The 144,179-nt window shown below is 35.1% G+C and overlaps 1 long non-coding RNA gene across 1 annotated transcript; it reads left to right on the top strand.

Moving 5' to 3' along the window:
- The first annotated feature begins 88,249 nt into the window (after positions 1 to 88,249).
- LOC116419336 lies at positions 88,250 to 90,276 on the top strand. The gene is made up of 3 exons (XR_004229614.1): positions 88,250 to 88,287; positions 89,453 to 89,491; positions 90,225 to 90,276. It is a non-coding gene; the product is annotated as an uncharacterized LOC116419336 (long non-coding RNA).
- The last annotated feature ends 53,903 nt before the right edge of the window (positions 90,277 to 144,179 follow it).

The following is a 144,179-nucleotide window of genomic DNA, read 5'->3' as shown; positions in this document are numbered from 1 at the left end:
GAATGCCAGGTCCAGCTGTGCTGCTCAGACTCCGCTCTGGGTGAGAAAGAACCAGTATTTAGGGAATGCAGAGTCAGTGGGGCAGCGGCACTACTGGCTATGAGCACTTGCAGGAGGGCGGAGTTTTGGTTTAGGGTTCCTGGTCAGAATGGAGAGTTGAAGAGAAGCTTGAGGTACCATCTCTTTACCATACGATTAGAGGTACTTGTACTAATACTTCTTATTAAAAAAAAAAAAAAAAAAGAATCGGCAAAAAAAGAACTCCACCATTGAAACATCTTATGGGAACAGGGAAGACTGGGATTCATCTTCAGAGGAGGATAAGTTAGTAAAAACAAAAAACTTCTACCTCAAAAAGTAACATGAAATGGCTCCCATTCCAGACAGAATTTATAGAGGAACTAAAAAAAGAATTCAAAAATCAAATGAGAGACATTGAGGAAAAACTAAGAAAAAATTAAAACCATCCAAGAAAAGTAAGAAGATTATGAAAAAAAGTTAACCAATTAGAAAAGGAGGTACAGAGTCTCAAATATGAAAATAACTCTTTGAAAATTAGAATCTGGCAAGGGGAAGCCAGTGAAGCTATGAGAGACCAAGAAATTACAAAATGGATTATAAAAAATGAGAAAATAGAACAGAATGTGAAACAGCTCATAAGAAAAGCAACAGATCTGGAGAACAGATTAAGAAGAGAAAATATAAGAATAATTGGATTGTCAGAAAGTTGTGACCAAAAGAGAGAACCTTGACACAATAATGCAGGAAATAATCCTAGAAAATTGTTGTGGAGTGATAGAACATAAGGGTAAAGTAAAAATAGAAAAAAAAATCCACTGATCACTTCAAAGGGATCCTTTATGAAAAACACATAGGAACATTATTGCCAAATTTTGAAAGCCCCAGATCAAAGAGAAAAATTTGCAAGAAACAAGAAAAACAAAAGCAATTTAAACATGTTTTGAATTGGAACTGCAGTTAGAATTGTATCAGTGGCTACAATAAAAGATCACAGGCCTTGGAACCATATCTACAGACAAGCAAAATATTGCCAAAAATATCATATACAGAAAAATTATCTATAATTTTCAATGAGAAAAAATGGACATTCAGTGGACTTGCAGATTTTCAGGACTGTGCCTTTCAGGACTTTCTATCAACCAAACCTACACTTAACAGAAAATTTAACATATAAGAGCCAATATCAAAGAGCAATTTTAAGGTCCTTAACATGAACAAACTGGTTAAACATGGACAAATTCTTTATGGTTTTTCTACATGGGAAATCTATATTTTATATTTAAGATTTACATCAACAATAACTCAAAAGAAATCGACAGAGTAAAGGTAAAAATAGTAATCATGTTACACAAATTGAGGTGCAGAGGAAAAATAGACACAAGGGCATCAGAGGGGGGAGGAAGACTTATAGTTCTGAAAACCTACTCACTTTGGGAATGGGTTTAATAGGCAACACCACAACACTACATATATACCAAAGATTCTCCAAAATCTACAAAGAAATAAGGGGGGGAAGGACAAATGGATGGGGAAGCAAAGGGTGACGGAAGAAGACAAAGTGGGGGGGCGGCAATCCCTGAATGGGGTAAGCCAAGTTATAGAGCAGAATTTAATGAAAGAGTTAAAAGGAATAGGAAAGATGTGTGTATATGGGGTATGTGTCTGTGAGTATGTGTATGGATATATATATGTATACATAAATATATCTTAACTGTAACTTCCTTGGGGGTAATGGGGGGGATGAAAGGGGTGAAATAAAGTAAATAAGTTGTGTAGCAGAGAAACAAAGAACAATTTACAAGAAAGTAAAGAAAAAATGGACATTCATGAATATAATTTCTTCCACTAATATATATACTTTATTGATCTGGTAATTTGTTGTTATATATTTTGACTCCTCCCTGATGTCCTTCTGGGCACATGACAATGTTCTCTTTTATTTTGCTTTATTTTGTTTTGTATTACTTTCTGTTTTTCTTTTTTCTTACTGTTTTTTTTTTCAAATAAAAAATAAAAAAAAAATAGAATTCAGCAAGTGGAAGCTAGTGATTCAATTAGATATTGAAATATGAACAAACAAAATCAAAAAAGTAAAAAAGAGAAGAAAATGTGAAATTTCTCACTGGAAAAACAACTGAGCTAGAAAATAGATCCAAGAGAGATAATATAAAAATTATTGAATTACTTGAAAGCTATGATTAAAAAAAAGTCTAGGCAACATATTTCAAGAAATTATCAAGGAAAATTACCCTGATAAACTACAATCAGAGGGCAAAATAAAAACTGAAAGAATTCGCCAATCATGCCCTGAAAGAGAAACCAAAATGAAACTCCTAGAACTATCATAGCAAAACATCAGAGTTCATATATCAAGGAGAAAGTGCTGCAAAGATCCAAAAAGAAACAATTCAAGTATCATGGAGCTTACAATCAGGAGTACACAGGATTTGGTAGCTTCTGCATTAAAGAATTAGAGGCTTGGAATATGATATACTAGAAGTCAAAGAAATTAACACTGAAAACCAAAATTACCCACATGGCAAAACTGAATATAATCTTTCAAGGGGAAAGTTGATATTTAATGAGTTAGAGGATTTTTGAGAATTTTTAATTAAAAGACCAGAGCTTAATAAAACATTTAGATTCCAAATACAAGATTCAGGGGAAATATAAAAAGGTAGAAAAACAAAAACAAAAAACAAGAAAGAGAAAACATAAGAAATTCAATAAGGTTAAACTGTGGATATTTCCTTATGGAAGATGTTATTAATAACTTTTAAGAACTTTATTATAAGGATAATTAGAAGGACTATTCATAGACTATACATAGTCTGGATATAAAGTGACATTGATGGGATGATATTATAAAAAACAAAAGGGTGAGAAAGAAAATTGCAGTGGACTAAGAAGGAGAGGGGAGATTAATGGGATAAAGTATCTAACATGAAATCTATTTTACCTTAGAAAGAAGGAAAAAGGAGGAGCAGATTGATAAAAGGGAGAATGGTTTGGGGGAAATGATAATGTGAAGAGGAAAAGGATGGAGATAAGAGAGAAAGGGAGGGATAACAAGAGAAAAATAGCATGCAAAGAAATATAAAATTTATTATCATAACTATAAATGTGAACAGCATGAACTTAACCATAAAAAGGATACACTTAGTAGAATAGATTATAAAGCAGAACCCTACAATATGTTGTTTACAAGAAACATGAATCAGAGAGACACAGAGGGTAAAGGTAAGGGGATGAAGAAGAATCAATTTTGCTTCAGCTAAAGCAAAGAAAGCAAGAGTACTAACCATGATTTCAGACAGAACAAAAACAATAATAGATTTAATTAAAAAAGACAAGGAAGCAAACTATATTTTGTTGAAAGATATCAGAGATAATAGTCATATCAATATTAAACATATGTGCATCAATGATTATAGCATCTAAATTTTTGAAGGAGTTGAATAAGTTATAGTAGTAAATAGAAAATAAAATTATACTAGTGGGGGAACTTAACTTTCTCTCTCAGAACTAGATAAATCTAACCCCCCCAAAAAAATAAAGAAGTAAAGGAAGTGATTAAAATCCTGGAAAAGTTAGATATAATGGCAGATCTCTGGAGAAAATTAAATAGGAATATAAAGGAATATACCTTTTCTCGTAGTATATGGCACTACAAAATAATTGACCATATATTAAGACATAAAAACCTCACAATCAAATGTAGAAAAGCAGAAATAGTCAATTAATCTTTTTTTATTTCAGATCACAATGCAAAAAAAAAAAAATGACATTCAGTAATGGTCAATGGAAAGGTACATTAAAAATTAATTGGAATCTAATATAATCCTAAAAATCAAAATCTGGTTTCTGAATGTTAACAACTTTCCTCTTATTAACTCTTGCCATCCCTAGGGCCATGCATAATGTTCCTCTTTGGAAATCTAACATTGTCACCTGGCTATGATATAAATTCCTATTCCTATACTTTTAGGCTCTCCCCACCTTGCTTTACCTTAGCTACCACTTTGACTAACTACATTGAACCTGGCCTCCAGCTTCCTTCTGAAGACATGTAGTTCTTTTAAATACATTCTAAGAATGTTGAAAAATCAGAATTTTTTTTCCTATGGACATAATGTATATTTTAGCAGATTAAAAATGATACTAAGATGTTCACAATTAAGTAGGTCCTTTGAAACCAAAGTAAAATAACTGAGTTTAGAAAATGAAAATATATAGTGATTACTTTGGTGAAATTTTAGTGTAAAGACAAATATGTAAATTACTGTTGAAAGAAAATAGGTTAAAGTCAGATAATCACTTTGCATGAAGAACTTAATTTTATTATATTTTAAAAGTGAAATTTACATACCAAATTCAGATAGAAAAGAAAGATGTAAGGGATTAAAAGTTCATGAGAAGACATAAAAACACAACTTTTTTTGATTGAACTATAAAGATGTCATTATTTTTAGTTTATTTTTATGACATAAGGACAAATTATTTAAATCAATATTAAACGTTGGTGTGAACTTAAGGCTGTCACTTGCAAATAAAATGCTTCTGAGAAGATAATAATGTGTAGAAAGAACTCTTTTCCAAGTTTGTAATTACTATTCTTGTTTTAGTGTATTATTAAAACTGTTAGATTGACAGAGACAAAAATCTTGAGAGAATGTTTGAGCTTCAATTCTTGGTGTGTGAGAGGTCCTGGAAAGAGAATACTTTTTCTAAAACAAATTCAGAGAAAATGGTCTTTTTTTCTTCTTCATCTTTTACTTCTGATGGTGGGGCGAAAAAGAAGAACAAACCAACCCTTGCTTCAGGTCTTAAGTTTTATATATCTAACACAATAGCTATCAAGGCACTAGAACTGGTGATTTTTTAAAACAGATTTTCATTTTTTAAATCTGCTCTTGAGGGTTATTCTGAGATCAGTCCTCTGATTTCTCAATAAGGGAATTATTGAGAAAATCCCCCCCACCTCAGATTCCCAAATATATAAAAAAAAATTGGCTCTAATCTAGTTCTTCCCAGCAACATGAATCACATGTAAAAAATCACATGTTTTATACCCATATAGAAAAAGGAATTCTAAAGAATAAAGGATCAGAGAATGATTAGACTAAAATCTAATAATCTATCACAGACTAGTACAATTAATTGAGAGGTTAATATTCAAACCTTATTGGGACATTTGTAAACAATTTCTTTGTGAGGCTACTAATTAGACATTTTACTTTCCCCCTCAATAACCTTATCAGCACCAAGTGGGCTTTTTTTTTTTTTTTTTTTTTTTTTTTACCCTCAGTGGTCTCTTTTTTTGGATGATTCTTTTGATTGCTATTGCCTTTGTAATTGTTGTGACATTTACCACCCTGCTGCCCAGGAACCAGGTGCCCCTTCCAAGATATGTGGGACCATATTGACCACAAAAACAATCAGAAACTTTCAGAGTAAGAAAAAGCAAAACGAGATTTATTATGATCTTGCAAGAAAGGACATCTCCCATCTGACAAGGTGTTGTTTGTCAGCAAAAGAAGTGCAAAGTAAAAACTGCAAAACACAAGATTAAATAGCCTGAACACAGAAGCCCTCACCCCCCCCCCCCACCCCACTTGCCCTTTTCTCCATTATTTGGGGATTCTGGGTTTATATTCTAATCCAGAAATCTAACCCAGAAATAAAAGAATACAAGTCAATAATAATAAGCTCTTAATTTAAATTTCTCTAGGGAACTGCTATCTATCCAAGCAGATATCTTTGGATAAGAAAATTCAAAGCCATCATCATCTTTAAAAGAAGTACTTACATGCTAATTAAGAGGTGGTGGGAAACAGGAGAGGACAAACACCTGCAACTTTTAACTATAGCTCTATTTATTACTATAAAGATTCCAGTCACAGTTATAGTTTAAAGCTATATTCCCATGAGAGTGTCTTCACTCAGTTAATTCCATACAAAAGGAAAGAGAAGTCAACTGTCCTTTAAAATCTAACAAGGCTCTGCACTGAAGGAGAGGAGATATAATTAGGACTCATCTCTATCCTGGGCAATAGTCTTACCCAAGAGTCCATGAGTTTTCAACTTGTGATTGCATGAGGGGAATTATATCTCTTTCCCAACCTCCAAAGAATTCAGAGTCATCAGAGATATTATACTTCAAGGCCTGCAGGGAAAAGAGGCCTAAAGTGTTGGGATTGCCCCTTTAGAATATCCAGGAAGTCCAGCTCAGCAACCAATTAAAAGATTTCATTACCATGTTCATTCTGGCCAACAGGAAACCGTCAGATGTTATTGAATATGTATTGAAGGAAAGGTTGAGTAGTGAAGAGGAAGGTTCCTTTCGTCACAAAAAATTATGAGCACCTCTTATTTAGAGTTTAGAAGTGTTCTTTGCTTCATCATATCTCCTTCTGCTCTAGCTTTGTCTTGCAAGCATTTGTTTTTTACTTGCATTTACTTGCATTTTTTTTCCTTTTTAATATGCTAGCCAGACACATAAAAGATTATTTGGCTATGGTTTTTATAGACTTGAAGAACTTACAGTAGAAGGACTAGGAATAAAGAGATGTTTCCTAATCCTGTCTTTACTTTTAAGGATACCCTGAGTGTCTATGTTCTAATTACAATGTCTCTTGGCCTCAGTTTTTTTCATCTATGAAATGAGGCTATTTGAATGCATGATCCTAAAATGAAGAGCTATTTAGTTTGAATAGACTACTCAATGACTTTCTTAAAGTTTCTAACAGCCTCTCTGGTTCTTTAATTTCTTATGGGCAGAAAGCCCAAAGAGCTAATGATGTCTTCATGAGAACAAGGACTATTGCACGACGTGTTCCAAACCAGAAATGGCTCAAAGTATGGAACAGTTATGAAAAACAGGGTTGTATGTGTGTGTTTGTGTGTGTGTAAAGAGAATGTTATTTGGGGAAATTTCATCATTTTAATTGGTTTTACCTTTAAATAATTTAATATATTAAACAGTTAAACAATCATTCTAATGCTTGCATCTGCATTCTGAAGTTTCATAAGAATAATAGAAACTGTTACTAAAAACACACCAAACTTGGATGGAATTTGCTCTTATGATTCAAGGGAAAGAATGAATTCATGCATTGGTATCTTTCTTTTTCCCAGGAGTAAATACTTTATATGATATTTTCCTACGTGACTCCAATCTATTCTCCATACAGCAACCAAAGAGGTTTTCTTAATGTGCATACTATTACTATCTTACTCAACAAAGTCCATTAGTCCCCTGCTACTTACAGGGTCAAATATTCTTCTTGTTCACCTTTGAGAAGAAGGAAAATCTAATGGATGGGTTGAAAGAACTGGAAATACATAGGCAGGAGAAGAGAAGACTTAATCAGGGATTGTGATAGCTCTGTCTTTAATCTTTGAAGGACTAGAACAATATTAGAATTATCAATTTGTCTCCCATAGGAGACAAATAGTTATCCCTTCCACATCATCAGATTAACATCATGGATGCCTCTGTAATCTAGAAAATCTGTGTAAACTTTTTTGGCTCTCCCTTCATACCAGAGAAGAAATCTGAATTTTTATGGTAGTAAGAGATAAAATATATCGATATTATATATTATATATGACTTTTATGTATTTCTGAATTTCTAAGCTTTTTGTGGGTTATCTATGGCTTCTGCAAAACTCCCCCAAAATTCCCATTTAATTTCTTATGTTGACCCATGATATATTGAAACCACAACAGATAAAGTCATGACGTGGAAGTTATAATTGTAGAAGGAATGGGTAGAACCTTCAAAAAGGTAAATTTAGACTTGATGGTAGGAAAATCTTAACAAACAGTGCTATCCAAAAGTGAAATGAGCTGCCTCAGGAGCCAGCAAGTTCCTCTTCATTGGAAGACTTCTGACACAGGTTGAACTGTATGCAAAAGTTAGAAAGAATTCATATTTGGGTTTGAATTGCCCCACATGGCCACTGAAATTCCTTGTAGCTTTGAAATTCTGTGATTTTGAGAATACAGCCTACCTCTTTGCTCCCATTTTAATCTTACATAAATTTATTTAATACCTTTTTGAGTTAAAGAATCAGTGCATTAGCTTCATACTTCATTTCATTCACCCACCTTACAATTTGACATCTTTGACCAGCTTCTTCCCACCTGGACCACTCTGAGATTGGAGCCAAAATGAGATTGAATTTTGAGATTGGAACAAAATGATTATCTAGTAATTGTTAAAAGGAGGTTTACTTAGCCATTAAAGGGAAATACTATTCAGGGCAGAAAAAAGAAGTGAAGCAAAGCTATGGCATTGGTTCAGTTGGACATTGTTTGCTTGCTTCTTTGTTTTACATCCCGATTCTCTCTTCAGATGCCTGAAGGAAGAGCTGCTCATTCCTACTGATCTGGTTTTTTTGTACTTACGCTATTAGGAAGCCATTTTAATTATTTGGGCTTTAGTCTCAAACCAATTAAAACTCTTAAGGATTGTTTCAGTATGTTTATAAAAAGATTTTTGCTGATATGTTCATTTTTAATCACCTATATTTATTTGCTTTATCCCTCCTGACCTCCTTGAAAATTATCACTTTTTGTAAATTAGTAGGAGGGGGGCTAAGTTATGAAGGACTTTAAATACCAGAAGATTTTGGACCTGATCCCATAGGCAATAGGGATCCTATTGAGTTAATTAATTGAGTTAATTAAGAAATATCTGGATTTGTACTTTAGGAAAATCATTTTGATGACTAAAAGGAGATTGGATCTGAGTTGGGGAGAGACTTAAGGGTAGCAGATCCACCAGTAGGCTCTTGCAGTAGTCCAGGGGAAAGGGGAATAGAATCTGTCCCAAAATGATGGAAATAGCAGAAAAAAGAAGAGGGCTCAAAGATAAAAATCAAAAGACTTTGGCAACAAATTGGATATGACAATGTGGCAGTTAGACAAAGTAAAGAGTCTACGATATTATTTAGGTTATAAGCTTGAGATACTAGGAAGATGATATTGACTTTTTTAGTAGTAGAAAAGTGAGGGAGAGGATGGGTTTAAGGAGAAAAAAATTCAGTTTTTGACATGATGAGTTTAAGATATCTACTAGACATCCAATTTTAGATGTCCAAAAGGCAGTTGGACATGTGAGCAGAAAGGTTTGGGCAGTATAGGTAAATTTGAGAATCTTTAGCAGAGATGATAATTAAATCCCTGGGAGCTGATGAGATCATCAAGTAAAGTAGTATAGAGGGAAAGGAGGTCCCAGACCAGTTAGGACATTATCTGCATGAGAAGCCAATAAAGAAGGCTAGGGAATGTTCAGATAAGTAGGAGAAAAGTTGGGAGATGGTGATGTCCTGAAAACCTAGTGAGAAGAGAGTATCAAGGAGAGGGTGGTCAACATTGTCAGAGATCAATGAGAATGAGGAGTGAGACAAGGCCATTAAATTTAGCAATTAAGAGATCACTGGTAACTTTTGAGAGCAGTTTCAGTAATAATGAAATAATAAACTGAATTGTAAAGATTTAAGAAGAAAGTGAGCAGAAAGAAAATGGAGGCACCAATGCCCTTTTCAAGGAATTTAGCCACAAAGGGTAGAAGACTTATAGGATGATAAGGAGTTTCGAAGGAGCAAGTGAGAGTTTTTACAGGATGAGAGAGACACAAGCATTTTTGTAGATAGTAGGGAATATGCCACTAGACAAGGGTAAATTGAAACTAAGTGATAGAATGGAGTTGATAGAGAGGCAGTCTGAAGGAGGAGATGGGACAGAATGAGATTCTTGAACAGGTAGAAAGGTTAGTCTTGGTGAGGATCAAGGCCAACTTATCATGTAATGAAGGGGAAAATGGCAGAAGACATCTAAGTGATATAAGGAAGAGGAAATAAAAGGGAGCTTATGGTGAACTGCTTCTTTTTCATGGTAAATTATGAGGCAAGATTCTCAGTTGGGAGTTTTGGGGAGCGATATGTAGTGGGTGAAAGATGTAATGACTGAAGAAAAGTTTGATCTTTGAAGTATATTGATTTAATAAACAATGTATGTCAATTGCCCAACCAGGCAGTATCAGACTTCCTCAGCTTAAGCCTAGACCTTGAATAGAGGGGGAAATCAGACTTTTATAGATTAAAATCAAGTAATCAAATAAGGAAAATCAATTAAAAGGAAACAATTCCTAACTGGAGGAAAGATTAGAGACTTTCCAAATTGGGAAGAGCAGAGTAAACAGATTCAGGTTTCTGAATTAAGAGAAGGAGGTGCCCCACTCAGCTGAAACAATCAAAAAAATATGGAAACAATAACTGATTGATCAATATGGGACTAGTTTTCAGATAAGACTTACAAGTTTCTCACAATTGTGAGAAAACTCCTTATGTCAGTCTTTAGATTTGAGCTACTGGTCAGCATAACCTAGGTCCCTAGATAAGGGAATCTAGACAGCATGTCCAGTTTCATAGTCACAGGGTTAGATTCAAATAAGACAATAAACAATAAAGTTTTCTCCCTAAACAATGAAGTTTTCTCACAATTACTACAATTGAGTCATGTTTTCTCACAGGATAGAAATTGAACTAGTCCTATTTTGGAAAGAAAACAAGCTAATTCCAGAACTGAATTACAAGATGGATTCAATATGACTTATTCAGTTCCTACAATTAACATTTGCTCTTCTAATTTTCTCAGATAAAAATTTTTGGAAGATCTACTTTGGAGAGTGAGATAATGAATTAATAAAAAAAGAGATAAAAGGATTGCATAGAAGCCATAAGGCCTACCTTCACTCGATATTGATGTCATTGATCAACATTTCTTAACTTTTTCCTTAGTTTTTTAGTCACTAATAAAAATATAGAAATCTTTCTAGACCATTCACAGAATGATCTGAAATCACCAAGTTGGATTCTTTGTGGGTTGCTTCTTGGGAGCATCCCACTCATGTTGTGAGAACATAACTCTTCTCAATTGTAAGATTGATATATATGGATTTGTCTAGGGCTCTCAGGTAAAACTCATTGGGTTTCACTGTGGGACAAACAAGGAATATAAAGAGATAAAGGGAGGTATCTCTTGATATGACATTTTGTGTGCTGATATCAGGTTTAACAGGAAGAGCCCCATATATAAATAACTACAAATTTGAAGCTAAAAGAGACTCACAGGTCACAAATCCTTTTTCTAAGGGCCTTGGCTCCTCATGTTTCTGGGGGCTCATCTCTACTATAGCTAGGACCTTGATAACAATGACAAAAATAAACAAAACTCTCTCTGCTATCTATAAAATTTGAGTTGACTTAAGAGGATTATATCTTTCTATTGCTATTGTGCTTGTCATTTAATAAGTATTTATTAAATATCTACTATGTATCAGGCCCTGTACTAAGCATTGAAAATAAAAAGAAAAGCCAAAGACTTTCCTTTTCCTCAGGGAGCTAAAGTTTAATGGAGGAAAGAGCATAAAACAACTATGTAAATAGACTTGTGGAAACCAACAGGGGTGGGGAGAGGAAGAGCTCCTTCATAGTCAATCCAGTCTGTCCTTTGTGAAAATTCAGTTTTAAGTCATCAGGACCAACTATTTATGGGATTAGAGTCTTCAAAATGGAAAGCTTAGTTCAGTTGGTGGATCCTGCTGTTATTTGCCTTTGTTCTTTTATATCAAGAGGCAAGTATAGTCATGATAGGCAAGCCTGAGAAATAGTTTTCAGCATAATTCCAGCTCTCCCTTAGCTTAAAACAAACAAACAAAAAAATAGTGTGCTAACTATAATAAAGATGTGCCAATGAGAAGAGACAGCTTTGAAATTAGAGAAAGGAGAAGCTAAAATGGTGGAATAGCAGGACAAAGTTCAGAGTACCACTCCTCAAATCCCTCTCCCCCCAAACCAAAACTATTACAAATTTATAAATGGCACCATACCAAATCCTGATTGGAGAAATGATGGCGAGCTCTCCTGTCAGAGAGGGGGTCAGATGGAGACCTAAAGTACACATGCAAGACCTTACTGACTGGAGCACCCCAGCCATGAGGAGAGGTCATGCAATTTGGTAAGATAAGGTCCCTGACTTTTGTAGTAGGGTGGTCAAATGATTTTGTCACTCACTGTCCACTTCTAGGGCTCAGATCAAGAGATGATTGAGGAATAGGGAGATAATCCTAGGTGAGGAACGGCAGTGAAGTTTCTTAATGAATGCATTGAGAGAGAATCAAGCTCAGAAGTAACCAGTAGCAGCTTGGTTCGGACCCCAGGGATAGATTAGGAACTCAGTTCCAGCTTCTAGTTCAAACAGAAGCAGGAATCCCAGATTAACAGGAATCTTACAGTTTTGTCACTTTAAACTAACAAAGCTTCCTTTCTGACTGATAAGGACGGAGTTTAACAGCATTCTGTGATCAGATCGGTCAAGATCTTGTGAAGCTCAGACTGGTGTGTGTGTGTGTGTGTGTGTGTGTGTGAGTGTGTGTGTATATGTGTGAGTGTGTGAGTGCGTGTGAGTGTGTGTATGTGTGGATGTGTGTGAGTGCGTGTGAGTGTGTGAGTGCGTGAGTGTGTGTGAGTGTGTGTGTGTATGTGTGAGTGTGTGTGTGAGTGTGTGTGTTGTTGTGGCAGTAGCAGCAGCAGTGGTATTGACAGGTTTGTATTGCATCCTGATAGTCTGTATTTCCCAGCCTGAATTGTTCCCATGATCCTGGAATATCAATATCTCAGGAAAGCAGGGACAGGATCAGGCCAGACCATCCCTTCAGAAGTGCATCGTTCCTTACAAAAGTTCCTTGGGCCAACAGGTGGCGGCAGTGTGTGAGAAACTGTGGGGCTGCCTCTCTGAGGGTTGCATCTCGGGATAATAGTGACAGAACCTGCGCTGTTGTTCATAAAGTTAGGATCGGAGGGGAGATGGGGGTCAAGGTGCTGCTGCTGATTTGAATTGCTCAGCACTTGCTGCTTCTTGTCTCTTCCTTGAGCACTTGCTTCAAGCTAAGCTGGCTTTCTTGCCCTGTGAGTGGCAACGGTTTGCCATCTCTGACACAAGTTCACATCATTTCCACTGAAATGAAATCCAGTAGAGAATTTCTCCTTAATGGTTACTCCACATTGTAAGAAGGATAAAATTATTGTCTTGGCTCTATCTCGGATAGACATATTCATAGACGAGAGAAGTAGAAGGAACCTTAGGAAAAATATATAATTTTACCCTCTCATTTTACAAATGAAGATATATACATTTAAAAAAATTAATAACTTTTTTGATTATACATGTACAAAAGGAAAAAAAAAACCACCAGAACAAAAAGGAGAAAAAAAGTTGAAAATAGTGTGCACTGATTCACATTTAGTCTCCATTGGTCTCTCTCTGGATGTGGACAGCATTTTCCAACCAAAGTTTTTTGGGATTGCCCTGGATCACTGAATTGCTGAGAAGAACCAAGCTAAGATCCAAGGTATCTTCAAGCTAAGCTGGCTTTCTTGCCCTGTGAGTGGCAACGGTTTGCCATCTCTGACACAACTTCACATCATTTCCACCGAAATGAAATCCAGTAGAGAATTTCTCCTTAATGGTTACTCCACATTGTAAGAAGGATAAAATTATTGTTTTGGCTCTATCTTGGACCTGAATCAATAGATACTTGATTAATATTTCAAAAACAACAACAAAAAAGAAGGGTTTGAAAGTAAGGGACTTAAATGGAAGGTGCCCTTATTTATCTGTAAATAATACCACCAGAATTGGTAGTTCTGCTTTTGCTTTCTGTTTCCATGCTCACATATATTTTCTATTTGGAGCAATTTCCCTATTACTGAGAAGGAATTCTTATGTTTAAATAGATGTGTCACTTTAACAAGGCAGATGGAACTTTACATTCTCTGTTTATCTTTAAGAACTAGACAACTGGATCCCAAATTATTAAAAGGAGTCCCATCATTCTTTCCTTACCAAATTAGAAAAGCTAATGTAATCAGGTCAATAGATGGCAGTAATGTACTATAGAAGTGTGACTGCATTTGCAACCCTGTATTTTCCTTGCAAACAAGTAATACTCTCCAAGAGCAATATAGGTATTAAAGAGTTGTTGTGATACATATATGAGACAAAGTTAAATAAACTGGAAACATTTTGCAGTTTCTAATGTGTTCAGCACACACATACACACACACACACTCACACATATTCATAGACTAGAGAAGTAGAAGGGACCTTAGCAAAAGTATATAATTTTACCCTCTCGTTTTACAAATGAAGATATATACATTTAAAATTTTTTTTGATTATACGTGTATAAAAGGAAAAAACCCCACAAGAACAAAAAGGAGAAAAAAAGGTGAAAATATTGTGCATCCATCCACATTTAGCCTCCATCGCTCTCTCTCTGGATGTGGATGGCATTTTCCAACCAAAGTTTATTGGGATTGCTTTGGATCACTGAAATGCTGAGAAGAACCAAATCTGTTATAGTGGATCAGAACACAGGAAGATATATACCTCTGAAGGGAAGTGACTCTTGAGTGGTAAGTAAGTGAGAGGGAAATTAAAACTTAGGCCTTCCTTAGTCTCTAAGACAATACTTTTTTAAACTTTTAAATAGTAGAAGCAAGTTGTACCCTTTATACTCCAGTTAACTCAATGCTAAACTCCTCTCTGATAAAATTATTGTGCAGAGAATCTGAATGTTGCTTTGTTACAGAAAATAGGATTTAGAGGTTGAAGTGACTTTAGATATAATTAATCTATCCCTACTCATGTTGTAAATGAATATTGCAGTGTGAGTAGATATTCCAGTTATTTTTCTAAAGGATGAAGAAATGAGCACATACATGTGTGATACTTCACAAAGGAATCTGTAAAACCTTGATTTTTGATATCAAAATGCCTATTTTGCCTCCTTACTGTTCTTCCTATTTATATCATAAATTGAATAAAATGCTATAAAGAATATGAGCAGGATGATTTGAATTCAAATATCTGCTCAGTTACATAACATCTGAGTTGTCTCACCTAATTTTTACCTGCTTCTCTTCAACTGACCTAACAGGATTTAGGATAGAATTGGATGAAGGTAGAAATTAGTTTGGTATGTATATACATGAAGTGCTTGCTTATGTAAGGTATTTATTAAATTGATTTTTTTTAATGATTTGGCATTTATTCTTTCTCCCTCTTGCTCCCCCATCCCTCACTGGGGACAAATTCCAGTTTTGACTATGTTCCAGAATTGTTTCATTCTGCATATTAATCCATTGTTTCTCTGTCCGAGGTGTCATTCTTATCAGTGGTCCTCTGTAGCATGATTAATCATTGTATTGTTTAGAGTTCTTGAGTTTTTCTAAATTGCTCATTTTTACAAGATAGATGTTAGAATACTGATTGCTCCCCTGGTTTTACTCACTTTACTTTGTTTTTGTCAGCATATGTCTTCCTAGGTTTCCCTGAAACCTGCTTTCTTCATTCCCATAGCTCAATAGTATTCCATTATGTTGATGTACCAAAATTTGTCCACTCATTCTCTAATTGATGAACATTCCATGAGGTTCCAGTTTTGTTTTGTTTTGTTTTGCTAAAATAAAAGAGTAAATATTTTTTGTACCAGCGGGACCTTCCTTATTTCTTTGATCTCCTTTAAAGTCTATACCTAGAATTTCTATTGTTGGGTAAATTGGTATGTGCAGATTAGCAACTTTTTGTTTATAGTTCCAAATTGCTTCCTGGAATGGCTGTACCAGTGAACAACTCCATCAATGTGAATTACATGTACATGTTTTTCTGAATCTATTCAATATTTGCCATTTTCTTTCAATATTGTCTAACAATCTGATAAGGATGAGTTGCTTCATTCTTTTCTTTATTTCTCTATTTGTGATAAGAGCATTTTTTTCCCCCTATGACTATAGATGGTTTGGATTTCTTCAAGTCAAGTAAATAGGCATTTATTAAGTTCCAGCTTTTTGCCAGCCATGGCATGCAAAGTCTGGCAAAGCAGTCCCTGCTCTCAAGGAGTTCATAGTCTAATGTGGGAGACATGAAGATAACTAAAACAAACAGAGTATTGGCAGAATAAATTGAATATAATTGACAATGGGAAGATATTATCATTAAAGGAGATAGGGAAGGGCTTCTTAAATAAGGTGAGAATTTATCTGGGAATTGAAAGGAACCAGAGAAACCAGGAGGCAGAGAGAGAGAGAGAGAGAGAGAGAGAGAGAGAGAGAGAGAGAGAGAGAGAGAGACAGACAGACAGAGAGAGAGACAGAGACACAAACACAGAGACAGAGAGAAACAGAGAGACAGAGGAGAGAAAATTTCAGGCATGGGGACAAGCAATAAAAATGTCTGCAGTCAGGAGGTGTACTAGGAACAGCAAGAATCCTATGTAACTTGATGGGAGAACATAATAGGGAAGAGGGTATGTAAGTTATAAGAAGACTAGAAAAATAGGAGAGGTCTAAGTTACGTTCACAGATAGGAAAGGCTAGGTTATAGTACAAGCCAAAGGCTTGGACAAAAACTTGTCTCTGTGCTCAAGTAGCTCCTATTCTGTGGTGGGGACAACATATAGATAACCAAGTACCAAAAAAATTGTCTATCTAAATCGTAGAAGTTGGAGTTGACCCGAGAGATAACTAGCATTAAGAGTATTGAGGAAAGGTTTCTTACAGGTGAGATTTTAGCTGGAACCTGAAGGAAACCAGCTAATCCAGAAGGGGAAAATACGGAGGCAGAAATTTCCAAGCATGGAGGACTGCCAATGCAAATGCTTGAAATAGGGAGTTCAGTGTCATGTATGAGGAACAGCAAGGAGGCCAGAATGGAAGGAAATTATAAGAAGTTACAAGAACACCAGGATGGAAGGAAGTTATAAAAAGAAGAGAAAAGTAAGAAAGAATCAGGTTGTAAAGTGCTTTCAAAGGCAAACTTCCTAGCTATGTGACTCTGGGCAAGTCACTTAACCCCAATTGCCTCAACAACAACAACAACAACAACTACAAAAGGCAAACAAAAGATTTTACATTTGATTCTAAAAGTCACTCCAGAAAAAAAAAAAAAAAAACCCATCATCGTTAATCTCACAGATTATTCCTCACTGGTTCAACTTCTGGCAAATTATGATATGAAGCCTATTTCTTGGGGCTCTTATGTCTCAGCCTTTTAATTTGTCAAAGTTTATAAGATTGCAGTCATCTTCAGTAACCTTGTTATAATCCCCATTTTACAGTTGAGGAAACACAGGCGAATAGTGGTTAAGTGATTTGTCCAGGTAGCTACAATATATCTGAAGTTGGGTTTGATCAGGTTTTCCTGATTCTAGGGCAGTTAGGTGGTAGCACAGTGGATAGAGAGTTGAGTCTAGAGTCAGAAAGATTCATCTTAAAAAAAAATTAATAGTATTTTATTTTTCTAAATACATGTAAAAATATTTTTCAACATTCATTTTTGTAAAACTGTTTTCCAAATTTTTTCTGCCTCCTTTGCTTAACTTCCTCCTCCCCAAGAAGGCAAGAAATATCATATAAGTTAAATATGTGCAATTCTTTTAAACATATTTTCATATTAGACTCCTCTTCTTGAGAAGTTCAAATCTGACCTCAGTCACTTAATTGCTGTGTTTCTGGGCAAGTCACTTAATACTGTTGCCTCAGTTTCCAATGAGCTGCAGAATGAAATGACAAACCACTCTGGTTTCTTTGCCAAGATAACACTGAAATGGGTATCGGGTATAACTGAAATTAGCTGAACAACAAAACTTCCTGACTAGGTCCAGAACTCTAACTAGCATCAACTAGTTAACCTATTAACCTTGAAAAAAAAAGGACATTATTAAGAACTTTCATTTATATATTTGTATATTTTTGTAGACCTTTTTCACAAGTAATTCTTTTTTTAAAATAAAAAAAATTATCTTCTTTTCTCACATTTAATTCTTATAAACTTTCTGTCATACACTCTCCAGGCCTTGTTCTTTGCTGCTCTGAAAAATTAATCTATTAATGTGTTTGATATAATGATATTGATATTGTTGATAATGATCTAATTTCCTCCTCCATATTTGAGTAATAACAGTAATAGTTGAAATCTATATAAACTTGAATTTTTATTAAGACCTTTACATACTTCATAGGATTTGATTCTTATAACAACAATCTGTGAGTTTTCTTCAATTTAGCATTAAGGAAACAAACATAAAGACATTACTTTTTATTTTATTTTATTTATTTAATAGCCTTTTATTTACAGGTTATATGTATGGGTAACTTTACAGCATTGACAATTGCCAAACCTCTTGTTCCAATTTTTCCCCTCTTACCCCCCCATTCCCTCCTCCAGTTGGCAGGATGACCACTAGATGTTAAATATATTAAAATATAAATTAGATACACAATAAGTATACATGACCAAACTGTTATTTTGCTGTACAAAAAGAATCAGACTCTGAAATATTGTACAATTAGCTTGTGAAGGAATCAAAAATGCAGGTGGGCATAAATATAGGGATTAGGAATTCAATGTAATGGTTTTAGTTATCTCCCAGAGTTTTTCTCTGGGCTAGCTGGTTCAGTTCATTACTGCTCCATTGGAAATGATTTGGTTGATCTCATTGCTGAGGATGGCCAGGTCCATCAGAACTGGTCATCATATAGTATTGTTGTTGAAGTATATAATGATCTCTTGGCCCTGCTCGTTTCACTCAGCATCAGTTCGTGTAAGTCTCTCCAGGCCTTTCTGAAATCATCCTGTTGGTCATTTCTTACAGAACAATAATATTCCATAATATTTATGTACCACAATTTATTCAGCCATTCTCCAACTGATGGGCATCCACTCAGTTTCCAGTTTCTAGCCACTACAAAAAGGGCTGCCACAAACATTCGTGCACATACAGGTCCCTTTCCCTTCTTTATGATCTCTTTGGGATATAAGCCCAGTAGTAACACTGCTGGATCAAAGGGTATGCACAGTTTGACAACTTTTTGAGCATAGTTCCAAATTGCTCTCCAGAATGGTTGGATCAGTTCACAACTCCACCAACAATGTATTAGTGTCCCTGTTTTCCCACATCCCCTCCAACATTCTGCATTACCTTTCCCTGTCATTCTAGCCAGTCTGACAGGTGTGTAGTGGTATCTCAGTGCATTTCTCTAATTAATAATGACTTGGAGCATCTTTTCATATGGTTGGAAATAGTTTCAATTTCTTCATCTGAGAATTGTCTGTTCATATCCTTTGACCATTTACCAATTGAGAATGGCTTGATTTTTTATAAATTAGAGTCAATTCTCTATATATTTTGGAAATGAGGCCTCATAAAAACATTACTTGATGTTCATCCTGGCATTCCTATTTCTCCATCCAGGGCTTATTTTCCTGAACTGTATTGTCTTTAATAACTTTCCTTCAACACCTTTCCCCACCTCTACTATTAGTTAATTCCCACTGGTCAAGATTTTTCAATGCTAATATGGAAGGAAGCCTACACATTTAAAGCAAAAGTGTTGAGGCTGTTCCACAGGCCACAACATAAAGGGGCTCCAGAACAGACAACTCTTAAACATGATGTACTCTCTCTTCTCTACCCTGTGCTTATGGTACATAATGGAACTTAAACTATCTGCCCTTGTCAATATACTCTGGGATCCACTGATACCTCAATCCAACAGAGAACCATAAGAACCCTGAATGCTTGACTACTTGATAGAAACTAGTGTTTAGCTTCAAAAGTCACTTTTTTTTTGGCCACTGGCTTATGACCTAAATGATTCTGCCCAAGTAACCAAAGTTAAGCAGAGAACCTTGGAGCTAGAAACAGAAATGGGAGCCTTCTTGAGGGCCTTCAAACAAAGTGCTAACTCTAATAATGGTGATTCATTGATACTCTTAAATTATTTTTTAATACATTACTATCACTTTTCAGTGACTGATCTTCCCACTCAAGAAGTAAGGGTAAGCAAATGACTTAAATTTGACAGTTATTCAGTGGGGACCAAATATGTCTGAGTTTCGTCACTCTTGGGGCTATAAATGTAGGGTGCCTCAAAGCCTAGGAAGTACCCACATTATACAATAAAGGCAGGGATTTGGAACAAAGATTTCAAGCAGAGAATAATCCCTCACTTTTCTCTCTATGGTTTCATCTGGGTATTGCCATGTCTTATGTCCCCTCTCCCTACTTTCACATGAACTGGAAACCAAAGAATCTTGTGGAGTTGCAAAAAGTACAACTGTATTGGTCAGAGGCACTTTTTCACCCTCAACACTCCAAAATCTTTTGTTCTGTTGGCAAATGAAAGTAAGGAGAACAAATGTACAAAACTTTCAACTTCTGCACATTTTCATCCCTGCCTCCCATCAGCTGCTTGAGTTTCCCTGAAACACGAAGGCATACGCTATATAAGAAGGTCAATGTATTTTACCTAATTGTATTTTGTTATAGAGACTGCAATAGGTAAAATTTGTTACTATATATGAGGTAGCAACTTTCAAGACTGAGCCTTGAAGGATATAGAATATGAATATAGAGATGGTTAAGAAAGGAGCCCTAGGAAGGGAGAGCACAATAAGAAGAGGCAAATGAACCAACCAGTAGGGTGTGGTTGGGAGAAAGGTATCACTAAGGTAAGGGGAGGTGATGCCCTCAGTTTTCTGCAAAATTCTGGCCGCTCTGTACTCAGTTACCAAGTCCTATTGGTTTTTTCTTGTAACATACCTTGCATTCTAAGTTGCTTTTTATGTCTACTACTACCACCCTTTTTCACCTCCACATCCCTTCACACCCAAACTATTGCAATAATTTTTTTAACTGGGGCACACTTTTCTACAGATATACACACACCCTTTGTGGAATTAATGGGTACACCTATGGAACACCTAGGGAACAGGTATGACCTGCTTACATGTGGAGGGCATATAATTAATGGACACATATGAATCACATTATCAGACATGGACAATATTTCATTTTCCTTAACTATATTTGTTTATTACAAAGAAGATTTTTTTTTGGGGGGGGAGATAGGTAGATTAGGGAATTATGCTTCAGGGTTATTTTACTGGGAAGTGACTTAATGAGCTTTTATTTTATTTTTTATCTCTTGCTTCATTTCTTATAGGTATTTATGTAGTACTTATGGAAAAATCCATGTTTTCTCTGCATGCAGTTATTATAGGGTTTCTTTCTTCATCTTTTGGAAATCTCTAAATTTATGATATTTTTATTCTTTTAAAAAATTTTTAAAAAATCCAATTTTCCACCTTTCCAATTTTAGTTCCTAAATTGAGTATTTATTCCAGGATAGAAGTAGTTGATCCTGATTAGTCTAGTCTTACACTGACCTCTGTTTTTTTAGAATAGTCTCCCTTGGATCTTTGTGGTTCAAAATAATGGATCTTCTATGGCATCAGATTTCTTATGGACTTAGAGGAACATAAAAACATAGGGTGTCCCTATCTGAGCACTGCCGTATCACACCACTCCCTGTTCCTTATGGATGCTTTCAAGGCTTCCACCTTGTGCTTTAATGACCATCCTAGTGCTCTCTAGATTTCCTGGGTTTTTATCAAAGGATTCTCCATCTGTGATTCATGGACACAGAGCCTTATAGACTATGCTTGTTTCTGGCAGGTTGTAGACTGTTCTGGGAGGTTGAACTTTTTTTGTCTGCTCTGGCACTGGCTTTACTGATAGCCCCTTCTCTGATTGCTTAAGGATTTCTGGGTGACTTTTTTATAGTTCTGGGTGGGGAGAAGCCACTTACTGTAGTTTCTCATTGGATTTCTTCCCTATTGTTCATCTTGATGAGGGTTTTAGTTTTTGCTTGAGTAAGTATATGGCACCCAGCCTTTCACTCAAGCAGTCATTTTAGCCATGAGTCACGTTTTCTGTCTTCATCTTTTTTGATCTCTCCAAATGATTTGAAGCTTTTGGCCATTCTTTTCTGGATGCTTTCTTGTGTTTTCTTAAAGCCAGGCTATTTAATTTCCCCACTCTGTTTCTAACTGCTCCTGTTTCTTTTGCTGTATCATCACCCTTATCTCATTTCCTCTGAATGGCTGTATGGAAGGACTGTTCTGCATCTTCTTTTTTCCTTTCCCACATACTCTTTCAGCAATGCCATCTGCTTTTCAAAGATCAGCTTTATGTAGATAACTTTAAAACGTACATAATTAACCCTCATCTCTCTTTCTGAACAGTTAAATTTTAGCAATATATTGTGACATCTACTTGGGCACAAGAACTCTGATGACTTAGGCAATCCAGATGTCTAACTCCAACAATCTTCTCTTTTTGTTTTTGGCTTTGTAGGGAACTGCCAAAACTGGGATATCTGGAGTGGATGGGGTGGAGCGTAGGAACAGGTAAAAACTGTCTACTTTTTCTAGGGCAGAAATATAGCCAAAGCAAGGAGGAAAAATAAATTCTTTTTTGAACTCTATAGAGGAGAATTTTAGTTCAGAATTGATTTTGCACCCTTTTCTCTCTAAGGGACCCTTTTGGGGAGAATTGTAATAGTCATTTTTATCATGGCTATGAATGCCATAAATGGCTATCATGCTGCATAAAAAGGTCAAATTTTGTATTTCTCCATTTCTGTCTAAAGGGACAATCATTCCTTAAGGTTCCAAGTCAATATGGACACTATCAGCTCCTTACCCCACCTCCTGCCACGTAGCCAGGTAATTACCAAATAATGTCTTTTCTATTTCTAAAACATATTATAATATCATAGATTTGGTACTAGAAGGGACCTTAGAGATCACCTACTCCCAACTAGTTACTTTATTAATGAGAAAAATAAGATAAGGAGAGAAGTAGAGAGTTGTTCAAGATCACACAGATGGTAAGTGCCAAAAGTATCTTTGAAAGCAAGTTTTCTGACTTAAAACAAACAACCCCCACTTCTATTTTATTGTTCATTCTCTATCTGTCTCTGTGTGTCTCTCTCTCTGAATCTCTGCCTCAGTTAGTCACTGTTTTTCTCTATCTGTCTCATATGCAATCCTTCTCAACTCAGCATCTCACAAACTTTTGCTTGGTTTATTGTAATTGCCTTGGCCTATCTCAAATCTCTGTTAACTACAATCCATTGCTCCACATAGCTCCCAATCTGATTTTTCTTCAACTTAGATTTAATTCCATCACTCCCTTATTTAATAAATGCCAGTGGCTCCCTATTGCCTTTGGAATCAGAAGTGAACACCTCTTCATGTCCTGTCCCCAACCTGTTTTTCTAGTCTCAATTCTGTTACTCCCCTTCCTACACTCTAATCCCTTACTCCCACACTGAGAACCCCAAAAAACAAATTGTTCTTCTTTCTCTTCCTCTTATGGGACATCTGCCAATCTCCATCCCCTTTTCATCTCAGGTTCATAAAATGTCATTCTTTATTCAGGGCTCAAACATCAGCTTCTTCATTAAGTCTTTCCTTATCCTCCTTCCCAACAGCTGCTATTTTCCTTAAACAACTTTTATTTGTTTTGTATGACTATTTCTGTCAAATCTTCTATTATCCTGACTATAGTTCCACTATACTTAAATTGTTTCTTTCTGGATGCTTGCAATATTTTCTCCTTAACCCTTGAGTTCCAGAATTTGGCTATAATATTCCTGGGAGTTTTCATTTTGGGATATCTTTCAGGAGGTGATTGGTGGATTCTTTTAATTTCTATTTTACCCTCTGGTTCAAGAATATCAAAATAATTTTCCTTGATAATTTCTTGAAAGATGATGTCCAGATTCTTCTTTTTTTTTGATCACAGCTTTCAGGTGGACCAATAATTTGAAAATTATCTCTTCTGGATCTATTTTCCAGGTTAGTTGATTTTCCAATGAGATATTTCACATTTCCCCTCCCCCCATTTTTTCATTTTTGTTTTGCTTTATTGTATCTTGATATCTCATAAAGTTATTAGCTTCCATTTGCTCAATTCAAATTTTTAAGAAATTATTTTCCTCAGTGAACTTTTGTACCTCTTTTTCCAATTGGCCAGTTTTGCTTTTTAAGACATTCTTTTCTTCATTAGCTTTTTGTATTTCCTTTTGTACCACTCTCAATTCTTTTCCTAAGTTTTCCTCTGTCTCTCTTACTTGATTTTCAAAATTCCTTTTGAGCTCTTCTATGGCCTGAAATCAATTCTTGTTTTTCTTGGAGGCTTTGGATGTAGGAGCTTTGACTTTATTATCATCTTCTGAGTGTCAATGGTTAGAAACTTTTTCTGTTGTGTACTCATTTTCCTAGCCTATTACTTGGCTTTTAACTCTGTTTTTTAGGGTGGAGGGTGCACGGTCCCAAGCTTCAGGGGCTTTGTGCAGCTGTTTTCAGAGATCCTTCTACGAACCTGACCACAAGTACTCTTTTCCACCCTGAAACTGTTAGGAGTATCCCCATTCACACTGTTACCTGTAAGATCTAGTGTGCTAAAGCCACAGAGTCCTGCTTTGCTAATACTGGGGCTGGGGTTGAGCTGGCCTGGTCTATGTTGGGACGGCATGCCGGACTCCTATCCTGGTACCACAGATTCTCTATGTTGACTTTCTAAGTCTTCTCTAGTGTCCCTGGACTGAGAAGTTCAGAAACCTTCAACATTGTTGCTAATTCAGAGGTCCCACCTCACTGATGCTGCGGCTTGGGCTGGGGCTGGGGGTGGATTACTAGCATATAACAGAAACAGAAACTGGACTTGTGATTTTATTGGTATGGGTAACAAACTGAATACACTCTCCCCCCCCCATAAGAGTCTTAAAGAGTTCCCCAGATCATGCAGATGTCAAGTGACTTGACTGGGGTCACAAAACTATTATGTGTCAGAGATGGGATTCAACATTGCCTCTTAAGTAGCCATCTAATAAATGCTTTTTGATTGGTTGATTGATATTCGCCTGGATTTTCCATGGCATTTCAAGTGTAACATATTTAAGAAAGACACTCATATTTCCCTCTAACACAATACTCCTAAATTTTTTTTCTGTTGAGGGTATTATCCCCCTCTCCCCGAATCACCCAGGTTTACAACTTAGTATTTATCCATAACTCCTATCTTATTCTTCCCTTCTCCCCAGCCCTCATATCCCATCACTTGTTAAGTTATTGATTCTGCTGCTACAACTCTTCTATCTTTTTTTTCCCTGTCCATTTGGAATCCACAAGGATTCTAATTTAGATGCTCATCACATCTCACTAATTTAATGCCCATCATCCCTGCCCTCAAGGAGTTTACTTCCATTATAGGAGTCAATGTGTAAACAACTATGCATTCATATAAAGGTATGTATGTAAATGGGAACATAACCTTAGAGGGGAGACATGAGCCAGGGTGGTGTTGGAGAGGCTTGGAGGAAAGAAGAGAACCAAGGAAACCAAGAGAAGGAGGTTTAGGGGAAAAGATGCACCAAGTCAGGGATGTTTGTTATTGTTCAGAAAGGTCAGTTGTTCAATTCTTCATTACCCCATTTGAGGCTTTCTTCACAAAGATACTAGAATGCTTTGCCATTTCCTTTTCCAGCTTATTTTACAGATTAGGAGACTGAGGCTTACAGGGTTAAATGATTTGCAAGTAAGTGTCTGAGGCTGAATTTGAACTCAGGAAAATGTTTTCCTGATTCCAAACCCAATCTCAATCTACTGTGCCCCCTAGTTGCCCATAGAGTATGTGCAAGGAAACTGGACAGACAGGAAGAGGCTAGCTTGTGAAGAGTTTTAAAAGCCAAAAAAAGGATGTTGATTTTTGTCATGGAGATAATAGGGAGGATTGGAGTTTCTTGTACTTTAAGAAAATCAGTTTGGCAGCTGAATAAAGTATGCACTAGATTAGAATGGAAAGATACTTGAAGTAGAGATCAACCAGGGATGCAAGTGTGAGATGATGAGGGTTGCACCAAGGTGGTGGCTGTGTGAGCAGAAAGAAGGGCAAGTTGCTAAGGAACAACAACAAGACAGAAGATTATAGATACAGAGTTGAGTGTGAGGGCGTGCTTACACTCATGTGAGAGAGATGTGAGTGGTCTGAGGTTTTGAACCTGAGTTATTGGGAGAATGATGGTGTATTTGACAGCAAGAATAAGTGGTTAAGAGTGGAGAGTTTGAGTGGAAAGATAATGAGTTTTGTTTCAGACTTGTTAAATTTGAGATATATAGAGGACATCCAATTTGAGATATCCCAAACCCAGCAATATGAGACAAGCTTAGGAGAGAGACTAGGGATGGATAGATAGATCTGGGAATCATCTGCAGAGAGGCAATAACTTGAAACCATGGGAATGGATAAAACTGTGAAGTGAGATAGTATAGAGGGGAAAGAAAAAAGGTCTCAGGACAAACCCCCAGAAAACATTCACGTTAGTGGTGGGTGTCCATGCAGGTCCATGCAATGATCTTGGGCATATTTTACTATAAAATTTGCTTCCTTCAGCCAGCAATGGATTGAGTGCCATTTAACCCTGTTTGTTAGTTTGAGCTGGAAGAGGAAATGACAAACTGCTCCAGTATTTTTGCCAAACAAAACCCCAAATGGGGTCACCAAGAGTTGGACATGACTGAAATGATTGAACAACAAACAAAGTTCCTTTCAACCTAGATCCTGCCGAATCTGTTAAATCAGACTTGGCAATCAACATCCAGAACAATGGCTACTCAAGCAAACCCTTACTAAAAGGCCACTAGAACAGTTAGTCTGCTCTTGCAGGATGTTATGAACGGTAATGAATTGTGTCTATAGTTTGACTGCCCATGATGGGTAAAAACTAAACCGAACTAAATGGTAACATTGCATTTTGCTTGCTGTTAAGAGATGGGAGAGGCAAGTCAAAGGTAAGGCAAAAAAGCCTCATTTCCCCAATTTTCCTTGTTTCTGTTCCAAAGCCTCATTGGATTGGAGTTACTGAAAATGACTCTCCTCCCTTGTTTAGAATCCTATAACATTAGGACTCCTCAAGCCTTAGAAATCATTTGGCTCAACAATGTCATTTTATGGATGAGAACCTAGTCTCAGAGAAGGGAAGTGTCTGTCTTAATATTAAGATGAAAAGCAGGGATAGAACCATGTATTTTGTGCACTTTCACCTGAATTATTCTGTGACTTTCTTATTACACAGACACACACACAGACACACACAGAGACACACACACACACACACACACACTGTTAGCTCCAGCTATTTTACGGAGTATATAAATTCTCTATGTACCACTAGATGGCACTTATATTAAGATTGGATCTTCACTATTCAAAGTAACTACTTCTCACTATTCTAAGAAGTTGACATATTAAGCTACTCCAACACAAGGATAACTTTTTCTTTTCTTAATTTGAATGAATTGACTGGTCCAGTAAACCTCAGTGGAACCTTTTGGGAAGGATTTGGTTGCATTAGCAACGCAAGGGTATCCTTAGTATCAAGGCCTGATGCACATCTACAAGTATTTATTAAGTAACAACTAAATGTACATACTTCGCACTCAGGATACAAAACAGTGTATAGGGGAGAAATGATACCTACTGTATCTATATATAAGGGAACTTTTATAGAGGCAAATTGTTGCCGTCGGTTGTTTTCCAGTTGTGAACAATTTTTATGACCCCAGTGGAGATTTTCTTGGTAAAATACTGGAGTGGTTTGTCTCTTCCTTCTCCAATTCATTTGACAGAAGAGGAAATTGAGGCAAACAGGTTGTGACTTGCCTAGTTCACGCAGCTACTAACATCTAAGGCCAGCTTTTAACTCAGAAAGATTAACCTTCCTGACTCTAAGCCTAGCCCTCTGTCCCCTATATCACCTGGCTGCCTATAGAAACAAAAATCAGCAACTTAAAAAAAAAATTTATTGGTAAACCCACCCAAAAGATCCTAATTATAACACTGCTTGCTTGCTTTAAGTGGTAGACCCTTAAGACCAAATAGCTTTTCAATGCTTTGCATGGGGCAGGGGGCAACATTTAATGAGCTTTTGCCAGGAAGGACTTACAAAGATCTCATTTTGAGCTTTTTGAAGTTGATTTTTTGTATTCAAGTTGATTTGAAGCTGATTTTGTACTTAAGGGTAAGACTTTATATTTGTTTCTATTGAATTTTATATACTCAGTCTAGTTCCCTAATCTGTCTCAAGTTTTTTACATACAGTGTGCTAGCTATTTCTCCTAGCTTTGTATAATTTACAAACAGAGGAAGTACACCATCTATAATTTTAAGTTGATAAACACTGATAAACACTGTTAAACAATACAGGTTAAGCAAAGATGCTTGGGGACCTCAGGTCAAGTTGTCACAGAATCATCAATAAATAATCTTGTTCATTGACTATTTAACCAGTACCACATCCATCTAACTTTGTGACCATTTAATCTCTCTGTCTCCATCTGTCTCTTTCTTTGTTTCTGTCTGTTTGTCTCTCTCATAGTATGAAGTACCATATCAATGCTTTGCTGACACCGAGGTAAAATTATATTTATAGAATTTTCCTGATCTACCAGTACAAAAAAGGGTTAGTCTGGAATACCTGTTTATTTTTCTCAGTAATATTTTATAATTTAAAACATTTATTTATTTTTTAAGGTTAAATATGTACAATTCTTTTAAAACATATTTCCATATTTGTCATATTGTACAAGAAAAATCAGACCAAAAGGGGAAAAAATCATGAGGAAGAAAATCAAAGAAGCAAACATACAAAAGGTTAATATTTATTTTTGTAAGATTCTGAGTTCCAAATTTTTCCTCCTTCCTTTATTTCCCCCCTCCTCAAGACAACAAGCAATTTGATATAGGTTATGTATATACAATCATTTAAAACATTTCCATATTAGTCATGTTGGGAAAGAAAAATCAGAACAAAAGGAGAAAAGTACAAGAAAATAAAAGCAAACCAAAATAAAAAAAGATGAAAATAGTAAGCTTCAAACTGCATTCAGTCTCCATAGTTTTTGTTTTTGTTTTTTGTTGTTTTGCCAAGGCAATTGGGGTTAAGTGACTTGCCTAGGGTTACACAGCCAGGAAGTGTTAAGTGTCTGAGATCAAATTTGAACTCGGGTCTTCTTGACTTCAGGGCTGGTGCTCTATCCATTGTGTTGCATAGCTGCCCCTTTTCTGTAGTTTTTTTTATCTGGATAAGGATGGCATTTTCCATTCAAAGTTTATTGTAATTATATTTGATCACTGCACTGTTGAGAAAAGACAAAACCATCGCTGTTGATCACCACTTTTAGTTAACTTCCCTTTGATTATGTATGTGGGACTCAGGGTAAAATCATTTTTTTCCAACTTTGGTAAGATGCATTTCATCCCTGTCCCCAAGTCTGTAATTTGTTTTTATTTTTTAAACATGTTGGTATAAAAATACAAATCTTCTTTCCAGATTCTTATCACACTGTTCACATTCTAAATAAATCTTTTTCTGTATCCTTCATCTTCAATAGACATGAATGTAGAAAAAACAAACTGTTCATTCTACTCTCCATATTTTTAATCTCAAATTTGACAATCTTCAAGAGTGTTTTCTTCTCGCTTTCTGGAAACTAGATTCATGCTCACCAGAATTAACAGAAACAAATAGTAATTATCTATTTTTGACAAGTTTTTGGGAGGCTTTTTTCTATGCATTGGGTGGGACAATCCTATTTTTGATATTCTGCTTTAGGGAACTATCTTGATTGATAGGCAAATGGAAATTCACATAACCTATTATATCCGAATAGCAACTATCCTCCAGAAAACCAAGGTGTCTCTTCTCATATCTGAATTTTGTATAAGTGAAGTTAGTTTTTCATTAGAAGATACTAGAATCTCCCCTGGGGAGGAGGTAGAAAGTAGAATTCAGAACTTCATTTTCAGAGAATTATTGTGCTAAATGGAGAGAAGGTAGTCAGTAACCTAGAAAGAAGATAATAACCCTACTCCACTGTTGTTACTTGGTAAGAAAAAAATAGTTGCCTCAGCACCCCTGAGCAGGGGGTCATTCTTCCCTCAACAACTATCTCTCTCTCTGTGAATGATCTCTCCTTTTAAAAAAAGAAATTAACATTCTAAACTTAAAAACACTGAAAAAGTTTCACTAGCACATCAGGATAAAAAAAAAAGGATTATGAAAATAGTGCATTTTCATTTTAGACCATGTTATTTTCACACTTGTCTTTTTATGTACTTCCTTCTGATTTCTCCTACACATTTAAAAATGTTATGATAATCCTGTTTTTTATGAAGAGGGTGGTAATCACTATTTTTAAATCTCTTTCCACTCAGAGCTCCTCAATTAACTAAAAGAATAAGAAAAGGAAAAATAAGACATTGTAAAACAAATAGGAATTGTCAAACAGAATGAATCCACACAGCAGCCATGTCCAAATATTTGTCTCTGCACTTTTTGTCCATCACTTTTCTATTAGGAGGTAAGTTAACATGATAACATGCTTTATCATAGGTCCTCTGGCAACATGGTTGGTCAATGCTTTGATTCTTAATTTTTTTCTTAAGTCTTTTAAAAACTCCTTTTTCATGCTTAGACTCACTTCATTAGCTCATTATACATTAGCTCATATGACCCAGGATTCTTGGAAATTGACTCTTTTACAATTTCCTATGGCATAATAATATTCATTAAATTTTCAAATAATGTTCAGTAATTGTTCAGTTGTTTAAGAGGCTACCTAAAGAATCTTTAGATTCTTTTTTTTTTCTCAATAGTATTTCTCCCAAACACATATAAAGAAAATTTTCAACATTCATTTTTGTAAGAATTTTTGTACTAAATTTTTCTCTCTCCTTTTCTTACCTCCCCCTCTCCCCAAGACAGTAAGCAATCTGATATAGGTTAAATATGTGCAATAGTTTAAAATATATTTCCATATTTGTCATGTTGTGCACCTGTTAGATTTTAAGATTTTCTTCCCTAGGAGCCTCACACACCTTCCCTAAGTACGAGGAAGTACTAGGAAGATTGTTTTCCTTGTGACTTCCTTGGTATTTATTCTGCCTCATGACAGTACCCCTTTTCCATAATTATTTGTTTCCCTGTTGAATTTGATGTATTTTTTGCACCAAAATGGTATATATATATATATATAATCATCTTTTGAATGGTTCAGATAAAAGTGAGGTTCACTTGATGTCCATTCTCAAGTTCCTTGAAGGACAATGTGCTACTTCCTTTTGATAGCATAGCACTTCTTGCTCTTCAGGAAAACCCTAATTTTTCTTTTTTAACTATAAGCATACAGTTGCCTTTCTCCTTCCTTTTCTTTTTTGTGCAGTATTTTTCCTCTCTCTTCAGTTCTAAAACCACTTTAGAGCCATTTTATTTTTCCCATGAACGTCTCACTCCTACATTTTTGGTGTAATACTTTATTGTCTTTTCAAGGATAAACTTCATCCTTCATTTAATTGTGGCTATAATACCAACATCATATACTTAGTGCAAGCAACTGCAATTTTCATCCTTCTCTCATTGACTGAGCAACTTCACTTCTTCCTATTCTCTCTCCTTCTCTTTCTCTTTCTCCTCTACTTCTTCCTCCTTCTTTTTCTTCTTCCCCTATCTTAGAGTGAAAGACTTTTACAACCTTTTATCACCATTAAGAACTTGGCAGTCATACCCAACTTCCTTTCCTCATTTTGCCAACTATCTTATTCCTTTCCTTAAGTTTCCCCAGAATTTCCTTTTGCAAATTGATTCTCTGGCCCCCTTCACAAATCCAAACTCCTCAAAATCACTCTCATAATTTCTTTTTCCTTCTTTTTTACCTTAAGTCCATATTTACTTTTTTGCTTCTTCTTCCAGAACCTCCTACCACCTTCTCTCATTGAATCTGAAAATAGAATCTACACTTAGAGATTGTTTTCCTTAATTTTTTCTTGAATTTCTCCCAAATTTCATCTCCTAAAATTCAATCTCTTGTTTTTTTTACGTATGCAGAAAACTCAAATAACCTTCCCAATTTCCCTCATTTTTATTCATTTCAAATCCTTCTCTCTTCATTAGATTTTAAAAGACAGGAGCATTTTTTCAGATGTGTCATTGTGAGCTTCCTTTCGTTTATGAGTTGGATCAGGAAACTGACAAAATCCCTTACAATTCTAAAATTCTGTGATCAGATAATCAGGGTAATCAATGAAAGCAGTATATATGAGGAAAGAAAATTCATTTTGGGAATCAAAGAATAGAGTTCAAATCCTCAAATGGCTTGGGCAAGGCATTAATCTCTGTCTGGGCTTCAGCTTTTTCACTGGTAAAATGAGAGGCTTGGTGTAGGAAGCCTCTAAAGCTCCTTGATTAAGGTAAATTTAACTTCAATGGGAAACTTTTCATGGGAAAGTTTTGGATCATTTTAAAGATAGAGTTATTAAATGTCTAGAAAACTATGATCACAAAGAGCAAGAATTTCCATCAGAATGTATTCATTTCTATTTATCAGTTACAGTGTTGCATAGGTGTGAGAAATAGGGTGCTTGACACTTACATTAAAAACACAGCAGTGTGTATTAGTAGATCAGTCTCTATGACTGGTAGTTTTAGTAAAGTGGGTTCAGTTTTTCACTCACTCAGAATACCTAATGTGTAAATATAGTTGTCATGACCTAATTGAAATATAGTCATTGTAAAAAAAAGGAAATGACATATGCCTTCTGATTTCTCATTCTTGCCACTTTATATAAAGAGGTTGTATTTTTTTGTGTATATGTGTTTTGGGGGTTTTATATAAAAAAATAGGGTTTACATCTAGAGTTTTGAATGCCAAAGTTCTATTTATTAAATATAAAGAAAGTTTTCAATGTTAATGGCTAGTATTTTTCCACTGGAGTATTATTTGTTGATATTTGGATTTGTATTTACAGAGAAATAATTTTTTTTTTACCAAAAAAAGAAAAGATAATCACAAAGGCAGCATGGTATTATAAAGATTGGGTCAGGTCAGGTTAACCTCATTTGCTTTTTTGACATGCCTAGTAAAATGGTAGATTAATCTATTTAGACTTTAGCAAAATATTTGATAAATTCTCTCAAGCTATTCTTGTGGAAATGATGAAGAGATATGGGCTAGAATGTGACTCAGAGGGATGAATTTGGTACTGGGTAAATGGGCAGACCCAAAGAATAGCCATTATTAGGTTCATATTTATTTTAGGGATCTGTGAATGACTTTAGGTTAAGTGGCATTGAGGCTGGGAATGCAGTAAACTAGCCTGAGGAAGAAAAATGCCCCTTCTAGGGAACCTTCAAGCAATAAGATGATGCAGAGTGTAGGACTTAAAGTCAAGAAGATTCAACTTCCAATCCTTTTAGATGTTATTTGTATGATTCTAGGCAAGTCACTTAGTTCTTTTTGTGCCTCAAAATCCTCAGCCATAAAATAGGGATAATTATAGCATTTCACAACAGTTGTGAAGATAAATTGAGTTAATATATATATATAAATAAAGTGTTTTTCAAAAGCTTAAATTTCTATATAAATGTTGCCTATTAATTATTATTATTATTAATATTTCTTCTCATGTCACACTAAAGCTAAGACCCATAGAAATTAAATGACTTGCTTAGGTAATATAATTAGTAAATGGATTTTAAATAATAGTGGTAAAAGCCTATATTCATATCTGATAGCACTTTAAGGCTTCCTAAGTGTTCAGTTTGCTCAGTCAATTGTTTTTTAAGTTGTGTAACTCCATCTGGCGTTTTCTTGGCAAAGATACTGGAGTGGTTTGCCACTTCCTTTTTAATTTCATTTTATAAATGAGGAAACTGAGGCATAGAAGGTTAAATGACTTTCTCAGGGTAGCTAGTAAGTGTCTGAATCCAGATTTGAATTCATGAAGTTGAATTCATGCCCACTACTCTATTCACTGGACTATCTAGCTGCCTCAAGGCTTTCAAGTCTACATACATATTATTTCAAAGATCAATATTCGCAGATTAGACCTAAAAGAAATCTTGTCTGATTTCTTTATTTTACAGGTGAGAAAGCTGAACCCCAGACTTTCCAGTTGTCACAGAGCTAGTTGAATTCTTGCATCTGAACCCATGTCCCTTCCCCCAGTGTATCATTGTTGTCTGTGATTAGAAGGATAAGGATAAAGATGATGAAGCACAAAAATATTGTCAATGTTATTCAAGATTTCAATGAGAAGTTGATCTATGGGTTCAAGAACTGGAAGAGGAGTATGGCCAAAAATCCTTCAAATACAAGTAGAACAAGGATAAATTCCTGCTTCCTGATCTTGCTGCTTGATGTGAAGGCAGCAGGGGTATAGAGGAGGCTCAGGACCAATTGGTACTTTATTTCTGGCTTTAAGAGAAGAATGAGACAGTCTGTAGGAAGGATTTCACTTATGAAGGATTTCATAACAAACTATACAGTACATTTTCATGCTGAGGCTGTTTTCCTTTTACTTTCTTGCATATGTTTAAGACCTGCCTTCTCATCCTCAGTTTCTTTTATCTCATCAGAACTCTGGAAAAGCAAGTTCATTTTAATCTTATCCAAACAAAACCTACTTAGGTAGTTTCAATAAAGAACAATCTCTTCAAGAGACTAGGGATATGCTGGTAAACATTTAACAACCAGCTCTGGATGGGTGGGGGAATATATTCAGGACATATTGTTGAGTTTAATCTGCATTATTAACCCTCCATGACTTTATTAAGTTAATTATACAGATTAAATTTAAAATTAAATTTTAATTAAATTAATTAAAGGTTATTAATGGGTAATAATAAAGGTTAATTAAAGGTGATTATTAAATTATTAATAATTAATTAAATTTTATTTTTTTTCTTTTTTATTTTTATTTAATAGCCTTTTATTTACAGGTTATATGCATGGGTAACTTTACAGCATTAACAATTGCCAAACCTCTTGTTCCAATTTTTCACCTCTTACCCCCCCACCCCTCCCTAGATGGCAGGATGACCAGTAGATGTTAAATACATTAAAATATAAATTAGATACACAATAAGTATACATGACCAAAACATTATTTTGCTGTACAAAAAGAATCAGACTCTGAAATATTGTACAATTAGCTTGTGAAGGAAATAAAAAATGCAGGTGGGCATAAATATAGGGATTGGGAATTCAATGTAATGGTTCTTACTCATCTCGCAGAGTTCTTTCTCTGGGTGTAGCTGGTTCAGTTCATTACTGCTCCATTGGAAATGATTTGGTTGATCTCGTTGCTGAGGATGGCCAGGTCCATCAGAACTGGCCATCATATAGTATTGTTGTTGAAGTATATAATGATCTCCTGGTCCTGCTCATTTCACTCAGCATCAGTTCGTGTAAGTCTCTCCAGGCCTTTCTGAAATCATCCTGTTGGTCATTTCTTACAGAACAGTAATATTCCATAATATTCATATACCACAATTTATTCAGCCATTCTCCAACTGATGGACATCCATTCAGTTTCCAGTTTCTAGCCACTACAAAAGGGCTGCCACAAACATTCGTGCACATACAAGTCCCTTTCCCTTCTTTATAATCTCTTTGGGATATAAGCCTAGTAGTAACACTGCTGGATCAAAGGGTATGCACAGTTTGATAACTTTTTGAGCATAATTCTAAACTATTCTCCAAAATGGTTGGATTCGTTCACAACTCCACCAACAATGCATCAATGTCCCAGTTTTCCCACATCCCCTCCAACAATCATCATTATTTTTTCCTGTCATCTTAGCCAATCTGACAGGTATGTAGTGGTATCTTAGAGTTGTCTTAATTTGCTTTTCTCTGATTAATAATGACTTGGAGCATCTTTTCATATGACTAGAAATAGTTTCAATTTCTTCATCTGAGAATTGTCTGTTCATATCCTTTGACCATTTTCAATTGGAGAATGGCTTGATTTTTTATAAATTAGAGTTAATTCTCTATATATTTTGGAAATGAGGCCTTTATCAGAACCGTTGACTGTAAAAATATTAAATTAAATTTTAAAAATTAAATCCTGACATGTAGCACTTGTTGATTTCTGGAGTATAAATGCTCAGACTGAAAGTTTAACATTGGCTCTTGAGACCTACATAACCACCATTTCCATTCCTTTCAGTTAGATTTAAGTTAGTTATGTGTGGAGTGCCTCTGCTATCAATCCCAAGGAGATCTGGGACATATACTTTGCAAGATATACATACACAAAATTTAATGCACAATGCAGGATAATAAATCCTAAATGCCATATGTACAATGTTATGGGAGTTTGGAAGAGGGTCAAGTCATCATGGGCAGAACTAGCTAGGATTCCTGGAGACGGTAGGATTCAATCTGGTCATTGAGAAATGTGAATGATGATCAATAATGAAAAAGCTATTTCAGTGTGGGAAGTTGGGAAGCAGTGGGTTCTGGATTTGGAGTTTTGGACTCAGATTTGTATTCTGGCTCATCTTACAACCTCATCTATAATATGAGGAGGCTGGACTCTGAGGTCCATTCCATTCCTGAATCCTGGAACCCTGGTCCTCTAGCTCTGAAATATCTAATAGAGACAATTATAACTAAGTGGAGTCAGAAATGTAAGATAGGTGGAAGGAAATGTGGGAGAATGTTAGGTAATCAGAAACCTTGGGCAGGTTTTATCCTCATTTCAATTCAGTTTAATTTAATTCTATTTCCCAAGAATTTATTGAAAAAACTTCTATATAAAGCATGATGCTAGGTAATAAATGTATACACTCACATATATATAGTAAGATATAATTTTCTTCCTTGAAAAAACCTGTAGAAAATAAATCAACAAACATTTATTAAGCACTTACTGTGTGCATTATGTTATACCTAGGAGATACAAATAAAAGTGACCTTTTCCCTATTCTCAAGGAGCTGTCTCTTGGGGGAGGAGAGAACATGCATACATAGAATCATCATAAAATAATAACAAGGTAATATTATGGAAAGGAGTTCTTTAATTGGGGGGGGATCAGATGAATCATTAAAGAGATGATAAGATGACGTATGCATCAAAAAAGATAAGTAACAATTGTAATTCATACCACCTGAGTGGTACATATGCATATATGTGGTAATACTAATAATACCTTATTGTGACTGGTAGTTTGGGAAAGCTTCTTGGAGGAGGTAAAATTTGAATTGATTATTGAACACCTGGAATGACTTATGAAAGTAGAGAGGATGGCATTTCAAGCAGGGGGACTTTGTAAACAAAAGTTTAGCAGTTCAAGGACTATCAAGGCAGTTATGTGATACCATAGTGCACAAGAGCACTGGTCCTATCAGGAAGACCGGAACCTAGCAATTACTAACTCAGTGACTCTGGGTAAATCACATCTCTGTTTGTTTCAATTTCCTCATCTGTAAAGTGAGTGTAATAATAACCCCTAGTATTGTTGTAAGGATCAAATAAGAATAATAGTACATTACATTAAGGGCTAGTGGTAACCAGAAAAGGTCTTACTAAGGAGATGCTACCAGAATTAAGGGTTCTGAAAGGCAGAGAGAAACAGGGAGTATGTTCTGGGAAGAGGCAAATTCTTGTTTGATTTCTAGCTTGTTTTTTTTTTTTTTCCTTCCCCCTCCCTCCCCTTTAAACCTTTTTCCTTTGAAGAAGCCTGGTATCTGTAGTATCAGACTCAAATAAAAATAAAGAGGGAAGGCTAAAAACTAAAACAGGGCCACCTATTGACTTAGAAAACCACCTATAAACACAATCTAATATTTTTTATTTTATTTGTTCAATATTTCCTAATTACATTTTAGTCTAGTTCTGGCTGCACTGGGAAGGGACCTGGTGCTTGAGTGTTTGACCTTCCCAGTAGAGGAGATGGAATGTTGAATTTAGAATCACTATCTTTTTATCTGTAAATCACCTGTCAAAACTTTAATGGACAAAGATCTTGAGGATTTTAGGAACTTTGTCATAGCTTTTGAAAAGTATCTTAAGGAATGCATAGATTCTAAAATGGAAAAATAAGAGATTTTGAGATATGAATTATCTCATCATTAGACTTGATGAAGAGTACTTTTTTTTTTTTTTTTTTTAGGTCTTAGCACATGCTGGCAGGTAGACTAGGCAAGAGAAGTACTTTTTGACCAAAATCCAGGTGTTCTACCCTGTATTTGCTCATATGCATATTGTTCTTTTCAAATGACTAACACCTTGTGGGTTTGTTTATTGTGCTCTCAAGCCAAAACAAAGAATCTTAATGCTCTGTTAGTTCAAGTTATCTCAAATCTGAGCCACTGGTTTGGAATGACCCTAAATGTTCTCAGAATTCTTTTCAAACCCTTCTTTGCACTCCTAATGTTCTTGACCAATACTATGCAAACAATAACTACTCTCAATTTTTAAATGTAATTGGAGGTGGGTTTTGATGTCATTCCAAGTTCCTGTCAGTCATTAGTTTACCATTTTTTTTTAAACTTCCCTCTTTACTTTTACAATGTTTTTCCACCTATCACCAACATTGAATGGCTCACTAAGCCTGGAATCCCTTTTTGCTCCTGCTTTTGAATCTCTGCAGTTCATCTGGTTTCGTCTTGTTTCAAGAATATTGAAGAAAGACAGAAGCCAAGAACTTTGATTACCCCTAGTGCTTCATTCTTCTGGGCTCCACACTTCTTGCCAGAAGAGAGCTATGCAGTGGGGGATCTTGGCTCTCTTAGCCCTCTTGCCTTTGCTCCATGGGGATTCATCCATCACCCAAGGTAAACCTGATCCTCATATTTGGTAGAAAACACTTTTCTTAGCTTCTGTTCACATCCAGAGATGTGCTCTAGAGTACAGTGAGCATTTAAAACATATTTGATATTTAGAAAGCATCTACTTCATCATTAATGAATGTGTTTTTTTCAACAATTCTTTAGTACAATGTTCTAAGTGGAAAGAGAATGTGTAAGGGTAGAAGATCCAAGCTTGAATGCCAGATCTGTACACTTAGCAGCTGAGATCTTATGCAATTTACTAAATCCACAAAACTCTGGATTAAAAATATTTTTGATAGACTGATATATAAATGTAATAAGATGATTTCCCCCTCTGAATTTGTGATTTAAATTTTGTTATAATTCCCACTGTGAAAAATGACCAGGAGTAAGTCACATAACTTCACTGTCTAGTAGAAAATTAGACATTACCAAAAAAAGATCAATTTGTGTTGGTAGAGGGAACATTTGAATTCAAGTTTTCCTGACTCTATGACTAGCCCTTCTATTCACTATCCCATGCTGCTATTCAAGATTAAGTTTTTAAAAATTATGTTTCTTAATTACATTTAAATAACCTTTTAAATATTTATTTAAAAATTATTTTTGAGTTTCAAATTCTCTCCTTGAGAAGGCAAGCAATTTGATATAGATTATCCAGTGTAGTCATGCAAAGCATTTCCATATTAGCCCAAGACAAATTTTATTAAGTTTAACTAGGAAGAGTACTTGGGTTAAAAAAAAAGCTCAACTTCACAAGTTTGAGAGTGTTTCAATATGATAAAATTATCTTTATGGTTTAGTGGCCTGCAAGCTGCTGATAACTAAGATACTCTTAGGTTGCATTATAAAAAAAAGTCATAATGTCTAGGGCTAGGGAGGAGAGAGTCTAGTTATACTCTGTCAAAGTCATATAATATCTAGATTCCTTATGTGTAGTTCTGAACAACACCATTTTGAAAGTACAATCCAAGCTGAAGAGCCTCTAGAGTAGGGCAACCAGAATGGAAAACTTTTCAATTCATTCCGTGAGACAGATTGAAAGAATTGAGAATTTATCTTGGAGAAGAGAAAGCTTATGGGAAGGAGTAGGTGCTAGAGTAGGGAAGACATGATAGCTATCTTCAGGTATTTAAAGGGAAATTTCAAAAACAAAAGCAACCAAAAAGCCTTTATTAAGTGTCCTATATGTTAGGGACTGTGATAAGTGCTGAAAAAGAAAAGACAAAAATGAAACTAATCTCAAGGATTTTACATTCCAAGGTTGGGCAAGGAGAAGAGAGAGAAAAAGTAGACATATACCAATTTAAACAGATATAAATGTATTTAAAATAAATGCAAAGTAACTTTTTTTTTGGGTGAAGATACTATCTATGGTAGCCACTAGAAATTATATTATGTAGGAAATAGCTTTTAGATTTGGCAGGGATGATCTATTTCAAGGCACAGGGAGGGGAGATGGAGTTGGAACTGATGACAAAGGGTTTAAGTTTAAATTTAGATACAGCATTTGAAAAAAAATTTCCTAATAATCACTTATCTAAACATGAATTATTTATGTGAATTACATGAAACATGAATATAAACATCAATTAGAGAAGAAGGTTCTTCTCTACCAGGAGGTCTTCCACAAAGGCTAGATAGCCAGTTATAGGTACCCATTGGACTTTATGTCAGTAGGAGCAGACCCAGTTAAGATCCAAAGTCCTATTTTTCTCTTGCCCCTGTAATCAATACCTTCCTTGCTCATATTCTCTCTGAAGCTTGGAAGCTTTACAATGTCTCTCCGAACCACTATTGCACCTATGCCTAGAAAATTCCCTTTTGATATTTTTCTCATTTTCTATATTAATCACCAACTTCCTGGAAGTACACTATGCCTAATGACACTTCTCTTCTTTTATCACTATTTTTACTCCATCCATTCTACTTGTGATTTCTGGGACTTTGGTTCTATAATGGCCAAATTTCCTAATTTGAACTTCTTTCTCTGATATATTCATCTATTTACTTTTATTAAGACCTGGCTCTGCCCAGAAGATGCTACATTCTGATTATATCTTCACCCCCCTCCTCTGTTGGTTTTGGAAGGGAAATGAGAATATTCTCTACTCCTCATTTCCATTTCCACTCTTCCTTCACTGTAGTATTCACTCAGCACCTCTCCTTCTTTGAAGTTCATTAAATAAAAAATTTCCCCCCCTATACATTCAGTCTGTCAATTATCAAGTGTCTATGTGCTAAGCATTGTGTTAGATTTATAAAGAAAGGCAAAACAGCCTCTGCTCTAAAGGAGCTCACAGTTTAATGAGGGAGATAAGGGGCAACTAAATATGTGCAGTACATAAAGCACCAGCCCTGAAGTCAGGAGGATCTGAGCTCATATCTTATCTCAAACACTTAGTGCTTACTAGCTGTGTGACCTTGAGCAAGTCATTTAATCATAATTGTCTTGCTGAAGAAAAAAAGAGGGAGATAACATGTAAGCAAATATGTACAAATTATACACGTGTATATATGCATAGATAATCCATTGGAGATAATCAGCAGAGGGAAGAAATGATCATGAAGGGAGAAGATAGGATTTTAGGTAGGACTTTGAAAGAAGCCATGGAAGTTAAGAGGTAAAGATGAAGAGGAAAAATATTTCAGATGTATGGAACAATCAGAGAAAATGAAGTCACGGTGACTATTTTCTATTAGTTCCTGGTCATCTTCCCTCCTTTCTCTATGAGTTAACTATCTGACTTATTGTCCTCTCCTTCCCAAATTTTGTGTTTATGCTAAGGGACTTCAATATCCATGCTGATCCACTATTCAAGATGCTAACCTCCATGTTTTATAGCTTCCTTAAATACCAGACTCCATTCCTTTATTCTATTTTAGCCACACACAGGGATTGTTATATCCTGGGAGTTTACCATAAATGAGTGCCACTCATGTGTTCAACTTTCTTAATCAAAAATTCTGACTTTCCTTTATTTGATCATAACTGATCATTTCATCACTCTCTATATTTCACTTTCCTTCATGGAGACTTGCAATCCTTTCCTTCCTTAAGACTTTTTTTTCTCCTTGGCCTTCACTTTTGTTCCTCACCCATCTCAACACTTTGCAAGTTTCTCCAAATTTGCCAGTGATCTCTTTAAAAATATATTTGTTGACATATTTTGCTTTTATATAACCTATTTCTCTCTTTATCTCTTCCCTTCCCTCAAAAAACATTCTATATAATAAAGGGAAAAAAACCACCAGCATCAATGCATCAGAAAAATGTAAAAATATGTAAAATGTTTCCCATTCATTGATCTCTCACTTCTGTAAAGGAGTGTGTGTGTGTGTGTGTGTGTGTGTGTGTGTGTGTGTATGTGTGTGTGTGTGTATTCTCATATCTTTTCTTTCGGGCTATACTTGTTCTTTGTGATTTTTCAACTTTCATGTTTGATTGGTAGTGGTTGTTCTTTCTATTTACAATATTGTAGTCATTGTGTATATTATTTTCTTAGCTTACTTCACTATCAATTCATGTAATTCTTTTCAAGCCTCCCCCTTTTCACTATATTTGTTGAACAACCATCTCTTAATTGCCAAACATAATGGTCTTTTATCAATTCCCGTCCTTGATTTCTATTGCATTTGACAACATTGACCAACCTCTCCTTCAGTTTTCTCTGTGATTTTCTTAACATTATTGTCTTTCCTGTTTTTCTTCTTATTTATCTAATCTCTCCCAAGTTTTTTTTTTTGGCTCATTTTTATATCCTATCCCCTAATTGTAGATATTTTAAAAAAATTTGTCCTGGATTTCTCTGTAATCTCTTGACTTCACTAGCTCAAATTTAATTGAAACCTGTATGGAGATGATTCACTGATCTCACTATCCTGCCCCTGCCTTTCTTCCAAGCTTTAGTATCCCATTACCAATTGCTAATTGGATATTCCAATATAGATGTCTTAAAGACACCTCAAATTCAACATATACAAAATAGAAACTATTATCTCTGTCCACAAATCTTTTCTAATCTTTCCCATTCCTATAAAGTACACACACATTCTTCCAGTCCTCTAGGTTCATAACCATGACTCCTCGGATAGCATGTTTAATCAGCTACCAAATATTTCCCTTTTCTTTGTTCACAACATCTCTCACATCTCATCCATCTTCTCTATTCACACAGCTACCACCTTAATTCAAGCTCTTTTCATGTCTTGCTTGGACAATTGAAGTGATTCTAACTGGTTTCCTTGTCTCAAATCTCTGCCCACTCCAACCCATTCTTCATATAGCTTCCCAATAGATATTTCTCTTTTTTTTCTTTAATTTCTTTTCTTTCTTTATTTTAGGTTATGCATATACATCCATTTTTTACGTATTTCCATAATCATATTGGGAGAGAAAAGCCATAACAAAAGGGAAAAACCATGAGGAAAAAAAACCCCAGAAAAAAGGTGAAAATAGTATGTGTTGATCCACATTCAGTTTCCATAGTTCTCTCCCTGGATGTGGATGGTATTTTCCATCCAAAGTTTATTGGAATTGTTTTTGATTACTGAATTTCTGAGAAGAACCAAGTCTATCATAGTTGATTATCACATGCCAATAGATCTTTCTTTCTTTCTTTCTTTGTTGTTGAGGCAATTGGGGTTAAGTGACTTGCCCAGGGTCACACAGCTAAGAAGTGTTAAGTGTCTGAGACCAGCTTTGAACTCAAGCCCTCCTGACTTCGGGGCTGATGCTTTATCCACTGGTCCACCTAGCTGCCCCCAATAGATGTTTCTTAAGCACAGATCTGACTATGCCAGCCCCCTTCTCAGTAAACTTGAATGGCTCCCTATTACCACCAGGATCAAATATTAGCTCTGACTTTTAAAAGTTCTTCACAACCTAATCCCAAACTAGCTCTGCAGCCTCCTTATACATTCCTTCCCTTTGCACACTGTCTATTTTAGCCAAATTGTTCTTCTTTCCATTCTTCCCTCCTCATACCTCATTCCATCTGTTTATTAGTTACCTTCATGCCCATAATTTATTCCCTTTTCATCTCAGCTTTATAAAATTCCAATCTTCCTTTAACATACAACTTAAATACCCAGCTTCTACACAAACCCTTTACCAAACTCCACAATTGCAAATGCCTTCGTTTATATTTATTTGGGAATTACTTATACAAGAACATGTCTCCTCCGAGAATATGTAAGCTCCTTGAGAATGAAATTATTTTATTTTTCCTATTTGGACTTCATGGTCTCCAAATCTCACAGAAGCTTAATAATTGCTTATTATTGATTCATCAGTAGCCACTGAAGTTCTTACAACTCCAAAACTGTGATTTCTGGGAGAATTGTCCTACCTATTACCTAAAATTTGTTGTGAGAATAAAATAAATGAAATAAAAGATACAAAACACTTTGAAAGCTGCAGTATACAATGTACATGCTACATGCTAGTAATAATTATTTATTAGGCAATAAAACTGAGACTAAAAGAAATCAGCAAGTCATTCCAGTGGACCAGATTTTTGTTCTACTCTTGGACTAACAGAAAGAAACATTCTGGCTAAATTTTCTTGGGACTATAGATATCTCTGCCTCTGTCTCGCTGTTTCTGTCTCTATCTCTCTTTCTCTGTGTGTATCGCTCTCCCTTTTCCCTGACACTTTTGATGACATCAATATCAGTTACTTTGGGGAGAGTAGGCTAAAATTATGATATGAGTCGTATAACTTTATTATTTAATTAATAATTAGAATTAATTCAGAAATCTGAGAAGAATTTGTTAGTAAAGACAATCCATGTTAATTATACATAGATTGTAGAAAAATTTGTGGACCTTTTAACTATGACACAGACATAGTACCTAAAAAAAGTCAGAGTATGTACTTGCATTAAGTCCTTGCTGTTCAAGTTTTTTGATATAACAATCAGTAAGAGGCAGCTAGGTGGTACAGTGGACATTTATTAGCTGTGTCACCCATAGCAAGTTGCTGTGATGAAAGAGAACAAAACAATCAGTTGACCAGCATTTATCACACACTTACTAAGTGCCTATTATTGTGTTAAAGGCTGGATTTACAAAGAAGGCAAAAATTATCCTGTCTTCAAGGAACTTACATTCTAGAGGGGGATGTCAACATGTAAACAATTATGTGTCTAAAGGACACACACACACACACACACACACACACAGTGTAAATGAAAGTAATCTCAGAAAGCAGGGGGAGATAGTTCCTGAGGAAGTCTTTTTTGAGCATTCTGTGTGTGGAAGGGATTAGAAGGATTAAGCTAGAAGAGGCAATGATCACTTTTAAATTCAATTTTTAAAAAATTGAATGGCTTAGTGTTCTATAATTAATCTTTAAAGATGATTCACTGAATAAGGGACTCTGAACACAAATCCTTTCTCAGTTTGTTAAAACCACAAGTCATGATATTAAGTTTATTAGTTGCCATTTTTTTAAGGGGAAAAGGAATAAGAATTTATACAGTATCTATTATGTGTTAGACATTGTGTTAAGCACTTCTCAAGTATTACCTCATTTGATCTTCTCAACAATCCTGAGAGAGTATGATTTTCATTTTTAGTTGAGGAAGCTGAGGTTAAGTGACTTGTTCAGAATTACCCTTCGATAAAGTGTTTGAGGATGGCACTCATGTCTAACTCCAGGTCTATTGTTTTATTTACTGTGCCACCTTGTAAACATTGGCTGAATGAATTTATCTCAATAAGATAACCATGAAAGGATCTAATAAAGAAATCCAGACAATTTCAAAGGACTACACAAATATAATTGTTTCAGATTTATATAGAGTGTCATGGTTTGTTTTCCTATATAACTAACTTATGAATTATGTAAGTTTTACCATTACCACCCCCATTTTAGAGATGATAAAACTGAGGTTCAGACAGATCAAGATGCTTGTCTATAGTCACTGTGCTAGTTAATATGAGAGTTGGAGCAGGACCTTGTCTTCCGAATTTACTAGCTGTGTGACCATGGGCACATGTTTGCCTCAGTTTGCTCATCTAAAAATGTGTATACTAATAACACATATCTCCCAGGGCTGTTATGGGGATCACATCCTTAAAGCTCTAAGCAAATGCTATTTGTTATTATTGTTATTTTGTGAGTCTTGAGAGTAACAAAGTATGCTTGTACCAATGGTTTTACAATTTTTGACTTCTGAAATTGCCTGTCACTGGCACAAAGTGGGGAGAGAAGAAAGAAATTGATGCAATCATTAGTTACAGGCACATTAGACACATCTCTCCTCTTTTTAAATTCATGTCACATAAGCAGATTAAAGAAGACTGTATGTAAAGAAATGAAGAATCAAGGCTAGACCATCACCTTTCCTATCTGGAGATGAGGAGTTATAGAATAGATTTGACCATAGACAATACTTTGTAAGGAACAACCATTAGATTTTTTGCTTGTGTTTTTCCCCTTTTATTTTTCATTTAGTTTCTCCAGCACAGAATGATGTCGCCAAACAAGAGGAAATCAATAAAAAATCTAGTTTAAATTTGGATTTGAATTCTAACCCTGAATTTGTTGAGGAATTGAGTGAAGAAACCATTAAAGGAGATCCCACTGGAAAAGCCAGTACGGAAAACACAGGAAAACCAGACAAAAAACTTGAAGTATCCAGAGAGTATGCAATTTGGGAGCACAGTATTGATTACAACTGGGAATACAATGAAGATTTTACCTGGGAATTTAGTGGACAGTCAATTGCAGAATACAATGAGGAGGTAACTGGTAAGTACTTTTCTTTTTTAGAAATTTGAGTGTTGTGACTGGAACTGTTCTGGGGCAACCTGAAAGCAGGATTCCTCCTCTCCAGATATTTGGTCTTGCTTTACTGTTCTTTTTTGATCCTGTGTAGTTCTGGTGTTCTATCCAATCCTGAGCTGCCTTGGGTCCCATTCCCATGGTGTCCCTCTTCTAACATTTCTCCCTTTTCCCACAATGCTCTCTGTTTCCTACTTTCCTTTACCTCTTCATAGACACTGTCAAAAGTTCATGGGAACATGTACAGCACTTTCTGGAGGATAGCTCCACCCAGGAACCTCCCTCAAAGGCAGGGTCTCCAGAAGAAATATCCCAAATTCAATACTACTCCTACCGCCACTTTCTTTGTGTCAAGATTGAGGTTTGAGATCTGCTGTACTCCTTGAACTTTGTCTGTGAAGCCAGAATTTCACTTTTGCCTTTATTTAGGGTTCTTCCTAAGTAATTAGACTCTGCATCTGGAGGTTCTGAGGTATAATTTCTCTAGTTTATTCAACACCATTCAACTCAAAGTTAATGGAGTAAAGAAGTTCAAAATCTAGGCAAGAGCAATTCAGAGTTCCAGAGTTTTGATTTTTGATTGTAGCTCATATTAGAGTTAATTAACTGTCAAATCCTCTTGATTCAATTTCTTTTTTTAACCCATCCATATAACTTGTAAATAAAAAGTTATTTTTTAAAAAAAGAAATTTCCCTTTTCTTTCACTTCTTACTCCTCCCAATATTGCTACCAAATTAATCTTTATGCATAGATTTGATTATACCACTCATTTGTTTAAAAACAACAACAACAAAAACAATCTCAATTGGCTTCTTGTTACCTATAGGATAAACTTCAAATACTTTTTCTTAGAATTAGAAATGATCACAAACTGGTGCCAAATTGCAATATTTTCTGTCTCACACTCCCAATCTGAAATGTGTGGAAATCAAGTAATAGTTTACATCTTCATCATTGTTAATGGCTTCTCTGTCTTTGCTTACGCTATTCCCTACTATTGAATATATTCTTGATCTTTGAATTCCTACTTAATTTTTCCAATTCAGACTTAGAGAAATAATGTGGTCAAGTTGAAAATGCACTGGACATGGAACTGTGCATGGAAAATGCACATGGACACAGGTTTGAATTCCACCTTTGTCACTTAACTAGCAATGTGAGCTAGGGCCCTCATTAAAAGTCCTATTCTAAGGTTTTACTATGGTATGGAGGTGATCTTGAGTTTTTGAAGGCCATGTCAACTGAACAGAAGCTCTGAAAGGTTCTGGCATGTTGGAAAGGTTATTAACATGGTTCCAGTGACAAACTATATTTGTATACTATGAAACAACTAGGTGGGTCAGAGGAGGATAGAGCATTGGGCCGGGAGACAGGAAGACCAGAGTTCAAATATGACCTCAGACATTTATTCGCTGGGTGACCCTAAGCCTGCCATTTAACTGCTATTTACCTCAGTTTCTTTATCTGTAAAATGTTATGGGCCAGAATTTGTACTTGAAACAAGGATTCTTACAAGGTATCAGCTAGTTTAGCATGGTGATTAATGGTTCTCTAGTTCATACATGTACTTAGTATTTAATATTGTTCCACAAGATTCATACCTATGATAATGTAATTAGAATAGAGCATATAAGCTGGGACAAACTCAGCCAGGGTCACATTCAGAGAAGACAAGAGGACTGGAGGTGGGAGCTCAAGCTCTTGGAGCCAAGGAGAGACATTCATTCCATCTATATCAGCCTTGTGGTGGCTGGCCTGTCCTCCTGCTCCCCCCACTGAGACCAAGGCCAGTCAGAAAGGCTTCAAGAAAGCTAACTGGGCCCCAGGCAAGGAGACAAGACTTTGAAGGCGATAATAAAGGATTTGGACTTTAACACCTAATCTTGTGGAACTATATTAAGTACTAAGTACATGTACTGAACTAGAGAACGATTAATCACCATGCTAAACTAGATAACCATTGTCTTAGCAATTCTATTGAGTTAGCACCTTGTAAGAATCCTTGTTTCAAGTACAGAGTTCTGGCCCATAACAGCAAAATGGAGATAACAATAGCTTCTACTTCCCAGGATTGTTGTGAGGATTAAATGAAATAAAAATTATAAAGCATTTAGTATAGAACTTGGCATATAGTATATACTATTATTGTTCATTACCTGGAAGCTGGTCCTCAGGTGATATTGGCAACTAGGTGTCTTGGGCCTGGAGCCTGGAGGACCTGAGTTGAAAAATGGACTTACACACTTAATCATAATAATAATCATGTGATCTTGGGCAAGTCACTTTTTGTTTTGCTTCAGTTTCCTCAACTGAAAATAAATAAAATAAAATGGGGATATTAATAACACCTATCTCCCAAGGTTGTTATGAGGTTCATACAAGATAATATTTGTAAAGTGCTTAGCACAATGCCTAGCTCATGGGTTGGTGCATAAAATGCTTCTTTTCTTTTCTTTTTTCTTCCTGATGAATTCTTTGCTCAAAGCAACCCACAAAGCAAAGGAAATTGCAAAATGGTTTCTTATCCCATTCAGTCCTTCTGCATCTGTAGTGACGATTGCAGGGTGACTAAAAAGAGGTTTTCTAACAATCACATAATTTTCAGATCACCTAAAAACACTAATAATGATGAAGACCTTGAATCACTTGATTTCCACATACTTCATTTGGAAAATCAGAGTATTACACTTTATTAGTATTGAATATTATATACTTACCGACTGAATAACTTGCTAACTTGATTTTAATTAAATGATGAATCCTTTCCTTCCTTGATTATTGTCTTGAAACTTACATATCAAATCTCTAAAACTATAACATATAGAAGGCTATGCTACTTAAATTACTAGAGGATACTTTCTCACACAGATTTCCTATACCAATAAAATTATAGTTTTAGACCAATGAATTTAATTATTGTGTATTAGTTATTCTTGTCTTATTCCCTCTCTTGATTGCAAGTTCCATGAGCACAAGTATTCCTAACAAGGATATTACTGGAAATCATGTAAACTCAATCTCCCTTCCATAATGAATAAGATAGGGCTTCATCCAGGATACGCCCTTTAAAATAATTGAGCAGGAAACTGAACAGGATTGAACAGGAAAAAGAATAGATTCCAATCTTATTTAATAATAATAGATGCAGATGATAAATTTCTAGCTAACTGAATAATTAATCTAATAAAAATAGTTTGAGCTTCAATTATACAAAAAAAATTATATGTATTCATTTGAGAAATTAGTTTAGTTCCTATTACCAGTGCCCTGAATATAGACTTCTTCCCAGCTATAATTTGTCTTTTGTAAATGGGACATTCATTCCCATGAATTTATTTATTTATTTATTCATTAGTTCTGCTAAAAAAAAGTATTTTAATTCAGCAAGCATTAACCAAGTACCTACTATGTGCAATGCATTGTATATGGCTTGGGTAAAAAGCGCAGATATTCAGTCTCTGCTTTCAAGATTCAGGTATTAAGACAAATACACACATGCAAATAATAAAATATATAGTGCATATATAAGCAAATGCATATATATGTAAATGTGTGTATATATCTATAAATATACATAGAGAAGTACATACACTAAAGTTGCTCTTAAAGTGTTAAGAAGAGAGAGCTCTCTACTAGCTGGTGGAGGCAAAGAAAGACTTCAAGGAAGTAATGATACCTGAATTGAGTCTAGACAGAAAAAAAGCATTTTAGTCGGTGAATAGTACGAAAATATTCCTCTGAAGATGGAGAATAGTATGCAAAGGGGAAAAGGGCAGGATAAGTATAAGGAAAGATTTGATTCAGTTTGTTTGGAACACAGGGAAATGAAAGGGCTTGGCATGAAATAAAATTAGAAAGTTGGAGCTGGATTACATAGAACCTCAAATGTCAGCTTGAGGTGATTTTTAATTTATCTGGTAAGCATTTGACAAATAATTATTGAGCCTCTGTCCTGTACAATAGTCCTTGTACTATGAACTATAGGGGGCATATTGGGAAAACTCCATTGGTGCCCAATAGGAATACAACATCTTTTCTTTTCTTTTTTATTATGCCTTTTTATTTACAAGACATATGCATGGGTAATTTTTTCAACATTGACCCTTGCAAAACCTTCTGTTTCAAATTTTCCTCTCCTTCCTCTCCCTCCCCTAGATGCCAGGTAGTCCAACACATGTTAAATATGTTAAAATATATGTTAAATCCAATATGTGTGTATACATATTTATACAGTTATCATGCTGCACAAGAAAAATCGAATCTAGAATGAAAAAAAAAAACCGAGAAGGAAAACAAAAATGCAAGTAAACAATAATAGAAAGAATACAAGATCTTTTCTTCCCATAAGCAGTGACAGAGGGAACAATCATTGTCTCTTTTTGTGTTTATAATTCTAGATGATTCTAGCCTTGGAATGACAGTGGTCAACACAACTGTAAGTTGATTTCATTTTCTTGAGTTGCTGATTCTTTTAGATATAACTTTGATTGCAGTTTTCACTTTCTGAATTATGTGACCCAAAGCCAACCTTATCTTTGCCTAAAGGATCTTAGAAAGTGAATTACTGGGAATTTCCATGTGACTCAGCACAAGAATAGAATTTTGATGAGATGCTTTACAAATTACATATCTCTGAGGCAGCGATTGGCATTATTTTAAAGCTCTAGGCTTATTAGACCTTAGGGTATAAGCTTCCTGAAACATGGTTGCCCTAATGTAACACCTGTTCCTATTCACTAGTTAGATGAGAATGATTAGATACCTTCCCTGAAAATAGGACCAGAGTCCTGACTCTGATACCTAATTATTTGTATGAATCTGCTCAAGTCACCCAAACTTCTCTGGTCTTAAGTATTTCTATCAGTACAATGACAATAATAACAAAAATTCATAGCTCTATAGCCATTTAAGTGGTGTGAAGTCTATTATCTCCAATTTACAGATGAAGTAATTGGGTCTCTGTGAGTTCAGGGGTGGCTTGTTTTTCTTGTGAACATAAATCTGGTAGCCAATGTAGAATTTGAAGTCAGACATCTTGATCTTTAGTTCAGGGCTCTGTTCTTTATACCAAATGCTTATATTACCATCTACCTCCTAGAATTGTTATGAGGGTATTTACAAGCACATGCTTTGTACAAACCCACACTTAAAAAGTAAGGGTTCTTAACTTTTTTGAGTCAAGAACTCCTTTGGTAGTTTGGCAAAGACCAGTAACTTCTGTTTAGAATAATAATTTAAAAAAGTATAATAGAAGAACATGCCAAATTTCAGTTGTTAGTGAAAATAAAAATGAAATATTTTCCAGTAAAATTTTATGAATTTCCTGAAATCTATCCAAAAACTCTTTGTGTCTTTGGATTAAGATACATTTCTTTTAAAATGTTAGATTAAGTATTATTTTTATTAAAATTTTTATCAATATATTTCTTTTTACATTACCTTTTTCAATATATCCACTCCTCCTCCTCCATTCAATGTGAGCCAAACCATTCCTTGTAGCAAAGGGAAGAAAATAAGAAAGCAGTTAAACAATAATCAATTCATCAGCTGAGGCTGACAGTGTATGCAGTGTTCCATTTAGCTTATATTTCTGCAAGGAAGAGAGGGAAATGCATGTTCTCCTCTCTTAGCTGCCCACAGCATTGCTAAAGATCAAACTGATTTTAATATGAGATCTCATTGAGACAATTACAAAATGCTTTGATTTCAAGGTCCTAAAAAATGATATGAGGTAGAAGCAGGAGGGAAGAGTGGCTGTTTTTTTCAGTCTCCAGGATGGGCAATTTTGACTCTGCTATCTTTCAGAGCACGAAGACGGTATCGGTTGTGACAACAGAGCCAACTCCTATTCCTTAGAGAAGAATGTGAACTGATCAGCAGACCTCTTTTCTGGCATCAGAAGAAACTGGATGGTTATTATTATACAGTTTTGATTCATAGTTCATAGGTGGGAGGGATTGACTTTCCAATTTTTCTCTCTATATGGATGACACAGAAGGGCATGGAACCAGCCTTGCCTGTACCAAGTATAGAATTGCTCAGGATGTGTGTCTTAAACAGTCAGGTACCTGTGCAGTAGGAGACAAGTTGCCTTCAGCGTTCTTAGAACTCTTCCACAGACCCTATTTACCCAAATAGGCTGGACAAGCTTCCCAGATACCATGTTGCTATCTGGCTACTTCTGGTTCCTGCATTCACTCTTAAGTCTAGATGCAAAAAAGAGAAGATTATCCTTCTTTTCCCCTCCTCCCCAGCACTTTTAAAAAGGAGGCAAAAGAATTCTGTGGTGTTCCTGCTCTTCCCTTACATTATTTTTAAAAATTTAATTTAATTTCAAAATAAATATTTTTGGTGATGTCTTTTGAAAATATTATTGTGAACAAGGAACCACCCTGATACACACTCTTATAGCTCATAAAACCCTTTTGTGTAACAAAATATAGTTCAGCAAAACAAAGCAATGTATTGGCCCTGTTTAATAGTATGTGGCTCTTTCTCCACATTTTTGTTGAGAGAAGCTTCATAGATAGATCTTTGAAGTCCAGTTTTGTCCCTGCAGTATCAGTCTTCTGATGCCTTTTTGTGTTGATTTTCTTGACATGATTGTAACCATTTGCACAAATTGGCTTTGGTTCTGCTTACTTCCTTTTGCTTCAGTTCATACAGGGCTTCCCCAATTTCTTTGAGTTCTTCATATTTGTTGTGTCTTATACAGCAATAATACTCCATGACTCCATTGCCATATTGGTCAGACATCCCTTCCAATCTTGCTTCCAGTTCTTTGTAAAGGCAGAACGTGCTATTATAAATGTACCTTTCTCCTCTCTTTGAGTTTCTGAGGATTTATGTACATTAATATTGCTTGGCCTTTCTCTTATTCTTCCAAACTTTCCCAGGCCTTTGAATAATAATATGAATAGGTTTCTTCAAAAAGGTCCTGAATTTTTGTGATTTCCTCTGGACCTGCACATCTTTTCTTTGCATTTAGAAAATGTATCATCGAACTTATTTTGCATCTGTTTTTTTTTTTTTTGGAGAGAGGATAACACAATTTCTAGTTCCCTTCATCTTCTCATTAAATATCCCCTTCCCCAAGAAACAAAAAAGAAAAAATACAATCCTTGTAACAAATAAATGTAGTTAAGCAAAATCAATCCGTGTGTTTGCCATGTACAGAAAATGTGTGTCTCATTGTCTCCATTGGTCTATTATTTCTCTGTCAAGTGATGGGTACCATTTTTTTCAATGGTCCTTTGGAATGATGGTCAGTCATTGCACTGATAAAAATTCTGAAGCCTTTCAAAGTTCTCTTTCTTTACAGTGTTCTTGTTGCTATATAAATTGTTCTGATTCTGCTCATTTCCCTCTGCAACAAGTCTTCCCAAGTTTATCTGAAATTGTCCTGTCTATCATTTCTTGCAATCTAATAATATTCTATTATAGAAGCATACCATACTTTTGTTAGTCATTATCCAATTCATAGGTACCACTTCTTTGTTTTTTTCTTTGCTACAACAAAAAATTTTGAAATACATATTACATGTAGAGTCTTTTCTTTATTTCATCTCTTTGGAATATTGACTTAATAGTGATATGAGAGAGAATAGCCATTTTTGGGATATAGGCTCAATGATACTTCTATTTAAGAGATCAAAGAAAAAGGAAAAAGAACTTTAGTAACCCTTATGTACAAAAATATTAATGGCAATTCCTTTTTGTAGTTCACCAAAAAACAAAGTGAAATACCTACCTATTGGAAAAATATTAAAATAACTATGGCATGTGAATATAATGGAATATCATTGTGTGCTTCAAGAAAAGACAAAATCAATAGTTTCAGAGGAAACTATGAAATAATGCCAAATGATATGCATAGAACTAAAAGAGCTAGAGGCATTTATACCATGACAGCAATATCAAGTTAAAAAAAAAACAACTTTGAAAGACAAACTCATTAATGTGGGAATTTGTTTTGCTGAATCACATCAATTTATTTTTTTCTTACATTATTGCTCAATGGAGGAACTATAGGAAGCAAAGATAACAAATGATCATAAAATAATTAGTTTTTAAAAAATGAAATAGATATGAATCAAATAACCAAATGTTGATTTCAAGTTCAGTGTCTTGTAAATAACTTATAAAGTCAGAGACATTTTGTGACCTTCAAGATAAATAAATGAATAAAAATCACTTTAAAGATGCTTAACTATGTGCTAAGTATTGTCTTATGTGATGAGAGTTTTTGTTTTTTGTATTTTACATTTTAATGAGAGAAACAACACATGTAAGGGAGTAATGGTGAGGAAGAGCATTTCAGCTCAGAAAGCAACAGGAATGGTGAATAGAGATAGAAGGAAGTAGATGGCACACTTCATCAAAAAAAGAAAATAGAGTTGAGCTGATCATGGTTAGTGGAGCCAAGATCATGGTTAGTGAATCCAGAGATGAAGAGAGTGGAATAAGGAAACAATAGTCCAATGCCAGCAAAATGGTGTTGGCAAAAAAAGTTGTAGAAGAGATGGTTGAAATAAAAGAAAAATAAAGAATGCCTTTGGTGTTGAGTTGTTTCATTCATGTCCAACTCTCTGTGACCCATTTGGGGTTTTCTTGATAAACATACATACTGGATGATTTGCCATTTCCTCCTCTAATTCATTTTTTTTTTCTGGAAAGGGAAGCAATTGGGAATAAGTGATTTGCCTAAGATTATACAGCTAAGTGTCTGAGGTCAAATTTGAACTCAGATCCTCCTGATTCCAGGACTGGCATTCCAGATACTGATCCATCTAGCTACACAAAGAATGAATTTAATCTTTTCTGTGATAGTATTTTGAGTTAGCCATTAATCAGGAGATTGAGGCTCTATGGTGGTAATTTTCCAAGACATGATCTTTGGAATGAGCATTGACAATGCTGACAAAGTGCTTTCTATATTTCCTTTCAATTTATCTTCAAAATAACTCTGGGAGATAGGTGCTATTATTATTCCTGTTTTGCACATGAAGAAATCAAGGCTATGACTTGCCTAGAATTTACTTCAAACTCAGAATTTAGATTGTTTCAATGTAATCACTCTCCTTGTGATTCTTTATTATTCTTTGATAACGTGACAGCAGACCTTTGTGACAGCCTGGGCATTGCCCCACTCTATGCCAGGGCTACATTTCATGTTGTTGGTGCCATAGACCAGGGATCGTTTCCTCTGGTTAGTACATAAAGTTGATGAGGTGAGGGAAGGCCCCAGGATATGGTTCAGACAAATCAAAATGGTTCTCCCTATTGGTGGTCATCCTTTTCAAAGAAGGAAATTCTTGCTATTAGTAAGTTCTGATTGAGCTATAGAGAAGTTCCATGTATCTGGACCTTGCAAGTCTGCCCCCAAGACTCATACTGTTTACTTGTGTTCAAGGAAAGAGATTCAAAGTGAAAAAAAAAGACACAAAAGCAGATATTTCTTTAGGCCTACCCATGTGCTCTAATTACCATGTTCATACATTTTTTAATAATAGCTTTTTATTTTCAAAATATATGCAAAAATAGTTTTCAACAATTGCTCTTGCAAACCTAGAGTTCCAATTTTTTCCCTTTTTCCCCCCACCCTTCCCCTAGATGGTAAGTAATCCAATATAGATTAAACATGTGCAGTTCTTCTATACATATTTCTACAATTATCATGCTACTCAAAAAAAATCAGATCCAAAAGGAAAAAAAAATGAGAAAGAAAACAAAAAGCAAGCAAACAACAACAAAAAAGGTGAAAATATTGTGTTGTGATCTACACTCAGTCCCCATTGTCCTCTCTGGATGCAGATGACTCTCTCCATCACAAGTCTGTTGGAATTGGCTTGAATCACTTCATTCCTGAAAAGATACAAGTCCATCACAGTTGATCATTATATAATCTTGCTATTACTGTGTACAATGTTCTCTTGGTTCTATTTTCTTCACTTAGAATGAGTTCATGTAAGTCTCTCCAGGCCTTTCTGAAATTATCCTGCTGATCATTTCTTATAGAACAATAATATTCTATTACATTTATATACAAGAACTATGTTCATATATTCATCTTTTCTAAAAGAGTAGGAAAGGGTGCCTGCAGCCTGTGTGCTCCACAAAGGACACTCATTCACCTCTTCCTGAAAGTCCTAGGGGAAAAAAAAGATGCGTCTCACAGTTTTAAAGCAAGAATAAAATTCGTCTTATTCTGACATCACCCCTGAAGATTGCACACTGCAATGTGGCTTTTGTACTATTTGACATGTCTACTGCAGAGAACAGAGTCTTGAATAAAGGACCAAAACATTAGAATTAGACAATACTTACCAGATTTGTGCTCACAAACATGTCAAATCACCTCTGAGTGAGGCTTAGTTTTCTCATCTACAAAATGGGGATGATTATCTTGCATTAACTTAAAATATTATAAAAATTTGAATTATTGTTATTATCTTCATTGTAAAGATGAGAAAACTTTGGTCCAGAGAATTCTCAGTGAGTTGTTCAGATTCACACAGATCATTTTCAGAGCCAGAACTATGCTCCCATTTTCAGAGAAAATATCTAATCTTTCCCATCTAATTAGAGAGTTGTCATTAGAGTAACTATATTTCAAAAAGCTTATACTCTAATGTCTAATAAACCTAGAGTTTCAAATTATACAAATTACTGCTCTGTAATTGTCAGAATTTTCATCAGAATTCACAAGAGTTTTGCACAAGAGGAGTTACATAGAAATTTTTAGGGACTGTCATCTTACCCAATCTGAGACATGTGTAGTGGTATCTCACAGTTGTCTTGAAAGAAAACATAGATCTTCCACCCTAAAAATAGTAAACAAAATTTTGTTTGTACAAGAAAATAAAAACTCTTCAAAAAAGATAAAGTTAAAAAGGGAGAGAGAGAGACAGACAGAGAGAGAGAGGAGAGAGAGACACACAGAGTGAGGTAGAGAGGGAGAGACGAAGAGAGAGGGAGAGGAAGAGAAAGAAAGAGGGAGAGAGGGAAAAGGGGAGGGAGAGAGGGAGAGAGAAAGAGCTTGCTTCAATCTGTATTTAGACACAATCAATTCCTCTTTGTGTATGGATAGAATTTTTCCTTCTAAGTCTTTCAGAATAGTCATGGATCATTGTATTGCTGAAAATACCAAAGTTATTCACAGCTATTACTTTGTTTACAATACATTTCACTTTGCTTGAGTTCATGGAGTACTTTCCAGGTTTTTTCTGAGACCATCCTCTTAATTATTTCCCATAGAACAATAATATTCCATTATAATCACATACCACAATTTATTCAGCCGTCTCACAATTGGTGGGCATCCCTTCAATTCCTTTTTTTTTTTTGCCCTGAGAAGAGAGCTGCTATAAATATTTTTGTACATATAGGTCCTTTTCAGGGGCAGCTAGTTGGCACAATGGATAGAGCACCAGCTTCGAAGTCAGGAAGACCTGAGTTCAAATGTGACCTCATACATTTAACACTTCCTAGCTGTGTGACCTGGGCAAGTCACTTAACTCCAATTGCCTCAGCAAAAAAAAAAAAATTCCCAAAATAAAAAAAAAAAAAAACCACCACATATAGTTTCTTTTCTTTTCTTTTTAAATCTCTTTTGAGATTCATGCTTAGTGGTGGTATTGTTAGGTCAAAGGATATGCATGCCTTTATAGCCTTTTGAGCATAGATCATATCTTTTGGTTATTTACCAATTGAGGCATAGTTCATTTAAAAAAATAAAATATACTTAGTTCCCTTTATGTTTGAGAAATGAAGTCTTATGAGAAAAACTTGGCAAACTTCTTAAGGTATTAGAAAGGGGCACAATACAAAAGTCAAGGGGGAGGTGATATCTAAGATAGGTAAGATATTAAACAAGCACTTAACTTTCCTTAATGAATTCAACTCTTCTAACCTCAATGCCCTATATCCTAGCACAGTGCCAGAACTGGCTGATAAGATTATTAAGCTATTGTCACTGATCTTTGAAAGTTTTAGAGAACTGGAAAAATACTATGATCTTTGTTTTACTCAAAGTTGGCTACTGAGATATTTGGAGGTATCTACCATACCAGGTATTATGGGGATATCTGGGCCTAGATAGACATTTTCCCTGTAATTTTTCCTACATTGTACTTAAAATGTTATTGGGAAAAGCGGATGGAACCATGGCTGGTTTTAGGGATAAAGACATAAAAGGGGAAGGACAATTAATAGATACAGGTTATATTATGATTAATGAAGACATAAATCATCCAAAGGAGTTCTAATACTTAAATTATCAGGCAAATGTCAGAAAACTGGTCTAGGATTACTGAATCAAGTGAAATATCAAAAGCCTTACTACAGTGTTAATGTTATTTCTCTTTGTATTCTACATGTGAAATATTAAATAAACTTCCAATATATAAAGGTTATAAAGGGGGAATAATGGTCTTATTTACCAATATAGTTGTATGTAAATGTGTGCATGCGTATTTCTATTTTATAGGTAGCAACATTGACTCATTTATATCCTTTAAAGTGTAGTACAAGAGCATATACACTTACAAAAATCTTAAAAGCAAAACTAGACCTAAATATATGTAATTACACAATCTGCTACTGGACCTTGAGTCACAAGAAACCTTACTCTTTTCTTCTTCACTAAGAAATCTCTCTCTAGTATAGGAACAAACGGAGTTTTCCTTAAAATGATCAGTAAGCATCTATTTAAAATCATCAGCAAGACTATACATAATGGGGACAAAATAGAACCATTCACAAGAAGATCAGGGATGAAACAAAGTTGCCCACTATCACCATTACTATTCAATATTATATTAGAAATGTTAGCTTTGGCAATAAGAGAAGAAAAAGAGATTAAAAGAATTAGAGTAGGTAATGAGGAAACCAAATTATCACTCTTTGCAGATGATATGATGGTGTACTTTTTTTTAAGTATTTTTTTTATTTTGAAAAAAATTTCTTTACAATATTATCCCTTGCACTCATTTCTGTTCCGACTTTTTCCCTCCCTCCCTCCATCCCCTCCTCCAGATGGCAAGCAATCCTATACATGTTAAATATGTCACAGTACATCCTAGATACAATATATGTGTGCAGAACCGAACAGTTCTCTTATTGCACAGGAAGAATTGGATTCAGAAGGTAAAAATAACCTGGGAAGAAAAACAGAAATGCAAACAGTTTACATTCATTTCCCAGTGTTTTTTCTTTGGGTGTAGCTGCTTCTGTCCATCACTGATCAATTGAAACTGACTTAGATCTTTTCTTTGTCGAAGAAATCCACTTCTATCAGAATACATCCTCATACAGTATCATTGTTGAAGTATGTAAGGATTTCCTGGTTCTGCTCATTTCACTTAGCATCAGTTCATGTAGGTCTCTCCAAGCCTTTCTGTATTCATCCTGCTGTAAGAAATGACAGAACAATAATATTCCATAACATTCATATACCATAATTTACCCAACCATTCTCCAATTGATGGGCATCCATTCATTTTCCAGTTTTTAGCCACTACAAACAGGGCTGCCACAAACATTTTGGCACATACAGGTTCCTTTCCCTTCTTTAGTATCTCTTTGGGGTATAAGCCTAGTAGTAGCACTGCTGGATCAAAGGGTATGCACAGTTTGATAACTTTTTTGGGCATAATTACAGATTGCTCTCCAGAATGGTTGGATTTGTTCACAACTCCACCAACAATGCATCAGTGTCCCAGTTTTCCCACATCCTCTCCAACATTCATCATTATTTTTTCCTGTCATCTTAGCCAATCTGACAGTATAGTGGTATCTCAGAGTTGTCTTAATTTGCATTTCTCTGATCAATAGTAATTTGGAACACTCTTTCATATGAGTGGAAATAGTTTCAATTTCATCATCTGAAAATTTCTGTTCATATCCTTTGACCAATTAATATGATGGTGTATTTAAAGAACCCTAGAGAATCAAGTAAAAAACTACTAGAAACAATGTACAACTTTGGCAAAGTTGCAGAATACAAAAAAAATCCACACATCATTATTTTTATATATTACCAACAAAATCCAACAGCAAGGGATACAAACAGAAATTCCATTTAAAATAACTGATGATAATATAAACTATTTGGGAATCTACCTGCCAAAGTAAAGTCAGGAGCTATATGAACACAACAGCAAAACAATTTCTGCACAAATAAAGTCAAATCTAATCAACTGGAAAAATATCAAATGCTCATTGGTAGGCTGAGCTAATTCAATAAAAATAATAGTACTTACCTAAATTAACTTATTCAATGCTATACCAATCAAACTCCCAAGAAATTATTTTACAGAGCTAGAAAAAATGACAAAATTCATCTGAAAAAACAAATGGTCAAGAATTTTAAGGGAATTAATGAAAAAAATGCAAATGAAGGTGGCTTAGCTGTGCCAGATTTAAAATTATATTACAGAGAAGTCATCAAAACCATTTGGTACTGGCTAAGAAATAGAGTAGTTGATCAATGGAATAGGTTAGGTTCACAGGACAAAAAAAGTCGATGACTATAGTAATCTAGTGTTTGACAAACCCCTAAACCCTAGTAGATAAAAAACTCAATTTTGACAAAACTGCTAGGAAAATTGGAAACTAGTATGGCAGAAACTAGTCATTGATCTATACCCAACACCCTACACCAAGATAAGGTTGAAATGGGTTCATTTTTATGATATTATAAACAAACTAGAAGGAAAAAAATATAGTTTACCTCTCTATGGATCTATGGATATCTATGGAGAAGGAATGAATTTGTGGCCAAAGAAGAACTGGAAATCATTATTGAACACAAATAGATAATTTTGATTATATTAAGTTAAAAAGTTTTTGTACAAACAAAACTAATGCAGACAAGATTGGAAGGGAAACAATAAATTGGAAAAACATTTTTACATTCAAAGGTTCTGATAAAGGCCTCGTTTCTAAAATATATAGAGAATTGGCTCAAATTTATAATAATTCAAGCCACTCTCCAATTGATAAATGGTCAAAAGATACAAACAGACAATTTTTAGATGAATAAATTAAGACCATTTCTAGTCATATGAAAAGATGCTTTAAATCACTGTTGATCAGAGAAATGCAAATTAAGACAACTCTGAAGTACCATTACATACCTCTCAGATGGGCTAAAAGGACAGGCAAGGACAATGATGAATGTTGGAGAGGATGGGGGAAAACTGGGACACTGATACATTGCTGGTGGAATTGTGAATGGATCCAACCATTCTGGAGAGAAGTTTGGAACTATGCTCAAAAAATTATCAAACTGTGCATACCCTTTGATCCAGCAGTGTTTCTACTGGCCTTATATCTTTTTTTTTTAGATTGATAAAAGAGGTTTATTATTGAATTTAGAAGTAAGGGATAGGTGAAGGTAGAGATAAGGAGGGCACTGGACAGAGGGTCCAGTGGACAGAGGGTCCTCACATGGCTACCATGTTTGGAATCTCTGCCAAGAGGGGTTCCCAGTGTTGGCCTTATATCTTAAAGAGATCATAAAAAGATCTTAAAGGAGGGAAAGGGACCCACATGTGCAAAAATGTTTGTGACAGTCCTTTTTGTAGTGGCAAGAAACTGAAAACAAAGTGGAGAATGGCTCCCATCAGTTGGAGAATGGTTGAATGAGTTATGGTATATGATGTTATGGAATATTATTGTTCTTTAAGAAATGATCAGCAGGATGATTTCAGAAAGGCCTGGAGAGATTAAATGAAATGAGCAGAATCAGGAGATCATTGTACATGGCAATTGCAAGATTATATGATCATCAATTCTGATGGACATGTCTCTCTTCAACAATGAGATAATTCAAACCAGTTTCAATGACCTTGTGATGAAGAGAGCCTTCTATATCCAGAGAGAGGACTGTGGAACCGAGTATGGATCACAACATAGCATTCTCATTCTTTTTGTTGTTGTTTGCTTATATTTGATTTTCGTTCTCATTTTTTCCTTTTTGATTTGATTTTTCTTGTGCAGCAAGATAATTGTATAAATACGTATTGCTTATATTAGACTTATCATATATTTTTACCATGTTTAACATATATTAGATTATTTGTTATCTAGGGGAGGGGGTGGGGAGAAAGGGGAAATCAGAACACAGGGTTTTGCAAGAGTTTATGTTGAAAAATTATTCATGCATATCTTTTGAAAATTAAAAATCTTTAATAAAAAGAGAAATCTCTCTCTAGATCAGTGCTCACAATGACTAGATTCAGTTTGCTTATGAGCCTCTATAGTAAAGGATTAAGTTCTTTGAATCACAGGAAAAAATGGCAAGAAATTTGAACAAGCAATGTATACTCTCTCCAGAGATTAAAATATCAAACAGGAAGCAATTTGAGGAACTGTTGAATTGATATTTCACAGACAACTTAGTTCTATAATTTTCCTCCATGTCAATGACTTCTGTCAAGCACAGTGTGGCAGTTGGATTCATCTTCCAGCAGGTGGTCATTTTCTCTATAAATGTGTAATTGAAGAACCCTCCTCCTTTTGCCAAATAATTCAGAGATACTCAAAAAATCTCCTTCTCTCTCTCTCTCTCTCTCTCTCTCTCTCTCTCTCTCTCTCTCTCTCTCTCTTCTGTTTCCTCTCTCTCTCGCACTCTGTTTCCTCTCTCTCTCTCTCTCTCTCTCTCTTTCTCTCTGTTTGTGTGTGTGTGTGTGTGTGTGTGTGTATATTTGGGGAGTGAGAAGTAGTAGAAAGAGCTGCATGACTTTTAAAGGAAATAAAAATGAAGATGTGATTTCTTATTTTACAGATCCCTTGAAATCTATTCATAAAGCCTTTAAGCATTTTTTGACACTAGGTTAAGAAACTCTTTTACATTACTTTCATTTCTCTACAAAATCTTGCCTCCTATACCCAAAATGACCCAAAACTATGCTAACTAATTCATCAACTGAGTCTGATATTGTTTGCAATGTTACATATAGCTTACGTCTCTGCAAGGAAGAAAGGGAGCTTCATGTTCTGCCCTCTTAACTCTAAGTACCTACAGTATTGCTAGAGAACAAAATGGTTTTTAAGATGAGATCTCACTGAGACAATTATGAGATGTTTTGACTTCATAGTTCTAAGAAGTGATATGGGATGGTGAGAGAAGGCTGTTGTTGTTAGCCTCCAGGGAAGGAACTTTTGACTCTCCATTATCTTTCAGATTATGAAGATGATATCAATGATGACAAATAAACCAACACCTGTTCCTTAGAGTAGACCGTAAACTGATCTGCACACCTCTTTTCTGGTATCTGAAAGTACTGGACAGTTATTATCACCCAGTTTTGATTTATTATTCATGGATGGGAAGGATTGACTTTCCAATTTTGCTCTCTATGTGGATGACACCTGAAAGACATGGAATCAGCCTTGCCTGTACTAGGTATAGGATGCCCAGGGTGTGTGTCTTGACCAGTCAGTTACCTGTAATAGTAAGAAAGAAGTTGCCTTCAGTATTCTTAGAGCTCTTCCATGGGACTGGGCTGAAAAACATATTCACTAACTAGACTGGGCAAGCTTTTCAGATACCAGATTACTATCTGTCTACTCCTGGTTCTTGCATTTCTTCCTCTGTCTAGATGCAAAAAGAAAAGAATATCCCCTTGCCCCCTACAAACAACCCAAAAGAGGAGCCTCCAGAATTCTTTTGTGTTCTTGCTCCTCCTTATTATTAAAAAAAATAATTTAAAAATAAATCTTTTTTCTTTTGGTGAATCCATCACCTGATACACATTTTTATACATTCACAGAACCCTTCCATGTAAAATATATATATATAATTCAAACCGAGTAGTGTATTGGGCCCTGTCTTGCAGTATATGGCTCATTCTTTACCTCTTTGCTGAGAGCAAGGAGACATACTTTTAGGCCTCCTAAGCCCAGCTTGGTCTTTCCATGTTGATTTCCTTGACATTGTAATCATTTGCATAATTGGTTTTGGTTTTGATTACTTCCTTTTGCTTCAGTTCATACAACTTCATACAGTTTCTCTGTGCCTTCATATTTATTGTGTTTTGTAGCGCAATAATACTCCATGACATTCATGTACCATGTTGTTCAGATAGTCCTCAATTTCACTTCCAGTTCTTTGTAAGAAGGAATGCTATTATAAATGTACCTTTCCTCTATTTTCTTTGAGTTTTTGGGGATTTTTGCATGTTAGTCTTTCTCCCATTTTTCTAAGCTCTCCCAGGCATGTGAATGAAAATGGTGATAAATCACTTTTGAGTATGTGCCCATCCAGATACTCAGAAAAGAACTGGCAGAGGTCCATGAAAGATGCTCTGGGATTTTCTGCTCTCCCTTTTTTTGTGACTAAAAATATTCATATCTCTCCCTCTCCCTTCCCTTCTCTCTCTCTCTCTCTCTCTCTCTCTCTCTCTCTCTCTCTCTAACACCCACAAGGTACAGTAACACTTGTATATATCATAAATCTCTATGATAGGCAGCTTGCAGTTAAATATTACATATATACAGTAAATTCAACCATTTACTTTAATGCTATCATGATTTCATGTGATTTTCTATACTCTTCCTTATTTCCTCTTCTATTCACTTACAAAATGCTTTGCTGATCTTTTCTTCCTTTAAAGGGGAGGGCAACATAATCTCTAATTCCTTTTACTGTCTCCTCATATCTATCTCTGCAAATAAAGAAAAAATCACCAAGCTAAACAAGCCCTCACATTTACCATGTGAAAAAAAAGTGTCTTATTTTCTACTTTAAATTTATCATTTCTCTGTCAGGAGGTAGATACCATATTTCATCACTGATCTACTGGAATGGTATGGTTGGTCATTTTTTTGATCAGAATTATTAAATCTTTGACAGCTGTTTTTCTTTACGATGTTGTTACTGTTTAAATTGTTTTCTTAGGTGTACTCATTTCATTCTGAAATGAAGCTTCCCTGTTTTCTTTGAAATTTTTCCTTTTGTGATCTCTCACAATTATATTCAATTTGTCTTTACAAAACTTTTTAGTCACTCCCCAATTGATGGGCATTTCCTTTTGATTTCTGATCCTTTGTTACCTACCACAAATAATAAATCCCTTTCCAATCCCCTTAATAAACCTCTTTTATCAATCTAGGTTTTTGGATCTGTAAATTCTGTTACAGGGCACTTCTTCTTTTGTTTTTAATAGCTTTTTATTTACAAGATATATGCATGGGTAATTTTTCAGCATTGACAATTGCAAGACTTTTTGTTCCAACTTTTCCCCTCCTTACCCCCACCCTTTCCCTCAGATAACAGGTTGACCAATACATGTTAAATATGTTGAAGTATAAGTTAAATACAATATATGTATACATGTACAGGGAGCTTCTTGCGTCGCCAGAAGGGAGTTCCCCCAAACTCCCTGCCCTTGTGCCAAATCCACAGGGATTGCAGGGGAGCTCCATTTGATTCTCTGAACCCTGAACCTGCCACTAGACCTCATTTAACTCTCTGACCACCAGAAATCCTAATTTCATTTGAATACCCCAAATCTAAACTTCATTAATATTGGTAGGTCAAAAGTTACAGTCTAGCCACTTTGGGATCATAAGTTTGAATTGTTTTTCAGAATGTCTGCACTGCAGCACACTATTTTCTGCCACCACCTTGGTCTTACACAACTTACCACATTCGATTTAGAATTGGAATTTCTTCATCTATTGGAGATGCAAAATATGTGTTATGATGGAGACAGAGAATTCCCCAATAGTGAATGGCAAGAGCAAAATGATGTATTTAAAAATATTAGTGCCCTACTTTAATCAAAGAACTTGCATTATTTACTGGTGATTACAAAAATAGGGATGGCAGCCTTAATAACAGCCATTGTTTAATAGAGATTCTTATCCGTGTATCATAGTATAGAGATAATGAGATAACTGTGAAGAAGAATACTGCCCACCTCCTTTATCTCCTTATTCCTTTTAGGCTTGAGGGTCTGGTGCATTTTGGGGATATCTATATAGAGGCAGAGACAACATGCCTATGGTGCTTTCCTAGAAATTATAGCATGCACCTCACAATCTCTAAGATAGGAAATATTCTCTGAGAAAAGAAATAAAACACGGTCGATGTCCTTGAGGAGCTGAACATATCCCTAGAGACAAAGACACTTGAAGAATTGAATTACAATATGAAAAATTTCATTACATGAAACTTGGAAAAGACCCACAGAGGTCATCTAAATGCAACTTTCACTTGAACCAAAATCTTCTTTATAATATCTTCAACAAGTGGATATCTTACTTTAGCTTGAAGATCTCTAATGAGAGAGAATGTTCTTCCTCCTATGGCATTCTATTTCATTTTGGGTTTTAGGAAGGTTTTTACATTGAGTTGAAATCTATTTCTCTACAACTTCTATATACTGCTCCTACTTCTTCACTCTGGGTCTATGTAGAAGCAGCCTCATCGCCTCAATCTTTCAATAATTCACAAAAGACCTTTATGATTAAATACACATAGAGGATGATATGTAATCGTGATTAAGTGGGATGGTGGTAGTGAAATATACCTACACGGAAAATAATCATGCGCTAACAGTGTAGAAGAAAAAGCTTTTCATCTAGATTTTAAATCACTAATAATAAGAGAAATGTAAATCAATGCTTCCCTTAGATTTGATCTCATATCTAGAATATTGGCAAAGATGATAAAAGATGAGATTAGTAAATATTGAAAGAGTTCTTGGAAGATAGGCACATTGCTGCATTATTGGTAGAGTTGCAATCATTTTGGCAAGCTGTAGAGTACGAGCTAGCTCCCTGCAGGGTTTCAGGGTCAGCCAAAGTCAGGACAAAGTAAAGCCCTTGTTCTTTTTTTTTTTTTTTTTTTTTTTTTTTTTATTTAATACCTTTTTTGGATATATACATGGGTAACTTTAAGCTTAAAATTGCCCAAACCTCTTGTTCCAATTTTCACCTCTTACCCCCCCACCCCCCCTAGATGGCAGGATGACCAGTAGATGTTAAATATAAAAGTTAATCACAATAATATACATGACCAAAACATTATTTTGCTGTACAAAAGTCAGACTCTGAATTATTGTACAATTACTTGAAGAAATCAAAGATGGGTGTGCATAAATATAGGGACTAGAATTCAATTAATGGTTTTAGTCATCTCCGGTTCTTTTCTGGGTTAGTTCAGTTCATTACTGCTCCATTAGAAATGATTTGGTTGATCTTGTTGCTGAGATTGGCCTGATCCATCAGGACTAGTCATCATCTAGTATTGTTGTTGAAGTATATAATGATCTCCTGGTCTCTCATTTCACTCAGCATCCAGTTCGTGGGCCTCCAGGCCTTTCTGAAATCATCCTTGGTCATTTCTTACAGAACAGTAATATTCATAATTTTCATACAAATTCAGCCATTCTCAACTGATGGACATCCATTCAGTTTCGTTTCTAGCCACTACAAAAGGCTCCCAAAACTTCATTGCATACAGGTCCTTTCCCTTCTTTATAATCTCTTTTGGGATATAATCCCAGTAGTAACACTGCTGGATCAAGGGTATGCAAGTTTGATAACTTTTTGAGCATAGATCAAACTACTCTCAAAATGGTTGGATTCGTTCACAACTCCAAACGATCTGTCCCAGTTTTCCCATCCCCTCAACAATCATCATTATTTTTTCCTGTCATCTTAGAATCACGGTGTGTATGGTATCTTAGGTTGTCTTGTGCATTTCTCTGATTATTGACTTGGACATCTTTTCTTGTAGAAATGTTTCAATTTCTTCATCGGGGTATTCTTATCCTTTGACCATTTTCAATTGGAGAATGGCGTTTTTATAAATTAGGTTAATTCTCTATTTTTTGGAAAGGGCCTTTTCAGAACCTTTGACTGTAAAATTTTTCCCAGTTTTTGCTTCCCTTCTAATCTTGTCTGCATTATTTTTTGTACAAAACTTTTCAGTTTGTTAATCAAAATTTTCTATTTTTGTGATCGTAATGATCTCTGTTCTTTGGTCAAAAATTCCCCTTCCACAGGTCTGAGGTAAACTATCCTATTTCCTCTAATTTTTAATAATTTCATTCTTTATCCTAGGTCATGAACCATTTTATTATCTTGGTTTGGGTTTAAGTTGGATCAATGCCTAGTTTCTGCCATTTGGTTTCCAATTTTCCCAATTTTTATCAAACAGTGTTCTTTCCCAAAAGCTGGGATCTTTGGGTTTTTCAAAGACTATGTTCTAATTTGGGCTTTTTATCCCAGACCTAATCTATTCCACGTCAACTAATCTTTCCTTAGCCTAAAATGTTTTGGTAATGCTGCTCTATAGTATATTTTAATTTAAGCTAAGCCACCATCATTTGATTTTTTCATTAATTCCTTGAAATTCTTGACCTTTTGTTTTCCATATGAACTTTTTGTTATTTTTTTAGGTCATTAAAATGTTTTTGGTCATTGGTATGGGCTAAATAAATGATTAGTTTATTTTTCTTTTATTATATTTCTCCCCTATCAAGAGCATTTAATATTTTCAATTGGTTGATCTGACTTAATTTGTGTGAAAAGTGGTCTGTAATTTTATAAAGTTTCTGATTTTCCCTTGGAATGGATTCTAAATTTTTATATTATCAGTGTTACTTTAAATGGAATTTCTCTTTGTAACTCTGATTTTGATTTTTTAGTGATATATAAAATCTGATGACTTTGGTTTATTTTATAACCAGAACTTTGCTAAAGTTTGGATTATTTCTAATAATTTTTTAAGGTCTCTGGGGTTCTCTAAGTATACCATCTTCATCAGCAAAATAATTTTTATTGCTATTCTTATTCCTTTAATTCTTTCTCACTCTTTTTAAATTTCTAATACAATATTAAATAAATCGGTGATATGGCAACCTTTTTCCTCCAGATTTTTTGGAATGGTTTGCAGTTTGTCTCCATTACATATGATGTTACTGATGGTTTTAAATAGTCTTTATTATTTTAAGAAAAGTCCATTTATTCCTATACTCTCTGTGTTTTTAATAGGAATGGATTTGGTTTTATCAAATGCTTTTTCTGCATCTTTAGGATATCATATGGTTTTTTTAATTTGGTTATTACATGGCCAATTATTTAAAGTTTTCCTAATATTAACCACCCTGCATTCCTGGTATAAATCCTCTTGATCATAGTGTATTATCTTGGAGATGATTTTCTGTAGTCTTTTTTAATTCTTATTTAAATTTTCCAATTTCATAAATTTCATAATTTTCTTTCTCTGTTTTTCACCTACCTTTTAGGTATCAGTACCATGTCTTTGTCATAGAAAATTTGGTAGGACTCCTTTTCCCCTATTTTATCAAATAATTTATATAGCATTGGAAATTTTTCTTTAAATGTTTGTAAAATTCCATTAAATCCATCTGGTCCTGGGGTTTTTTCTTAGGGATTGTTTTTTGCTTTTCTTTTTCTAAATGGACTACAAAATTTTCTTCTTCCTCTTTATCTGGGAAGTCTGTATTTTGGGGTAGTCATCCATTTCCTTGGTTTAAATTTATTGGCATAAAAGTTGGCAAATAACTCCTTATTATTTCTCTAATTTCCTCTTCATTGGTGGAAAGTTCTCCCTTTTCATTTTTAAGACTACTAATTTCATTTTCCTCCCTCCTTTTCTAATCAGATTTCCAAAGGCTTATCTATTTTTGGCTTTTCATGGGAACCAACTCTTAGTTTTATTAATTAGTTCAATGTTTTTTACTTTCAATATTTTAATTTCTCCTTTTAATTTTAAATTTCCAATTTAATTTGATTGGGGGTTTTAATTTGGTCTTTTTTAGTTTTTTTAGTTGCAACCCAATTCTTCTTTTCTTTCTCTGTTTTTATTCAATACCTCTAAGGATTAAAAATTCCCTCTTATTACCCTTTGGCATCCCACAAATTTTGGTATGATGTCTCATCATTGTCATTATCTTGAGTAAATTATTAATTGTATCTATAATTTGCTGCTTCCCCAATCATTCTTTAAGATGAGATTTTTATTTCCAATTACTTTTGGTCTATTTCCCCTAACTTTTGTTGAATGTAGTTTTTATTGCATCATGATCTGAAAAACATTTTACCTTTCTTCATTTAATTTAAGTCTTTATGTCCTAAATATGGTCAATTTTTGAAGGTTCCATGAACGCAGGAAAAAATTTTCCTTCTATCTCCCATTCAATTTCTAAGATCCAACATACCTTTTTCTAATATTCTATTTACTTCTTTAATTTTTTCTTATTTGTTTTGTGGTTTGTTTGTCTAATTCTGAAGGTGCAAGTTGAGATCTCCTACTATTACAGTTTTATTTGTCTTTTCTTCTTAACTCTCTTAACTTCTTTTAGGAAGTTGAGTGCCATACCCTTGGTGCATATATGTTTAATATTGATATTGCTTCGTTGTTTATGCTCCCTTTGCGGATGTATTACCTTCCTTATCTCTTTTTAATTAGATCAATTTTCTTTTGTTATCTGAGATGGATTCCCTAATTTTTGTCACCTGAAGCATAATAGATTTTTTCCAGCCTTTTCTTTTTACTCTTCATCCCCTCTTTAAATGTGTTTTCTTGTAAACAAATTTTGGGTTCGACTTTTATCCAGTCTGCTTCTGCCTCCTCTTTTGAGGAGTTCATCCCTTAAACAGTTGAATTACTAAATCTTTTCCTGCCATCCTAATAACCCCCCAGTTGTGCTTTCTTTTCTTGCCTCCCCCAACCCCTCTTTCCCCCTTTTAAATTAACCCCCTCTTGTTCACGATACTTATCCCCTTTAAATCCTCCTCCCCCGGTCTTTCCCCTTCCTTCCCTTATTTCTTTTTCCCCTTTCCTCTCCCCCGTTTTTTAATAGGGGCGGGGAAATTTTCTCTAAAACAAATGTCAATTATTTTTTTCTTGGCCAACTCTGATGAGGTAAGATTCCACTGTTCCTCCCCCTCTAAATTCCCTCAGATGATAAGTTTCCTTGCCTCTTTGTGGGATGTGGTTCCCCTTTTTATCCCTCCTTCCACCATTCTGCCATCATCCCTTTACCATATCTCTTCCTTTTTTTATTTATATCAGTACAATCAAATTATACATGTTTCTTTTTGTATATCCCCAAATACAATTCTCAAAAGAGTTATTTTTACCTTTTCTGCATCTCTTGAGTTCTATTCTTGGAGATCAAATTTTTGTTTAGTTCTGGTTTTCTTCGAAACAAATGGAATTCATTTTTTCATTAAATTCCATCTTCTTCCCTGGGAAAATGTAACAGCTGGGTGATTCTGGGCCCATCTCAAGTTCTTGTGCCTTTAGATATTTCAGGTTCTTTCCTTTAATGTGAAGCCGATCTTGGTGATCCCTTATTGTACCTGTTTTAAATGGTTTTTGGTCTTGTAAAATTTTTTCCTTAATCTTATGGTTTAAAGACTATTCTGGGGTTTTTATTTTGGGGTTTCTTTCAGAAGGTGTTCGTTTCTTTCAATGCCCTATTTCCTTCATTCTATTTCTGGCAGTTCCTTTTTGATTTCTTGTAAAAATAGTATCTGGCTCTTTTTTCATCTAGTTTTCAGAAGGGTCCAATAATCCTCAGATTATCTCTAGATCTATTTTCCAAGTCTTCTTTTGAATAGATAATTCGTGGTTTTCAGTTTGTCATTTTTGTTTTCTTAGTTCTTGTTCTCAATGAATCATTAGCAATTTTTTCAGTTCTAATTTTTAAAAATTATTTTCTTCAATAGCTTTTTTACTTCTTTCTGTATATGTCAATTGAGTTTTTGAATGTATTGTTTTGGTTGGAATTTTTCCATTTCACTAATTTTTTTTTAGTGATTATTTCTTTTCAATTCAGATCCTACTTTCTTCGTGTTCTTTGTCTTTTTCAATTCATGGATCCTACTTTCTTGAGTTCTTTGTCTTTTTCAAATCCAAATCCTACTTTTAGTAATTCTTTATTTTTTCCAATTATTTTTCAAGTTGTTGCTCTCTTGTAAGGGCTTTTCCTTTCCCTTTTTTCTTTCTTTTTGGTTTTTAGGCCTCTTCTTGAGGCATTCTGTAAAAGGAGGACATCTGATGCATTTTGCTGTTTGGGGTCTCTTCAGGTTTGCTATGCTCTTTTTCTGCAAGAACTGTCGATCGTTCTTTTCATCTTTTTTTTCATGTTTTAAACCTTTAGGGGTGGTCTCCCTACAGGGGTTCCAGCTTCCTCTGCCCAGAATGGGAGATGTAAGGTTTTGGCCCAAGGTTGGGGTGCTCTGTGGGTTTTCCTTCCCCCAAAGGAGGTGGTTCAGCCTCCAACTATCAAACTTTGAGGGCTGGTGGATTTCGTTGCCCTGCTGGGGGACAAGTGGTGAAGTGTCACCCCAACCTTTGGGACTTGGTTTAGCGCTGGCTGGAACGCGACAAACTCTGCCCAGTGTCTCTGCCTGATCCGGCCCTGGAAAAAAACCATAAAGACTCCCCTCCCAATTGGAGGGTAACCCGGGCCGTCCTCCCGTGCAGGATCCCTCCCCAAAGGAAAAGCCCCTGCGGTTGGGGCTGGGCGCTGTGTGAGATCTGTGCCTTCACCCTCGGTTTGGATCTCCTGGCCTAATTTCTCTCCCCAGTCTCGATCTCCCCCCTGGCCCCGGAACCTTTTTGGCGGACTGCAGATTTTTTTCGGTGGGGTTGTTCCTTCTTATCTTTAAATTGTGCAGTCAAGACTATTTTTTGGGGCTGTTTTTAAAGAGGGTAAGAAGGAAACTGTTGTCTTCTCCGCCATCGGCTCCATAAAGCCCTTGTTCTTTAGGGGAAAGTGAAGGAGGCAGGCAAGCTGCCACAAGGGGCCAAAGAGCTCTCCTGGTTCGGGTCAAGGGTCTCAGCCTCTCCCTTCCTTGTCCACGCCAACTCCTCTGCCTCTCCCTCTGCCCTCCAGTCCTTGCCTTATTTTTTACTCAATCATTCCAGCAAGCATCGGTGAAGGGCCATTTCAAATATATACTAATAATCATTTCTCCTAAATGGTGCCTTACCTTAAATTTTTATCGATTCAGGTTTCCTCTCTCAGCAACAACAGGGAATTCTAAATGGTACTGAAATCCATTGAAATAAATGACTAAACCATTACTTTTGTCAAAATTTCCTCCTAGGCATGTACTCTGAGAAGAACATTAGTTAAAAATAGTTCCACTGCATACAAAAATATTGATAGTATCATTTTTGGTAGTGGAAAGAATTGAAAATACAGTAGATAAGCATAGATTGAGGAATAGCTAAACAACTTATGGCACATTGATATAATAGAATACTTCCCTGCTGAAAGAAATGTTACTTATATGTGTATATAGACATATATATATATCTATATATATTTATCTCTTTATATATCTATGTCTATCTTTCTATTTATCTTGGATGACAAACTCTTATCAGAGAAGTTTGATAAAAAAATTTTTTTCTTCTTTGATTCCTTCTCTTCTTATCCTTGTACATTATTTTTGTCTATATAGAAGCTTTTCAAGTCAGCAATTATCTTTTTGATCTTTTACAATTGTCTATCTCTCAATGGCTTAGAAGTAGCATTATCTTTATTATTAAACCCATTTAAGATATGTTATAAATGCATTACAAAATATGATTTCTAATTTCTGTCATGCTACTTTTTATCAAATAAAAGTTTTGCGTGTTCCGCTTTATCAATTAAGTTACCTGAATTTTATTGTTTCTGAATATTTCTTGTCTAGTCAGTTCCATTGATCTATCTCTACTCTTTAATCCATGCCAAATGGTTTTAATGTTTCCTTAAATGTAGTTTGTTACTACTTCTTTTCTTCATTTCCCTTGATACTATGGATTTTTTGATTTAGCAGATGAATTTTGTTATTTTATCAAGTTCTATTAGATATCTCATTGGTAATTTGAATGTTATAGTATTACAAGTATATTGATTTTGGTAGTATTGTAATTATATATATACATAAATATACATATATATATATATATATGTATAGGCATGGCCTTGACATGATCACTAAATGTTCCTCCAGCTATTTAAATTTTTAAAAAAAAATTCTTTAAATAATATTTTGTAATTTAATCTATATACTTTTTTGGTATATCTTGGTAGATCAATCTCCTGATAGGTGATGCATTTTCTAGTTATTGGGAATGATATTTCCCTTTTTATTATTACCTTTTGTGTTTTGTTATTACTATATACAATTGCTACTGATTTTTGAAGATTTATTTTGTAGCTTGCAATCTTGATAAAACTTTCATTTTTCTCAATGAGTATCTTTGCTTATCCCCTTGGATTTTCCCTGTAAACCATCATATCAGCAAACAGGGATATTTTTGTCTTTTCTTTACCTATCTTTAGTCTTTTAATTTCTTTCCTTTCTCTTATTATTCTTGCTACCATTTTCAAAACTATATAAAAACAATGGGGAGAATGGACATCCTTGTTTCACTCACAAACCTAAAGGGAAAGGTTAACTGTATCTCTACTACATATGATGCTTGCCTTTAGTTTTAGAAAGATCTTTTCTATGTTATTAAACAAAAATAAATGTGCTCTGTGCTCTGAGCAAAGCAGAATTGAATTAGCTCAGAAGAAATCTGAGATGCACAAAGTTAGAGAAGCTGCCCCAAATGTTCATAGGGACTATTTGTGCCCAACTTGTGGCAGAGCTCATATTGGTCTGATCAGCCACAATCAGACACACTGTAACTCAACTCTAACAGAGTGATGCTATTTTGGTCCTCTTCGGGAATGAAGGACAACAACTAACCAATGCTCTTTGACTCACTTATTATTTTGGATTTCATCATGAAATTTCTATTTGGATGTCTATTTTTTGTTAGGGTTTTTTTAAACCAACTTCTAGTGGTGTATGTGTATCTCTATGGCTTGTAAAGCCTGCCCAGTGGATTCCCCTTTTTTTTATTATGCCTAAATACCAGATTAATGCCAATTAGTGGAACAATAAAGAGGATACTACCTCATTGTAGAACCACTTCCTCACTACATCCCTTTTTAATGAGTCCAATACTAATTCATATTAAATTCTGGGATATCTTTTTCCCCCACATTTGTCTCAAAGTCATATTCTCCTACTGCACCAGGGGTCAGGTGCCCATAGGGGTTCCAATATCACTCCTTCCCAAAGTGGAACAAGTAGACATTTTAAGCACCAAATACCCCATGTCATACTCAGCATAAGGTTCCCATCTCCCTTCCCAGACCATTGGAGCATTCATCAGTGGAACACCCTCTTATTACTGAAGTATGGTCTTCTTCCTTCCATTTTTAAATCTTTCTATCTTCTTCCTCTTCCACTCCCTGGTAGCCTCTTTTCTTTCTGATATCAAGGGATCTACCTCCCCCTCTTTTATTGTCCTTGATATAATACTAGCTCATTACATATCTTATCTATTATCCTTCTTCCCTTCCCCCATTCATATACTTTCCCATGTTGGAACATCATACCACAAAGAAAAAAAATGCAAATATTGGTTCTTTTGTAGTCAGATGGTCAAGTTCTGTCCATAGTGCCACTGCTTAATGCTGTTTTTGCTTTGACTGAGATTATGACTACTAACCTTCTCTTATTTCTTTTAGCTGAAACCTAATAGATTCTGCTCTAACCCCCTCCCCCCACATTTAAACTCTGTGTGCACCTTTTGCTTTCAAGTGTGACCCATATAAACACAATATTGTTGGATTCTAGTTTCTATTCCATTCTGTTCTCTTCTTTCATCCAATTCACACTGACAGTTATGATTACTATATAAGTGCTTCAACTACATATTTCTCTTCTACTTTTCTTTCTTTCCTACTACCCTTTAAGAGTTTCTTTAACTTATGATTTTTCTTTCTGCTTTTTCCCTCTTTATCTTTTCTTTGCTCCTCATTTCCTGTTATGTGACATGTTTTTCTGTAGGTAGGCCTGTTTGAATATGTGTTCTTCCCTCCTTTAACCAATTCAGGTGTGAAGTTTAGGTCCCATTCAATCCTTTCCCCTATCTCTTCTGCTGTATAAATTCTTTCCTGCTGACTTCATTCATGTGAAACAATTTTCTCTATTCTTTTTCTTTTCCCCCTCTGGTATGGTTTTCTTCAGCAACCTTTCCTTTCTTCTTTTGAGATCACCAAAACAGCAAAATAATTGCTTTGTAGACTCTAGCTATGGCAAAATATTTCTGAGTAACAGTTTAACCTTGTTTACTATTTTATTATTATTTGCTCACATTTACCTTTTAGTGCTGCTCTTGTTTGCTATTTTGGTAGATCAAATTTTGTATTTCGTTCTGATTTTTTCATTAGGAATATTTGGAAGGACTTTTTTTTTTTTTTTATTAAAGGTTCATCTCTCTCCTGTCCCTGCCATCCACAGTAAGATCATATTTTGTTCTGCTGATAGGTTGCTTTTAATTGTAAGCCCCCAGGAATATAATTTTCCAAGCTCTCAATTCCTTTATAGTGTTGGTTGTGAAACTTATGTTATCCTGACTGGGGCTCCATAGTACTTTAACTATTTTTTCTTCCTCTCTCCCTTCCTTCCTTCCTTCCTTCCTTCCTTCCTTCCTTCCTTCCTTCCTTCCTTCCTTCCTTCCTTCCTTCCTTCCTTTTCTCTCCCTTCCTCCCTTCCTTTTCTCTTCCTCCCTCCTTCCTTCCCTTCCTCCCTCCTTTCCTCCCTCTCTCTCTTCCTTCCTTCCTTCCTCTTTTCCTTTATCCCTTCCTTTCTCTCTCTCTCCCTACCTCCCATCACTGCCTTCCTTTTTTCCTTCCTTCCTTCCTTTTAGATAGTCAAATTATTTCTCCTCATTGAGGAGTTTTCCAGATTAGTTGTTTTACTTAAGAGATAGTTCACATTCATTTCTATTTTTTTAATCTTTTGATTTTGATTAAATATTTCTTGATATTTTATAGAACAATGCCTTTCCATTTGGACAATCTTTTTTTTTTCCTGAGGCAATTGGGGTTAAGTGACTTGCCCAGGGTCACACAGTTAGGAAGTGTTAAGTGTTAGAGCCCAGATTTGAACTCAGGTCCTCCTGACTTCAGGGTAGGTGTTCTGTCCACTGCACCCTCTAGCTGCCCTGACAATTCTAATTTTTAAGGCGTTATTTTCTTCAGGAAAAATGTGTACCTATTTTTTTAAACTGAATTATTAATTCTTTTAAAATCTTTCTTTTCTAAATCTCATTTGGTTTTTAACTTTTAAAAAAGGCTTTCTGTACTTCTTTTTGGAATTCTTGGGTTTATATTAAACCTACATTTTCCTTTGAGGTTTGGCTAGTAGATATTTACAAATCATTCTCTCCTTTAGTGTTTCTGTCATCATAGTAGTTCTTTATACTTAAATTCTTTTTTCATTGCTCATTCACCCTATTTCTTGATTTTGGGCTTTATGTTAAGTCAGAATTCTACTTTCTTCTTGGGGGGAGCGGTATATACCTGGCCTAAACTTGTGTCATTTTATGTCCTTCTGTTGCTTTTACAGCTCCAAATGGGGGCTTGCAAGTTTTCTGTGCTTTGAAAATGGCATTAGCCAGGGAGAGCTTTGTTTACTGCCTTCCTACTTTGAGCTCTGGAAATTGCTGACCCAGTTTTGGATCTGTTGGCTTGTACACGACTGAATTTCAGTACACTGATGCTGGACTCAGTCACTATTAGCCTGGCAGGAGTTTCTGCAGGTTCAGAGAGACTGAACAGCTTGATCCCATTTAGTATGGGATTCCTGCACTGTTCCTTCCACTGAAAACTTAAAGTCTAGACTAAAGCCTAGGACTGAATTTCCACTGCTTTTGTCCTATGCTCAGAGTCCATAGCTCAGAGCTATGTTTTTGGAAATTATCTCTTATTCACTTAGGAGAGGCTGTCATCAGTGCTGTGTCAAATATTCCCTATGATTTCCTTCTACTTTGATCATTTCTGCCCCATTGTTCTGTCTCATGTCTTTCTAGCTTTGGCGCTGGAATGCTTCCTGCCATGATTGACTTCCTTGCCACCTAGTGGCCAGATCCTGCCCAAGTACCCTCAGAGTTCTTTTTTTGTCTTAACTCATCTCCCTTGAGTGAGAAAAATGACTCATTGGGCCTTTTTCTTGGTCTTCCTAGCCAGAATTCCTTTTGGAGCATTTTCCAGATTGATGCGATGGAAAGGTACTGGGGAAGTTTGGCAAAAACACTTTTGTTCACTTTTCCATTACCTAAAAGGTAAATTTGAAAAGATTTTCATATTAGTTTTGTTAATTTTTGAATTTTTTTTCCTGAGGCAATTGTGGTTAAGGGACTTGCTCAGGGTTACACAGCTAGGAAATGTTAAGTGTCTGAGATCACATTTGAACTCAGGTCCTCCTGATGTCAGGGCTGGTACCACCTAGCTGCCCCTGTTTTTTTTTTTTTTTCCATGAATAGGAATTATGAAATTATTGAGTGGAAACTCAAAATCAGTTTAAGAATAGTGTCACAGATGATGATGGTGATGTCAAAGATTAAAACCAAATCATAGTGCTTTGAAATTTTTATATTGTAGATTTTAATATATGATTTACAGTGTGTTTTGGTCACATGTTCACCTCGTCATTAAAGTTTAATTTTTCCAAACATTTTATAACCACGATGTATCATATGTGCATAAACTTATGTCTTTCAAAAACATTTTTTTTTTTTGCAAACGAGGATCTCATTCCCATAATAGTAAGAGGAAATTGGCCAAGAAGAATGGAAAGTCAGGGATATCATGTATGGGATTTCTTCTCATATAAGGGGAAGCTAAGATGACTTTTGAAGTTGCTTTCCAAGGTTTAATTTGTTGCATCTGTGGAAGTACCCTGTTTGAAAAAGATTCTGAAGAGTCTTCTTGAAAGTCTTTCTTTTCACATAAATGTCATCTGTGAAAACGAATTATCTGGAAAAGAAAGAGGAATGAAAGTATGTCTTTTCTAACGTGTTGAAACCATGGAAATACTGCAGGACACATGAAGAGCCTAGAGATGTATTCTGAGATGAGAAAACATCTTAGGTTTCCAACCTGTTAGCAATCATCCTGCCTCAAGAGAGCATACTATGTAAGAGATTTCAATCACCCAGAATCAAGCTAGTCATCTGGTGACCTCTTTAATTCATCTAAGATATTCCAGATCCTACATCAATTCTTGATGAAATTACTCCTCTTGAGAGTCTTATCAAATTCCTTCTTTGATACAAATATGGTATTGAGGAAGAGCCAAAACAGAGAAAGAAAATTATAGACCAATCTCCTTGATTAATACTGATACAAAAATTTAAAATAAAATACTAGCAGAGAGATTACAACAACTTATCAACAAGATAATACACTATAACCAAATGGAATTTATACCAGGAATGCACAGCTGATTTAATATCATGAAAATTATTGTCATAATTGACCATATCAATAACAAAACTAATAGAAATCATATGATAATATTAATAGTTGCAGAAAAAGCTTTTGACAAAACAGCACCCATTCCTATGAAAAAAACACTAGAAAGAAATAAAACACTAGAAAGAAATAAAGAGGGTTTTCCTTAAAATGATAAAAAACTTATCTAAAATCACCCAAAAGATTATTTTAATGGAAAGTTGGAAATATTTCCAGTAAGATTAGAAGGAAACAAGAATCCTATTATCACCAGTACTATTTAAACTAAAGAAATTTGCTTTAAAATAAAAAAAAAAAGTTACAGGGAATTAAAATACATTAAAAAGATAAAAACTTTCCCTCTTTGCAAATGATAACAAAATCCTAAAATTAATCCAAAACTATTTAAAAAATAACTTTAAAATTTAGGACATAAAATAAACCCCACAAAAATCATCAATTTTATATATTATTTAAAAAAGTATAGCATTAAAGAATAGAAAAGAAACCATTTAAAAAACTTAGACAAAATAAAAACTATTTATCAAAGACAAAATCAGGAACTATATGAACACAATTAAAACACTTCTCATACAAATAAAGTTTGATTTCAACAATTGGAAAAATATCAATTGTTCATGGGTAGGCCAAGCTAATATAATGAAAATGACAATTCTATCTTAACTGGTCTACTTGTGCAGTGCCATCCCAATCAAACTACCAAAAATTATTTTATAGAGCTAGAAAAAATGATAATAAAATTCATCTGGAAGAACAAAAGGTCAAGAATATCAAAGAAATTAATGAAAAAATATACAAAGTATGATGACCTAACAGTACCAGACCCAAAATTATATTATAAAGCAGCAGTCATCAAAACCATTTGGAACTGGCCAAGAAATAACGTGATGGATCAGTGGAAAAGATTAAATACAAATGACTGAATTAATTACTATAGTAATTAATGACTATAGTAATCTAGTATTTGATAAACCCCAAAACTTCACTTTCTGGGATAAGAATTCACTATTTCACAAAAATTGTGGGGACTCTGGAAAACAATAGGTCAGAAATTAGGCATAGACCTATGTCTTGCATCCCATACTAAAATAGTTAAAATGGAAACATGATGTGGGCATAAAGGTGTACCATAAGCAAATTAAAAGAGCAAGGGATAGTTTATCTATTAGATCTTTGGAGAAGGAAGGAATTTATGGCCAAAGAAAAATTAGAGAACATTATGAAATAAAAATGGATAATTTTGATTACATTAAATTAAAAATTTTTTTTGCACAAATAAAATCAACACAAAGAAGTTTAAAAGGAAAATACAAACTTGGGGAAAAATTTAACACCAACATTTCTGGAAAAGACCTCATTTTAAAAATATATAAAGAATGGTGTTAAATTTATAAGTCATTCTCCTATTGAGAAATGGGGAAAAGTTTATGAAGAGACAATTTTTCAAATGAAATTAGTCATCTATAGTCATATGAAAAAATGTTCTAAATCACTATTGATTAGAGAAATGCAAAATAAAACAACTCTGAGCTATCATCTCTCAGATTGGCTAAAATGACATGAAAAGATAATGATAAATGATGGAGGGAATATGGGAAAACTGGGACACTAATACATTGTTGGTGGAGCTGTGAAATGATCCAACCATTCTGGAGAACAATTTGGAACTAAGCCTAAAGGGCTACAAAACTGTTCATACCTTTTGACCCACCAGTGCTACTACTGGGTCTATTTCCAAAGAAAATCATAAAGGAGGGAAGAGGACACACATGTGAAAAAATATTGGTAGCAGCTCTTTTTATGGTGGCAAAGAATTGGAAAATGAATAGGTGCTCATCCGTTGGGGATGATTGAATAATTTATGGTATATGAAAGTAGAGGAATATTGTTGTTCTATAAAAATGATGAACAAACTGATTATAGAAAGGCCTGGGAAGATTAACATGAACTGATGTTGAGCAAAACAAGTAGAACCAGGAATACAGTGTACACAGTAAAAACAAGATGGTGTGGTGGTTCAAGGCAATCTTAATAAACTTTGGATGGAAAACATTCCCCTCCCTCCCAAGAAATGACTTCTCTTGGGTCCTCCTAAGTCTTCTCCTAAGTTGTGTTCCTAGTCTTCCTATGGAGGTCCACATTACTCCTACATACACACCTCAGATATTTGGCCTCTGGCTCTGCTTAGGGTCTTTTCCAGTAATCTAGAATTCATTTCCAGCTGGCACAAATTCCAATTGCAGCTCATCATTCTTTTCCCAGATTTCAAAGCTGTAATTTTACCTGTTTTTGTCTAATGGGAGTCAGAATTACTGTATCTCAGATATCTCAAAATCATACTCCCCCTGATCCCCCTAATTTAAACATCAAGGGAAGTCCTAGAACAGTTTAATCTATTCCTCAACAGACATTACTTTAGTCACTAAAAACCTGGCTGAAATAAGACTTCAGTAGTTGGCTCATTCTCATCCTATCACACTCTGCTCACATCAATAACTCGAAACCCTGTTGTCCACACTCCCACTGCCTATTCCCTTAGGCCCATTCCCCTCAATCCTTTCTTCTAAGTGACCAATTCAAGACAGATACACACTGGTCACTGCAATGTCTGTTCCACAATTCACAAACTGACTTTCATCTAAAAACGTTCTTTTATTTACTTATTGCACCTTCTGGTTTTCCCTGAGAACTGGCTCCCTCCTGATGCTATTTGATTTATGGTTTGTGTGATGTAGAGTAGGCACCTGATGGGGGTCTGCGGCAGTAGAAATGGAGGGACAAAAGCTTCTGCCATCAAAGCCTTTCCCCCCATCCTCTGAGGGGGACTTGCTGCCCAGGATCACACAGCCAGGAAGTGTTAAGTGTCTGAGAACTTATGAAGAGACAATTTGAACTCAGGTCCTCCTGACTTCAAGGCTGGTGCTCTATCCACTGTGTTACCTGCTGCCCCAATAAAAGCCCTTGTAAGCTTACTCTGTCACCATAATAGTTCTTGATGCTTGGATTTTTTTTTTTTTTCATTGTTCTTTTCCCCACTCTACTTCTTGGCTTTGGTTTTATGTTAATTCGGGGTTCTCCGTTCTACTTGTAGGGAGGGATACATTTCTGGCCCAACCTGTGCAATTTTACGTCCTTTTACTGTTTTTACAAATCCATAGGGAGTTTGCAAGTTTTCAGCGCTTCCAAAGGGATATTATCCAAGGAGAAGTCTGTTAAAGGAGACATCCCTGTTAACTTTACCAGGACCAAGGAAGCCATGGGTTACCTACAAACATTTTCCTCCTCACCTTAAGGTGTAATCCTCCAGGGGCATTCTTTCTATCTCTACATTTTGGAATGTTGCCTTAGGGAGAAGTGATAGGAGGGGGTGGAGTTGGATATAAGGAAGTCTATGGGACTGAGAACTATAAATACACTTTCCAGACACATCAGAAGCACTTGTCTTCATTCTCTGAGTGTTCTACCTGTACCACTGAGCACCATGCTGAAGCAGGTGCTTCTTGTTGCCAGCCTGTTGGCTCTGGTGAACTCTTATCTGATACCAGGTAAGCTGATGATTCTGAATGCAGGTGATGTCCTGATTTCAGGAACTGTTCTGCCATTTCTTCCAACTCTTCTCTGCAGGTAAAATCCAGTTGTTGTGTGTATGTATTTTTCAACCAATGGGAAAGGGAACTGTTTTTATAGATAAATGACATGGGTCAAAATCTTCATTCTACTATGTCACCACCTGTGTAACCTTTAGAAAAAACGCTTAATTTTTGTGGGCCCTAAGTTACTCACCTTTAAATGAGGGAAATCAAACTGATGATCCATATGTGTCCATAACAATCTGAATCTGATGGGAAAATAATTAGTGATACAACTTCCCGTGAAGGATGAGTGTATGTGCCTGTGAGTGTGGGGGAAGGGGTGAGCATTGGGGAGAGGAAGAGACATTCTTTTGTGCTTGCCTGCCTGCTGGCATTAATAAAGGCCAAAGGCCATATTAATAATAGACTAGCTTTAAAGAGGCAAATGGATGGGAATCTCTTCCAAATAAATCTGTGTAATTTTTCCAAAATCCTACACTTAGTGAAGAACAGCTTTTCTCTTTGCCAGGATATTCCCTTTCTTCATTTTTCAATGGCTACAAAAATGCCAAAATTAGAAATTCTATTGTTGGGGTTAGTTCATTGAGAAAAAACATTGCTCAGTTTTCCCCTTTATTGCTTTCATGCCCTGTTCTGCCCTTTGCTTTTTATCAGCCAACCTAATTTTGATTTCCAGGCTGAGATCTAGGTGATGGGGGTGGAGGGCAGGAAGAAAATCTCTTTCATGGCAATAAAAAACCTTCTAGTCACCATGAATTAGAATTGTCTGTGCTCATTCTAATAGCTCTGCAACCTAGAAAACAATAGGCTCAATTCATTAGGCTTTGAATTGAACAACCTAAACCTTTTTGATGTTGCATCTGAGGGACTCTGAGGTGTCATATTCTACTATGGAATGCCATTGTAAGGTTAGTCTGGTATAGCAGATGACATTTATATAATTGTAGGAGATAAGACTTCAGATATAATGATTCAAAGGTAGATCCTTTGTGGGAGAAAAAGAATGGTCCGAGGATATGAAGCTGCTCTCTGGAAGAATTCATGAGAAAACATGTTGGATCTGCAGATGTGAAAAACAAAAACATCTTTTGATTTCTTTGGGGCCATTTCCTTTCCAGCTCAGGCATGGCAATGACTTTTATTTTCTTTCTGGCTTTCTCAGAATCCCCCCAAACTACAGCCCAGAAGGAGACAACAAAGACTTCTACTCCTTCACCTAAGAATACAACTGAAAGTGAGTTGCTGATTTTCTCAGCCAAGAGTCATTTTTTTTTTTTTTTTTACCATAACATTTTCCTCGCTCCTCAATCCACCAACTCCCTCCCTTACTTTATGGAGTATAAAGTCCTTCCCCAAATTTAAGATTACACTTTGGAAAAAAATTTCCCAGTCAAGTTTTAGACTCTTATCTCCAAATTCTTGCCATCTAACTCCAGTGTTTCAACTCTTTTTCTGTTTTCTTCCTTTTGTTTATATATCTCTCACTGAAGGCAGAATCCTTTCTTTTTGTTCCTAGGTCTTGTCCTGATTCCTTTTCAATTCTACAAATATCTTTTCTTTTTAAAATATAGCTTCTGATCTATTCCAACTCCATTCTTAGGAAAATGCTTTCTTCTCTTAGATTTTGTATTTTCGCTTCTCCAACAAAAATCTTGAGTGGGATGAAACATTGGCGTGGCAGAAAAGCCCCTCTAGAGAATGTGATGCAGCTTCCCCCCTCTGTCTAAATTCTCTACTTGTGAACATTCCATGTCTTCAATGGAAGAATATATATTATCAGTGTATGAGACCAAAAGATCCCTGAAGGAATGTTTAGTATCACCCCCTTGCTTCTTTCAGTTTGTAAAGATGAAGGAAAAGCCATTTTGGGGAATTGTTTCATTTGCTGCTCAGTATGAGATCCTTTCTGCTTTCTTTTTATTTTTTCTAGCATCTCCCAAAACGAAACATGATGCTCAGAGCCCAGACTGTTTCAAGTATATCCCACATATTTCTACTTATTCCTTTACCATAGACAATGGTGAGTTTCTCTTTTTCTCAACCTTGGATTCTTTTCACTTTTCTTAGCATGCAATTTTTTTTTTTTTTTAACTGATGGGTCTCACCTTAGTCTACCTACTCTTTCACCTTCCTTCTATGCTTGGTGCCTGGGTTTTCCCCTGTTCCCTACTTATGAGTAGACCTCAGAAAATGCCTCCATATAAATGAAATCCCTTATCTGCTATTCAATTTCCAGAATTCCCTTATTTCCTCATGTCCTCCTAGATGTCTTCTTCATCCTAGACTAATAGTACCTCTCATTCCTTCAGTATGGCACTCATTTTTACTGGGAGATAAAAAGAGACAATGACAGTTGTCAAAGAATGACATTCTTTGAAATTTTTTTCCAGTGTATTTTGATATCTTTGGAATAGCCCATGTTCGCAAAGGATATGGTGGTAAGTTAATCTTTTCCTTTTCTTATTAAGAAATTTTTTTATTGAGACTGAGGGACTTAATAATGGCTAGAAAATATCGAATCTCTTACATTCTAATTGATTTTTAGGCTCTTCTCTATTTTCTTCTCCTCTAGCCAATCCATAATGAATTAGTTAGAATTTCCATATTTTGCTTAATCTATTTTACTTTCTGTAAATGTCTTTTACTTTTCAAATATCCTTTCAAGTGTTCTTTCTAAAGTCAGAGCTTGAAAGAGAGAGAAGAAGACAAAGAGAGAGAGAGAAAGAGAGAGGAGAGAGAGACACACAGAGGGAGAGAGAGACAGAGACAGAGAGAGACACACACACACACACAGAGACACAGAGAGACACACACACACACAGACACACACACACACAGAGACAGAGAGAGAGAGAGAGAGAGAGAGAGAGAGAGAGAGAGAGAGAATTTGAGAAAGATAGATGAGGAAAAAAAAAGAAAGAGGATGAGGAAGAGGAAAGGGGGGAGAAGAAGAAGAGTGAGAAAGAAAAGAAAAAAAGGAGAACTTGGGGAGTCCATTCTATTGCTTTTGTAAATGGAGCTGGAGAATTGTAGATCTGAACTGAACCTGGCTTTTATCCCTGTCTTTTCTGGTTTTTAAATACTTCATTCAATCTCAATTAATGAGAAAAGAAGGAATCCTCAAGGTTTCTTCTGGTGTCAGATGTATACAGACCTTTTTAATAACCTGGCAAGTTTCACCCTTTCATATCTATGGTTGATAAAAGGAAATGAAGGTCATTTTCTGTCCTCCATTTTTATTTTCTGCCTTCCCTTTGCCCTGATTCCCTCCACTGTTATGCAGATCCCAAAAAACAGTACCTGCAACTATACTTTTTAAAGGAAGCCTTAGCCATTCATCTCCAGGTTTCTCCTACCTCCCAGATTATTCCCAGGGGCCAATTTCTGAAATACTACTAACTTGGAGGATGGGGCAAATTTTGTGCCGGAGAACCAGAGAAAAATCAGCCTTTGAAAGTTCTTGTTTCTTTAAGTATATTTAGTAGAAACTCATGTTAGAAAGTATGAGTCCTTGCCCCCTCACACGGGTCCACCAATACTCCCACTTTCCTTCTTTGCCTGGAGCCTGGAGCTTTTCCTTAAATGCAAGATGCTTAGGTGGATCCTTAAGTATAAGAACCACCTCCAGAAAATGTCTGCAGATTATATCAGTCCCTATGCTGCTTTTGAGTTTCTAAAATTCCCCTGTCTTTTCCCATATCATTTTGGATGTGCTTTCAGTCTCTAGAATCCTCTTCCTTGTTTCTCTTTAGCCTCACCACTGTCTCCATAAAGCCAGAAAAGATAATGACAGGAATGAGTTTGTATTAACTCTCTGACCTTCTTTTTCCTCAGTGCAAAATGTCTCAGCAGCAGCTCAGATGAGCAGAAATAATTGTAAGTTAAATCATCCCTTTTGTCACTCAAGAATTTTTCTTGAGCCTCATGTACTTTATATATGGACAGGAAAAGCTGAAGATTCCAGTCTTCAGTGCTTCGAGTCTACATCCCATTTTAAAGTTGTACTTAGTTTTTTCTTCTTCTAGAGCTGGCCCACTGAGAGGGCTTCAGTCGGCTAAATATTTCCGGATCTTGTCTTACTTCCCTTTGACTTCTACTGATGTCCTCTATTTTTCATCCTTCCGTTCTTTTTTGTTTTCTAGATTTAGGACCCTCCAATGTCCAATATTGTATAGTTGCACGCTCTTAGGGTTTCCTTTACTGCTTTATGTTTGAGATTTTACCTAAGGAAATTCCCTCAGGCCACTTGAATCCTCTACCTTATATTTTTAGTTAGAGGGATTATTTTGCCTTTCCAGATGTCACTCTGCACTTTTCCCCATCCCCAGACCAGTAGCCCTTCTTCTTGTTTCCTGTAACTCTGCAACATCACCAGCAGGCCAAAACATGTCAATGACACGAATGACTTATATTCTCTTTGAATTGTTTTTCTCAGACATAAATATGTGTTTTCAAATCACACCTCATCAAATAGGTAAGTTAACTTAATCCTTTTTTATTCCTGAACCAATTTTCTTCAGATTAATTAACATAAATAGAGTGGAATGGTTGAAGGTTCTTTGGCTGTCTGAAGGGGTCAGAGATCAGTCTTGTCAATAATTAGAATGCAATAAATGTCGTCTCTGAAAATCTCCCCAGTTTTAATTTTCTAGATCCAGAGTTTTCTAGATCCATACTCCCCATGTTTTCTGGATCCTCTACCTCTTCCTCAGTATCCAGGATTTCCCTGCCTCTCTCCACATTCTGGATACATGTTCAATATCAGAGCAGTAATACTTCTTCAAATAGACCCCACCCCAAATCTGCTAGGTGTAACCCCAAGTCTAGAAAGGTAAATGACAAGAATGAGCTTATATTGTCTTTGTATTTTTTGCAGGAAATCTTAATAATAGGGTTCCTGTAAGTCAAGAAGGTAAGTTAATTTGACTTTTATGGATTGATTTTTTGCTCTTTGTCATTATTTTTTATGATAGTCAGGCAAGAGAGATTTAGTTAAGATTCATGTCTAGTCCTTAGGTTCCAAGGTTTGAGGCCTTTTAGTCATCTGCCTCTCTTTCTCTCTCTCTGTCCTTCAGTAAGGGCTAACAGCATTTTTCAAAATTTCCAGGTCTTTTGTGCATATCCTTTGAGTTCTACAAAAAATCTTTCTTTTTCATGTATCCCTTCCAATCTTTATTCTCCATTCTGGCCTCTCTACTGTTCCCAAAGAAATCTCTCAGCCTCCAAAGCCAACTTGTACCTTCCATCAAGTCCATTAGAAAGAAGGTGCACATGGGCTGGTGCTGAGGGACTAATAAGTTCTATCATGGGAACTGGCTATCTGGACTGCTCTGGCTCATGTCTCTCTGTCTGAAAACTTTGTCACTGAATAGAACATGAGGATTGAGAAGATTCAGAAACAGTCAAGTTTTTCTGGATTCCCACGGAGTAATAAATTCTTGTTTCTTCCATAGTTAGGATGCATGAGTCTTATACTATCCATAAAGATTCCAAAACATAGCTTTCTAGATACAAGGGAGCTTATACATAATAAATGATTATTCTGTATTGTGATGTCCTTAATGTTTTTTTTTCCAACCACACTTTTTGCTGATTGCTTCCACTGTTGTCCACATTCATACAGAAAACCAATTGCCAGATGGCCTTTAGAAAGAAGGTTCGGGATATTTGACAAGCCCAGGGGAAGACCTTGCTTTAGGGTGGGAGGGATTTCTGCCAGTTAGCAAGCAAAAGTCAGTCTGGTTTTTCTAAGGGTCATGGGTGCAACTGTACTAGAAATGTGGTACATAATGATGCTCCCTCTCACAGGGATACACAAACTCTGACTTTTGATATCTTTGCATGATCACTGCTGTTTCCCCTGCAGCCCAAACTCAGAAGTGAGGCCTTAAAAAGGCTGCTTGCCACCTGTGACCCTTATCAGCTATATGCTTTCCAGAATTTTCTTGTTGGTGACATTCTGGATGCTTTTCAACCTTAGACTAGGAGTTCTTGTTCCTCTGGGAGGTTTCTCAGTGTCACCATGAGCAGGTTTAATGATCACAGTGGGCTCATTTTCTCTCTGAATTGTTTTTCAGCATATTATGGCTTTTCCATGAACAACTTTCAGCTCACTCGTAAGTAAACTTGACTTTTTTGTCACTCCCAAAAGTCTTTTCAGACTAATCTAGTGATAATTGACCAGAAAAGGTTAAGACTCACCTCTAGTCTTTAGTTTCAAAGATTTTTAGGTCTCTTTCACTTGGCTTACTCTTTTTTATTAATTCTACAGTAAGAACTCAAATCCTAGTATTTCCAGGAGTTTCCTTTCTTACTTTTGATTTGTACAAATAGTTTTTTATTTTTCCTCTTTCCTGCCCATCTTTATTCTAAATCCCAGCATCTCCTTTGTTACTATTAAAATGTCTCAAATATCATACCTCGCCCCTCTCCTTCTCCTCAAAACCAGCAGTTAATGAATGCATCCAGGTCCCTGTTGAGGGACTAATACATGTTATGATGGCTTAGGAACTGAACATCTGGAGTGAACTTATCTTTCATTTCACTATATTTCTGTAATGGAAATGATTAATGTTCACTGAAGGTGAAAATATAGAAATACTAAGATTTTGGGAGGGTCAGGAAGATGCAGCAAAAACTAGTCTCATTCCTTATTAAAACTCCTAATCCATTGTCCTATCTTGTCCAGAAAAAATTCACATCTTGGGTCAGGTGTGGTACTGTGGATACTGCACCAGCCCTGAAATCAGGAGGACCTGAGTTCAAATATGGCCTCAGACCCTGAACACTTCCTGTGTGACCCTGGGCGAGTCACTGAACTAAATTTTTTTTTTAATTGATTTTCTCAAGGGGCAGAACAAGATTGTTTTCAAGAGCAAGTGAGAAATACTCTGCAGAGTAAGTAACTTGACTTATTTTACTTCAGACTGATTTAGCTAAAATGGACAAGAAAGACCAAAATGCAGCTCTACTCCTTGGATTCTAAGGCTTTAGGTCCCTTTCAGGTATTTGCCTTTGTTCTATCCCTCCTTCAGTAAGAATTGAAGTTTTTCATAGTATTTTTAGACTTTTTCTTGATATCATTAAATTTCTACCAATATCCTCAATTTTTCATGTACTAATTATTTTTCTAAATCCTTACCTCTCTGCAATTGCCATTGAAATTTCTCAGCCAGGAAGTGTAGAGGCTCTTGCTAAGGGACTAGTGAAATGTACAGTGTCTTAAAATTGGAAAACTAAACTAAACTAGATTCTGGCTCTGATTGCTTTAGGTTCCTTTGGACTCCTAAATGATTAATGATATGGAAACTAAGATTATTCTGGAGTGAGAAAGAGGCATAGGTGTTGAACCTGATTGTTGATAAGGGTGTTCTACATAGCATAGAAAAATTCCTTTTCCACAATAACTCCTAAGTTATGGGGGCCATTTTATATTCCAACAACTGATTGTGATTCCCCCTATATTTTTACTAGATGCCCTCCATTGCTGTTTGTATTCATCCATAATGATGCCATGCAAATATATCTTTGAAAGACATTTTAGGACATTGAACAGTGTTCACTGATGGCTCCAAGGGGATGTTTGTCCAGGATGATGCATTAAGGTTGGGTAGACTCCTGCAAAGAATCCAGGGATATTTCAACCCCTGAATCTTCTGGTGGTTTTTTAGTGTGGTGGGTATAACTATACACCACATATCAGAGAAGAGACTTTATTGCCAGTGGCCAGGTCTGGGATAAAGCTGCTCACATCATGTTATGCTCACTGGGGTTTTCTCTTTCAGCCTATAGGAATTGACTTAAACTATGTGTTTCCTCCATGTCTTCTGAATCTCCTCCCTTCAACTCTGTTTCCAGAATTTTTTTTGAGTCTCTCCACATGCTATTCTGCATCCCTTTCCATCTTAGACCATTGATATCTTCCCCAATATAAATGTCCAGTGTCATCCTGAATCTAAAAGGGTCAATAACAAAATGGACTTATTTTGCCTTTCCATTGTTTTTTCTCAGATAATTTCTTCTATTCACATCCACAGTCACAAAGTAAGTTCAATTTGACTCTACTTTTTCCTACTTTAGCTGTCTTCAAAGTTGACTTTTGCTGTTATGGACAGGAAATGCCCCAATCTCTCCTTAGATTCTAGTGTTTTTAAATCGCTTTAATCTATCTTCTTTTGTTCTATCTGTTCTTTAGTAAGAGTTGAAGTTTTTTCATAGTATTTCCAGACATTTTCTTATTCTATTTGATTTCTGCAAATATCCTCTTATTTTTCACATATGCCTAGCAATTTCTACTATAGATTCAGAGCTCTCTACTGTTGCCATTGAATTGTTTGAGCCTCCATTTCCATAATCAAATGCAGCAGAGAGAAACTGTATAGGCACATGCTGGAGAACTAACAAAATGTACCATGTCTTGAGAAGTAGATAACAGGACTGAATATGATGACATTTTTACTAGGTTATTTGGACCTTTTAAATAATTTATGATATAGAAGCTAAGATTTTTCTGGAATCAGAAAGAGGCAGAGCAGCAAGTCTTATCATTGATTGGGATTTTATATAATCTACAGAAAAATTCCAATGTTACCCTTCCATTTTCACAGTAACTTCTAAATTATGATATATATATATATATATATATATATATATATGTATATCCCAATAGCTTTGATGTTCCATTTTCACAAAAACTTCTAAATTATGATGGATGTGTATGTGTATATATATATACTGAACTGACTGAACATCAAAACTATTGGGATATATATCCCAATAGTTTTGATGTTCAGTCGTCTTACACTTTTCCCAGATGTGCTCGTATTCGTCGATAATAGTACTTGTCAAATATATTTTTAAACGTGGTTCAGCACCTTGAACAGAGTGCACTGATGACTCCAAGGGGATATTTGTCCATGATGATGCATTAAGGTTGAGTAGAGTCCTGTAAAGAATCCAGGGACATTTAAACCCCTGAATCTTCTGGTAGTTTTTAAGTGTGATGGGTACAATTATACTCCACATATCAGAGAAGAGAATTTTTGTCAGTAGCCAGATTTGGAATAATTCTGCTCACATAATGTTATGCTCCCTGGGGTTTTCCCCGCACCCAGCCTATAGGAATTGATTTCAGCTATTTGTTTCCTCCATGTCCCCTGAACCTCCTCCCTTCAACTCTGTTTCCAGAAATTTTTTTGAGTCTCTCCATATACTATTCTGTATTCCTCTCTATCTTAAACCATTGGTATCTTTCCCAATATAACTTCCCCAGTGTCATCATAAATCTAGAAAGGTCAATAACCAAAATGGATTTATTTTGCCTTTCCATTGTTGTTTTTTTCAGATAACGTCTTCTATCCACATCCACGGCCACAAAGTAAGTTCAGTTTGACTCTACTTCCTCCCACTTTAGTTGTCTTCAAACTTGACTTTTGCTATTATGGATGGGAAATGCCTCAACCTCTCCTTAGATTCTAGTTTTAAATCCCTTTAATCTATCTTTTGTTCTATCTGTCCTTCAGTAAGAGTTGAAGTTTTTTGATAATATTTTTGGACATTTCCTTTACTCCATTTGAATTCTACTAATATCCTTTATTTTTCACGTATACCTAGCAATTTCTGTTCTAAATTCTGACCTCCCTGCTGTTGCCATTGAAATGTTTGAGCCTTTATTTCCATAATCAGATGCAGGAGAGAGACACTGTATAGGCCCATGCTAGGGGACTAACAAAATGTACAATGTCTTGAGAATTAGATTACTGGACTGAACCTGACGACTATTTTTTCTAGATTCCTTTGGACCTTTTAAATAATTAATGATATGGAAACTAAGATTTTTTCTGGAATGAGAAAGAGGCAGAGAAGGCAAGTCTTATCATTGATTGGGATTTTCTATAATCACCAGAAAAATTCTAATGTTACCTTTCTACACACACACACGTATGTATTTCAATAGCTTTGATATTTAGTGTTCCTATGCTTTTCCCAAATACACACCATCGGTGTTTAAATTCATCAATAATAGTACCTGCTAAGTTCAGGACCTTGAACAGAGTCCATTGATGGTTCCAAGGGGATGTATGTCCAGGATGATGCATTAAGGTTGGGTAGACTCCTGCAAAGAATCCAGGGATATTTCAACCCCTGAATATTCTGGTGGTTTTTAAGTGTGGTTTATCCAGTTTATATGAATTGACTTCAACTATTTGTTTCCTCCATGTCTCCTGAACCTCCTCCCTTCAACTCTGTTTCCAGAATTTTTTTGTCTCTCCACATGCTATTCTGTATCCCTTTCCATCTTAGACCATTGGTATCTTCCCCAATGTAACCTCCCAGTGTCATAATGAATCTAAAAGGATCAAACCAAAATAGACTTATTTTGCCTTTCCATTGTTTTTTGTCAGATAACTTCTATCCACACCCACAGCCACAAAGTAAATTCAATTTGACTCTACTTCCTCCCACTTTAACTGTCTTCAAACTTGACTTTTGCTGTTATGGACAGGAAATACCCCAACTTCTCCTTAGATTTTAGTGTTTTTAGATCTCTTTAATCCATCTTTTTTTTTTTTGTTTGTTTGTTTGTTTTATCTGTCCTTCAGTAAGAGTTGAAATTTTTTTTATAGTATTTCCAGACATTTTCTTATTCTATTTAATTTCTACAAATATCCTTCATTTTTCACATATGCCTAGCAATTTCTATTATCGATTCTGACCTCTCTATGTTGCCATTGAAATATCTGAACCTCCATTTCCATAATCAGATGCAGCAGAGAGAAATTGTACAGGAACATGCTGGGGGATTAACAAAATGTACAAAGTCTTGAAAATTAGATAACAGGACTAAATATGATGACATTTTTACTAGGTTCTTTGGACCTTTTAAATAATGTATGATATAGAAGCTAAGATTTTCCTGGAATCAGAAAGAGGCAGAGCAAGCAAGTCTTATCACTGATTAGGATTTTCTATAATCTCCAGAAAAATTCCATTATTACCTTTCCATTTTCACAGTAACTTCTAAATTATGATGTGTGTATACACACACACACATATATGTGTGTATATATCTATCTATCTATCTATCTATCTATCTATATATATCTTTGATGTTCCATTTTCACAGTAACTTCTAAATTATGATGGATGGATATATATATATATATATATATAGCTTTGATGTTCAGTTCTCCTACACTTTTCCTAGTTGAGCTCCATTGGTGTTTGTATTCATCAATAATAGTACTTGTCAAATATATCTTTTAAAAGTGGTTCAGCACCTTGAACAGAGTGCACTGTTGACTCCAAGGGGATGTTTGTCCATGATGATTCATTAAGGTTGAGTAGAATCCTGTAAAGAATCCAGGGATATTTCAACCCCTGAATCTTCTGGTGGTTTTTAAGTGTGGTAGGTACAACTATACACCACATATTAAAGAAGAGACTTTATTGCCAGTGGCCATGTCTGGGGTAATGCTGCCCATGTCATGTTATGCTCACTGGGGTTTTCTCCTCCAGCTTATAGGAATTGACTTCAACTATATGTTTCCACCATGTCTCCTGAACCTCCTCCCTTCAACTCCGTTTTCAGAATTTTTTTTAGTCTCTCCACATGCTATTCTGTATCCTTTTCCATCTTAGACCACTGGTATCTTCCTCAATATAACTTCCCAGTGTCATAATGAATCTAAAAGGATCAAACCAAAATAAACTTATTTTGCCTTTCCATTGTTTCTTGTCAGATAACTTCTTTTATCCACATCCATGGACACAAAGTAAGTTCAATTTGACTCTACTTCCTCCCACTTTAGCTGTCTTCAAACTTGACTTTTGCTGTTATGGACAGGAAATACCCCAACTTCTCCTTAGATTCCAGTGTTTTTAGATCCCTTTAATCTATTTTCTTTTGTTTTATCTGTCCTTCAGTAAGAGTTGAAATTTTTAAATAGTATTTTTGGAAATTAATTTCTACTAATATCCTTTATTTTTCACGTATACCTAGCAATTTCTGTTCTAAATTCTGACCTCTCTGCTGTTGCCATTGAACTGTTTGAGCCTTCATTTCCATAATCAGATTCAGGAGAGAGACACGGTATAGGCCCATGCTAGGGGACTAACAAAATGTACAATGTCTTGAGAATTAGATTACTGGACTGAACCTGACGACTATTTTTTCTAGGTTCCTTTGGACCTTTTAAATAATTAATGATATGGAAACTAAGATTTTTTCTGGAATGAGAAAGAGGCAGAGAAGGCAAGTCTTATCATTGATTGGGATTTTCTATAATTTCCAGAAAAATTCTAATGCTACCTTTCTATACACACACAGATATACACATGTATATATCCCAATAGCTTTGATGTTTGGTATTCCTATGCTTTTCCCAGATGCACACCATTGGTGTTTATATTCATCAATAATAGTACCTGCCAAATATATCTTTTAAAGGTAGTTCAGGAACTTGAACAAAGTCCATTGATGGTTCCAAGGGAATGTATGTCCAGGATGATGCATTAAGATTGGGTAGACTCCTGCAAAGAATCCAGGGACATTTCAACCCCTGAATCTTCTGGTGGTTTTTAAGTGTGGAGGGTATAACTATACACCACATATCAGAGAAGAGACTTTATTGCCAGTGGCCAGGTCTGGGATTATGCTCCCCATGTCATGTTATGCTTACTGGGGTTTTCTTCTGCAGCTTATAGGAATTGACTTCAACTATTTGTTGTCTCCTGAACCTCCTCCCTTCAACTCCGTTTCCTGAATTATTTTTTAGTCTCTCCACATGCTATTCTGTATCCTTTTCCATCTTAGACCATTGGTATCTTCCCCAATATGACCTACCAGTGTTATCATGAATCTAAAAGAATCAAATCAAAATGGATTTATTTTGCCTTTCCATTGGTTTTTTTTTGTCAGATAACTACATTTATCCACATCCACGGCCACAATGTAAGTTCAAATTGACTCTACTTCCTTTCACTTTAGCTGTCTTCAAACTTGACTTTTGCTGTTATGGACAGGAAATACCCCAACTTCTCCTTAGATTCTAGTGTTTTTAGATCCCTTTAACCTATCTTCTTTTGTTCTATCTGTTCTTCAGTAAGAGTTGAAGTTTTTTCATCATATTTTCAAACATTTTCTTTATTGTATTTGATTTCTACAAATATCTTTTATTTTTCACATATGCCTAGGAATTTATGTTCTAAATTCTGACCTCTCTACTGTTGCCATTGAAATGTTTGAGCCTACATATCCATAATCAGATGCAGCAAAGAGAAACTGTATAGGACCATGTTGGGGGACTAGCAAAATGTGCAATGTTTTGAGAAGTAGATATCAGGACCGAATCTGATGATAATTTTTCTAGGTTCCTTTGGAACTTGTAAATAATTAGTGAAATGGAAGCTAAGATTTCTCTGGAATCAGAAAGCAGGCAAGTCTTATCATTTATTAGGATTTTCTATAATTTCCAGAAAAATTCCAATGTTATCTTTCCATTTTCACAGTAACTTCTAAATTATGATGGTCCTATTTATATATATATATATATATATATATATATATATATCCCAACATCTTTGATATTCAGTCTTCCTACACTTTTCCCAGATGTGCTCCATTGGTGTTTAAATTCATCAATAATGGTACCTGCCAAATATATCTTTTAAAGGTAGTTCAGGAACTTGAACAGAGTCCATTGATGGTTCCAAGGGAATGTATGTCCAGGATGATGCATTAAGATTGGGTAGACTCCTGCAAAGAATCCAGGGACATTTCAACCCCTGAATCTTCTGGTGGTTTTTAAGTGTGGAGGGTATAACTATATACCACATATCAGAGAAGAGACTTTATTGCCAGTGGCCAGGTCTGGGATAATGCTGCCCATGTCATGTTATGCTTACTGGGGTTTTCTTCTGCAGCTTATAGGAATTGATTTCAACTATTTGTTGTCTCCTGAACCTCCTCCCTTCAACTCCGTTTCCTGAATTTTTTTTAGTCTCTCCACATGCTATTCTGTATCCTTTTCCATCTTAGACCATTGGTATCTTCCCCAATATGACCTACCAGTGTCATCATGAATTTAAAAGAATCAAATCAAAATGGATTTATTTTGCCTTTCCATTGTTTTTTTTTGTCAGATAACTACATCTATCCACATCCACGGCCACAATGTAAGTTCAAATTGACTCTACTTCCTTTCACTTTAGCTGTCTTCAAACTTGACTTTTGCTGTTATGGACAGGAAATACCCCAACTTCTCCTTAGATTCTAGTGTTTTTAGATCCCTTTAACCTATCTTCTTTTGTTCTATCTGTTCTTCAGTAAGAGTTGAAGTTTTTTCATCATATTTTCAAACATTTTCTTTATTGTATTTGATTTCTACAAATATCTTTTATTTTTCACATATGCCTAGGAATTTATGTTCTAAATTCTGACCTCTCTACTGTTGCCATTGAAATGTTTGAGCCTACATATCCATAATCAGATGCAGCAAAGAGAAACTGTATAGGACCATGTTGAGGGACTAGCAAAATGTGCAATGTTTTGAGAAGTAGATATCAGGAGCGAATCTGATGATAATTTTTCTAGGTTCCTTTGGAACTTGTAAATAATTAGTAATAATAATTGTAAATTATTAATTAATTAATAATCTTAGGAAGCTAAGATTTCTCTGGAATCAGAAAGCAGGCAAGTCTTATCATTTATTAGGATTTTCTATAATTTCCAGAAAAATTCCAATGTTATGTTTCCATTTTCACAGTAACTTCTAAATTATGATGGTCCTATATATATATGTATATATATATATATATATATATATCCAACAGCTTTGATATTCAGTATTCCTACACTTTTCCCAGATGTGCTCCATTGGTGTTTATATTCATCAATAATGGTACCTGCCAAATATATCTTTTAAAGGTAGTTCAGCACCTTGAACAGAGTCCACTGATGGTTCCAAGGGGATGTTTGTCCAGGATGATGCATTAAGGCTGGATAGACTCCTTCAAAGAATCCAGGGACATTTCTTGGTAGAGATAGAGGTAGAGATGGTGACTCTGATTATTGATTAGGATACTCTATCCTCTCCTGAAGGATTGCATAGTAACTTCTAGTTATTATCATTTTATATTCCAATAACTTTGATTTTTAGTCCCCCTATACTTTTTCCAGATACCCTCCATTGCTCTTTGTATTCATCCATAATAGTACCTGTTTTCTTTGAAACATGGTTCAGTACTTTGGAGAGATTTCATAGGGATGTTTGTCCTGCATGATGGACTAGGGTTGGGTGGACTCCTGTAAAAAATCCAGGTACATTTTAAATCTAAATCTTCTGGGTTTTTTTTTTTAACGGCGTTGGATACAATTGTACACTACACATTGGCCACAGAATTTGTTGCCAGTGGTCAGACTTGATATACTCCTTGGTACAATACTCAAGGCATCCTCTCATTTTATATCCTGGTATGCTCACAAGGGCTTTCTCCTGAAGTGTGAATTCTGGGAATTGATTTCAGTTATTTATTTCCTCTATGTCCCCTACATCTAGTCCCTTCTATTTCATTTCTAAGATTTTATTGCCATCTCATACCATTAATATTTTCCCCTATATCCTTCCAGTGTCATCATGAATCTGAAAGGGTCAGTAACAGAAATGGACTTATTTTGTGTCATTGTTTTTCCTCAGATAACTATTTTAATCTAAACTCACCAGCCGAGTGCTTTAGAAAAGGTAAGTTCAATTTGACTCTCCCCCACACTTTACTTTTCTTCAGATTTTTTTTTAAATAATGATCAAGAAAGGCTCCAAATACATCTTTACTTTGTGAATTCTAACTAAGGTTTTTAGGTCCCTTTCAAGTATCTGTCTTTGCTCTATTTGTACTTCATTTAGAATTGAAGTTCTTTCATAGTATTTACAGGTTTTTTCATTATACCCTTTCTCTTCTACAAATAACTTTTATTTCTTCTGTATGATTACCTTTCTGTCTTCTAAATTCTGACTTCTCCATTATTACAAATGAAACCTCTTGGTCTGCCTGCCCACTCTGTCCTCTCTATCACATCCAGCAAAGAGGGAGTATTTATGTTTGGGTGCTGCTGTGGGGCTAGCAAATTACATCATGCCTTGGGATTTGGACATCTGAACTGCAACTGGTTCTGATTCTGTGGGTTCCTTTGGCCTCATCAAGGATAAATTCTCAATTAATGTGAAAGCATAGAAATATGAAGATTTTTCTGTAAGCAGAAAGTGCCAGGAGAGGCTGGTCTGAATTTCATAAGGATAGATGTGCTATTCTATCCTTTCTGAAAAATCCCAAATTTTAACTTCAATATTTGTGGTAGATTAATATACTTATTCTCTCTTCTAATAGCCTGAGTATTGTACCTACTGCTCAGTTCCCAACTCTGCTTGCCTCAGTCCATATGCCAATCTGAGTCCAATTCCAATCTCAGACTAGCATTACTCTTAGTGTTACCATTGAGGCAGGAGTTTAAGATGATAATGTGCTCATTTTCTAATGAAATTTTCCTTTTTAGTGAATTATGGCTTTGTTAATCTGCCTTACACAGCACAATCAAACAATAATGGTAAGTTAACTTGACCCTTTGATTGACTCTTTACCATTTTTGTTAATATTGTATTGTTTCAAATGGGCAAGAATAAATATAGATTTATTTTCATTCTTTTAATTCCAGTGAAGATTTCTGAGATCTCTTTCAGTAATTATAATTATAATTTCTTTTCATTGTTATTTGTTCTCTTTAAAAGCCTCCAGTTTTTTCATAATATCTTTGATTATTCTTTTCATGCCTTTTGATTTCTACAAAGATCCTTTACTTTCATGTCCATGTGCCACATATTCAGAAATCTCCACTGTTACTGCTGAGAGAGCCTGCATGGGTGCCTAATGAGGATCTCATTGTTTTCACGTATGGAATCCAACTTTAGAGATATTTTTATCTGGACTATTCCTGGATATGATTCTTCTTAGTTTTGGAAACTTGAAAATGATTAAGTCTTAATTACTGAAAATACAGGGAAACACTGAGTCTAATATCCAAAGGTCACATGAAGTTTTAGCTAAGAATTCCCCATAATGAGAATTTTCCAGATCCATCACAACACTTGACAAATTATAGCCTTTCATATTTGAAGGTCCATTGTTTTCTTTCTGTTGGTTTTATTTTTTCCCTTTCTAAGGAAGGGATATTAAATTATATTTTACACAAGCAATATTCTTGAAATGGCTTGACTCAGTTGTTCAGTATTAAAGAATCCATTATTTCACAAAGGATCTTTGCTTTGGAAATGTTTGATTGATGCTTTTGTATGTCTCATTTGTTTCTATAATGACACTCCAAAACTGGTTCCCAGTAGAATCCTAATAAAAAAGAATCAAAATTAAGCAAAGCAACCCAGCTTAAGGGCAAAATTTGTCTCTTAGAGTTAAGCATTTATTTACATAAAAACAGGAACTTTGTTGACTTTCTGGCAAGTTTGAAGTCATAGGATTCATGAAGTCATGAGGTGTTTAGCTTTTGAAATCTTTCATTTGCTATTCTTTGTCATTGTTTTTGTCATTGTAGAAATTGTTTTCAGTTCTAGTTTTACTTTCTGTCAGTACAGGCAAGTTTTTACTAAACATCCTCTGTATTGTGTCCAAAATATATATTGTTTTTTATACTCTCTTTGTCTGATGTATAAAAGATTTAAATGACCATTGTTTTGATGGTTTATATGTTTTGCATTTAGATTTATTTTTCCAGTCATTTTACTGCAATCAAATGTGAATGCAATAGCATAACTATCCTCTATTTATATGTAAGTTAAGACTCAAGACAGAAAAATGAGAGTACATAGTTTTTCAAACAAAAAAAGATCATGAAAATCTAGCCAGTGTTCCATTCCAATCGATCCCTGAACTTGTACTGACAGATGTATTTTTCAGTTTTCCATAGGTGTCAGGCAACATCAACACTCCTTTTTGAGATTATATAAGGTGTGATCATGTCTAATTCCACTGAGTTCTATCTCATCATCCTGCTGAAGATGTTCTCAAAAAGCTCTAATTAATTTTGCTTCCACTCTGAATCTTCATGTCATGACTTGCAAGACTAAGTCATTCTGTCAGACCTGTAAATATCAGTTTCCCCGTTATCCTCTTCTCTCCAGGATTCAATTGTGGCCCTGTTTATACTGAAATACTGAAAACTGAGGAACTCTCATTTTCATTGTAGTAGAAATTTTATTTCCTTAAGTCTTATCTTTGAATTTTCTTCTTTCTAGCCTGCAGTATTTGCTATCACTTCTAAAAGCTCAACAACTTCACCAGGTAAGATGTACAGATCTCTTCAGATTCCCCCTTCTGTTTCTACTCTAGATGATTTGGATACCACTAAGTAGGGATCCTCTAAAGTATAGCTACTTCTCTGTCTACTCTAAGAGTTATCTGCAGACCAACAGAATAGAAATGAGAAAGAAGAAAGCCCCAATACTGACTAATATTCACAAAGAATATTTTAAATGTTCATTTCATATCCTTATGATTTGTATTGGAAACCCTGTGCTTATCTTAATTTCTGGTACAGAGCAAGTGCTTAAAAGTGCTTGAAAATTTAATTAATGTTATTTTTTCTATCATATTAGAGTCATTGTATAGCTTTAAAAGGAATGACATTGAAAGTGTGCCTTTATATCTTCCTGTGAGTTCTGGTCTGGATTTTTAAAATGTCTCTATTTCCTATCTCAGAGTCAGGAGATGACAAATCCCTCACGTCTCTTTGTCGTGAGGGTAGTTTTGCATTCTACCCACTGCTCTCTTTTTCCAAGTGAATGAAGTGTTGTACCTGCACAGGATTGCTAATGCTATATGAGGAAATTTCATGGATATCTTTCCTTTTCAACTTTGAGTTGGACAAGAGTGCTAAGGAAGCTGCTTGTTGGCGATCACATTGGTTGCATGGCTGAGTTCCATGGAAAACTAAAAGAAAGGACGCTTGGATAACAATAATGGGTTGGCCAGCCAATGATAGCTCTGAGTAATATGGGGAAATGAGAAAAACTGTCTTTGGTGGTTCCCCCATTTAATGCAAACTTTCTTTTTTGACAGTAAATAGTAATTTCTCAGCACCAAATATTGTGCCCTCAAGGTCTTTGTGGGAAAAAAAAAACTACTTTCTGAGGAAAGAATTTGTTAATAAATGATTTTACACTTAAGTACAAATTACAGAGAAAGCTAAGTTGCAGGCAAATTGCTACTCAGGGGATATGTATTTTATCCAAAGTATGAAAAGTCTGAAGAAACGACTGAAAGTAGTGTGTAAGTCAATTTGGGAGGTATTCCTTGGGAGACAAAGGAGGTCTCTTTATATGAGGGGAGCTTTGGCACATCTCTCAAATCATAAGATAATGATTGAGGCTGACTTAATGTTAGGCAGAAGACAACCTATATATATTCCTTAGGATCCTCCAATATTGTCAGGCCTGATTCTTTGGATTTGATACAACTATATGATCAGTGTGGGCATAGTGATGTGGGGAGTTGCATTTAACAGGCTGGTGAAATGGAACAATGCTCTAAGTTTGCTGAAGAAATGCATCTCTTGCTTTCTCTTCTCACTTTCATTTGTGACATTGCCACTCTTTTCAGATATTCAGGCTCATTTCTCCCTGTCCAGAAATAAGGAATGTCTTACTCAACTCTACATAAGTTCATCACTGGCATGATCATTTCAACAGCAATTTTGAATTTGAAGTAAAGAATGCTACTCAAAGGGAGATCAAAGGAAATACCTCCTTTAACTCTCAGATACCCAACATCTTAACTCTGATTTCTTTCTCATTTTAGAAAGTGAAACCAAATCAGGCTTACCATGCTGAGAATTGGAGCCTCTTCCCCAGCAACTCAATAAGAATCCCAGCAGATCCTGAACTTCAGAACAGACCCATTTTCACAGAATTGCACAAACCAATGAAGATTTTTGTCTAAATGGAGATCTCTAATAGGTTATCATTTCAAATTTGATGGCTCATAAAATGATAGTATCATGGATTCAGAACCAGAAGTATTTGCAAACCCATCAATATCAGTTGAGAAGTTTTGCTTAGCTCACTGTCTTGGAGAAGAATGAATCATTTTTCAAGATCTGGTTCAGTCCATTTCTTCTTACATTTCAGAGGCCACTGAATTCCAGCTCCAGTTTCCCAAGGTGGTCTCACAAGACAATCCTCTCAGTCCACACCAACCCTCAATCCTCCATGCCTCTCATTTCACCTGCTTTGCAATAAATTTTGTTTTCTTGTGATGATTTTGATTTCAATGTAATCTTATTAACAATAAATATTCTATTCTTTGAGATTGGCTTTTCTTTCTTATCTCTACCTAGCGGTCTTCTGCTGGATTCTTTAGAGGGCATAATAAGAGTAGGTGTTCCTGTCTCTCAGTCCAAAAATTTATCTCCCAGTTATTTTGGGATGTTGAATTTGATCCTCAGTGCTGGATCCTTAGGAACAGCCCTGGCTTTGGGTATTTTAATGAGTCTGAATCTGCATGTGTGGGAGTATATTGGTACCAGATTCTGTGTCTCTGTATAAATTGTGGAAGAAAAACAATCATCTTTTGTGATTTTTGTGTTGGATGAATCACTTTCCGTTCTATTGAAGACTAAATACCCTCTAATTTGGGGATTTGCCCTCTCCTTCTGGCCTGCTTCCCCTCCTCCCCCCAGAGAAAGGAAGGGAAGGATAGAGAGAGGGAGTCTAACATTCTACCCAAATTCTGCAAGTGTCTAGAGTGGCAAGTTGGGGAAAAGGACTTGTTAGACACTGGCGACTTTTCCCACATAAGCTTCTTCCCAGAGTCTCTCTTCAGTGACCTGAGGAGAGTTTAGCATTTCTCATTTTCTCTCTAAAAGTGAAAATCCAGAAGAACCCTGATTAATTTCTTTTTCTTTTTCACCAACTCTATCTATCCCTCAGTCAAGAAGGAGAGAATCCCATGTAATTTGATCAATCAATTCAATTGTTACTCATGCAACATAGGAACTTTCCTGACCACCTTCTTTATTGGGACAGACTACATCCCCCAAGTCCATTTAAACAACGAATATTTGCTAATTGGGTCTGTCCTCTAAGCACTTTTGAAATTTAGCCCATCAAAACTGACATTTAAACCAAAGCTGTATACTAGGAATCTCAATTTGTTCCCATCAGCAGTCTTTTTTGTTGGGCCAGTACATTTCTTTTCCTTTCAATTTGGCTTTTACTTAATCTGACCTCTAGTGTAGTAGAAGTGTAGTGAGACAATTCTTCCTGGGCTCTTAAGGGACCTCACCTCTTCTCAGAAATTCTACAATTTATTTTATCTTTTGTTCAAGTGCACCTTAATGATTCAACTCAGAGAAATTAAAACAATCCCTTTAGTCTCAGAAGAATTGTTGGTTTTAAAAATAAAATGTAGAAATGATTTTCCTCCAGCTGGGATAAATGAAGTCTTCAATTTTCAGAGTAATTTGGAGAAAATACTGGATGAAAATTTGGACGTTCAAATGATACTGGTTTTATTGCTTATTGATTATGACTTTTGGCTCATTGAAAGCTGAGTTTCAATTTACTCTTTCTGTGAAGTAGGCAGAGAGGAAAGCCCACAGAAGTAGAAGGTGATAGGGGAGAAGAAAGAATAAGAAATTGAGACAATGAAGGAGAGAAGAAATGGACATAGAAATTTTTCCTTTAGCTGTGGTTGGGTTGTTCTGGGCAAGATCATCCTTTCATTCCTTCCAACTAAAACCTTGGGAACTCTCCTTAATTTCTCCTTCCCCATCTAAGCCATTGCATATGCCCTCTTCTCTCCACTGACATTGTCGATTTTTTAGGTTAGGCCCTCATCACCTGATGTCTGAATTATTGCTGTAGCATTTTGGTGAGTCAGCTTGCTTCCATCCCCCTTTGTTCAGCCAGCAGAATGATTTTCCTATGACACAGTTCTAACCATGTAACCATAGTATTCAATATCTATATATCTATATAGATATCTATATCTATATAAATCTATATATCTATAGATATCTAAATCTATCTATCTATCTATGTATATATATTACTCCTCACTATACATTTCAATGTAGTGACACTGGACTTTTGGCTGTTCCACAACCCAAGATACTCCATCATTTGAATTTAAGTATTTTTTCTGACTGTTCTAGATGCCTGGAATGTTCTTCTTTGTCATCATTGCCTACTGCTTTTCCTGACTTTACATTTTAAAATTTTAATTTGTATTTTTTACATTTTATTTTTTATTTTAAATTTATGAAATAAAAGAAGTATTTCCATGATAAAGTACCATAAAACGATGATTGCACATGAAACTTGCAAATTTATTGTGCACACTAACTATGCTTTTCAAACATACAACAATATTGTCATGTAAATTCCTTTTCTCTCCCTTCCCAGATGTCTACCAAAGATAGCATCTTTCTTCACATGTCCTTATACAACCCTATATAGCTCTTAAAGAAATATTGCTGTTATTTTTTTTACAGTGTTTTCTTAATTCTGCTCATTTTGTTTTTCATTGTTTTGTGAGAGTCCTCCTGGAATGCTGTTGATATACTGTCTAGATTTCACAAGCATACAAAAAGGAGGTTTTTAGCATTATAGACCTTCATTTTGCTTGTTAGCCTATTAGAGGTATTAGATTAGAGGTATTAACCTCTTCTGTCCCACACTCTGGACTAACTTTACCAATGAGTACATCAACCTCATTAACTATCCTGGAACATATAATGCTAAGATAAGGGAACTTATCCACAGTATTCACTTCTTTCTTTGGAAGTGGATAGCATCTTTCTTCGTGGGTCATTTGTAGTGGATTTGAATATTTCTGATTCTTAAAATACCTTAATCATTCAGTTACTCTTTGAACAATATCACTGTTACCATAAACACCAGTCTCTTGCTTCCAATCATTTATTCTTTGTTATTTCATGTGAGAGTTTCCATGTTTTCCTAAAATCAACTTGCTCATCATTTCTCATAACACTATAATTTTCCATGACAATCATTTACTACAATTTGTTTAGCCATTCCCAATTGATAGGCATCCCCACAGTGTTCAGTTCTTTACCACCAGGAAAAGGGCTGCTATAAATATTTTAGAACATATATGGCATTTTTTTTCTTTCTCTGATCATTTTGGAATACAGACTTAATTGTGTTATTTTTGGGTCAAAGAATATAGACAGTTTTCTAACTCTTTGAGTATAATTCCAGATTTCTCTCCAAAATGATTGGATCAGTTTACAATTCCCCCCAAAGACTATTAGTTTTCAAAGTTTTCCACATTCCTTCCAACATTTGCCATTTTCCTCATTCTATCATTTTAGTCAATCTGATAGGTATGATATGATACTTCAAAGTTGTTTTAATTTGTATTTTTCTAATCAAGAATTATTTAGAGCATTTTTTTCATTATGATTGTAGATAAGCTTGATTTTTCACTGAAAACTGCTTATACATACCTAGAGAATGATTCATATTCTCAAAAATTCCTCCTCCCCAATTTTCTGTTTTCCTTCTGTTCTTTGCTATATTTGTTTTATTTACATAAAACCTTTTAAATTTAATGTAGTCCAAATGATCAATTTTATTTCTCACAATGCTTTCTGCCTTTTGTTTATTCATAATTTTTCTCCCACTAATAAGACTAATAGGTAAAATGTTCCATGTTTTTCTAATTTGCTTTAATATCTCCCTTTATATTTATGTCATGTATCCATTTTGGCTTTATCTTTGTAAAGGATGTAAGATATTGATCTATCCCCGATTTCTGCCAGATTACTTTCCAGTTTTCCAACTAAAACTTACTAAAAAATTAATTCTTTTTCAAAAAGCTTAAATCTTTAAATTTGTCAAGCACAAAGTTACTATAGTCATTAACTAAAATGTAATGTATGCCTACTCTGTTCTGTTGAACCATTTTTCTATTTCTTAAACAGATATTTTTGATAGCTATTTCCTTAAAACACAGTTTAAAATCTGGTCCTGTTAAACCTCCTTTCCTATATATATATATATATATATATATATATATATATATATTTTTTTTTTTTTTTTACTAATTCCTTTGATATTCTCTACATTTTGTTTTTCTAAATGAATTATTTTTATTTATTCCAGCTCAATAAAATTTATTTTGGTAATTTAATTGGGATGACATTGAATAAATAGATTAATTTATGTAAATTGTCATTTTTGTTATCTTAGCTCTGCCTATTAGTGAATAATTAATATTTCTTCAATTATTTAAATGTGATGTTATCTGAATAAAAAGTTTTTTTTTAAATTATGTTTATGTAATTCCTGGGTTTTTCATGGCAGGTATATTTTCAGTTATTTTATGTTGTCTGCAGTTATGCTGTAGCTCTTCCTATTTCTTCTTGAATGGTTTTGTTGGTAATATATTATGATACTGTTGAATTATCTGTTTTTAAAAATGTCCTGTTACTTTGTTAGAATTATTATTTCAACTAGTCTTTTAGTTGAATCTCTAGAATTTGCTAAGTATTTCATTACTTCATCAGCAAAAAGGGATAGTTTTATTACTTCATTGGTCATTTTAAGTCCCTCGATTTCTTTTTCTTCTCTTATTGCACTGTTAGCATTTCTAGTACAATATTGAATAATATTGGTGATAATGGGTATCCTTTTTTCACTCCTGATCTTATTGGAATGACTTCTAGCTTATCATAATTACAAATAATGCTTAGTGAGGATGTTAGGTCAATGCTTCTCATCATTTTAAGGAAAAATTCATTTATACCTATGCTTTCAAGTGTTTTTGATGAGAACAAGTGCTATACTTTGTCAAAACCCGTTTCAGCATCTATTGATAAAATTGTATGTTTTTTTTTATCATTTCTTTATTGATGTAATCAACAATGTCAATAGTTTTCCTTATGTTAAACTATCCTTGCATTGCTAGTAATAAATTCCTAGCAGCCACAACGTTTAATTTTTGAGATACATTATTGCAGTTTCCTGCAATAGTTAGTGTTTTATTTAGGATATTTGCACTCATATTCATTAACGAAATTGATTCATAATTTTCTTTCCCTATTTTTGTTCTTCTTGCTTTAGGTATTAGGACTTTTTTTTTCCCCATAAAAGGAGTTTGTTAAGACTCCTTTTTTATCTATTTCCCCAAATAATTTGGAATTATTTGGAATAATTTGTAAAGTTGATCTTTAAATATTTGGTAGAATTGGCTTGTAATTCATCCGATCCTGATGCCTTTTTTTGGTAGGAAGCTCATTTATGATCTATTTAATTTCTTTTACTAAAATAACTTTATTTAAACAGTCTATCTCATCTTCTCTTTATATGGAGGCTTTGTATTTTTGGGAGTATTCTTCCATCTCATTTAAATTGTTAAATTTATTTACATATAATTGGGTAAAATGATTTCTAAAAATTTTATTGATGTCATCTTCATTAATGGTATATTCACTGTTTTCATTTATGATATGGGTGATTTGCTTTTCTTCTCTTTTTAAAAATCATACTAATAACTCCTAGTTTTATTTATTAATTCAATGTTTTTTATATTTAATTTTATTGCTCTTGTCTTTAACTTTTAGAATTTCCGATTTGGTGTTTGATTGGAAATTTTAAATTTTTTATTTTTCTAATGTGTTTTTTTAATTGCATACTCAAAGATTTGTGTATACATCTATATCTATCTATTGCTTTTGCTGCATTTCATAGTTTTTGGTATGTTGACTTATTATAATTAAAAAATAAAATTATTTATTTTTTTATGATTTATTCTTTAACCTAGTCAGACTTTATGGCACACACAGTCAACCTCAGTTGAAATTTAACTGCTTATTCTCTTCTTTGCTACAAGGAAAGGATCTGATTTACTTTGGGTAGAAGAACAGTGAATGAATATGTTGAGAAATCAAGGTGGTAGAAATTGAAGTAACTAATATAATATGATAAAAGATAGTCTAGTCAACATTTTTAGTTAGAGGCTCTTAATCTGGTGTTCAAAGACTCATAAGAGTTTCAAGGATAAATTTCAGGAGATCTGTATAATTGTACTAGAAAAATGTATTTTCATTTTTATTAACAACAAACCGAAATTTAGCATTTTCTTCCTTTATTAATTTTTTTTAAAATAAAACTTTTTTCTGAGTAAGAATCCATAGACTTCACCAGAATGCCAAGGGGCCCAAGGATGCACAAAAAGATTAATATCCTTTGCTTTAAAATTTATAAGGCCTTGTACTTGTTATCACCCTCACAATTACTGTGGGAAGAAGATAGTCACATAAGAGACATAGAACCCTGCTGTCAAATTCAAAGAGAAATGGCCACACTAAGCTATAAAGAAGCATCCCTATAGCCCCATGTTGATGTAGGAAACCACAGAGAAACATTGCATATATACACATATATATATGTATGTGTATATATATATATATACACATACATATATATATTCTAGTTTATTTTTATTTTGTTAAATTATTACCTATTGTATTTTCTTTTTTATTTTTTAATAATAGCTTTTTATTTTCAAAATATATGCAAAGATAGTTTTCAACATTTAAGTTGATAGTTCAACAACCCTTGAATAACCTTGTGTTCCAAATTTGCCTCCTTCTCTTCACCCCTACCCTTTCCCTAGACAGCAACTAATACAATATATGTTAAACATGCAATTCTTCTATACATATGTTAAGTTAAGGTTTATGAATTTGCTCCTACAGAATGGCTCATTCCTATAATAAGATTTGAGATATCAGGTTGTATGATTATGAAAATATTTTATAATAATGAATTATAAAGAAGGATAACAGGAATCAACAGTACAGTCCTTACAACAAAAACACATAATACATAATATAACTACCATAATACAAAGTGATACATAGGCAAAGGGAGAAGAGAAGAAAGAATACATCACTGAATCAGGGAAGCACCAACACTGCAGATCTTGGAATCCTGACTGGGAGGGCTCCAGGCAGAATGTCCTCTCCATGGGTGAGATTCCAATTTGTGAATTAGCCTAATGGACTTAAATAACCCAAGGAACAAAGAAGGCTACATGTCCACAAAGCTAACTTTTCTTTCCTGAGCAAGTCTAGAATCTAGAAGGATGGCCTCAAGGTCAAGGGTGAGAAAATTGTTATTGGAGTGGCTTGCTCCAGTACACAGGTAACAAACACATCCCTGGTGGATTTGGCCAAAATTTTATATCCTTATACCTATGTCTTTCAACATATTTCTACATTTATCATGCTACACAAGAAAAATCAGATCAAAGAAAGAAAAAAAAAGCTAACAACAAAAAGGTGAAAATACTATGTTGTTATCCACATTTGGTTCCCATAGTCCTCTTTCTAGAGTTAGATGGCTCTCTACATCACAAATCTATTGGAATTAAGATGAATCACCTCACTGTTGAAAAGAGCCACGTCCATCAGAATTGATCATCACATAACTTCTTGTTACTGTGTATAATGTTCTTTTGGTGCTACTCATTTCACTTAGCATCAGTTCCTGTAAGTCTCTCCAGGCCTTTCTGAAATCATCCTGCTGCTCCTGCTGATAGTATAATATTCTAAAACATTCATATATCATAACTTATTCAGCCATTCCTCAACTGATGAGGTTTTTGCCACTAAAAAAAAGGCTGCTACAAATATTTTTTGCACATGTGGATCTTTTTACTTTTTTATAATCTCTTTGAGATACAGACACAGTAGAGACACTACTGGATCAAAGGGTATGCACAGATTGATAGCCCTTTGGTTATAGTTCCAAATTGTTCTCTAGAATGTTTGGATCGGTTCACAACTCCACCAAAAATGTATTGGTGTCCCAGTTTTTCCCACATTCCCTCCAACATTTATCATTATCTTTTCCTGTCATCCTAGCCAATTTGAGAGGTATGTAGTGGCACATCAGAGTGGTCTTAATTTGCATTTCTCTACTCAATATTGATTGAGATCATTTTTTCATTTGACTAGAAATGGTTTTAATTTCATCATCTGAAAATTATCTGTTCATATCTTTTGACATTTTCCAATTAGAAATGACTTGTATTTTTTATTATAGCTTTTTATTTACAAAACATATGCATGGGTAATTTTTCAACATAAACCCTTTCAAAATCTTCTGTTACAAGTTTTCCCCTCCTTTCCCCCCATCCCCTCCCCAAATGGCAGGTAGTCCAATACATGTTAAATATGTTAAAATAGATGTTAAAGCCAATATAGGTATACATATTTATATAGTAATCTTGCTACACAAGAAAAATCGGATCTAGAAAGAAAGAAAAAAAAAACCTGAGAAGGAAAACAAAAATGCAAGCACACAATAACAGAAAGAGTGGAAATGCTATGTTGTGATCCACACTCATTTCCCATAGTTCTCTTTCTGGGTGCAGCTGATTCTCTTCATTACTGAACAACTGGAACTGGTTCAGATCCTCTCATTATTGAAGAGAGCCACATACATCAGAGTTGATCATTGTATAATCTTGTTGCATGGATAGTGATCTCCTGGTTCTCTTTATTTCACTTAGCATAAATTCATGTAAGTCCCTCCAAACCTCTCTGAAATCATCCTGCTGGTTCTTACAGAACAATAATATTGCATAACATTCATATGCCACAATTTATTCAGCCATTCTCCAATTGATGGGCATCCATTCAATTTCCAGTTTCTAGCCACTACAAAAAGGGCTGCCACAAACATTTTTGCACAGACAGGTCCCTTTTCCTTCTTTAAGATCTCTTTGGGATATAAGGCCAGTAGAAACACTGCTGGATCAAAGAGTAGGCACAGTTTGATAACTTTATGAGCATAGTTCCAAACTGCTCTCCAGAATGGTTGGATCCATTCACAGTTCCACCAACAATATATCAGTGTTCCAGTTTTCCCACACCCCCTCCAATATTTGTCATTATCTTTTCCTGTCATCTTAGTCAATCTGAGGGTGTGTAGTGGTGTCTCAGAATTGTCTTAATTTGCATTTCTCTGATCAATAGTGATAGAAAAATGAGAGTACATAGTTTTTCAAACAAAAAAAGATCATGAAAATCTAGCCAGTGTTCCATTCCAATCGATCCCTGAACTTGTACTGACAGATGTATTTTCCAGTTTTTCAAAGGTGTCAGGCAACATCAGCACTCCTTTTTGAGATTATATAAGGTGTGGTCATGTCTAATTCCACTGAGTTCTATCTCATCATCCTGCTGAAGATGTTCTCAAAAAGCTCTAATTAATTTTGCTTCCACTCTGAATCTTCATGTCATGACTTGCAAGACTAAGTCATTCTGTCAGACCTGTAAATATCAGTTTCCCCATTATCCTCTTCTCTCCAGGATTCAATTGTGGTGCTGTTTTTGATATTGAAAACTCATTTTTCATATGGCTGCAAATTTCATTTCTTCATCTGAAAATTGTCTGTTCATATCCTTTGACTTTGGATTTATCAATTGAAGAATGGCTTGGATTCTTATAAATTTGAGTCAATCCCCTATGTATTTTAGAAATGAGGCTTTATCAAATCCTTTGGATATAAAAATGTTTTCCCAGTTTATTGCTTCCCTTCTAATTTTGTCTACATTAGTTTTGTTTGTACAAAAACTTTTTAATATAATCAAAATTTTCTATTTTGTGATCAATAATGATCTCTAATTCTTCTTTGGTCACAAATTCTTCCTCCACAAGTCTGAGAGGTAAACTATCTTATATTCTTCTAATTTATTTGTAATCTCATTCTTTATGTCTAGATCATGAACCCATTTTGACCTCATCTTGGTATATGGTGTTGTGTGCATCAATGAATGGCTCGTATTCTTGCAATTTGAGTCAATTCTCTATATATTTTAGAAATGAGAACTTTGTCAGAATCCTTGGATGTAATTTCCACTCCCACCCCCAGTTCCCTGCTTCCCTTCTGATCTTGATTGCATTGGTTTTGTTTGTGCAAAGCCTTTTAAATTTAATATAGTCAAAATTATCAGTTTTGCAATTCATAGTGTTCAATAGTTCTTCTTTGGTTATAAATTCCTTCCTTCTGCACATATCTGGGAGGTAAACTATGCCTTGGTTTCCTAATTTGCTTATAGTATCACCCTTTATGTCAAAGTCATGAACCCATTGCGACCTTATCTTGATATTGGGTGTTAGGTGTTAGTTAATGCCTAATTTCTGCCATACTGTTTTCCAATTTTCGCAGGAATTTTTATGAAATAGTAAGTTCTTATCCTAGAAGGTGGAGTCTTTGGATTTATCAAGCAGTAGCTTACTATAGTCACTGAATTTTGTGTCTTGTGAACCTAACCTATTCCACTGATCCAGTACTCTGTTTCTGGGATAGCTAGCCCACCATCACTTGCATTTTTTGTTAATTCCCTTAAAATTTTTGATTTTTTGTTCTTTCAGGTGAATTTTGTTATTATCTTTTCTGGCTCTATAAATAATTTCTTGGCAGTTTGATTTGTATGGAGATTAATTTTGGTAAAATTATCATTTTTATTATATAGCTCAGCCTACTCATGAGCAATTGATATTTTTCCAGTTGTTTAGTTCTACCTTTATTTATGTGGAGTGTTTTGAAACTGTGTTTATATAGTTCATATGACTTTGACAGGAAAACTCCCAAATAATTTATATTATGTACAGTTATTTTAAATGGAATTTCTCTTTCTATTTCTTGTTGCTGGGTTTTGTTGGTAACATATAGAAAAGCTTATGATTTATGTGGATTTATTTTGTATCCTGCAACTTTGCTGAAGTTGTGAATTGTTTTTAGCAGTTTTTTTAGGTGATTCTCTAAGTATACCATCATATCATCTACAAAAATATGCAATGATAATATAAAAAGATAATTTTGCAAATTAAGACAACTCTAAGATGCCACTACACACCTGTCAGATTGGCTAAGATGACAGGAAAAAATAATGATGAATGTTGGAGGGGATGTGGGAAAACTGGGACACTGATGCATTGTTGGTGGAGTTGTGAATGAATTCAACCATTCTGGAGAGCAATCTGGAATTATGCCCCCAAAATTATCAAACCCTGCATACCCTTTGATCCAGCAGTGCTACTACTGGGTTTATATCACAAAGAGATATTAAAGAAGGGAAAGGGACCTATACGTGCCAAAATGTTTGTGGCAGCCCTGTTTGTAGTGGCTAGAAACTGGAAAATGAATCAATGTCCATCAATTGGAGAATGGTTGGGTAAATTGTGGTATATGAATGTTATGGAATATTATTGTTCTGTAAGAAATGATCAGCAGGATGAATACAGAGAGGCTTGGAGAGACTTACATGAACTGATTCTAAATGAAATGAGCAAAACCAGAAGATCATTATACACTTCAACAATGATACTGTAAATGAGTGTAAATTGTTTGCATTTTTGTTTTTCTTCCCCAGGTTATTTTTACCTTCTGAATCCAATTCTCCCTGTGCAACAAGAGAACTGTTCGGTTCTTCATGCATATATTGTATCTAGAATATACTGTAACATATTTAACATGTATAAGACTGCTTGCCATCTAGGGGAGAGGTGGAGGGAGGGAAGGGAAAAGTTGGAACAGAAGTGAGTGCAAGGGATAATGTTGTAAAAAATTACGTAGGCCTATGTTCTGTCAATAAAAAGTTATTTAAAAAAAAAAGAAAGAAGTGAAAAAAAATAAAATGAGACCATTTAAGTAATTTATTTCCTCTTCTGTTAATCTGGTCAATCTATATTTTTGTAGGTATTCCTCCATTTCATTTAGGTTTTCAAAATTTATTGGCATAAAGTTGGGCAAAGTAACTCCTAATTTTTTTTATTTATTTTTTGCTGAGGCTATTGAGGTTAAGTGATTTAACCTAGGTCACACAGCTAGAAGTGTTAAGTGTCTGAAACCTACCTGCCCTGTAACTCTTAATTATTTTCTACTTTCCTCTTCATTGATGGAAAGTTCTCCCTTTTCATTTTTGAGACTAATAACTTGATTTTCCTCTTTCCTTTTTCTAATCAAATTAACTAAAGGTTTGTTTATTTTGTTGGGTTTTCCATAAAATCAACTTTTAGTTTTATTTATTAAATCAATAGTTTTTTTTTTTTAACTTTCAATGTTATTAATCTCTCCTTTTATTTTTACAATTTCACCTTTGGTATTTGGGAGTTTTTAATTTGTTCTTTTCCTGGCTTTTTTAGTACAAGCCCAATTCATTGATTTTCTCTTTATTTTATGCAAGTAAGCATCTAGAGATATAAAATTTCCCCTTTTTACTGCTCTGGTTGGATCCCACAAATTTTGATATGTTGTCTCATTATTGTCATTTTCTTGGGTGAAATTATTGTGTCTATGATTTGCTGTTTCACCCATTCATTCTTTAGGATGAGATTATTAGTTTCCAATTGCTTTTTGGTCTGTTTTCTCCTGGCCTTATATTGCATGTGATTTTTATTGCATCATGATCTGAAAAAAAAATGCATTTACTATTTCTGCCTTTCTGCATTTGGTTTTTATGCCCTAGCACATGGCCAAATTTTGTGTAAGTTCCATGAACCACTGAAAAAAAAGTAAACTCTTTTCTGTCTCCATTTAATTTTCTCCAAAGCTTTATCATACCTAATTTTTCTAACGTTTTGTTTACGTCCGTAATTTCTTTCTTATTCATTTTGTGGTTCAATTTATCTAGTTCTGAGAGAGTCAGGTAGAGCTCCCCCACTAGTATAGTTTTGCTGTCTTATTTCTTCTTGCATCTCTTTTAATTTCTCCTGTAGGAGTTTCCATGCTATACCACTTGGTGCATGTATGTTTAGTATTGCTATTGCTTCATTATCTATCCATTATCTATATCTATACCTTTTAGTAAGATATAGTTTCCTTCCTTATCTTTTAATTAGATCTATCTTTACTTTTACTAATTAACTAATTTTGTATTTCCTGCCATCTTATTTACCTTAGGTTATGCTTTTTTCTTTACTATTCCCCTTCCCTCCTCTCCAGTATTTTGCTTTTGGTAACCACCTCCCTTAAACAGTCCTCCCCCTTTAGAGAACTTCCCCCTTTTACACTCTTCCCCTAACTCTTCTGCCTTCCTTTCTGTTAGTCTTTCCCTTTCTTTTCCCCCTTTCCCTCCCACTTCCTTATAAATGAGACAAGTTTCTTTGTGATACCAAATATGTCTGATATTCTCTCTTAGAGCCAAATCTGATGAGAGTGAGATTCATACAATGCTCATCCCTCTCCCTTCCTTCTCTCTATTAAAATAGATTTTCTTTGCCTCTTTGTGAAATGTAATTTCCTTTATTTTCTATTTTTATCCTCTTTTTCTAGTATGATCCCTTTTCCATCTCTATTTTCTTTTTCATATTATCATAATAAAATCAAATTATACCTGCACTCTCTAAGTATATCCATAACATAAATATAGTTCTCAAGAGTTCTTTCCTTTTTACCTTTTTATGCTTCTCTTGAGTTCTGTGTTTGGAGATCAAGTTTTTTGTTCAGTTTTGGTCTTTTCATTAGAAATAGGTGAAATTTACCTATATCATTGAATGACCATCTTCTTCCTTGAAAAATAAGCTAATTTTAGCTGAATAGCTTATTCTTAGCTGTAATCCTAGTTCCTTTGCTTTTTGGAATATCAGATTCCAGGCCCTTCGATTCTTTAAGGTGGATGCTGCTAGGTCCCAGACAATCCTAATTGTGTTTCCTCGGTATTTAAAGTGTTTCTTTTTGGCTGCTTGCAATATCTTTTCCTTGGTATGATAGTTCTGAAATTTAGCCATGATATTCCTTGGGGATTTAATTTTGGGGTCTCTTTCAAGAGGTGATTGGTGGATTTTTTAGATGGCTATTTTACCTTCTGATTCTAAAATATCAGGACAGTTTTCTTTTATGACTTCCTGTAAGATAACGTCTAGGTTCTTTTTTACATCATGGCTTTCAGGAAGCCCAATAATCCTTAGATTGTCTCTCCTAGATCTACTTTCCAGGTCAGTTGTTTTTCCTAGGAAATATTTCATGTTTTCTTCTATTTTTTCTTTTTTTATTTGACTCTTGAAGGCTTATTGAGTCATTTGTTCAGTTCTAATTTTTAGTATATTACTTTCTTCATTTACCTTTTTTTAAAGCTCCTTTTGTACTTGGCCAATTAAATTTTTTTGTTCGTTGCATTCTTTTTCCATTTTTTTCCCATTCCTTCTTGCAATGATCTCATTTCATTTCCCCATTTTTCTTCTTACTCTCTTTTAAGATCCTTTATGCAATCTTCAAAGAAAGCCTTGTGAAATGGGGACCAGCTCATGTCTCTCTTTGGGACTTCTTCTGCAGTTGCTTTGCCTTTAGGAACCTCAGAATTTTAGGTCTTGTCTTCTTTCTCTCCATAAACGATCTCTATGGTTAGGATTCTTTTTTGTTTTTTATTCATTTTTTTTAAGGCTTGAGGTCTATTCAATGCAAAGGAATGACAGCTGCATTAATTTGCCCTGGGGAAGTTCTGCTGATTGACTTCCAGTGCTGGGTAATGGCAGTTAGGTCCCACATTTTTCTGGGGCTCAGTGGTTTACAATTTGTGTTTGTACAAAGGTCAGATCTGCCAAACCACTTACTTGCAATCAGGACAGAGTGGCCTAAGAGGCTCACAGAAGATTCCTGGTGCACGGAGGCTACAGCACTCTGATTCTCCACTCCAGCTTCTTGCCCTGTCTCCCCATGCAGTCTGTCCCCTTGCCCAATTGAAACAGACCTTTTCTGAAGTTTGTCCAAGGTAACATCTTCTAGAAATGTGTTATACTCCAAATATTTGTAGATTCTTTGACTTTAAAACCAGTTTAGTGGCTTAATCTGCTGTTGGTTTGAGAGAAAGTTAGAGGAGGTTATAGAGAGATGTGTCTGCTTTCCACCATCTTGGCTCCATCCCAAGAAGTCCACTCATAATGTTTCAATGGTGAGATTCTTTTTTCCTTTTCTGGTTCATTTTTTTAAAAAGAGGTATTAGTGTAAGCAACTCTAATTGTGTGATAAGAGGATGATGCATCAAGCTTCCCTTTAGTTCTCCACTCTGACCAGGGACCTCAAACCAAGATCTCTGCCCTTTTGCAAGTGCCCACAGCCAGAAATGCCCCATCCCCACTGCTTCTGCTCTCACCAGGTGCTGATTCCTTCTTGCCCAGGTCCTCAGTGAGACAAATTTCTATATCAAACTAAATATGTCTGATATTCACTCTTTAGGCCAAATCCTATGCCATTAAGGTTCAAACAATGCTCTTCCCTTTCCCTTGTTTACTTCAAATGTAATAGGTCTTTCTTGCCTATTCATATGATGCAAATTTTCTCATTTTACCTCCCTTTCCTCTTATTCCAAAACAATCCCCTTTCCATCCCTAGTTTCTTTTTTATTTCATTACAATGAAATCACATTATGCCTATACCCTCTAAGTATACTCCTCACCAAGATACGTTTCTCAAGAGTTAAACATATCTTCCCATAGAGGGATGTAAACATTTTAACTTTTAAAAACCATAGTTTTTTTTTATTTCCCTTTTACCATTTTATGATTCCCTTGAGTTCTGTATTTGAAGATCAACTTTTCTGTTCAGCTCTAGTCATTTCATCAATAATAATTGAAAATCCCTTATTTCATGGATTGTTCATCTTTTTCTCTGAAAGATGATGGTGAGTTTTGTTAGGTAGTTGATTCTTGGCTGCAGCCTAAGCTTCTTTACTCTCTGGAATATTACATTCTAGGCCCTTTCATCCATTAAAGTAGAAGTTGATAGAGCCTGGATCATCCTGATTGTGGCTTCTCAATATTTGAATTGTTTATTTCTGGCTGCTTGCAGAATTTTCTTCTTGATCGGTTCATCTGGGAATTTAACTACAACATTCCTTGAAGTTTTCACTTGGGAGTCTCTTTCAGGAGGTGATCAGTGGATTCTATTTTACCCTCTGGTTCTAAGACATCAGGAAAGTTTTCCTTGATGATTTCTTGGAAGATGTTTCTAGACTTTTTTTTTTCATCCTGAACTTCAGGTTTTAGATCATCTCTCCTGGATCTACTTTCTGAATCAGTTGTTTTTTCAATGAGATATTTTACATTTTCTTCTATTTTTTTTTTTATTTTGTTTGACTGATTCTTGATGTCATTCACTTCCATTTGTCCAGTTCTAATTTTTAATGAATTATGTTCTTCAGTTAGTTTTTTTCCCCCTCCTTTTGAATCTGGCCAAATGAACTTTTAAAGGAATTGGTTTTTCAATGGATTTCCCCCCCCCCCCCATTTCACTAATCCTATTTTTAAAGAACTTGTTCTCTTTTTCCATTTCACCATTTTTGTTTTTCAAAGAATTATTTTCTTTTTCCTTTTCACCAAATTATTTTTAAGGAGTGGCTTTCTTAAGTATATTTCTTTACTTTTCACCAATTGCATTTTTTAAGGTGTTGTTTTCTACTATTTCTGTTTCCTTTTCCAAAGCTCACATTTCCTTACCCCATTTTTCTTCTAATTCTCTTTTAATATCCTTATTGAATTCTTTTTAAGAGACTTTTGATTGAAAGACCAACTCATATAAGCCTTTGAGGCTTTAATTCGGGACATGTTACCTTTAGTGTCCTCAAAGTTGGAGGTCTGTTCTTCCCTGTCTCCATTATAGCTATCTATGGTTAGATTTTTTTTTCTTTTTTGCTCATTTTTAAAGGTTGAAATCTGCTTCTAGGGCAAGCTTCCTCTATAGGGCATGACAGGAGTTTTATGCTGCCCTGGCATCATGCTGCCATCAAGTCCCACTTGTTATGCTGGGTTCAGGGGCTCACTATTTACTTGTTGTAGTTGTGTTGAAGGCCTCACAGTTAGTCTGTTGAACTACTGGCTTCTTAATATAGCCAATACTGCTGTATTTTGGCCAAGGGCCTCCCAGTAAATTCTCTACGTGTGGGGCCTCTGTGCCCTCAGCATCCTTGGGCTGTGTGTGCACTGGGCTATATTCCCCTGCCAGATTGAGAAAGACCTTTCCTGAAGTCTTCTGTTGGAAGATATATCTTCCAAGATATCTTCTGTTGGAAATTTGTTACACCCCAAATTTTTGTGGGTTCTGTTACTCCAAAACCTACTCTTTGCCATCTTGACTCAGCTCCCCTTCCAAACCTTCCCCCCTTATTAAATTTTCATCTTATTCTAGTGTCACCCTGGAGGGTTACACACTGCAGTGTACCCTGCTTGATACCTGTAATGTTGAGAATAGAGTCTTGAAGAAGGGCCAAGACATCTAGATTTAAATCCTACATTAAACAATATTATCAGATTTATGGTCACAAGTCTGTCAAATCATCTCTGTGTGGTTAAATCCTGTAGTGGCTCAGTTTCCTTATCTGTAAAATGGGGATGATTATCTATGTACCACCTTAAAGTGGCATAGAGTTGTGAAATATTTTTATTATCTGCATTGTACAAATAAGAAATCTTAGACCCAAAGAGGATTAGATGATTTGACCATATTCATACAGATTTTAACTATCAGAGCTGGTATTATACTCCTATTTTCAGGGAAAGTATTCAATCTTTCCTACTTAACTGGAAGGTAGGAACAGATTCTGGAATTAGGGAGACCCAGTTTCAGTAAGTTTATATTATAATGTCTAATGAATCTAGAATTTCAAGATGATATTAATTGCTCCCCTGAGGAGATGTCATTTTTCAGGAATCTCATCAAAATTCCAATACCTGTTTAAGAGGAATCCCATGGAAATTCTCATTGACTGATTTTCCAAGGTCATTTAGACAAAGGAGAAGGGGTCTAGTAGTGGTAAAAGAATTCAGCAAGAGAAAATTGTGAACAAGGATGTATCTTAAATAAACAGCATCCCAACAAAATGAAATCAATTTACATGTCTCATTGTGGCTGCTACCTTCCCAGGGTTAGAATCTTCTAGAATCATAAGCACAATAAGGGACAATAGCTGTTCCTTTGGTCTTTGGTTGTTTGGGAAGGAAATATCTTGAACTCCTATTGGACAACAATGTCTTATTACTAGTATGTCTCCACAGTTCATAATACAATGCTGTACAAAGGAAAGGCTCAATGATTATTTGTTAAAAGTTTATCCAGTAAATTACATTCTCTAGAAGTTGAAATTCAAGATTCTATAGAATTTGGTTCTAATTTTTCAATTTTATAGCATGCCCTCCTCTTTATCTTGTGTTCTACCCAAACTGAAGCAACTCTTTCCTAATACTAATCCTTTCCTTTGTCCTCTTCCATACTTTTCTTCTTAGAGTGATCTTGCCTTATTTACCTTCTGAAATTTTTTCTCTCTCATAAAAAGCCTCTCCCTATTTCTACTAGCTAGTAGAAATCTCTCAAAACTATCCCAAAACAATATTTTTAAAATTTCTTCTATGAACTTATCACATTATAGCTTTTATCTATACCTAGGAGAATTTGTCCTAATTCTTGCTCCTTGAGAGCAGAGACCGAGTCTTGTTTGAGGTTTATATCCCAAGCATTATATCATGCGTTGAATATAGTAGTTGTTTAATCAGTATTTGCTGAACTAAATTGCTTGTTCAGGTGAAGAATGGATTTCCCAGATATCCCAGTTACAAAGGGCAATTCATGTCCTAGCTGGAAAAAGTCCATATACAGAGCTCTAATATTCTTAAATGAAAATTGTGCAATATATCTATTACAGTTGTAACATAGTTAAGCTAAGTTTTAGCAATTCATTTTCTTTATGACTGCAAATTTTTTTAATAGAAGAACTTTTTGTTATTAATCTCTAGATAAGTTTAAAATTCATTCTTTTTTCTGTTCAGTTTAATCCAAGAAACATATTTTTACCTGTCCACCCTGAGCAGAATTCTATGCAAAGCCATTGTAAAGAAAATTTATTGGTGGGATAGTTGTTGCCTTTTATTCTTAAAGAAGATCAAAATAACTTCACTATGTTGGAGTCAAGATATTGTGGGTCTGACTGTTGCTGATCAGACCAATCAGAATTCTGCAGGCTCTAACAAAAGTCAGACACAAATAGTCCACGTGAACTCTTGAAATGGAGATGCATCTCTAAATTTGTGCATCTCACATTTCTTTTGAACTACTGCAATTCTGCTTCATTCACAGAGCACAGTACTTTCCTTGATGCAGGCACGCTGTGCTGGATACTCTTTTGCTAGAATCTCCCATGTCTTGCAATTGACTCCAAAATTCTTCAGAAAGATCTTGAGAGTATCCTTATATTGCTTCTTCTGACCTCCATGTAAGTATTTGTTTTGTGTGATTTCTCTGTAAAATACTCCTTTAGACAAACACATTAGGCATTTGAACAACCATCAGAGTTGTATTCTCTGCAGTATTCTGAATGCTTGGAAGTTTAACTTAAGAAGGGTTTTCAGTGTCCTGTATTTTATCTTGCCAGGTGATTTTCACAATCTTCCTAAAACAATTCAAATGGAAGCAGGTTTCACAGACATATATAAACGAGGTTAGCACAATGGCTCTCCAGACCTTTATTTTGGTGTCGTCTAATATCCTTTCTCTCCTATATTTTCCTACACTCTCCTAAACACTGTGCTAACTCTAGCAATTCATACATTGACTTCATTATTTATGTATACACTCCTGAAAAGTATACTGCCAAGGTAAGTGAATACATGCATAGTATTCAAAATTTCTCCGTTTGTTATAACTGATGGATAGTGTGATGTTGGCTGGTAGCCTGTGTTGTCTGGGTATTACTTATTAAGCCAAAATTAGCATAAGCAACAGAGAATCAGTCTATACTTTGTTTCATTTCAGCATCAGAGGTTACATTGAGTACACAATAATCTGGAAACTAACATATATAATGCATCAATTCTTCCTCCACTTTAGTTTTTGCCTGTAGCCTTTACAATTTATATGATATACCATTAGTGTAGTAGCTGACCTTGATGCCATTTTCTTTTTCTTTCCTAGTATGTCCATGGAAATATACATTTTATCTACTGTTTGTTAAGACAGAACTTAAAAATTTCAAAAGAGGGAAAGAGAGAGAGAGAGAGAGAGAGAGAAGAGAGAGAGAGAGAGAGAGAGAGAGAGAGAGAGAGAGAGAGAGAGAGAAGGTACTTATTTCTCTTCCTTTTTGCAGAGGCAAGGGACTGGAAGGTGTGAATAACACAGATAATATCAATTTTTTTCTTTATATTGGTTAGATTTTATAGTTTTCCTTTTTCTCTTTTTTATTGGATGGTCTCCTGAGAGTCAGAGGGGGAGATAAATTGAGAATGTAAGTGATAAGAAAAAATGATGAAAATTTATTTTAAAAACAGAAATATTTTCTCCTCTTTGTCCTCTGCACTATCATTTAAAGATGGCAAAGGGCTCATCAATCTATTGTTGCATCTGATAAAGTTAGTTTTGTTATTTTTTCTTGACATGGTCCAGTGATCTCATTTATTTCTAGTGAAAGGTAACTCACTGAAGATGGTTAGATAAAAGGCCTGAGCTTACTGATATTCATATAACTAGCACAATATAGGAAATAGTGTGAATGAATTAGATGTAGTTAAGTGTTGTGTTCTACTTAGAAAGAATCAAAGAATTTTGAGTCCTTAAGAAATTGTTTTGTCCAAGTACATCATCACATGTCAACTACAATCATTTTATCAACTGAAATCACTGGAGTGGATGGATTTGGGAAATCATTTGAAAAAACTCAGATTCTTACTCTCTAAATTTATCTTCAGTCTTTGTCTCCTTTTGAAAAAGTTTCATCAACTTGGAGTTCACACATAAAGGTAGAGTTTTTGGATGTATAGAAGATGAAAACTGTATATTAACATAACAAGTAAAGGAGGAGAAAAATTTGCTTTCAAGGATTTTCAAGCATGAAAAATGAAATAATCCATATTATCTATGCTAGATTATACACAAACCATTCTTAATAAATGAAACTACATCTGAACTATAAGAAAATATTTCATTAAAAACTATGACAATAAAAAACTTATGAAGTTCCAATTGATTATCCACAAAAATGTGATAAACTAAGACAACACACTGTTCTTTCTTTATATTTTAATGTACATGTATATATCAAGTGATGTATAGATAGCTTTTATGTCAGAGGATTCATCTTGACATCAAGAACTTGGCTTTCTTTGATGAAACTTCTCAGTTCTCCAAATGATTAACTGCATCTCAAGCAAGAAATATAAGTACTTAGTACTCCCCAAGTATTGCTTTGAGCTTAGCTCCCTATGCAACTGTACAGGCTTGCAAATCTTAAACATAACTATTAAACAAAATCTAATAGAAATCAGATTGAACTTGAACCTGAATCCATAAAAGATGAGTAAACTTACTCCAGAGATTTGCATATCTATGAGTTATGGTGCTACTCTGCATACAGTTCCAGCTGGGGCAATCAAACCTGAGTTTCTATTTGGTAGTTCCTCTGTGTATGTCAGTTGTTTGCTTCTCCAACTGCCCTGTACTTTTTGTTCAATGCAATGACCCCATCATCTGGCATCATTCTCCATCCTTAGGCAATTTTTTCTATTTTCCATTCCTTGCTGATGTGACTCTCTATCAAAGTGCTTCTTATCAGGTGCCATCTCTTCCTTTCAAAGATATTCTCAGTTATATTTGCTGCTTTTTGCTGTTCCAGTTACCCATCATGTCAAGTTCTTTCTCCAGTTCAGATCTTCTCCAGCAGGTGACACTCATCCCCTTTCCTAGGGATTCTCTTAATTTTGTCCATTTGAAGCTAGTCTTAATATATTCAATACTCAAATACTTCAATATATACTACTTCAATAAATTTTTTTGGTCTTCTATTTCACATGTACACCAAAATTTGATTTAGTTGTACACAATTATTCCCAAGGGTCCTTCATATTCTAATGATATAATTTTATGATTTTGTTATAGATAAACAAAAAAAGAAAGAAGGTTCTTAGAACAAGAATGGTGAAATCTGATCTAAGACTTGGCCTATAATTGACAAACTTTGAAGAAAGAAAATTGAAAGACTTAGCATGAAGCTGAGAAGAAGGGCTGCAATAAACATTAAAGGGTGATTATATTATATATATATTATATTACAAAGGTCAAATGTTATTATAATGGGTAACTGAGATTTAAGAAGGCACATAATGTTTATATTATAGGAAAATAGAGCTAAGAGCTTAGAAGCCATCTATTTCATTCTTCTCTCATTTTATAGATGAGGAAATTAAGGGATTTAAGGTTATTAAAATGACACCCAAAGTTGTAGTTATAGTTTGAAACCAGTGAAAGTGAGATTTGAATCAAAATGAGCCAGAGCTTACTTTGATATATCATGTTTACTCTCTTTGATTTCAAACCAGCCTCAAGGTGGAGGAAAAGGACTAGGAAGATTTCTTCACTATAAATAATACAAGTAGCGAAAACAAAAATTAAACATGATTTTAAAACTATTCAAAGTGTATCTCAGATGTTTCTCTGAAAAAAACTGATTGCCTTTCAAATGAGTTTTGTTTAAATTGTTTTAAATTTATATATTTTAAGAAGGAACTTGGTAAGCTGATGAATGTTTAGATGAGATCAAGCAGAGTGATGAAGGGCCTGGAGATTAGATCATATGGAGCCTCATTCAAGAAATTTGGAATGTTTAGCATGGAGAAAGGAAGACAGGGGAAATAGAATAGCTAATAATAATAACCAATGACATAAAACAATAATAACTAGCAGTTATATAACACTTTAAGATTTACAAAATGCTTTGTAAATATGAGTTCCTTTTATCCTCACAAGAATTCTGGGAGGTAGGTGCTATTTATTATCCCCATTTAACAGATGGAGAAACTGTATTTTTTTAAAACTCTTTGTTTAACTGAAACAAAGAGAGGATTGAGTGACTTGCCAGGGCATATAGCTATTAAGTGTCCCAGGCAGAAATTGAATTCAGGTTTTCCTAACTTCATTTCCTCCTCTCTATCTATTGTTCTACTTAGCAGTCTCAATTTCTTCAAGTATCTTAAGGAATGTCACACAGAAGAGAGATTGGACCTATTCTACTTTATCCCAGAAGGCAAAAGTAGGAGCAAGGGGAAAATTTCCAGGGGACAATTAAAGATTTCATTTAGTACAAAATTTCTTAAGAGTTAGCAGGTTTTGTAGATGATATGATGCTCTACTTAAAGAATCCTAGTAATTCAACTAAAAATTAATGGAAATAATTATTTAAGCAAGGTAGGTTATAACATAAATCTAACTAAAACATCATCTTTTCTGTATATTAAAAGGCTAGAAGACAGCAAATATTTTGAAATGTAAATATAGGAAACAAGATATGTATAAAAAGGAACAAATATTTGGTTCATAAGAAAGTTCAATCTGAGGATTAGCATTTACATGCTAATAAAGGAGAGAAATAATACCTCTTCTTAGAGCCCTAGTCTCAACGGTGATTTTGTTGTTTGTTTTCAATTGAGTCTGATCCTTCAAGACTCCATTTGGGGATTATCTTCACAGAAATACTAGAGTAATTTGCAATTTCCTTTTCATTATACGGAGGAGGAACTGGGCCAAAGAACTTTCCCTAGGTCTCACAGTTAGTTAAGTGTCTGAGGCCAGATTTGAACTCATGAAGATGACCCTTCCTGATTCCAAGCCCAGCATTCAATCCAAGATACCATCTCACTGTTTCTCAAGGGAGATGGAGAAACTTAAAGAAGATAGGCAAAGGATCTGGAAAAGGGAGGTTCTTCCTTTTTAAGCCTTAGGAGAAAAATGAAGGAAAGTTGGGCAATTATTTTGGGGAGAAAAGGAGGAAGAATGGAAATGAACTAATTATCTTATATAATTCTAGTATAGAGGAAAGGAGTGGGGGAAGGCTATCCAAGGAACCTTAATGCTTCTTTTCTTTACTACATTAAACCACTAAACAATCCCCTTTCCAACTCCTCTCTTGCAATTTATTTTTTACACCACTGGCAAAGTAATTCTCCTAATAGCCACATCTGATATTGTTATTCCCTTGATCTTCACTGATTAAAAGATCAAATGAAAATTCTTTCTCTTGATAGTCAGGGAACTTACAAGTGAAGTTCTTATTCACACAGTTACTTTTACATGTTGACTCTGTTGTCATCTCTGAATTCATGCCATCTGATCTTCTATTGATCCTTATTGTTATCAATCATCTCATCTTTTCCCATGATCTTGACAACTGACTGAGAGTCTCATTCTCCAATTCTTCTAGCACTTAGCCCAGTGTTTAGCATAACATAGGTAGCTAAGGTAATTTTTACTTAAGAGATGGAGAAACTGAAACAAAGAGAGGATTACTTAATCCTCTTAATCAAAGTTGGTCAAATGCTATATGCCTCAGGGCATATAGCATTTGACCAACTTTGATTGACCAAATAACTTTTCCTCTACCATTAGTTGGAAATATTCTTTTGAGGATCATTTTGGATACTTTATCCTTCCAGATTGTTGAATTCTTCTTTTTCTTCAATCACCATTTTTACTGTTCTTCAGTTACCTACTAAAACAGTCTCCAGTTGGGTCTTATCATTATTTGAAATCTGATCTAAATTCTGAAATTTCCCTCTTTAACCAAATTCTTCTATCATTCTACCTCTTCTAGTCCTTTGCCTTTCACAATATGTTTTTATTATATCAAGTGTTCCTCTTATCATTGTGGCAGATCATATCTGAGAACCATGTACTCTAATCATAGCCCACTTGACTAGTAGAGGAAATTAACTGATGTCTCTTCCTACCAGGGCTTATACTATTATTAAAAATATGTCTGACAATTAAATACACAGAGTCAAATTTGTTTCTTCTACTCCATTAAATGGAATTCTTTTTACTCTTCTTTTGTTCATTATCAGGCTTCTTAGTCTCATACTTCTCTCACCTTAAATCAATAAATCTATTCTCTAGTCCTTCAATTTCAATATATGATCTCACCTCCTACTTTACTGACCAGTTGATATGAATAATTATTCAGTATCTGTCCAGTTATTATTCAATGGAAATTAATAATGAATAGATTAATAATCAAGGGTCAATAAATAGCCCATTATCAATAACTAATGGCTTAATGAATGTTTCCTTCAATCACATACATAATTAATACATTGGAACAAATTAGAGATAAGATGAATAGGGTGAACAGGTATGTTGCTAGAATTTCTAGATCAGTGTTTGATATTATAAATGTCATCAAGGACTAAGAAATGATGATTTGTCTTAAACTTCAACATGTTTCATCTATGTCCTTTATTTTCTTTTTTCTTTTTTTTATTATAGCTTTTTATTGACAAAACATATGCATGGGTAATTTTCCAATATTGAACGCTGCAAAAACTTCTGTTCCAACTTTTCCCCTCCTTCCTTCCACCCCCTACCCTAGATGGCAGGTAGTCCCATACATGTTAAATATGTTAAAGTATATGTTAAATATAATATATGTATACATATTTATACAGTTATCTTGCTGCACAAGAAAAATCAGATTTAGAAAGAAGGTAAAAATAACCTGAGAAGAAAAACAATACAAGCAAACAATAACAGAAATTGTGGAAATGCTACGTTGTGGTTCACACTCCTTTCCCAGTGTTCTTTCACTGGGTGTAGCTGGTTCTGTTCATTACAGATCAATTGGAACTGATTTGGATCCTCTTGTGTTGAAGAAAGCCATGTCCATCAGAATTGAGCCTCATATAGTATTGTTGTTGAAGTGTCTAATGATCTCCTAGTTCTGCTCATTTCACTTAGTATCAGTTCATGTAAGTCTCTCCAAGCCTCTCTGTATTCATCCTGCTGGTTATTTCTTATAGAACAATAATATTCCATAACATTCATATACACAATTTATTCAGCCATTCTTCAATTGATGGACATCCATTCAATTTCCAGTTTCTAGTCACTATGAAAAGGGCTGCCATAAACATTTTTGCACATACGGGTCCCTTTCCCTTCTCTAATATCTCTTTGGGATATAAGCCCAGTAGTAATGACTGCTGGATCAAAGGGCATGGACAGTTTGATAACTTTTTGACTATAGTTCCAAATTGCTCTCCAAAATGGTTGGACCCATTCACAACTCCACCAACAATGCATCACAGTGTCCTAGTTTTCCCACATCCCCGTCATCTTTTTCTGTCATCTTAGCCAACCTGACAGGTGTGTAGTAGTATCTCAGAGTTGAATTTTCTGATCAATAATGATTTGGAACACCCTTTTCATATGACTAGAAATAGTTTCAATTTTTTCATCCAAAATTGTCTATTCATATCCTTTGTATGTCCCTTATTTTCAAATTATATTCTTTGCTAAAATTTCAATGAGAGAATATAAGAGGTTTCCTCTTCTCTCTTTCTTCTCAATTCATATCATTCAGATGTTTCTCCCCACTATTCTTCCTCTACTTCTACTTCAAGCCTGTTTTACATGTTGAGGTGATTTTACTCTGTGACAAAGGAAGTCCCTCTACATTTACAAGTGATCTTGTATCATCCTATCTTCCACAGCAGATTACAGCCACTATTATATGATCTTCAATTTTTCTCTACTGCCTGTTGCTTACAAATAGATTCATGTTTTCCTTGCACTCAAAACAACATTACTCAATGCATTCATTTTCACCATCTATTATCCTACATTTTACCTCCCTTTCTATAACTAAGCTCATTAAGATAGCTATCTTAAGTGATTCTCATTCCTCTTTTCTCACAGTCTTCTTCACAGTTTTTGCAATAGGGTTTCTGACTGAGCATCATCTTTCAGGGGAGGAGATGGATCTTCAATGAAATAATGGACTTTCAATCATTTATATCGAAAAGGCCAGAACTAAACAGAAAATCTGATCTTCAAACATAGGACTCAAGAGAAGCATAGAAAGATAAATAGGAAAAATATATATTATTTAAAGGTTAAACTATTTACATCCCTAGATGTGAAAGTGATACCTGTAACTCTTGAGAACTGTATCCATTATTAGGGCACTTAGAAGGAGCATACAGGGATGGAAGGTATGAATATGAATGAATTCTGATGTGATGATATCAAAAGAAAAAGACATTAAGAGCCAGAAAAAGGATTGTGCTGAGAGAAAAGAAAATGGGAGGTAAAATGGGACAAATTTGTTCACATGAAGATGTACAAAAGACCTATTACAATAGAGAGAAAGAAGGGAGGGAAATGAGCATTGTCTGAGGCTTAATCTCATCAATTTTGGCTCAAAGAGGGAATGACATATTCATTCAGTTGGGTATGAAAATTTATCTTACCCTACAAGGAAGTAGGGAGAGAAATGGGAAAGTAAAGTGAGAGGTTGGTTAGAAGAGAGGGTAGAAATACTAGGAGAAAGGGGTAAAAGAAAGGAGGAAGAGTGATAGAAGGGAGGACAGGTTGAGGGCAAAGTGGGATGGAAACAAATGAAGGAGGGAAGAGAGACAACAAAAGTACATAAGGAGGAGAAAATAGGACAGAGGGAAATAGACATTATAACTATGAATGTAATTGGGATGAACTCTCCCATAAAATGGAAGCAAATGGAGTTATGCTTATATATGTTGTTTATAAGAACAGGTAGAAACATACAGAATATGGGTAAAAGGATGGAGCAGAATTTATTATGCTTCAGCTGAAGCCAAAAGAAGCAGGAGTAGTGATTTTAATCTCAGATAAAGCAAGAGTAGAAATAGATCTAATTAAAAGAGATAAGGAAGGAAACTACATGTTGTTAAAGGGTACCTTAGACAATGAAGTAGTCTAATTACAAGAAGAAATAGATAATAAAACTATACTAGTGGGGGACCTCAACCTTCCTCTCTCAGAATTAGATAAATCTAATCACAAAATAAACAAGAAAGAAATTATGGAGGTTAGTAGAATCTTAGAAAACCTAGATATGATAAGACTTCTGAAGAAAACTGAATAGGGACAGAAAATATATCTTTTTCTCAGCAGTACATGGCACCTACACAAAAATTGACTATGTATTAGGGCAAAAAAAATCTTACAATTAAATACAGAAAGGAAGAAATAGTAAATACTTCCTTTTCAGACCATGATGTAATGAAAATTGCATTCAATAAAGAGCCAGGGAAAGATAGACTAAAAGCCAACTAGAAATCTAATTCTAAAGAATGAGTTGGTCAATCATAGAAATGATCAATAATTTCATCCAAGAGAACGATAATAATGAGACAACATACCAAAGTCTATGGGATACAGCCAAAACAATTCTTAGAAGAAATTCTATATCTCTAAATAGTTATATGAATAAAGAGATCAATGAATTGGGCATGCATCTAAAAAAAAGCTAGGAAAAAGAACAAATTAAAATCCTCCAATTAAATACAAAATTAAAAAATCTGAAACTCAAAGGAAAGATTAATAAAACTAACATTAAGAAAATTATTGAAGTATTTAGTAAAACTAAGAATTGGTTTTATGAAAAACCCCACAAAATAGACAAACTCTTAGTTAATTTGATAGAAAAAGAAAAGAAAAAACAAATTACCAGCATCAAAAATGAAAGAGTGAATTTACCACCAGTGAAGAAGAAATTATAGCAATAATTGCTTTATTTCAGTAAATAAATACATAAATGCCATCTATGAAAATGAAACATCTGGAAAGGGAAGAGGAATAAAAGTATGTCTTCTCTAAGGTGCTGAAATCATGGAAATACCACAGGACACACAAAGAGCCTGCAGATATATTCTGAGGTGAGAAAACATCTTACATTTCCAATCCTTTAGCTATCAATCTGCCTCAAGAGAGCATACTACACAAGAGATCTCAATCACCCAGAATCTAGCTAGTTATTTGGTAATCTCTTTATTTCATCTAAGATATCCCAGTCAGCACTATATCATTTCTTGATGAAATTACTCCTCTTAGGAGTCTTGCCAAATTCCTTCTATGACACAAAATACTGATATGTAAACTAGGAAAAGCCAAAACAGGGAAAGAAAATTACAGACCAATCTCCCTAAATAACATTGCTGCAACAATTTTAAATAAAATATTAGCAGAGATTACAAACACTTATCAGGTAGATAATACATTATGACCAATGGGATTTATATCAGGAATGCAGGGCTGGCTCAATATCATGAAAACTATTGCTAAAATTGACCATATCACTAACAAAACTAACAAGAGATGCAGAATTTTTAAAAACAAAATATAGTACCCATTCTATTAAAACACTAGAGAGTATAGGAATAAAGGGAGCTTTCTTTAAAATAAGCAGTATTTATCTAAGACCAACAACAAGCATTATTTTTAATGGGGAGAAGCTAGAGATGTTCCCAATAAGATGAGAGCTGAAACAAGGATACTCATTATCACCATGATTATTTAACATTGTACTAGAAATTTTGGCTTTAACAATAAGAAAAGAAAAATAAATTAAAGGAATTAGAATAGGCAATGAAGAGATAAAACTATTACTCTTTGCAGATGATATGCTAGTGTACATAGACAGTCTTATAGAATCATCTAGAAACCTACTTGAAACAACAGTTTGAGCAAAGTTGCAGAATATAAAAAAATTCCACACAAATCATCAGTATTTCTATTTTACTAAAAAAGCCCAGCAGCGAGAGATAGAAAAAGAAACTCCATTAAAAACAACTGTAGACAAAATAAAAAAAAAAAACAAACTCAAGAATTGTATGAACACACTTTTCACACAAATATAGGTAGATCTAAACAATTGGAAGAATATCAAGTGCTCATGGATAGGCCAAGTTAATAGAGTAAAAATGACAATTCTACCTACATAGTCTACTTGTTCAATGCCATACCAATCAAACAGCCAAAACATTATTTTATAGACCTAGAAAATAGCAACAAAAAATTCGTCTGGAAGAATAAAAGGTCAAAAATATCAAGGGAGTGAATGAAGAAAAAATACAAAGTATGATGGCCTAACAGTATCAGACCTAAAACTTTATTATAAAACGGCAGTAATCAACTCTATTTGGAACCAGCCAAGAAAAAGAGTGGTGGATCAGTGCAATAGGTTAGATATACATGACATAGTAATCAACAACTGTTGTAGTCTAGTGTTTGATAAACCCCCAAACTCCAGCTTCTGGAATAAGAACTCATTATTTCACAAGAATTGCTGGGAAAACAATATATCAAAAATTCATCACAGACCTACATTTCACACTCCATACTAAAATAAGGTCAAAATGGGTACAAGATTTGGGCATGAAGAGTGATATCATAAGCAAATTCGGAGAGCAAGGATAATTTATCTATCAAATCTTTGGAGAAGGGAGGAATTTATGGCCAAAGAAGAACTAGAGAACACTGTGAAATGCAAAATGGACAATTTGAGTACATTAAATTAAAAAGATTTAGCACAAACAAAACTAACACACAAGATTAAAAGGGAAGTACAAATATGAGAAAATTTTGATTTTAGGTGGTATTTCTGGGGAAAAAAAAGCCTGAAATAGATAAAGAACTATGTAAAATTTATAAGAATACAAGTCATTCCCCAATTGCAAAATGTCAATATGAACAGATAATTTTCAGATGAAATTATAGCCATTTATAGTCATATGAAAAAATGCTCTAAATCGTTATTGTTTAGAGAAATTCAAATCAAAACAACTCTGAGGTACTACCTCACACTTCTCAGATTGGCTAAGATGATAGGAAAAGATAATGATAAATGATGGAGGGGATACAGGAAAACTGGGGCACTAATACATTGTAAACTGATCCAACCATTCTGGAGAAGAATTTATAATTATGGCCAAAGAGCTACAAAAATGTACATACCTTTTGATCCAGGAGCGTTACTATTGGGTCTGTATCCCAAGGAAATTAAAAAAAGAGGGAAAAATAAATACATGCAAAAAAGTTTGTAGTATCTTTTTTTTTTTTTTGGTAATGGCAAAGAATTAGAAAATGAGTAGATACCCATCAATTGAGGAATGGCCAAATAATTTATGATTTATGAAAGAAGTGGAATATTATTATTCTATAAAAATGATGAACAAGCTGATATTTAGAAAGGTCTGGAAAGATTTACATGAATTGATACTAAGGAAAACAGGTAGAACCAGGAATATATCTACAGAGTAATAACAAGATGGTGCAATGATCAACCATGAAAGACTTGGTTCTTCTCAGGAGTTCAGGAGTTCAGTGATCCAAGGCAATCCCAATAAACTTTGAATGGAATATGCAAAAAAAAAAAAAAAAAAAAAAAAAAGAAAGAAAAAAAGAAAAAAAGAAAAAAATTACTTTACTTGCATCCTTCTGAGTCTCCTCCTGAGATGTGTCATATGTCTCCTGGATATACAGCTCAGATGTTTGGCCTCTGGCTCTGCTTAGGGTCTTTTCCAGTAATCTAGAATTCATTTCCAGCTGATACAAATTCCAATTGCAGCTCATCATTCTTTTCCCAGATTTCAAGGCTGTAATTTTGCCTGTTTTGCCTAATGGGAGTCAGAATTACTGTATCTCAGATATCTCAAAATCATATTCCCCCTGACACCCCCAATTTAAACATCAAAAGAAGTCCTAGAACAGTTTAATCTATTCCTCAACAGACATTTCTTTAGTCACGAAAAACCTGGCTGAAATAAGACTTCAGTAGTTGGCTCATTCTCATCCTATCACACTCTGGTCACATCAATAATTCAAAATCTTGTTGTCCACACTCCCACTGACTATTCCCTTAGGCCCATTCCCCTCAATCCTTTCTTCTAAGTGACCAATTCAAGACAGACACAACACTGGTCACTGCAATGTCTGTTCCACAATTCACAAACTGACTTTTATCTAAAAACGTTCCCTTATTTACTTATTGCACCTTCTGGTTTTCCCTGAGAACTGGCTCCCTCCTGATGCTATTTGATTTATGGTTTGTATGATGTAGAGTAGGCACTTGATGATGAGGTCCATGGAGCAGTAGAAATGGAGGGACAAAAGCTGATAGCTTCTGCCATCAAAGCCTTTCCCCCCATCCCCTGAGAGGGACTTGCTGCCCAGGATCACATAGCCAGGAAGTGTTAAGTGTCTGAGAACTTATGAAGAGACAATTTGAACTCAGGTCCTCCTGACTTCAGGGCTGGTGCTCTATCCACTATGTCACCTGCTGCCCCAGTCAAAGCCCTTGTAAGCTTCCCTGTCACCATAATAGTGCTTGATGCTTGGATTCTTTTTTCATTGCTCTTTTCCCCACTCTACTTCTTGGCTTTGGTTTTATGTTAATTCGGGGTTCTCCGTTCTACTTGTAGAAGTGTTCTACATTTCTGGAGAAATGTGTAATTTTACACTTGTGTAATTTTACATCCTTTTACTGCTTTTACAAATCCATAGGGAGTTTGCAAGTTTTCAGTGCTTCCAAAGGGATATTATCCAAGGAGAAGTCTGTTAAAGGAGACATCCCTGTTAACTTTACCAGGACCAAGGAAGCCATGGGTTACCTACAAACATTTTCCTCCTTACCTTAAGGTGTAATCCTCCAGGGGCATTCTTTCTATCTCTACATTTTGGAATGTTGCCTTAGGGAGAAGTGATAGGAGGGGGTGGAGGTGGATATGAGGAAGTCTATGGGACTGGGAACTATAAATACACTTTCCAGACACATCAGAAGCACTTGTCTTCATTCTCTGAGTGTTCTACCTGCACCACTGAGCACCATGCTGAAGCAGGTGCTTCTTGTTGCCAGCCTGTTGGCTCTGGTGAACTCTTATCTGATACCAGGTAAGCTGATGATTCTGAATGCAGGTGATGTCCTGATTTCAGGAACTGTTCTGCCATTTCTCCTAACTTTTCTCTTCAGGTAAAATCCAGTTGTTGTGTGTGTGTATTTTTCAACCAATGGGAAAGGGAACTGTTTTTTTTTAGAGATAAATGACATGGGTCAAAATCTTCATTCTATTATGTCACCACCTGTGTAACCTTTAGAAAAAACGCTTAATTTTGGGGGGCCCTAAGTTACTCACCTGTAAATGAGGGAAATCAAACTAATGATCTCTAGTGTCCATAACAATCTGAATCTGATGGGAAAATAATTAGTGATACAACATTCTGTGAAGGATGAGTGTATGTGGCTGTGAGTGTGGGGGAAGGGGTGAGCATTGGGGAGAGGAAGAGACATTCTTTTGTGCTTGCCTGCCTGCTGGCATTAATAAAGGCCAAAGGCCATATTAATAATAGACTAGCTTTAAAGAGGCAAATGGATGGGAATCTCTTCCAAATAAATCTGTGTAATTTTTCCAAAATCCTACACTTAGTGAAGAACAGCTTTTCTCTTTGTCATTATATTCCTCTTATTTTCATTTTCTTCATTTTTTCAATAGCTACAAAAATGCCAAAACTAGAAATTCATTTGGAAGAGTTAGTTGTTTTTCACTGAGAAGAAACATTGCTCAGTTTTCCCCCTTTATTGCTTTCATGGCCTCCTTTGCTCTTGTGCTTTTTTATCAGCCAACCTAATTTTAATTTCCAAGGTGAGATTTAGGTGTTGGGGGTGGGGGGTAGGAAGGAAATCTCTTTCATGGCAATAATAAGCCTTCTAGCCACCACAATCTCGAAAACAGTAGAGATATGTCAGATGTTTCACATCCATTAGGCTTTGAATTGAACAACCTAAACCTTTTTGATGTTGCATCTGAGGGACTCTGAGATATCATATTCTACTATGGAATGCCACTGTAAGGTTAGTCTGGTATAGCAGATGACATTTATATAATTATAGGAGATAAGACTTCAGATATGATGTTTCAAAGTGTAGAATCCTTGTGTCTGAGGATACAAAGCTGCTCTCTGGAAGAATTCATGAGAAAACATGTTGGATCTGCAGATATGAAAAACAACAAAAAAAAAACTTTAGATTTCTGTGGGGCCTTTTCCTTTCCAGCTCAGACATGGTAATGACTTTATTTTATTTCTGGCTTTCTCAGCATCCTCCCCAAACTACAGCCAAGGAGGAGACAACAAAGACTGAGGAAAATACTTTTGCTCCCCCACATAAGCATATAACTGAAAGTGAACTGCTGATTTTCTCAGCCAAGAATTATTTCCTTCCCCCCCCCCCTTTTTTTTTTACCATAACATTTTCTTCTCTCCTCAATCCACCAACTCCTTCTTTACTTCATAGAGTCTTGAGTATGAAGCCCTTTCCCAAATCTGAGATTAGACTTTGGAAAAAATTTTCCCAGTCAAGGCTTAGAGCCAGTGGTTCTCAAACTTTTGTTCTCAGTATCTTCATGTTGTTAAAAAAAAAAAAAAAAAAAAAAAACTATCAAGGCTCTGTTCAAAGAGTTTTTGTTCACATGGGTTATATTTATAGCTATTTACTATATTAGAAATAAAAAATAATAATGAATTTGTAGACCCTCTGAAAGTGTTTCAGAGACCCCACCAATTCTTTGGACTACACTTTGAGGACCAAGTCCTTGTGATCTAACCCCAGTGTTTCAACTCTTTTTCCATTTTCTTCCTTTTGTTTAAATATCTATTATTGAAGGCAGAATCCTTTCTTTTTGTTCCCAGGTCTTGTCCTGATTCCTTTTCAATTCTACAAATATCTTTTCTTTTTAAAATATCGCTTCTGAGCTATTCCAACTCCATTCTTAGGAAAATACTATCATTTCTTAGATTTTTTATTCTCACCTCTCCAACAAAAATCTTGAGTGGGATGAAACATTGGAGTGTCAGAAAAGCCCCTCTAGAGAATGTGTTGCAGCTTTCCCCCTCTGTCTAAATTCTCTACTTGTGAAAATTCCATGTCTTCAATGGAGGAACATATATTATCAGCGTATGAGACCAAAAGATCCCTCAAGGAATGTTTAGTATCTTTCAGTTTATAAAGATGAAGGAAAAGCATTTTGGGGAATTGTTTCATTTGCTGCTCAGCATGAGATCCCTTCTGGTTTCTTTTTGCTTTTTCTAGTATCCTTCAAAAATGTACCTGGTGCTCAGAACCCAGACTGTTTCAAGTATATCCCACATGTTTCTACTTATGCCTTTGCCTTAGACAATGGTAAGTTGCTCTTTTTCTCAATCTTGGGTTCTTTTCACTTATCTTAGCATGCAATTTTATTTTAATTGATGGGTCTCACCTTAATCTACCTACTCTTCTGCCTTCTTTCTGGGCTTGGTGCCTTGGTTTTCCCTTGTGCCTTACTTGTGAGTAGATCTCAGAAAACACCTCCATATAAATGAAATCCCTTATCTGCTACTCAATTTCCAGAATTCCCTGATCTCCTCATGTCCTCCTAGAAGCCTTCTTCATCTTAGACTAATAGTACCTCTCATTCCTCTAGAATGGCATGCAATTTCACCAGGAGGTAAAAAGAGACAATGACAGTTGCCAAACAATGACATATGCTTTGAAATTTTTTTTCCAGTTCTTTTTGATATCTTTGGAACAGCCCATGTTCGCAAAGGATATGGTGGTAAGTTAATCTTTTCCTTTTCTCATTCAGATATTTTTTATTGAAACTGAGGGGCTTATTAATGGCTAGAAAATCTTGAATTTCTTGCATTCTAAATGATTTTTATGCTCTTCTCAATTTTCTTCTTCTCCTCTAGGCAATCCATAATGAGTTAGATAGTAATGTCTTGCTTGATCTCTTTTACCTTCTATAAGTGGTTTTTTTTTGAATTTTCAAATATCCTTTCAAGTCTTCTTTTTAAAGTTAGAACTCTACTCTAGAGAGAGAGAAAGAGAGAGACAAGGAGACACACACAGAGAGAATTTGAGAAAGGAGGAAGAGGATGAGGGGAGAGAGAGAAAGAGGAAGGAGAATTAGAAAATTAGAAATTAAAATTAGAAAGAAAAGAAAAAAGGAGAACCTGGGGAGTCCATTTTATTGCTTTTGTAAATGGAACCTGAGAATTGTAAATATGAACTAAGCATGGTTTTTATTCCTATTTTTTCTGGTTCCTTTATACGTCATTCAGTCTCAATTAATGAGAAAGGAAGGAATCACTAAGTTTTCTTCTGGTATCAGATGGATGCAGACTTTTTCAATAATCTGGCAAGTCTTACTCTTTTAGATCAATGGTTGATAAAAAAAAGTTTGTTCTCCATTTTTGTTTTCTGCCTTCCCTTTGCCCAGATGCCCTCCATTGCTTTGCAGATTCCAGAGAATAGTATCTACAACTATACCTTTTAAAGGCGGGCTCAGCCATTCATTTCCAGTTTTCTCCCACCTCCCAGACTATTCCCAAGGGCCAGTTTCTGAAATACTACTAAACTGGAGGATGGGGCACATTTTGTGGGAAAAAACAAAGAGAAATATCAGTTGTTGAAAATTCTTGTTTCTTTAAATATCTTTAATAAGAGCTCAGGTTAGACACCATGGGTCCTTGCCCCTGAGAAGATCAGATATGCCCCCTCACACAGGACCCCCACTTTTCTTTCTTACCTGGAGCCCGGATCCTGGATCCTGGGCTTTTCCTTAAGTGCAAGGTCCTTCGGTGGATCCTTAAGTGTAAGAACTACCTATAGAAAATGTTTCCAGGTTATATCAGTCCCTATGCTGCTTTTGAGTTTCCAAAATTCCCCTGCCTCTTCCCATATCATTTCGGATGTGTTTCCAGTCTTTGGAATCCTCTTCCTTGTTTCTCTCCTACAACCTCACCATTGTCTCCATAAAGCCAGAAAAGATAATGACAGAAATGAGTTTGTATTAACTCTCTGAACTTCTTTTTCCTCAGTGCAAAATATCCCAGAAGCAGCTCAGACCAGCAGAAATAATTGTAAGTTAAATCATCCCTTTAGTCACTCAAGAATTTTTCTTGAGCCTCATGTACTTTATATATTGATAGGAAAAGCTGAAGATTCCAGTCTTCAGTGCTTCGAATCTACATCCCATTTTCAAGTTGTACTTAGTTTTTTCTTCCTGTTCTAGAGCTGGCCCACTGAGAGGGCTTTAGTCCGCTAAATATTTCCTGGTCTTGTCTTACTCCCCTTTGACTTCTACTGATGTCCTCTATTTTTCATCCCTCCATTCCCTTTTGTATTCAAGATTCAGGACTTTCCATTGTCCAATATTGTACAGTTGCATGCTCACAAGGTTTCCTCTCCTGTTTTATGTTTGAGATTTTACCTCAGGAAATTCCCTCAGGCCACTTGAGTCCTCTAGCTTATATTTAGTTAGGGGGATTATTTTGCCTTTCCAGATGTCACTGCACTTTTCCCCATCCCCAGACCAGTAGCCCTTCTTCTTGTTCCCTGTAACTCTGCAACATCGCCAGCAGGCTGAAACATGTCAATGACACGAATGACTTATATTCTCTTTGAATTGTTTTTCTCAGACATAAATATGTGTTTTCGAAACATACCTCATCAAATAGGTAAGTTAACTTAGTCCTTTTTTATTCCTGGACCAATTTTCTTCAGATTAATTAACATAAATAGATTGGAATGGTTGAAGATTCTTTGGCTGTCTGAAGGGGTCAGAGATTAGTCTTGTCAATAATTAGAATGTAATAAATGTCCTCTCTGAAAATCTCCCCAGTTTTAATTTTCTATATTCAGAGTTCTCTAGATCCATTTTCCCCATGTTCCCTGCATCTTCTACCTCTTCCTCAGTGTCCAGGATTTCCCTGCCTCTCTCCACATTCTGGATACATGTTCAATATCAGAGCAGTAATACTTCTTCAAATAGACCCCATCCCAAACCTGCTAGGTGTGATCCCAAGTCTAGAAAGGTAAATGACAAGAATGAGCTTATATTGTCTTTGTATTTTTTGCAGGAAATTTTAATAATAGGGCTCCTGTAAGTCAAGAAGGTAAGTTAATTTGACTTTTATGGATTGATTTTTTGCTCTTCATCATCATTTTTTTATGATAGTCAGGCAAGAGAGATTTAGTTAAGATTCATGTCTAGTCCTTAGGTTCCAAGGTTTGAGGCCCTTTTAGTCATCTGCCTCTTTCTCTCTCTCTGTCCTTCAGTAAGGGCCAACATCGTTTTTCAGAATTTCCAGGTCTTTTCTGCATATCCTTTGAGCTCTACAAAAAATCTTTCTTTTCATGTATCCCTTCCAATCTTTATTCTCCATTCTGGCCTCTCTACTGTTCCCAAAGAAATCTCTCAGCCTCCAAAGCCAACTTGTACCTTCCATCAAGTCCATTAGAAAGAAGGTACACATAGGCTGGTGCTGAGGGACTAATAAGTTCTATCACAGGAACTGGATGTCTGGACTGATCTGACTCATGTCTCTCTGTCTGAAAACTTTGTCACTGAATAGAACATGAGGATTGAGAAGGTTCAGAAACAGTCAAGTTTTTCTGGATTTCCATGGAGTAATAAATTCTTGTTTCATCCATAGTTAGGATGCATGAGTTTTATACTATCCATAAAGGTTCCAAAATGTAGCTTTCTAGATACAAGGGAGCTTATATGTAATAAATGATTATTCTGTATTGTGATGTCCTTAATGTTTTTTTTCCAATCACATTTTTTGCTGATTTCTTCCACTGTTGTCCACATTCATACAGAAAACCAGTTGCCAGATGGCCCTTAGAAAGAAGGTTCAGAATATTTGACAAGCCCAGGGGAAGACCTTGCTTTAGGGTGGGAAGGATTTCTGCCAGTTAGCAAGCGAAAGTCAGTCTGGTTTTTCTAAGGGTCATGGGTGCAACTGTACTAGAAATGTGGTACATAATGATGCTCCCTCTCAGAGGGATACACAAACTCTGATTTTTGATATCTTTGCATGATCACTGCTGTTTCCCCTGTAGCCCAGACTCAGAAGTGAGGCCTTAAAAAGGCTGCTTGCCACCCGTGATCCTTACCAAATATATGCTTTCCAGAATTTTCTTGTTGGTGACATTCTGGATGCTTTTCAACCTTAGACTAGGAGTTCTTGTTCCTCTGGGAGGTTTCTCAGTGTCACCATGAGCAGGTTTAATGACCGCAGTGGGCTCATTTTCTCTCTGAATTGTTTTTCAGCATATTATGGCTTTTCTGGGAACAACTTTCCGCTCACTCGTAAGTAAACTTGACTTTTTTGTCACTCCTAAAAGTCTTTTCAGACTAATCTAGTGATAATTGACCAGAAAAGGTTAAGACTCACCTCTAGTCTTTAGATTCAAAGATTTTTAGGTCTCTTTCACTTCACTGTGGTACCACGGATAGTGTACCAGCCCTGAAATCAAGAGGACCTAAGTTTGGGGGCCTCAGACCCCAAACACTTCCTAACTGAGAGACCCTGGCAAACCACTTAACCCCAATTGCTTCATAAAAAAATCACATTTTAGCTTTTCTGACTCATATCAAGTTTTAGGGAAAAAAAATGGCTATATTCAATTGCAATGTCCTAGATTGGTTCTTCAACTCCACTTTCCCCTGATGCTCTCCACTCTTTGTCTGCATTCCAACAGAGTAGCACCTGTTGGATATGTCTTTGAAAGAAGGTTCAGGACATTGATCTACAGAGTATCCACTGAGAGCTCCTGAGGCTAGAGCCCACCCCATGCATTAAGATTGGGTGGAGATCTAGAAATAATGCAGGGAAATTTCAATCCCTGAAGTTTTTTTTTCCTTTTTAGTACAGTGAGGACAACCACATACTGAATGTCAGACAACTTCACTTGTCACTGAGCAGGACCCTCTCACAAGACCCCACTTATTTTCTTGTTTTGCATCCTTAGGTACCCACTGGGGTTTTCTATTCTAAGCTTAACTCTGAGCATCAATCTCAAACACTTTCCCTATGTCACCCTCCTAAGTTTCCAGAATACAAACTTCCTGGGTCACTATGAATCCAAAGGGGTCAATAACAGAAAAAACCTAAATTTGTTTTTTAATTGATTTTCTCAAGGGGAAGAAAGAGATTGTTTTCAAGAGCAAGTGAGAAATACTCTACGTGGTAAGTTAACTTGACTTACTTTACTTCAGACTGACTTAGCTAAAATGGACAAAAAAGACCAAAATGCAGCTCTACTCCTTGGATTCTAAGGTTTTACATCCCTTTCAATTATTTGTCTTTGCTCTATCTCTCTTTCAATAAGAATTGAAGTTTTTCCATAGTATTTTTAGATCTTTTTCTTTATACCATTAGATTTCTGCCAATATCCTCAATTTTTCATGTATGTTTACTAATTTTTTTCTAAATCTTGACCTCTCTGCAATTGCCATTGAAATTTCTTAGCCAGGAAGTGTAGAGGCTCTTGCTAAGGGATTAGTGAAATGTACAGTGTCTTAAGATTGGACATCTGAACTGATCCTGGCTCTGACTGCTCTAGGTTCCTTTGGATTCCTAAATGATTAATGATATGGAAACAAAGATTATTCTGGAGTGAGAAAGAGGCACAGGTGTTGAACCTGATCATTGATAAGGGTGTTCTACGTAGTATAGAAAAATTTCATTTCCACAATAACTCCTAAGTTATGGGGGCTCTTTTATATTCCAATAACTGATTGTTATTCCCCCTATATTTTTACCAGATGCCCTCCATTGCTGTTTGTATTCATCCATAATGATACCATGGAAATATATCTTTGAAAGACGATTTAGGACATTGAACAGTGACCAGTGATTCCAAGGGGATATTTGAAACTCTTGAAATTCTGGGAGTTTTTAAGCATTGTGGTTTCACCTATATACACACACATGAGACAACAGAATTTGTTGCCAGTGATCAGGCCTGATATATTCCTTCTCAAAAGACTCTATCCATCCTCCAGCATTATATCCTGGTAGGCTCATCATCTCTCCTCCAGCTTTAATTCTAGCAATTGACTTCAGCTATTTTTTCTCTCATGTCCTCTCTAT

Source organism: Sarcophilus harrisii, chromosome 5 (assembly GCF_902635505.1).
Source record: "Sarcophilus harrisii chromosome 5, mSarHar1.11, whole genome shotgun sequence".
NCBI lineage: Eukaryota > Metazoa > Chordata > Mammalia > Dasyuromorphia > Dasyuridae > Sarcophilus > Sarcophilus harrisii.
This window is presented reverse-complemented; position numbering and strand designations above follow the sequence as displayed.